General features: G+C 41.7%; 5 protein-coding genes and 3 pseudogenes across 9 annotated transcripts; 4 read left to right on the top strand and 4 right to left on the bottom strand.

Annotated features, from left to right (window-relative positions):
* The first annotated feature begins 11,389 nt into the window (after window positions 1-11,389).
* Window positions 11,390-17,545, top strand: Zcchc10 (zinc finger CCHC-type containing 10). 2 transcript variants are annotated; one of them, XM_027427553.2, is made up of 4 exons: window positions 11,390-11,546; window positions 14,271-14,429; window positions 15,241-15,282; window positions 16,647-17,545. In XM_027427553.2, exons 1-4 carry the CDS (start codon window positions 11,506-11,508, stop codon window positions 16,912-16,914), a joined length of 510 nt encoding a protein of 169 aa, XP_027283354.1. In that variant the 5' UTR covers window positions 11,390-11,505; the 3' UTR covers window positions 16,915-17,545. The 2 variants fall into 2 exon arrangements, with proteins under 2 accessions (XP_027283354.1, XP_035303846.1); XM_035447955.1 differs by lacking the exon at window positions 15,241-15,282.
* A 4,886-nt stretch (window positions 17,546-22,431) lies between these two features.
* On the bottom strand, window positions 22,432-23,404 carry LOC100764332 (annotated as a pseudogene).
* A 10,631-nt stretch (window positions 23,405-34,035) lies between these two features.
* Window positions 34,036-111,719, top strand: Aff4 (AF4/FMR2 family member 4). Of its 2 annotated transcripts, XM_027427551.2 has the most exons (21): window positions 34,037-34,143; window positions 54,499-54,625; window positions 56,704-57,486; window positions 59,823-59,867; window positions 64,632-64,718; window positions 73,345-73,381; window positions 75,682-75,730; window positions 79,435-79,489; window positions 80,411-80,448; window positions 80,818-80,980; window positions 82,234-83,151; window positions 85,498-85,586; window positions 86,428-86,674; window positions 95,254-95,348; window positions 96,395-96,458; window positions 96,552-96,688; window positions 96,929-97,000; window positions 99,391-99,484; window positions 102,042-102,085; window positions 102,991-103,211; window positions 105,772-111,719. In XM_027427551.2, exons 2-21 carry the CDS (start codon window positions 54,503-54,505, stop codon window positions 105,897-105,899), a joined length of 3,489 nt encoding a protein of 1,162 aa, XP_027283352.1. In that variant the 5' UTR covers window positions 34,037-34,143; window positions 54,499-54,502; the 3' UTR covers window positions 105,900-111,719. The 2 variants fall into 2 exon arrangements, with proteins under 2 accessions (XP_027283353.1, XP_027283352.1); XM_027427552.2 differs by lacking the exon at window positions 64,632-64,718 and having other exon boundaries at window positions 34,036-34,143.
* On the bottom strand, window positions 38,514-38,730 carry LOC118239117 (annotated as a pseudogene).
* On the top strand, window positions 50,045-52,522 carry LOC100763747 (annotated as a pseudogene).
* An 826-nt stretch (window positions 111,720-112,545) lies between the features above and the next one.
* Leap2 (liver enriched antimicrobial peptide 2) lies at window positions 112,546-113,634 on the bottom strand. Its single transcript, XM_027427550.2, has 3 exons — window positions 113,330-113,634; window positions 113,061-113,197; window positions 112,546-112,765 (listed from the first exon to the last, which is right to left on the bottom strand). The coding sequence occupies exons 1-3, from the start codon at window positions 113,471-113,473 to the stop codon at window positions 112,729-112,731; spliced, it is 318 nt and encodes a 105-aa protein (XP_027283351.2). The 5' UTR covers window positions 113,474-113,634; the 3' UTR covers window positions 112,546-112,728.
* A 5,073-nt stretch (window positions 113,635-118,707) lies between these two features.
* Window positions 118,708-120,857, bottom strand: LOC100763175 (cytochrome b-c1 complex subunit 8). The gene is made up of 3 exons (XM_027427549.2): window positions 120,722-120,857; window positions 120,460-120,635; window positions 118,708-118,908 (listed from the first exon to the last, which is right to left on the bottom strand). Exons 2-3 carry the CDS (start codon window positions 120,611-120,613, stop codon window positions 118,814-118,816), a joined length of 249 nt encoding a protein of 82 aa, XP_027283350.1. The 5' UTR covers window positions 120,614-120,635; window positions 120,722-120,857; the 3' UTR covers window positions 118,708-118,813.
* Window positions 120,814-128,404, top strand: Gdf9 (growth differentiation factor 9). Of its 3 annotated transcripts, none has more exons than XM_027427545.2 (4): window positions 120,814-120,889; window positions 123,218-123,360; window positions 123,960-124,893; window positions 127,122-128,404. In XM_027427545.2, exons 3-4 carry the CDS (start codon window positions 124,497-124,499, stop codon window positions 128,051-128,053), a joined length of 1,329 nt encoding a protein of 442 aa, XP_027283346.1. In that variant the 5' UTR covers window positions 120,814-120,889; window positions 123,218-123,360; window positions 123,960-124,496; the 3' UTR covers window positions 128,054-128,404. The 3 variants fall into 3 exon arrangements, with proteins under 3 accessions (XP_027283346.1, XP_027283347.1, XP_035303834.1); XM_027427546.2 differs by having other exon boundaries at window positions 120,889-120,967; window positions 124,698-124,893; window positions 127,122-128,403; XM_035447943.1 differs by lacking the exons at window positions 120,814-120,889; window positions 123,218-123,360 and having other exon boundaries at window positions 123,775-124,043; window positions 124,698-124,893; window positions 127,122-128,403.
* Window positions 128,405-142,107: the final 13,703 nt, after the last annotated feature.

The following is a 142,107-nucleotide window of genomic DNA, read 5'->3' on the forward strand; positions in this document are numbered from 1 at the left end:
GGTGCCTGTGGAGGCCAGAGGCATCAATCTTCCAGAGCTAGAAATATGGGCACTGGGAATCTAAATCAGGTCCTTTGGGAGAACACTACATTCTCTTAAATGCTGAGACATTTCTCTAGCCCCCTCCCCCTTTCTTCTCGTTTGTTTTGAGTTTTTGCTTGCTTGCTTGCTTGCTTGCTTGCTTGCTTAAGACTGGGTATGCAGCCCTGGCCGGCCTGGAACTCCGTATGTGGACCAGGCTGGCCTTGAGCTCAGAGATACACCAGTCTCTGCCTCCAAAATGGTGAGATTAAAGGCATGTACCACATGCCCAGCACTTGTTTGTTTTTTAAAACAAGGTTGTCTCAGGGTTACTACTGCTGTGCTGAAACACATGACCAAAAGCAACTTGGGAAAGAAAGGGTTTATTTGGCTTCCATATCCCGTATCACAATCCACTGAGGAAAGCCAAGGCAGGAGTAGATATAGACACCATGGAGGAGAGTCACATACTGGCTTGCTCAACCTGATTTCTTTTGCTTTCTTTTTTTTTTTTTTTTTTTTGAGACAGGGTCTCTCTGTGTAGCTCTGGCTATCCTGAATTTTGATATGTAGGTCCGTCTGGCCTTGAACTCACAGAGGTCTGCCTCTGCCTGTGAATGCTAGGATTAAAAGAATATGCCACCAAGCCCAACTCAGCCTGCTTTCTTACAGAACCCAGAACTACCATCCCCAGGGTGGCCCCACCCACACCAATCACTAAATATCACTAAATAACAAAATGCTCTACAGGCTTGCCTACAGCCCAAATCTTATGGAGACAAAGGTCTCACTTAAAAGCCCTGGCTGGTTTGCAATTTTCTAAGTCCCTTAGACTGGCCTAGAGTTTGCAGCGCCTGTAGCCTCCACTTCATGAGTGCTGGGGTTACAAGTCCATGGTACTACCACACCCAGCCTTCTTTTCTAATTGATTTTCTTTAATGAGTGATGAGCATATGGAGGTTAAATGAGAAATCTTTGGGAGTCGGTTGTCTCCTTCTATCTTGTGGGTCCTGTGGATCAAACTAAAGCCATTAGGCTGGGCAGCAAGAACCATCTCGACAGCTCTTTTATAATACTTTCTATGTCACCCAGCCTGCCTACAAACTCACCATGCCCCTGCTGCCAGAGCTTAGTGAATGCTGGGATTACAGCTATGGCTCACCACACCCAGGCAAGAGCACTGGAATCAGTTACATCAATTACTTCTTTATAAATAAGCTCCTGCCACCACCCCGCCACAACCACACACACATACTTGGGTTCTCTCTCTCTCTCTCTCTCTCTATATATATATATATATATATATATATATATATATATATATATCTGTCTCTGTCTCTGTCTCTGTCTCTCTCTGTGTCTCTCATCCCAAGCATTGGCTGCTTCTAGGCCCTAAAAGTATGTGCAGGGCCAACTGAACAGAGACATGAAAATTGAAGATCTATGTTTTTTTATTTTTCTGAAAGAGAGTCTCACTATGTTGCAGCTCTGGCTGGCCTAGAACTTGGTATGTAAAGTACAAAGTAAAACTTTGCCAAAAAAAAAAAAGAATGGAGTTTCAGTGAGAGACCCTGATTTATCCAGCTTAGATTGGTCAAACTGGTTTGGTCAGGTGGAACTTGGGGTACAGGGTCAGCTTGAAGGGAACAACTCCCCATTTCGGCAACACATGCTCGCCATGACCTTGCCTTGGTCACTAAGAGGTCAGATGCCTGCCTCTTGGCAAGGAACCAATCAGAAGTTAGCTGGTGGCGCTATGCTTTACGGCTCTTGGGTGTGCTTTATGGACAAGTGCACAGCAATGATGCGCAGAGCATAGCAACCACCCTGGGTTGGCCTATGGGCCATAACAACCAGTTGGCCAATCAACACAGAGCAAGCCTGAAGGCACACCAATCGTGAGCCTGTGCATACCCCTAGACACTCCCCTTATGCTGCCCTACAAGATCTCTCTGCAGCCCCTTTGAGGTGTCTTTGCCAGCCATCTGCCATGGCGGGTGGGTGAAAGACCCAAGCTACATGGGGTTAGCTCGTTAAACAATAAAGCCTCATGCAGTTTGCAGCAAGCTTTCGAATCTGCCTGGTGATTGGGATGACCGAGGTCCTGGGCTGAGACCCCGGAGGCCTGAGTTTTCCGGGAGTCTAACAAGCTACACTAAGTTTTGTCATCACGAGCTAGATGTCCCCCAAAATGTCTCACAGGTACTTTAAGGAGAGATAGGGTGTGCACAGGGTTCCAGCTAAGTAATGCAGACAGGCCCGGGCAGGCTCTGAAATAATCATGGCATGGGATAGGGACTTGGACTTTCCTAACTTCAGTGGGAGTGTCAGAGGTAACAAGTACAGGCTGGGGCTTTGGAAAGAGCAGGGCAGATTTGACCTCAGAGGAAATAAAGAAGGACATTGATGCTCAGGAGCAGGGGGTGGGGATGGCATCTGCCCCGAGACAACCTTTCACTGCAGTCCACAAATAAAAATTATGAGGCTTGGACTTATGGTGGGAACAGCAAAGTAGGGTCCAGGACAGAAGCAGAAACCTACTGGAATTAAACAATGGAGGATGCTGGGGTGGGGGTGGGAGTCAAGGCCCTGAGCCCAGTCACTGCCAACAAGATCATTTCTGTCGATTGTGGGTTCCTTTGTTCATGCTTTCTTTCTTTCTCTCTTTCTTTCTTTCCTCCTCCCTCTCTCCCTCCCTTCCTTCCTTCCCCTTTTTCTCTCTCTTTCTTTGACAGGTTCTCAAAAAACAGGCCTTAGCACAACTGACTCCATGATGAAAGTGTCATTCAGGTTCCCATCACATACACAGCAAAAAACTAAAACTACCTGCCAAAAACTAAAACAACATCCTAATCTACAAAAGTCCATATAGTTATGAGACAGTCTCAAAATATACTCATTAGCTGTTGGGGACCAGGAAAATTCCATTAGGAAATTTCCAGCGGTTCCAGTAACTGGGAGCTCTGGTCTGCGGATGCTGGCTGATTTGCTATTGAATAGCATGGCCTCAGTGGGGAATGTCCCCTAGTTTGCATTGACTAAGTATTTGAATAGGCCTGCACTTGGGCAGAGGGCGAGGTGTGTAAGTAACAAGTGAGGACACAGATAGAGTGAGGGCGACCAGGCAGAGGGGTCGACTGAGGAGAGATAAATGGCCTCATGGCTAGGGAAGCATGGTTAGAAAACAGCCAGGAAGATGCCGAATAAAGAACAGACTCTAGTTTTGCAGCATAGAATTGAGAGCTCTCTAAAGATGACAAAAATGCCTGTATTTGGTCTTTATCGCCATTGGGTTGCTAGGAGTTTCCAAGTCCATACTCCCCCACTCAAGCCAAACCTCATGGCTACTGTGGCTTGGGGCTGAGAAATGTCAGGCCACAACAGTTAGCATTAAGGCATTATGCTTGCTTGTCCCCTGTCACCTGGCAGAATGCGCTTGCCAGTACCAAGACAGAACTCTGACCTGCTCAGGGTCCTGAAACATCATCAGCTATGTCACTACAACTATATCCCCTTTCAAAGGCAGCCAGTCTCCCTCCTCTCTCTCCTATCTGACCTCCCCTGTGTGTCTGTCTCTCTGCTTCTCTGTCTCTCTCTTCCCACAAGGCTGCTCTGTGCTTCCTTTCTCTCCCCACTCCCCAATAAAACTCTCCACCTGAGCCTGTCTGCATGGTCTCTCTCTCTCTCTCTTTCTCTCTCTCTCTCTCTCTCTCTCTCTCTCTCTCTCTCTCTCTCTCTTTCTCTCTCTCTCCCCCTGTTAGACCCCCAGAAAACTCAGGTATCCAGGGTCCCAGGCCACGACCACGGTCACCCCAATCACCAGGCAGATTCGAGAGCTTGCTGCAAACTGCATGAGGCTTTATTGTAATTTAACGAGCTAACACCATGTTAGCTTGGGTCTTTTGTCCACCCACCATGGCGGTTGGCTACAGAAGACAGTTTGAACCGGCTGCCGAGAGATCTTATAGGGCAGCATAAGGGGAGTGTCTAGGGGTACGCACAGGCTCATGATTGGTGTGCCTCCAGGATTGGAGAGCTTGCCCTGTGTTGATTGGTCAACTGGTTGTTATGGCCCATAGGCCTTCCCAGGGTGGTTGCTATGCTCTGTGCGTCATTGCTGTGTGCTTGTCCATAAAGTACACCCAGGGTCGTAAAGCATAGCATCACCAGCTAACTTCTGATTGGTTCCTTGTCATGAGGCAGGCACCTAACCTCTAGTGACTAAGACAAGGTCATAGCGAGCATGTGTTACTGTCATGGCTGCCGAAATGGGGGGCTGATCCCTTCACCCCCACTGTAGGACCCCTTGGCTCCAATCTGCCAAGATCTCTCTGCTGTTTTACAACATTTGTGCTGTGAAAGTCATCAGGCTTGCCCAGCAGTGTGAGCAGCACCAAGACCATGGAACCTTAAACAGCCTCACTTTTCCAACTAAAGGATCATTGGGCCCCTTCACCAGGATTGGTGAACCCTCTTTCTCTGACCGTTTGCCACAAGTAAAGGCCTTGTTTCTCATCTCTCAGATCCAAGTATTCTTCAGGCTTTTTCCCTCAGCCCCTGCTCTGTGTTTGACGAATCACTGAGCAGTTTGTGCCTTATCTCTCTACCTCACTCGAGGGATCTGTGCCTTCCATTGTAAACTTGTCCACCCTTACAGTCAGATCTGGTCCAGATACCCCTTAGATATCAACCCAAATGGCCTCTTCCTGGCCAGTGGTCTGATCCACTTTTCAAACTTCCTCTTATCTTTCCTTCAAGCTCTGATCCTCTTTTCTGTTTCTCTACTCAGCTCTGTACCATGCTACCATTGGTTCATTGGGCACCAATTTGTAGTAGGAATAATAAAAACCCAGAGACTGATATTGGGGTTCAGGCTTCACGGTGAAGACCAGAAAAGCAAAGCAGCCAACCACTAGCTCTTATGTCTACTGAAAGGGCTGTCCTATCCTCAGAGTGACTGGAGAATAAATCTTTTAAGATTGACTTTGCTTCTTCCTTTTATACTTCTCAAATCCTGGAATTAAAGGCATGTGATCCCAAGTGCTGAGATCACCTTTAGGTAAACTGTTTCTCATTAGGACTGGACCAATTTCGTGTAGCTCCGTGTGTCCTTTAACTAAGAGAGATCCATCAGCTTGTCTCTTAAGTCCTGGAATTAAAGTTGTGTACCACCACTGCTTGGCTGCTGGGATTAAAGGTGTGTATCACAATTGCCTGACTCTATGGCTTGTGGCTAGCTTTGCTGTCTGCACCTTCAGGCAGGCTTTAATAAATCATAAATAATATATCACAACAATTCCCCTTTTTTCTCTAATACAAAAAGAAGGCTGATGGGGATGTCCTTCTGTATGCTGTGAATATATGTTTTTCTTATTGGTTGATGATTAAAGCTGTTTTGGCCAAAGGACAGGCAGAATATAGCCAGGCAGTAATTATAGGAGGATCTGCAAGGAGAATTAAGGGGAGGGGAGGGACACAGAGAGTAAGTCTCCAGAGATGCCATGTTGCTACCGGGAAGGAAATTACCGGGCATTCTCTGGTAAGCCAAGACTATGTGTAGATACAAGATCAATAGAAATGGGTTAATAATTAAAAGAGAGTTAGCCAATAAGAAGCCTGAGCTATCAGCCAAACAGCTTATGACTAATGTAAGCTGTTGTGTGTTTATTTGTGACTAAAGGACTATAGGACCAGGCGTGACAGAAACTTCCGTCCACAAAAGGCTATACCTAACATAAGAAAAACTATATACAATAAGCACAATAAGTATATACAATATATACAGGCAATAAGTGTAACGATAAATCTCTCTGCCAAAAATAAAAAATAAAAAAAAGGTGAAAAACCAGGCTCAGGCTTTTTAGCAGGGCGTTGATGGTGCATGCCTTTAATCCCAGCACTCGGGAGGCAGAGGCAGGTGGATTTCTGTGAGTTCGAGGCCAGCCTGGTCTCCAGAGCAAGTGCCAGGATAGGCTCCAAAGCTACACAGAGAAACCCTGTCTTGAAACCCCCCCCAAAAAAATAATTAATTAAATAAAATAAGCCAGGCATGGAGGTTCACTTCTGTAAACTCAAAGGCTTTGGGCAGGAATATTGATGAGTTCAAGACCAACCATAGCTACATTTCATGTTCATCACAAAATAAATTATTCTTCCCTTGGAATCTCTTCTATTTTTGGGAATTTCTTCTCATTTTTCTTTAATAGATCTATGCTCCCTGTGCTGAAAATTAATTAATTAGCTGATTAATTAATTATATTTTTTCCTTTTTTTTTCTCTCCAGACAGGGCTTTTCTGTATAGCCCTGGCTGTACTGCAACTCACTCTGTAGACCAGGCTAGCCTCAGACGCACATAGATCTGCCTGCCTCAGCCTCCCAAGTGCTAGGGTGAAGGGTGTGTCCCATGACTGCCCAGCATACATTTCCAAAGCAAATAAAACAGGGACTGGAGATATAGGTCAGCACTGAAGGGCACTGGCTACACTTATAAAGGGCCAGGATTCCATTCCCAATACCTGAATGATGGCTCACAACTCTAACTTTAGTTTCAGAGGATCCAACAACTTTTTCTGGTCTCCAAAGTATTGCACACATGTTGTACACAGTTATACATTCAGGCAAAATACCTATATGAAAATAAATAAATAAAATGAATGAAACATAAACAAAACCAAAAAGGAAAATGTAAGGATTCAGACATTATGCTGGCCTGCCCCTGACACCTGGAAGAATGCACTCAGGCAGTACCCTGGTCAGCTCAGCCAGGGTTCCATGGTTTCGTAGTTTGCATGCAGGTGCAAAGGACCCTTCTAAAAGACAGATCCCCGACCACTTACACTCTTTCCTGCTCTCTCTCTCTCCTGTTATTCCCCTGAGGCAGACAGAACATTTCCTGCTTCCCTCTTCTGTCCTCTCTCTGTCTCTGTGTCTCTTTACCTCTTTTCTCTTTCCTCCCCCCTTTTCTATTAAAACTTCTCACTAAGCGCTGTCTGCCTAGCATGTTTGTCCCCTGCCTTGGAAACCCTTGCCTGCCAAGGAATCTGACTGGGTCTGTCCCCGAAGCACTCTAACAGTAAACAAAATAAAATGATTGATTAAAAAAAATAAGTGTATTGGACAGCCTCCAAAGCCACAGAGAAACCCTGTCTCAAAAAACAAAAAAAAAAAAAAACAAAAAAAACAACAAAAAAAAGTGTGATGGTGGGACACACCTTTAATTTAGCACACACCTTTAATCTGGCACTCAGGAGCCCAGGATAGGTAGAGAGACCATGTTTCAAAACAAACAAACAAACACAAAACCAAATATAGCTCATGCCTGTAATCCTAGCACTTCAGAGTGGGCGGCAGAGGCAAATGAATCATCCATGATTTCAAAGACAGCTTGGTCTAGCTGTGACTTCCAGGCTAGCCAGGGTTGCATAGTGAGACCCCATCTCAACACACACACACACACACACACACACACACTGCATTTAACTGGACAAAAAAAAAAAAAAAAAACCTTTAGCTTATTGCAAACACAAACTCTTCCTTATATGATTAGGTCAGCCTGCCCTGGTGCCCTGTTGACCTGTGGCAGACCAGACACAGATGCTCCAAATTCCCATTCCTTGTCTCATAAACTGTATAATGCACTAACTGAACTGTTTGTCCCTGAAACTGGCTAGACTTGGAGATAAATATTTCCTGTTTGCCAGACTGAGACTTCCCCTGAGTACAAAACATCCCAGTTGCTGATAGCTACTAAAAAAAGAAGAATGTGTTAATTACCCCAGAAACAGTTTTGAGACTTCCCTGATCCTCTCTCCTCTATGAACCCCAGGCCTAGCATATGTCAGGTAAGGGCCCCACCACTGAGTCATACTACGAGATCCTTGCCCATCTAGAGTTAGTAAAGCTTCAGAAATCTATGTCCAATGGAAGATAATATGCATCGTCCCCCAAATTAATTTCTCCATAAAGAAAACAGTTGTAATTTAAAAAAAAAGATTTACTTTATCTGTGTGAGTGTTTTGACAGTATGTACATATGTGTACATATGTTCAGCAGAGGGGGTTGAAAGCCTTGAAACTGGAGTTACAGGAGGTCGTGAGCCACTGTGTGGGCACTGGGAACCAAACCCAGATCTCTGCAAGTGCAAGAAGTGCTCTAACTGCTCAACTATCATGACAGCCTGTAGTTTTGGTTTTTTTTTTGTTCTTGTTTTTGTTTTTGTTTTTGATTCATTTTGTTTTTTAAGCCAGGCATTGGTGGCTTGTGCCTTTAATCCCAACACTCCAAAGGAGAGGCAGGTGGATCTCTGTGAGTTAGAGGCCAGCCTCGTCTACAGAGCCAGTTCTAGAACAGGCTCCAAAGCAATACAGAGAAACCATGTCTCAAAAAACCAAAATAAATAATAAAAGAAAAGAAAAGAATGTCACAGCTAGGCATTGTGGGGCATATTGTTAATCATAGCATTCAGGTGGCCAAAGCAGACAGATCTCTGTGAGTCTGAGCCCAGCATGGTCTACAGAGTGAGTTCCAGGACAGCCTCCAAAGCTACAGAGAAACCCTGTCTTGAAATGCCCCTCCTTCCCCTCCCACAAAAACCGCACAGAAATTAAAATTAGAATAAAGTCATTATATCCTCAGGCTCACATCACCTTGTAGTCAGTGACAAATGAGAAGCAAAAACTGGGTATGGAATGTAGAACTTCACATACACTTCAGTAAGTAATACATTCCTGATTAAGCAAATAAAATGCTTGGATATGGAGCACAGAGTTGATTGTCCTTGCCATGAGGAATCAGTAGTGGCTTCTGACTTCAGTTAGTTTTTCTCTCCCCTTGGCAGCTTGCATGATTTGATGGAGAAGCCTCTGATTCGCAGTGTCACTCAGCTCTCTGCCTTTGTTGGGATCTGAACATATTAATTGCACAGATCTTGCAGAAAGGTCCTCTCCAAGCATGGAGTGCGTCTTTTTGGTTTTGTTGTTTAGCTATTTTTTTTTCCTGACATGTTCCTTATAGAAACATAAGTCATTCCAGTGACCTGTTACTTATGGAACCTCCTGCCTCACTACGGGAGGATTGAGAGTTCAAGGCAAGCATGGCCTACCAAACCAGACCAGACTCTATATTAAAAATTAAATTAAACTAAAAAAAAAACTTTTAAAAAAATCCCAGTATTCAGGAGATAGAGACAGGCAGATAGCTGCTTGAGAATACTCTGATCTACAAGGATTCCAGGCTAGCTAGTGCTAATTCTCAAAAAAAAATTATTTTCAGTTAAAATAAAAAACTGGGCTAAACACGTAGCTCAAGTGGTTCAATGCAAGCCCAGTGTGCAAGAAGCTCTGGGTCCAATTCCCAGTACCACACCAACTGAAAACTGTGGTTCACAGATATAATCCTAGCACTTGAGAAGTAGAAGCAGGAGGATCAGAATTTCAAGGTTATTCTTTGCTATGTAACAAATTGGAAATCAGCCTGGACTTTGGATATCCTTGTCTCAAGAAACAAAAGAGCCAGAGGTGGAGGCACATACCTTTAATCTCAGGTACCTGGGAGGCAAAGGCAGGAAGATCTCTTATTATAAGTTTGAGGCCAGCCTGATCTACAGCCAGAGCTGTTGTCAAAAGGGGGGAGGGGCAAATTAATTTATTGTAATGAAGTTATGGTGATAACTTAAGAATCAAAGGACAAATGGGGGAATGAAGGGACCAGCTCCCCATTTTGGCAGCCATGATAGTAACACATGCTTGCCATGACTTTGTCCTAATCACTAGAAGTCAGATGCCTGCCTCGTGGCAAGGAACCAATCAGAAGTTAGCTGGCAGCGCTCTGGGTGTGCTTTACGGACAAGTGCACAGCAATGACACGCAGAGCATAGCAACTACCCTGGGAGGGCCTATGGGCCATAACAACCAATTGGCCAATCAACACAGGACAAGCCCTCCAAGCCTGGAGGCACACCAATCCTGAGCCTGTGCGTACCCCTAGATACTCCCCTTACGCTGCCCTACAAGATCTCTCGGCAGCTGGTTCGAGCTGTCTTTGCTAGCCATCCGCCATGGCAGGTGGGTGAAAGACCCGAGCTAACATGGGGTTAGCTCGTTAAACAACAATAAAGCCTCATGCAATTTGCAGGAAAATAAAAAAAAAAAAAGAATCAAAAGACAAGATAGCCAAGTGTAGGAAGGTCTATTCCTTTTTGTTTCTTCAGCATATCAGCTTCCTTCTCTATTTCTGCAGACAAGCTCCCTTGCATTATTTATTATTCTCTATCTTTGTGTTGTTAATCCCACCATTCGAGAATAAGACCACTATTAGAGTTGTAAAAAAAAAAAGGCCAAAATAGCCATTTAAAAACCATGTTCTTTCCCTGGCCCTTTAATTCTATAGCCTGAGCTGACATTGAACTCCTAGAGATCTGCTATCCTCTGCCCAAGTGCTAGGATTAAAGGCTTGTGCCACCAGGGCATAATTTTGTTTGTTTTTGTAAGGAAAAAGGCCCAGCCAAACAAACACATCCTGAGCAGAGCCAAAGAAATACACTTTGGCCCTGCAACCAGAACCAAAGAAATGTACCCTGACCCTGAAACCAGTGCCAAAGAAACACACTTTGTCCCTGGAATCAGAACCAGTGAAAGAAATATACTCTGGCCCTAAAATTGGAGCCCAAAGGCTAAAAAGGACCAGTGAAAGAAACACACTTTGGCCCTGAAACCAGAGGCAAATCTGACCCTAAACCTTCGAGAAAACTAACCAATCCCTGAGCAGGAGATCTACCCATTATAAACCCAGGCATTGAAATCTGACCAATCTCCACCCTGGAAAAACTCTGCCCCTAAGAAGCCCTATATAAACCCTGTGCCTAGCCCGGCGTTGGTGGCACACGCCTTTAATCCCAGCACTGGGGGATATTTTGAGATAGGATTTCTTTGTGTAATAGCCCTGGCTGTCCTGAAACTCACTCTGTACACCAGGCTGGCCTTGAACGCGAGATCTGCCTGCTTCTGCCTCTGGAGTACTGGGATTAAAGGTGTGAGCCACTACTGCCCTGCTTTAATTTTTTTTTTTTCTGAGATAGGTTCGTATATAAGCTAGCCTCAACATTTTACAACTCACTGAGACCAGCCTGACTTTGCCTTCTGAGTGCTGAAATTAAAAGAGTGGTCAGCCAAGCCGGAATTTTGTTTTGAATCAGGGTCTTAACTGTTTTCAAGATTGGCCTTGAACACATAGCAACCCTCTTCCCTCGGTCTCGAGAACGCTGGGATTACAGGTTTTCTGAACGCTAATTTCACCCTTCAAGGTCCTAATCATATTCATACTAAACACAAGGCCCACATTTGACATAACACACCAGCGGGGGGCCACCAATCACCTCTGTTGGGATAAACCGGTCTGGCTCCGCCCACGGCCGTGGAGGTTTGAAGGCCCCGCCCCATCCTTCGGAGTTTCCCAAAAGCCTGTGCGGCAGGCTCGGCAGCTCCAAGATGGCGACTCCCATGCATCGGCTGATAGCTCGGAGACAAGCGTAAGTGAGACGACGCCCAGTGGGGTCTGCGAGAGGGCTGTGGGTGTGGAGACGCCAGTCCGCTAGTTAGTGAGCTGGCGCGGGCTGCGGGACTGAGCGGGCTCGGAGAGTCCGAAATGAATCCAAGGGTTGTTGGTTGTGTGGTTTATGATCCTCTGTCCGTCTCACACGTTTGTCAAGGTAGCCTGGATGCCTGATTCCCACACCTTCACTCCCGAGGACCCAAACTTCTCCCACTTATTCCTTTGCAGCATTTCCGGTCTCCTTCCTACCGCCTTTCCTAGAAACAAGCCTGTCTACAATGCCTTTACTCTTTTCCCATCTACCGACTCACTTTCTGCGACTCTCTCCTTCAGTAAATAGTTCTTTTAGTACCTACCACTCCATGCCTTTTTTTTTTTCAGTGAAGAAAAATGTTCGGGACACGCAGCTTATAGTCTAAATGTGGAACCAGTTAATCCTCTGAACAAGTACAGTTGGTAGTTTTAAAAATCTTTGTAGGAAATAAGAGGCTGTGATGGGAATACGGGAAAGGCTTCTTCAAATTAGTTGGACTGGAAATACATTAGTGGAGGGGTGACATTTCAAGACAGGCTGAAAGGCGTAGGAAAGACCGAGTCACCAGAGGGCTTGGGAAAAGAAACGCTAGACAATGGTATAATTGCTTTGAGGCGGTGAGAACTTTTTTTTTCTGTCAAAGCTAGCTAGCTGTTTAAGAATTAATAAATTTACACCTTTATTTAATCTCTCTCAATCTGGTAAGAATTTTGTTTAGGAAACTTGATGGCCTATAACAGGCGAACGCTTCCTTTAATTTCTTTTGCTCCCATTCTTTATTTTTGATTGGTGTTTCGAGACAGGGTCTTTTCACATAGCCCTGTCTGTTCTGAAATTTGCTTTGTGGCCAGGCTGTACTCTAACTCCGAGATCCACCTGCCTCTGCCTCCCACGCGCTGGGATTAAAGGTTTGAGCCACCATCCCTGGCCATAGCCCAGGACTTTAATCCCAGCACTTAGCCCAAGGTTAGCCTGATCTACATATCTAGTTCCAGGACATTCAGAGCTGCATACTGAGACCATGGCTCAATAAACAAATAAAATTTAAAAAACCTTAATTTTAACAGTGCTAAATTAAGTTACTAGGATCTCATTTCACCCCTTTTCTCTCTTAAACTGGTTCTTTTGGATCCAGACTTAGGCTACTTAAGTGACAAGATGGCTTGTTTTGTTTTGTCTTGTTTTTCGACACAGGGTTTCTTTGTAACAACCCTAGCTATCCTGGAATTCACTTTTGTAGAGCAGGCTGGCTTGGAACTCAGAAATCTACCTGTTTCTGTCTCCTGAGTACTGAGATTAAAGGCATGTGCCACCAAACTTGGCAAGACCTCATCTTAAAACAAAACCTCCCAGCAATGTTATGTTCACCCTCTGTATGGCCATGTGATAGTGGCATGTTGGATTTAAAGTTATGTGAAACTGAAAGGAAAATACTGTTTATGGATCTATTACCTGCTTGCTTTTAACTTTCTTGCTTTTGATGTAAGCTGTGATTTATTAGTCATAAACCTGAGTATTGGGCCAGATGTGTTAGATCATGCCTTTATTCCTAGCACTCAGAAGGCAGAAACAAGTGGATCTCTGAGTTTAAGGCTAGCCTGGTCTACAGAGTTTCAAGACAACTGGGGCTATTAACATATAGAAACCCTATTGTGTGACCGGGCGTTGGTGGAGCACCCCTTTAATCACAGCACTTGGGAGGCAGACGCAGGCGGATCTCTGTGAGTTCGAGGCCAGCCTGGTCTCCAGAGTGAGTGCCAGGATAGGCTGCAAAGCTACACAGAGAAACCCTGTCTCGAAAAACAAAAAAAAGAAAAAAAGAAAAGAAACCCTGTTCTGTGTGTTGGGGGTGGGGGGCGGTTTAAGTGTGTGTGTATAGGAATTGAGGCCAGAGGAACTTGTTGGGGTCAGTTCTCTGCTCCTTCCACCATACAGATCCAGGGATCCAACTCAGATCTTCAGGCATATAGGAAGCACCCTTACCCACCCAGCCATCTCCCATCCTTAAAAGTGTTTTAATGGGTTAGTGGTCTACCTTGGTGGTAGTATTTGCTCCGTGTGCATGTAGGAGGCCCTGAGTTTAATATCTATCTAGCACTACAAAGAATAAAGTAAAATAAAAGTCTGTAATTATCCTTTGCATTCTGAACTAAAAATGTTGCTCTGAGTGCATCATTACTGGAAAGCAAAAACAATATTTGTTTTTATGTGTTTGTTTTGCTTTGAGACAGGATCTCTCGATCTGTAGCTCAGGCTACAGCCATTCTCCTGCTTTAGCCTGAAAAGTGAAGGATTACAAGCATGAAACACCACACTGGGCTTAAAGAAGCCAAGATTTGTTCTGTTAATCCCAGGTTGCATGCATTGATCCACATAACTATTTCTGTGTCTGTTAGAGTAAACATCACTATATGCCTTTATAGGTCAGAAAGTATTACAAGACAAAGCTACTTTTTTGTTATTGTTTTTTGTTTGTTTGTTTTTTAAGACAGGATTTTGCTGTGGCTTTGGAGGCTGTCCTGGAACTAGCTCTTTAGACCAGGCTGATCTTGAACTCACAGAGATCCACTTGCCTCTGCCTCCCGAGTACTGGGATTAAAGGCATGTGCCACCAACGCCCAGAGAAGACAAAACTTCTAAGACTTATATTCTGTTTATTCTTTGTAGTGAAGCCAATAAGCAACATGTAAGATGTCAGAAATGCTTGGAATTTGGACATTGGACTTATGAGTGCAAAGGAAAAAGAAAGTACCTCCACAGGCCTTCAAGAACAGCAGAGCTGAAGAAAGCTTTAAAAGAAAAAGAAAATAGATTGTTGCAGCAAAGGTAAGTTTACATGTGGTATCCAGAGGAAGTTACCCAAATATTTACATTATTGATTAAGGGCTGAAAGTTTTGTTTTACTAGTAGCTGAATTTCTTGTTTATTTTGGGTTTTGGACATTGTCTCACTATGTATCTCAGGCTGGTCTCAAATTTGCAGTCCTCCTGTCTGAATTCTGAGTGCTGGGATTACAGTGTGTGCCACCAATCCAGTTTATACTAGTATTAGTTGATTTTAATCAATGGTTACTGTGTCAGACACTATACTGTGCTTTTCACAAGTGTTAGCATATCTAAACCTCCAATCCCTACTAGTGAGGTAGCCATTTTAACCGATTTGTGTGCTCACACGAGCTTGTGCATCTGCACGTTTCACAAAAGCTCACCAGACTGCTCTTTATGATGTTAGGGAATACAGCCTTGAGGTTCTGTGGGGCTTTTTGTTTTTGTTTAAACAGTAACTAAAATTTGGGTTAAACTTTATTTTGTAAAAGAACTAATTCTAGGAACTCAGATTATATCTATTGTGCTTTTGTTTGCCTGGCTTGTTCAGTAAGTAGTTCAAGCTCTAAACAAAGAAACAGATTTGTGTGTTCAGTCATCTTAACTACTAACTGGTTTTGATAAATGTGTTGCTAAGCACTAAGTCAGCCATATGTACTGCCTGTATCCTGTCCCAGGAAACTTTAGTTGATTATAGAAAGAAATCATGTGCCCTTGAGCATATGTAATAAGAACAGAATGTTCTGAGGCTAGCAGAGGCTTCTAAAATCACTCTTATTAATAGGAGCTTTTGTTCTTCCTTATTCCTTTAGCATGGGAGAGACTAATATAGAGAGAAAAGCCAAGAAGAAGAGGTAGGTATGGCACTACCTGGAGGGAGGAAGATGGGGTCTGAAGTCTTTGTTTGCAATTCTTAATTATCATTGTGTTTTCTAATACTTTCCTCTTCTGGAATTTATTAGCTCCATTTTTTCTTTTTTTCTTTTTTCTTTTTTTTTGTACAGTGTTCTAGAATCCGTATACCTAGTCTAACAATAAGATCTTACCAAAATTTTGGAAAAGGGGACTGGAAAAATGGGGACCATAAATAGCTAGGTGCAGCAGGGGGGTTCCTGCAACCACAGTGCTGGGCAGCAGAAATACGTGAATCCTGGTGAATTACTGAGTACCCAACCCAGCGGAGCCAGTGAGCCCCAGGTTCAGTTGGAACCTCTCAAAAGTATATAACAAATGTTTTTGTTAAACCTAGGCATAGCTACACTCACTATATACTCCTGATAGGCTTGGAACTGGCTATATAGAACAGGCTAGCCTTCAACTCAGAGATCTGCCTGCCCCTCTCTCTCTCTATTGAAAGGTTTAAAGGTGTATTACACCATGCCTGACTTTGTTGTTGTTTTGCTTATTTCTTTTAAGATTTATCTATTTGTTATATATGTATATACTGTTCTGCCTGCAGGCCAGAAGAGGGTACCTGATCTCAATATAGATGGTTGTGAGCCACCATGTGGGTGCTAGGAGTTGAATCCATGTCCTCTGGAAGAGCCAGTGCTTTTAATCTCCAGTCCTGTTTTTTTTTTTTTTTTTTGATTTTGATTTTTAGAGTTATTTACATGTGTATGTAGAGGTGCCTCTGGATGTTAGAAGGCACATTGGATCCCTTGGAACTGAAGTTAAAGGGGTTTTTGAGCTGCTCAATTGGGTGCTGGGATCCAAATTCCAGTCCCCTGACAAAATAGGCTTCTAAAAGCCAAGGCTTCTCTTTAGCCCTTGTTTTATTTTTCTGAGACTAGATCTTACTCTGTACCCTAGGCTAGCCTCAAACTCTTGGTGATCCTTCTGCTTTAGCTTCTTGAGTGCTAGAATTCCAGACTTGAGCCACCATGCCCTGCTCTTCCTTTGTTTTTCTTTATATTTGTAGGGGACAGATTGCCTTACTGTGTAGCAGAACTTCTGATCCCCCTGTCTCTACCTCCTGGGATCACAGCCATGTGCCAGCATGCTCATGGTGGCATAGTATGGGAGGTGTACCTTGTGAACTCAGTTGCTGAAGTGATGGAGAGCTTGTAAAGAGGGGAGGCGTGTGTTACAGCAATTAGGTGATCTCTAGACACCAGGGCCTAGGGCTAGTGTGCAGGCCCTCAGCATGATCACTCTTAAGCACTGTGTTAAATGTCATCTTCCCATATGTGCATGCTTTTTTGTGTAACTTGAATAGGTCTAAAAGTGTCACGAGTTCCAGTACCTCTAGCAGTGACAGTTCGGCCAGTGAGTCTTCATCAGAGAGCGAGACATCTGCCTCATCCTCCTCCGAAGACAGTGACTCGGATGACAGCCTCTCTAGCTCCTCCTCATCAGTTTACTCCTCCTCCTCTTCTTCCTCCTCCTCGGACTCAGACTCGGACTCTAGCACCTCCAGTAGCAGCAGTTGCAGTACAGAGAGTAGCTCAGATGATGAGCCGCCAAAGAAGAAGAAAAAGAAATAGAACTCTCTCCACTGGACTAATGGACCAAAAACATCAGTGTGATTCACAGGGGAACTGAAAACATGCTCAAGCAAGCAGGCTAGCTGGTCAGCTTGTTAGAATTCAGACCTTTCTAAGTATTCGCCATTGTACAGAATATTAATAAAAGTTATATATAAATATATATGCACATTTATTTTAGGAATGAATATTGTGTTCTTGCTGTTTTTCTTTTTTTAAAGTTGGGGTCTCACTTTGTAGGCCAGGCTGGCCTGGAACTCACTATGTAGAGGAAAGCCGGCCTTGATTTCACAGAGATCTACCTGCTTTTGCTTCTTCTAATGCAGGGATTAGAGATATGTGCCACCGTGCTCAGCTTTTGTTGACTTTTTTTTTTTTTTTTATTTCAAGTGTATCTGTAGAATATAATCAAAGCTGAAAACCAGGAAATCTGTTTCAATGGTGTCATTTTTTTCTGCCTATGAAATGAATGCCTTATGTGGGTATGTGTTAAGGACAGGTTTTGAAGATACTGCATCAGAATATCCAGGAGTTCCTCTCTTTTGCTGTGTTTACTACATGAGATTTGATACATTGTTATTGTAAGTGTAGCTTTCCTACTGTTAATAAATGTGCTCTATTTTTATGTTTGTGCTCAGAAAATTAATCTGATTTTTCTATCTTGAATATATAAATTCAAGGAACCTAATAACAGTACATTGGAATGATGTAAAGTTTCAAGTTTTTGTTTGTTGTATATGTATTTATGTGCATCATATTTGTGTGAGAACATTTGGAGGCCAGAAGAGGGCATCACACCTCCATGACTAGAGCTATAGGCAGTTGGAAACTGCTATGTGGGTGCTGGGAACCAAACGTGAGTCTTAGGCAAGAGAGTAAGTGCTCATAACTGCTGAGCCATCTCTCCAGCTCCACGATAGGTTGTTTATCGTTCATTTTCTTCTAGTTTCCTGGGTTCTTTTTTTGTCTCTGTGTTTTTCCATATGTACCAGTCACTTTTTATTAGACATTAGTTCTCCATCATGATATTAAGATTCAGCCATAGTTGAATTTGGTCATATTCAGGTGTGCAGAGAGTCGTCTGTACTGGCCCTTCCTGTGCCTGCACATAAGAAAGACAGCAACTGAAGAGCACATGGGTGCTGGCACCATGATGACCCTAGCTGTGCTTTTTCCTTATGTTGCTGGATTTGTAATATTGAGCATAGTGTTCCACTGCTTACCTTTTGGGTAAAATCACCATTCACTTTAGCATGTCTCCCAATCTAACATCTATGAATTTCTTCTTCATTGGCACAACTGATTGATGTCACACTGAAGTCTTGGCTGAAGAACCAAACATCTCAGGAGGGCTCTTGGTTGGTATTTTGAGGTACCATCTCATATAACCCAGGCTGGCATCAAATTCCCTTGGTAGCTGAGGGTGACCTTGAAATTCTTTCCCTCCTCCCTTCACCTTGGTGCTATGCCATCACACCTGACATTTTTTTATTTTACTGTGCCTGTCTGTCTAGGTCTATATGCATATGTGTGGGAGCACATGGAGGCTGGCAATTGTGAGCTGTGGATGTGGAAGCTTGGAACTGAACTCAAATCAAGAGTGTGTTTAACTGCTGAACTGTCTCTCCTACCCCTGGTTACTTTGTATTTAAAAGATTGTTTTTCAAGGGTAAGAACAATGACTCAGTAACATGGGAGGGACCGAGGGAAGCAGATCCATGGTGCTCATTGGCCAGCCAATCTAGTCAACTCCAGATTCAGTAAGACTGTCCTAAATGAGGTGGAGAACAGAGCAATTAACGACATGTGACATTGATCTTTAACCTAACACATACACACAAACATGTCCATAAATAAGCTTTCAAAAAATAATAAAAAACCCAAACTTTCATAAACATTGTATTATATATATATATATTTTTTTTTTCCACTTAGAACTCTCTGGTGAAGGCTAGGCAAGCTGTATGACAGTTTACACACCATACCTATCTGGTGCAAGCCTGTTATAATCCCAACACTCTGGAGATGGTAACAAGAAGATCAGGAATTCAAACTATATCATGTCAGATTAGATGTCAGGAAAAGAATATAACAACGAATAAACAGGTCAACTTAATAAAATTAGGTGTTTTTTGTTTTTGTTTTTGTTTTTCTAACTGTCCTGTAACTCCCTTTTGTAGACCAGGCTGGCCTAGAACTCACAGAGATCCACCTGCCTCTGTCTCCCAAGTGCTGGGATTAAAGGCGCATGACACCACTGACTGGCTAGTAGTTAGGTTTTTTTGAAGCGGGGTCTCACTATGTAGCCCTGCTGTTCTAACTCCATATCTCCCTGCCTTTCAAGTGCTACAATTAACAACATTCAACACTACACCTAGCTTAGAAAGTTGTTTTCCCTAATGAAGATAAAAACTAAATGCATCAGTTTTTGTGAAATGCCACTAAAGCAGTACTTTTGGGGAAACTTAATACCTGAAATTTCATTTTTTGGCTTTTGTTGTTGCTGTTATTTTTTGATACAGGGATTCATTCTCCCAAGTGTCAGGATGGATGATGTCTGAGCAGTCTTACCTGGTTTAGAACCCTGAATTTTAAGGAAGGGGAAATATCGAAAACAGATGACTTCAGTTTGTAACATTAGCAATTAGGAAATAAATACGTGAATAAGCAGAAGGAAGCAAATAATAAACATCAAATTAAAGACAGATGTGGTGGTGCATGCCTTTCATTCCATCATTTGGGAGGCAGAGGCAGGTGGATCTCTGAGTTCAAGGCCAGCCTGGTCTACTTAGTGAGTTCCAGGACGTCCAAGGCCTACATAGTGAGACCCTGTTTCAAAAAATAAATTAATACGTTAAATTAAAAATCAGTTAAATAGAGGAACTGGAGAGATAGCTCAGCAGTTGAGAGTGCTTTCAGTGGTCATGAGGACTGGAGTTCTGTTCCTGGTGCCCACATAACAGACTGCCTGTGGCCCGCTAAGCCTGGCTTTGGGGCGGATGCAGATGTAGGGGGCTCACAAGGGCCTCCTGGCTTCCAGCCTATCGAGGACTGCCTCAGAGGAACTGTTAGATAGGTGAGGGACACTTGACCCTTTATGGTCTCTGCACGCACATAAGTTAAATCTTTTTAACAATTAAATTTACAAGTTAAGAAGCAGGGAATGTTATTGGTAGAGTGTCTAGCATGTATGAGGCCCTGGGTTCAAGTTCCAGCTTCACATTAACCAAATGTGGTGATGCCAACCTGTTAACCCAGCCCTATGGAAGAAAATCAGAAGTTCAAGGTCATCCTTGGCTTTCAAGATCAGTCTGGGTGGGGGGGAGAGCAGGGAAGGCACAGGCTTTTAATCATAGCACTCAGGAGGCAGAGGCAGGTGGACCTCTGAGTTTGAAGGCAACCTGGTCTACAGAGTGAGTTCCAGGACAGCCAGGGCTACACAGAAAACCTGTCTCAGAAAAAAAGAGAGAAGATACTACCAATATCAGGCATAACAGGTAATATTACTACAGATACCACAGATGTTAAAAGGAAACTGGGGGAATGATACTGTGAACAGCTTTACTCATTAAATAATAGTACAAAATAGTTTTTCTTTTTTTGTGAGGTTGCTTGGGAAGCTTTATTGGAAAAGGGAAGGAAGCAAGGGAAGGAGAGAGAGAGACCTGCCTCCTCAGAGAAACGGCAGAAAGAACAATATTTCTTTTGTTTGTTTGTTTTGGTTTGGTTTGGTTTTTTTTAGACAGGGTTTCTCTGTGTAGCCCTGGCTGTCCTGGAATTTGCTTTGTAGACCAGACCCACCTCTAACTCAGAGATCTGCCTGCCTTTCCCTCAAAAGTGTAGAGATAAAAAGCATGCAGGACCATGCTTGAAAAGTGATTTTCTTAGAAGATATCTGCCGTTATTACCCCCTGTGATTTTGAACTGATGGGCTGAATGCTTCTCAAATTACCTCCTGTGATGTTGAACTGATAGACTCAATGCTTCTCATATTACCTCCTTTGCTGTTGAACTAATAGGATCAAATGCTTCTCATTCCTCAGTCCCCCAAGTACCTGGGACTACAGGTACGTACTCTTGGCCCTAGAAAATTTCCTTGAAAGACAATCGAGACTCACTAAAAAGGAAATGGATAGCCAAGTCCAGTGGTAGTGGCTTTGGCGGCGGCACACACCTTTAATCCCAGCATTCAGGAGGCAGAGGCAGAGGCAGAGGCAGAGGCAGGCAGATCTCTGTGAATTCGAGGCCAGCCTGGTCTACAGAGTGAGTTTAGGACAGCCAGGGCTGTTATACAGAGAAACCGGGTCCTGGGGGGCAGGATGGGAGGAGACAGAAAAGCGAACAAAGCCGGGCTGAAGTGGCTCACGCCTTTAAGCCCAGCCCTCGGGAGTCAAAGGCAGTCAATCAGATCTTTATGAGTTGAAGTCCAGCCTGGTCTACAGCAAGACTCCAAGACAGGCTCCAAAACTACAGAGAAACCCTGTCTCAAAAAAAAAAAAAAAAAAAAAAAAAGTCAAACAAAAAAAGTAAATAGATACTAACCTATATTAAGCTCAATTTATAGTTTAAAACCTTAAACACCGAGACTTATTTTTTTATTTTTTATTAGTTCAAATTAGAAACAAGCTTGCTTCACATGTCAATCCCTCCTCCCTCTCCCTCCCCTCCCCCAAACCCTCACTAGCTTCCTACCTCATCCCCTCTCTGCTCCCCAGGGAGGGTAAGGCCCTCCATGGGGGTTCCCCAAAGTCTGTCATATCATCCTGGGCAGGGCCTATGCCCTCCCCCATGTGTTGAGGCTGAGAGAGCATCCCTTCAGGTGGGATGGGGAAAGCTCCATTTATTAAATGTGGTTTTAGACTTTAAACACTTAAATGCATATATATTTGTGTGTATATATATATATATATATATATATATATACATACACACACACTAAGAGGAAATAAACTTTGAACTGAACTGAGAGTAATAATGTACATAGGGTGTGCATATACGTAGGGTGTAGTTGTAGATAAGGAAATAAACTGAATCAATGTAAAAGACTGCTATTCATAGATAGGTTCCCTGCCCTTGTGTAATTGCTTAAAATCATTCTAAAGATATGAGAAAAACTGCTGCCAAGGTAGTTTAGTGACTCCTTTTTCCAGGCATACATTATCTTATGTAATCCCTTCTCATAACTGGATTAGGGCTGATGTATGTGAATAGACTGGAATAAAGGTGACAGGGCATGATGCCATGGTAGGCGTTATAACTTCCGCCTTGTCTCTTAAAAACTCTGTAGGATAAACCAGTCTCAGACATGATACACAAGCAACATGGAGCCGCCTTCTTGCCAGCGCTGACTCATCAGGAATGTCAGAATGGTGGAAAGCATGCCTTTGGTGATGCTCAGTGAAGCTCTGATAACTGCAACCTAAGATCCCAAGCCGGACCTCAATTCCTGATGCACAGAAACTGTCAGATGATAAATACTGTTTTGTTTCATTCTCGTTTGTTTTGTTTTTTGATTTTTTTTTTAAAGACAGGCGTTCTTCTTTTATGACTACAATGTCTTTCTCCATCCCTCTCTTTCCTCCTTCTCAACTCAGAATTTTTATCTTTATTTCTTTTTCATTTGTGAGGGCTCCTACTCCTAGCCCTTCTATGCCTTGAATTTTCCACATCCAAATAACTTCCACCAGACTGCTGTGAGTCTACTGAAGCTGATCACCATTCTTCATTCTTTTCAGCACCATCTTCTGCTCTTTCCTGTTCTTCTTGCCAGTGGTTATTGAGTTCTTCCATGTGCACCTTTATATCACATCCGGAATTACCTCAGTGTTTGACTTTTTGGTTATATGAACATTCTTGGCTCTGTAGGATTGGAGCCTTCTTTTGTAATCTCTCACTTCTGCCAGGATTTCCAGGTAAGATTTTGGACTTTTTGGCTATTATCTTGATTGGCTTTAGCAGCCAAGTCTACAAACAGATCGCTGTCGTTTTCAATGATTTGAGAACCAGATCGATTTTTCTTTGTCTCCTCAATGACAAAATCATAAAGGGCAAGACGATCTGCTTGGGTAAGGTCACAAACAGATCGTTTGTGATTCAGAGGAACTTCGACAGGCACTGAAGAATACATTCTTAGACTATAACAATCCCCATCTTTCCCAGCTGTAGTTCTAGCTTGTTTAATTATCTGGAACTGTGAGTCCTTATTCAAAGTAACTGAAGGAATCTTCAAATTCTCATAGAAAAAAGCAGGATTGTGCATTTCATCCTCTTCCTAAGAGGCATTACCTAGCTTTCTCAGTCTGCAAGATTCCATGTGCTTTGCTAGTGATGATTCAGGCATATGATGATTGGAATCATAAGGGCATATCGTGACTTCATCCTCGGCCACTGCCTCGTCCCCAGGGTCCAGCTGATCCAGGCTCCATCCCAGGGACGCTGTCACCTCCTGCAGCTGTCGCCGCTCCTCCAAAGGAGGAGGCTCAACCTCCATCGTGATTCTCTTGGTAATTTCCTAGCACCCTTGAGGGCTTTGTTTTAATCCCCAGTACTTCTTAAGTGGAGTGCAATATTGAGTGATATAGGCAAGAGGATCAAGAGTTCAGGGTTGCCCTTGGCTACAGAGAGTTCAGGGACCATATGGACTATACAAGACCATCTCAAAACAAGAGCAAAGACGTTTACAACTGCATTTTCTGTTGATTCACATTTCTTCAAAGAATATTGTAGTAGATAGCCTGTGAACTGGCCTTTGGTGATCCCAACCCCTGACATTTTTCAGCCTCTCCCATATATGACTGACTTATGCAACCAATAAAATGACGATATTGAGCTCATGCAATAGCTCATCATACCTGAATTTCTTTTGTTGGTTTTGTGGTGTATGTGTGTGCGCGCGCATGAGCATGCATTACAGGGTTTCTTTGTTTCTCTGGTTGTCCTAGAACTTGCTCTGTAGACCAGGCTGACCTAGAACTCAACAGAGATACACCTGCTTCTGTCTCCCAACAGAGATACACCTGCTTCTGCTGGGATTGAAGGAGTGCACTACTCCTACACTAGGCTGAATTGAATTTCTTTGCAAAAGAAAAGGAGTCTTTAATCCCAGCACTCGGGAAGCAGAGGCAAGCAGATCTCTGTGAGTTTGAGGCCAGCCTGGTCTCCAGAGCGAGTGCCAGGATAGGCTCCAAAGCTACACAGAGAAATCCTGTCTCGAAAAAACAAAACAAAACAAAAAATTAAATTAAATTAATAAATAAAAAAGAAAGAAAAGATGTCTGCTAAATTTCTTTCTTCCTCTGTTTTCTCCTTTCTTTCTTCTTCCTTCCTTTTTCTTCCTCCTCCTTTTTTTTTTTTTTTTGAGACAGAGTCTCATTATATAACCCAGGCTACCCTTGAACTCATTATGTAGTCCAGACAGTCCTCAAGCTCTCCATTTTCCTGCCTCAGTCAACCAAATCCTTGGATTATAGGTGTATACCACAGTTTGTTTCTAAATGACTCATTTGGTAACTAAACAATGATAGCCATTTACTGATACAGAGTTAATCATTAAATCATGTTGGATTGCAACAGCAAAAAATACATATCCAGACATGTATCTAGACATGGTATATCTTTTTTTTTTTTTTTTGGTTTTTCAAGACAGGGTTTCTCTGTATTGTTTTGGAGCCTATCCTTGAATTTATTTATTGGCCAGGCTAGTCTCGAACTCACAGAGATCCTCCTGCCTCTGCCTCCCAAGTGTTGGGATTAAAGGTGTGTGCCAACAGCACTTGGCCTACATGGTATATCTTAATATGGGCAGGCCAAGTTCAGAAGAGTCCTGGCAGAGTAGTTAGTAGAATATTTTTATAATATGTAATGTAGCCCATCATTGTAGGTAATCATTGTAGGCAATTAGCTTGAAATAGCTTTTCATTGTTTTTTTGTTTTTCATTTTTTTAAGACTTGGTCCCATGAATTGATAGAGGATGTCCTTGAACTTTGATCCTTTTACCTTTGCCTTTTGAATGTCTGGGTTATAGAAAAGTACCACCACAGTCAGTGTTGGGGTGGAGCCCAGGGTCAGTTGCACCATCATGCTGTTTGTGAATTTCATTTGTTGGAACAGAATAAGTGTAGAGCTTACTCTGTTCATCCTTCACTTTTCTTTGCTGCTTTATGGTGCTGGGGATCATACCTCAGGCCTTGTACATTTGATGCAATGGCTTCATCAGGAGCTGCATCCTCAGTCCTGTCTTTCTCTACTTTTCCCTCTCTGTTTTTACATGTGCAGCTGTATCAAGCCATTCATGACATTTTGAGACCATTATCTGTCTCTGGAGATCTTTCCATTTTGCAAAACCAAGACACTATACCTATTTTAAAAGTCTTCACTCCTCCCCAGTCACTGCAGCAGTCGTTCTGTTTTTGGTTTCTGCAAAGTTGACTCCTCTTACTACCTCAGCTAAGTGGAAGCATTCGGTGGTTGTTTTTACTGTGACTGGTTTATTTCATTTGCATAATGTCTTCACATTCACCCATGTGGTGGCACAAGTCAAACTCCTTCCCCTTTTTAAGGTTGAATGAATGATAGTGCATTGTATTGTGTAACATACTTTGTTCTTTCATTTACTCAATGATAGACACTTGATAACTTCTCTTTAGCTATTGTAAATAATGTGAGATCTGAAACTCTTAGGAGAGCTACCAACCACTGTTACTGGACACTAAACAATTGTGGTCAAATTCTGTTGACCATGGAATCATATTTTTTAAGGAGTTAAGTTTACAAATCAAAATATTCCTCTGTGAATATTTTGTGGAGGGGATGTCATTGTAGCAGCCAATCAGTTTGAATCATAGGACCGTTGAGTAGCTGCATATGTTTCTTTAACAGTTAAAACAAGAATATGACCACTGTCACACACTTGTGTGCTTATTTGCAGAACCCATGATATGGTGTACATAGCCTGCTTTGGACTTCAGGCATAAAGGAAGTGGAGGCTGGAGAGTCAGATGTTCAAGGTTATTGGGAGCTACATAATGAATTTAAGGCTATTTTGGCCTACCTGAGACCTTGTCTCATAGAATCAGAAACATACCATTATAGCTACATGATTAAGAATCTCTCTGCAGGGAGGTGGTGGTGCAAGCCTTTAATCCCAGCACTCGGGAGGCAGAGGCAGGTAGATCTCTGAGTTCGAGACCAGCCTGATCTACAAGAGCTAGTTCCAATACAACCTCCAAAGCCACAGAGAAACCCTGTCTCAAAAAAAAAAAAAAAAAAAACAAAACAAAACAACAAAACAAAACAAAAGGAAAAGAGTCTCTCACCAAGTTTTTAAAGATCTGTATTTTTATTATTCTTAATTATGGATAGGTGTATGTATCTGTATGAATGCTAATGCCCTCACTCCTCACTCCTGGTTCTGGAGTTGTACAGATAATGAGTTACCTAGTGTGGGTGCAGGAAACTGAACCTAGGTTGGCTGGAGGAGCAGACAGTATTCTTACTCTTAACCACTGAACCCACCCCTAATTTTTTTTTCTGATCCTGGAATCAAACAATGATGTGATTCCCAAGAAAATTATAAAATGGAATTATTTATCTAAGTGGAAACATATCAAATGGAAATATGTCTCATGTGGTTTCATGGACTTAGCCCCTTAGTCAATATTTTACTCCTGTGATGGTCCACTGCTGGCTGGCTGGTTTATATCTCATTACTTGGTACTTAAGAGGTTTCCTGTTTGTTTTATGACTAGCCTACCATTCACATACACACTCAAGAACCTTTAACTGCTTCCATGTTACTCCTAACCTCTGAGCCATCTCTCCAGCTCCTCCCACCCAGTTTTTAATTGGAGTTGATCACTTTTCCGTGTAATATGTGCTAATAGAGAAGAATCTAAGAGAGCTGGAAAACTGTCTTTCAAGCAAGAGGCATGCTCAGCATTGTATGCTAGTGGATTAATAGTAGATATCTGGTGATTTATTTTGGTATGTAAAACTATTTCACAAGCAAAATGCAGAAGTTGTCTATGCTCCTGTGAATAACCAGTCAGCTGTGCTTTTGTAAGCAACCCTAAATTAACCTCACTAGGTCTCACAACCCTCCTCCCCACAGGCCATGAAAATAAGAGGAGAGACTAGCTGGGAAAAGAAGTCAATTAGTGAGAAGGGAAGGGTGAATTACCAAATTTAATTAACTATTTATCAATACAGATTTTATGCAACTGTTCATAATATATGTAATTAGCTGCATAAAATACTTAGTTTTGAGGGGTAGTGGTGGTGCATGCCTTTAATCTCAGCACTCCGGAGGCAGAGGTAGTGGGATCTCTGTGAGTTCCAGGTCAGCTTGGTCTACAGAGCAAGTTCCAGGACAGGCTCAAAAACAATACAAAGAAAACCTGTCTCGAGAAAAATAACAACAACAAAAATCTTTATTTTTTTCACTTGGCTTTAAAAGTTTAAAATATTTCAAAGTAATTTCATGTGTGTGTACGTGTGTGTTGCATGCACATGTCTGTGTGGCCAAAGGAAGGTGCTGGTATCATTTTCAGCCTTCGTATTTAGAGGCAGGGCCTCATGTGGTACCCAAAGTTCGTGTTTTGGTTGTGAGCCTAAGCATTTAACAGCTGAGCAATCTCTCTGGCCCTGGAGTTCGTGCTTTTTAACTAAACTGGCTGGTAGCCAACATGCCCCAGAATCCTCTCAGTTCCACCTGTCTCCGTGCTAGTATTACAGACATCAGTGGGATCATATTTGGCTTTGATATGAGCTCTGGGATCTGAGCTTCCATCTTTATGATTGTACAGCAAGTGTGCCTGAGCTAACTCTGCAGTTCCTGTAAAAGATTTTAGACCCAAAGTGCATGGTGATTCATGTCTGTAACTCTGACACTTGCCAGGTTTAAGAGGATTGTCATGAGTTTGAGATGAGCCTGGAGTACCTAATAAATTCTACACTTTCCTGAGCTACAAAATGAAACCCTATCTCAGAAAGATAAAAAAATACAGTTGACTATACAATTCACCACCACACACATATTAAATAAATAAACTGATAAAAATTAAAGAGATAATTTTGGGCCTGCAAGAAGGATGGCTCAGTGGCACTTGCTGACAAATCTGACAACCTGAGTTCAATCCCTGGGACCCACATGGTACAAAGAGAAAACAGACCACTGAAAGTTGTCTTTTGATCTCCACACATATAAACACACACAGACATGCACATAAAATAAATGTTTTTATTAAAATAAATGTTTTTATTTTTTAAAGTTGCCCCCAGATTTACTGAAAACTTTATAGAATGGATTGAAACAGCTCCATGTGGTATTTTGAAATGCATCCCAACTGTGGGCTGAGTGACCTGCAGGTTGGAGACTGCCAAAGTCATTCTGGCATTTCCTTAGAGTCAGGACCTACCTCAATTGTCTCCTGATCCAGGACTGAGACCTCAGGAACAGAATTCTCTCTCTTCCACTTCCTGCATCCTGATAGAGCTCTCTCTCTCTCTCTCTCTCTCTCTCTCTCTCTCTCTCTAAATCCACTTCATCAGATGTGTGACATAGCCAGCTATCTTATTGCAGAGTTTCTTTTTCTTTTCTTTTTTCTTTCTTTCTTTTTTTTTTTGTTTTTGTTTTTTGAGACAGGGTTTCTCTGTGTAGCTTTGGAGCCTGTCCTGGCACTCGCTCTGGAGACCAGGCTGGCTTCGAACTCAGAGTTCCACCTGCCTCTGCCTCCCAAGTGCTGGGATTAAAGGCGTGAGCCACCAATGCCTGGCCTCTTTTTCTTTTTTCATAACTTATTGATTTTATTAGTATTTGTTTTTGTATTAGTATAGTGTATTAGTTTTTGCCTGCAGATATTTCTGTGTGAGGGTGTCAGATCCCCTGGAACCAGAGACACAGACAGTTGTGAGCTGCCATTTGGGTGCTGGGAAGTAAATCCAGGTCCTCCAGCCAGTGTTCTCAACCACTGTGCCATCTCTCCAGTCAGTCCCATTGTGAGTGTCTTGGGAGAAAATGGACATGCACTTGTTGGTATGGAAGTGGTTACCCACTTCTCACTCATGACTCGGTTGCCTTCTTCACAGTTTTGGTTCAAACTCAGAGAGCATTTATTATTATTATTATTATTATCTTGTTTTGTTTTGTTTTTAAAGAATAAAACTTGTAGAAGAAAAAGACACTACTGAGTCTCAAATAAAAAAGTAATGATAGCAAAACAAAAAATAGTACTAAAAATTTTAGGCCTTTCAGAAAAAATTTGCTAACCCTGATGGCTAGATAAAGATAACACAAAGACAAAGAGAGAATAGGTCTAAAGATAAGATCTGTATCACCTTTCAGAATCCAGAAACAGATGGAGGAGTGCAGCATGTAAGGGTGAAAAGCAGCACTTAGGCAGTAGGAAAGAAACAACAAACAAAAACAGGCTGTGGTACTGGGACAGGACCAAGAGAAAGGGAGAGCTGAGGAAGGAAGGAGAGGAACGGAGTTCCCTTCGCCTGAGGCTGCCTAAGCCTCTCATGGACTGAGGGTCAAGTATTTTGTCACAAATAACAAAATTCACTATTGAGATCATGTACATAGAGGCAAAATTCTTTTTAAATGAGTCTTTTTAGTTTATTTCTTTTTTTTTTTTTGAAACAAGAGTCTCACTTTGTATCCCTGGCTGTCCTCGAACAGGTTGGCCTCAAACTCATAGGATCCTCCTGTCTCTGGGCTGGCAGGTATTTGGTAAGCCTTGGCAAATAAGAGGGTTAAAACAGCAGCAACTATATTTAAGACCTGATCTCATGTAATGTTTGAGTTTAACTATTTCTTTCCCAGCTGTGACTTTGTAATTTTCTTAGAAATCACACAATTTATGATTAAAACACTCTGAACTGTGACCTAGTATGGTAAGGATTCCTCAGACTTCTGTGACCTATGGATTGTTGGTTTTTTAGATTTTTAAACTTTTTGTGTGGTGTGTGTGATTGGATGTTCTGCCTGCATGTATGTCTGTGCACTCCCTGTACGCCCGGTGCCCATGAAGGCCAGAAAAGGGTGTCAGATTCCCTGGAGTGACAGTTGTGAGCTGCCATGTGGGTGTTTGAAACCAAACCTGAGTCCTCTACAAAGAGCAGCAAGTGACCTTAATGGTTAAGACAGTCTGCAGCCCACGTCTGTAGCTTTATCTTATCAGTCATATCCTTGGCAACTCAGAAACAGACCTAGGATCTGATTAACTAAAAGAAACAAAGTTTCTTAGAAACCTTTTAAACAATGTATCTTCAGAAGCTGACAAGATTGAGTATGTGGCCATTGATAAAAACACTTAAAGCTCAGCATAGCTGGGTACATTGTAATCCTAGCACTTAGGAGGCAGAGGCAAAAAGGTTAGGCATTCAGGGCCAGACTGGACTATATTAATAGACTCTATTTCAAACAAGCAAAAACCTTTCTCAATGAACTCACTAACTTGACTCTGAACTGACTCATCCTGAAATTCTCTTTTCTTGGGGGAGGAGGTAAAGGTGTGTGTCTCACGTACCCTTGAATTTACTCTATACCTGAAAATAACCTTAAACTCCGATCCTTGCCAGACAGTGGTGGAACATGCCTTTAATCCCAGCACTGAAGCCAGCCTGGTCTACAGAGCGCTTTCCAGCATATCGAGGGCTATATAGAGAAGCCCTGTGTTGAAAAACCAACCAACCAACCAAACAACTCCTGATCCTTTTACCTCCACATTTGAGTGCTAAGATTTTAGGCATGCAAAGCCACAGTTGTTTTGTGCAGTGTTGGGGATGGAACCCATGACTTTCATGAGAGGTAAGCACTCTTCTACCAGCTGAGGTACATCCTAGTCTCCTGAAAGTGTTCTCCATAATGAAATCCAGAGTAGTATAGTCAGAGCTGGGGGCTTCATAATAAGACCTTGTCTCAAACAACAACAACAACAACAACAAAAGGAGTGGTAAATAAGACTGGAGAGATGGCTCAGTAGTTAAGAGCACTAACTGCTTTCGCAGAGAACAGAAGTTCAGTTCCCAGCACCCACATAGGGCAGTTTACACCCACCTGTAATTCCAGGGGATCCAATACCCTCTTCTGGTTTCTGGGGATGCTGCACTCATCTGTACTAACTCCACACAGAAAAACACACACACACACACACACACACACACACACACACACACACACACACATCCATAATTGTCCCAGGACTCAGGAGGCAGAAGAGGCAGATTTTTCTCTGAAAGTTTGAGGCCAGCCTAGTCTACATTTCACATGGTGAGTTCTAGGCAAGCCAGGGCAACATAGTGAGAATCTGTCTCTAAAACACAATTACTTGCGTGTTATTATTGCATGTGTTACAAGAGCCACATGGTATGTATAGATGCCAGAGGATGACTCTTAAGAACTGGTCTTCTCCCACCTTGGGCTCCTGGAACAGAAATCAGATTGTCAGGCTTTTACTCACTGAGCCATCTCACTGGCCCATGTTCTCTTTCTTTCTTTCTTTCTTTCTTTCTATCTATCAATCATCTATCTATCTATCTATCTATCTATTCCAAAACCAAATAGAAAAGGATAGTAGGATCCTCTTCCTTTTTACAGTGCAGAAATACTAGGGGTTTGTGGTACTAGGGATTGAATCCAGAGTCTAGTGTGTGCTAAGAAAGAGCTTTCCCACCACACCCCATCCCAGACTACCCAAGCCTCCTAGAATTTAGATGATGGCACTACAAACCCTGGATACTGAATGTGAAGCTGTAAGATCTGACATTGATTTATCCCTGCTGGGTTTTGGTCTTGCTTTGGTCTGATCTTTCCTAGCAGTTTTCTTATTCCCCACTTTTGGAATGTGGAAGCTTTCTCTATGCCATTGTACTACGTACAATGTACAATGTAACTTGTTTTTCACTTTACAGAAGTGTCTACGAAGACTGCCCTGGGTCTCAGATCTTTGAACATTGTTAGAACTGCTAAGCCAAGCATAATGGTGTACATCTTTGACCCAAACACAAGGGAGGCAGAGGCAGGAGGATCAGGAAATCAAGGCCATATTCAGCTGCATAGTGAATTCTAGGCTCTCCTGAGCTAGGTAAGACTGTGTCTCCCTAGCATTGAGTATCATCTCACCAGGCTGTATTGATTTTTATTGACAACTTGATTAGATTACTTTGGGTGTGTCTGTGTCTGGTGTATCCAGAGATAATTAACTGAGGAACAAGAACCTGAGGCCAGGTGGTGGCACAGGTCTTTTTAACCCAAGCACTTAGGAAGCAGAGGCAGGCATCTCTCCAAGTTCATTGCCAGCCTGGTCTATAGAGTGAGTTCCAAGACAGCCAAGGCTACACAAAGAAACACTGTCTTGAAAATAAAATAAATAAATGAAAATTTAAAGACTCTAGAACTTATTTAGTGTTTGTTTTGTTTTTTTGAGACAGGGTCTCATTATAAAGCCTTGGCTGGCCTGGAGCTGCATATGTATGTAGATTCAGTTGACCTCAAACTCACACGGATACTCCTGCCTCTCCCTCTGTCTCCAGTGTGCTAGGATTAAAACCGTGTTCCACCAGGCCTATTTTGTGTTTTTGAGACATGGCCTGGAATTTAGTGTGTAGTTGAGATTGGACTCCCAAATTGTGAGATTACACTATGAAAACTTAGTTTAAAAATTAATGAGTGAAATGTTTCAAGATGTTAATGGTGGAAATTCTTCATGAGGTGCATCAAATAAAGCAACTTAGGTAACATGTGACATCAATGACAGGATAGTATGCTTTTCTGATAAACACTATGATGATAACTTTCTTGCAGTATTATTACTGGGTTCTAGGAGACTTTAAAACTTTGTCTATCGCCGGGCATTGGTGGTGCAAGCCTTTAGTCACAGCACTCGTGAGGCAGAGGCAGGCGATTCTCTGTGAGTTCGAGGCCAGCCTGGTCTCCAGAGCGAGTGCCAGGATAGGCTCCAAAGCTACACAGAGAAACCCTGTCTCGAAAAACAAAACAAACAAACAAAAACCAAAAACCAAAACAACAACAACAAAAAAACCAAAAAAAAAAAAAAAAAAGAAAAACCAAAACCAAAAAACCTTGTCTATCTAATCACCAATTTCAATTAAATTATATCTTGTCCCGGTTGGCAGAAGGTTAAGAGAGTGTGTGTGTGTGTGTGTGTGTGTGTGTGCCCTCGCCTGTTGTTTAGACAGGGTTTTGTTAGTAGCTCAGAATGGCCCTGAATCCATTAAGAAGCCCACAGAGGCCGAATTCGTGGCGATCCTCCTGGCCTCGGCCGCCCCAGTGCTGGAATTACAGGCCTGCCACGACGCCAGGCTTCACGATGCTTTTTTCTTTTCTTTTCTTTTCTTTTTTAGATGATGCAGGGGGACGGCTCATCCTCCCACACTAAGTCACACGCAGTTGTGGACGACGTGCTGCGGACATCCACGTCACCCTTCCCTTCGCAGCCCTGCGGAGCGCTGCGGGACTCGGGACTCGCGCAGCCGGGACCCGGCCTTCACCTGAGCCCCAGAACCGGTTGACCCGGCTGCGCCCCGCCCCTCCCCGCCCCGCCCCGAGGCGCCTCCCTAGCGGGCTGCGCAGGAGGGCGTGTGCCCGGGACCGGGTTCGGTGGGCCGGCCGGCCCGACGCTGGCGCCGCTCCCGCAGAATCCGCTGTGGCCTGCGCATCGCTTCCCTAGGCCGCGGGCCCAGGCGCCCCGCACGTCAGTCCGAACGTCAACTCCGCGGGCGACGCCTCGCGAGCAGTAAGCAGGCGGGCAGCCCCCGCGCTGCCTGCGGGAGGGGCGCGGCCTGGTCACGTGCCTCTCGCAGCCGCCCGGCCCCGGTCACATGGGCCGCAGCCACTGCGTCAGTCACAGTGCGGGCTGCGGGAGTGGAGTCGTCGCCGCCGCCGCCGCCCCCAGCGGACGGGGCGGGGATCTCGGTGCCAGGGCCCCGTCAGCCCGCCCCCGCCGCCGGCTCAGTCACCCGTCCCCGGCTCGGCCGGGCCGTCATGGAGCGGGGCGGAACCCTGGCGTCCGCCGAGTGAGGCTCGTCGCCTCGGCTCCCCGCGGCCTCCGGATCCGCCGCTGCCCCTCGCCCTTGGCAGCCGGTCGCCGCCTCCTGGGCGGGCCCGAATGCTCGTCCGGTGAAGGTGCAGGCCGGCGCGGCCGCCGCCGCAGCCGCCGCCGCCGCGGTCGGGAGATGGTTCGGGCCTAGCGGAGCGGGGACTGGAGGTGAGAAGCCGCCTGACTGACTGACTGACGTCTGACTGAGGCGCGCCCGTGTCGCGGGGAAGGCGAGGCTCGGGCCGCGGACGCTCGCGGAGACCCTCGGGGCGGGGGGCCGCTGGATCCGGCTTCGTCCGCTGTCCCTTGCCCCACTTTCTCTCAGAAATAAATCTCAAACAAGAAAAAGAAAAATTACGGCCAATCCATTCGTTACCAGCATTCTAGACGCCCATCTTCTGGCCGTTTCTCCCCCCCCCCCCCGGTCGTCCCTTCCTCCATTCCTCCCTAAGATTCGGTTGCCGGATTTATCCCTTGAAAAATTTATGCCTCGTTCGACCCAAGTCATTCCTAGTTAAAGAGAAAAATAGGCCCGGATTCTGGCTATCATCTCTGCTAGTTCTCGCCTTCCTTCTCGCGATCCTGCGCACCTCCCCCCACCCCCACTCTCTCATCTCCCCTCCACCGAAAGAAAAAAAGGGGGGGCAGAATTTCCGTCCTTGATTGTCGATGGGGTTTGACTGAAAATATGGGAACCTGGGTTAGAATACGAGAAACCCTCCTTCCCACTCGGAATGGGCCTGATACCTGGCGATCGCGATGGCTGGGCTTTGGGTATTGGTGTTTAGGCCTCTCCTCCAGCTGCCTGTGCTCAGGGTTAATCTCGTAATTGACGTCAGTGCTTTGTTCCTTCCACTTTGCTGTTGCTTCCACTCTCTGAGACCAGATCAGGGGTACAGGATCCAGGATGTGTGTGGGGTGTCCTTATTAGCCTTTTCATTCACGGATGACACCTTTATAGGGAGTCGAGAGCCCTGATCTGAAAATGGTTGCGAGTGAAGTTCGAACCAAGACGGAGAGTTCGATTCAGGGTTCTCCCGAGTTTCGTCAGTTAAAAGTCAGAATTCTGCTTTTTCTTCCCCGCTGAGATTTTAAACTGAAGCTAGCCCCCTTTCCAGTGCCGGAATCTAAGCCCTAGGTGCCGGTGAATAGGCTGTTTGTGTGACATTTAAAATGTGTGCTTTTTGTGGGCCTGAGGGGGGGAGGCTCAGATCGGGGAAAAGCTTCAAGCTTTGTTTCCATATTGATTCTCCGAAGCTTTATAAAATCTTTTGTTTTGACTTACCAAAGTCCTTTTAACTTTCCAAAATTGAAGTGTTTATGAGATCCTTCTTAATTCGAGATTTGATGAGAAGCCGATGTGGACCCAGAGATAGCCTAGAACCATCATCTTTGGTTATATATGCATAAAGAAGTGTTGGCAAGTGGCCACTTGGTTTTTTAACAAAGCTGGCTTCTCAACTCCTCCAGGTTTTTGTTCCTTATTTATCACTACATTTCTCAGTCCTCAGTCTCCAAAAAGTCTCAAAAAAGTTATTTTTAATTGCCTTTTATGATGAACTTCTAAAAACCTAGAAGTAGTCTTCTTTTTAAATTAATACCAGCAATTGTCATTCAGTTTGTGGTCATTTGCAGGCCGATTTTTGCTAGCTCAGTAGGAACAATAGGCACGTTTTACTTTAAGTAAAATTTTGCTTCCTGTGGAGGCAAGGTAGGGTGTCTTGAGAATAGCCAATAGCCAAATCTTTACTGTTTGGTTGGGTTGGTTTGGCTGTGTGTGGTTTGGAATGAGCCAGACAGTTTGGGGGTATAGGGTGACTACAGTGCTTTGGTGAAGTTGTGTGATTAATTCCTAAGAAGAATACTTTTATTTCAGTTACTGTTCTACTTGTCAGAGTCTCACATTGAGATTCATGCATTCTCTTCTATATTCAAGTTACTGTATTCCTTTTGAGACAGTGAATCCACTTTTGGGTGTACTTTTCTTAAAGGTCTATTGTAGTGTGTTTAGAGTGAGTACCATGTTTATTCTGTTTATCCTCTCCAGTGTTTTTTGCAGTTAGATTGAATTTGATAACATTTTGAAGTTGAAATTGTTTATCTGTTTGATCTAAGATTTTACTGATACCTGAAGTTATGTAAGCAAGTGATCAGTATTTGAAAGGGGGAAAAATTGAAAGGGGATTAGCTTCAGAAAATGCTATGGAAGATGAAGACTTGCTAGATGTTATGAATCTTTGTTTTTTTGAGGTGTTAAGGTAGAAGTCATGGTTTTATGCATACCTGACAGGAACAAAGCAAACAGTTATTTAACAGGTATTTCCTTTTTGACTATCTACTGGCTTAGAATGGAATCCAAAATGTATGAAACCTTCCCATTTCTTTATAGTACCTTTTATAAAAGTCAGAATTTTTTTTATTTTTATTTATTTATTTATTTTGACACAGGATCTCACTTGTGTTTCTGACTGGATTGGAACTTGCTGTGTAACTAGGCTGGCCTCAAACTCATAGAGATCCACCTGCCTCTGCCTCACAAGTGCTGAGATTAAAAAGGTGTGTGCTATTATACCCGCTCTAAAGAGGTGTATTCTTAAGTATTGAAGGCACAACCTGAAACAGAAGCCTCAGATTGATAGCAGTTCTTTGGCCTCCCAATTGCCAGGGATTACAAGCATTCTCCACTATGCCTGGTTTCTGGTTTCTGGTTTTTTGTTTGTTTGTTTTTTGCTATGTCTCTATTCCACATAAATTCTAGATAAACAGGTTTCACAGCTTTCTGTAACCCTCATATTAGTACTGTTTCCTTTTTAATTTCCTCTGATAAGTTGAAACAATGATTTTATTTCTGCAAGGGTGTTTGCCAATCTCAGTATTGTAAAATACATTGTAGTTAAAGGTTCAAGACCAAGTAGCTACACTTACCTGCTGATACTTTGCTACCTTCTCCTTTGTTTTAATACCTCTAATCCCTTGTTTTAACTCTGTATCCATCATGGTTATTTGAAGTGACACTCTGTCTAGTACATGGATTAGCAATAATAAATATTCCTGTTATTATTATTATTATTTTGGTTCTTTCTTCCTTCCTTCCTTCCTTCCTTCCTTCCTTCCTTCCTTCCTTTCTTTCTTTCTTTCTTTCTTTCTTTCTTTCTTTTTTCTTCCCGAGACAGGGTTTTTCTGTATTGTTTTGGAACCTGTCCTGGAACTCACTCTGTAAAACTGGCTTCGAACTCACAGGTATCCATCTGCCTCTGCCTCTACTTCCCAAGTGCTGGGATTAAAGGCGAGTGCCACCAATGCCCGGCTAATTTTTTGGTTTTTCCAGGCAGGGTTTCTCTTTGTAGTTTTGGAACCTGTCCTGACACTCGCTCTGTAGACCAGGCTGGCCTTGAACTCACAGATCTGCCTGTCTCTGCCTCCCGAAAGTTGGGATTAAAGGCAAGTGCCATCACTGTCTACCCAATATTCCTGTTATTTATTTATTTTACTTGTTTATTTCATGTGCATTGGTGTTGTGCCTGCATGTATGTCTGTGTGAGGGTGCCAGATCCTGAACTGAAGTTACAGACTATTTATTGTAAGCTGCCATATGGGTGCTGGGAATGGAACCTGAATCCTCTGAAAGATCAGCCAGTGCTCTTAACCACTGAACCATCTCTCCAGCCCCAATATTCCTGTTATTAACTTTTGCTTTGTCATCTGATCCATTTTGTCTTGGTGTTCATTTTCACTGGCAAGCTTTTTGTTTGTTTTGTCTTGTTTTGAGACAAGTCTCCTGTGTAACTTTGACTACCCTCAAATTTTCAGCTCTTTCTGCCTAAGCCTCTTGAGTTCTAGGATTATAGACTAAACATGCCTGGCTCCACCTTGAGAATTTTGGTGGAGAGGGAGAACTAAGTAAATTGAGTGCCATACTCTTCTAGAGTATTTTAATGTTGGAATTACTTTTTATCTTATTAAGATTTTTTAAAAATTTGAAGCCGGACGGTGGTGGTACAAGTCTTTAATCCCAGCGCTCAGGAAGCAGAGGCAGGCGGATCTCTGAGTTTGAGCCCAGCCTGGTCTACAAAAGCTATACCTGTTCTAGGACAGCCTCCAAAGCCCAGAGAAACCCTGTCTCAAAAAACCAAAACCAAAACAAACAAACAAAAGAATTTAAAAAAAAAGAGATTTTTTAAAAATTTGAGAGGGTCTCATGTAGTTGTCCTCAAACTGGAGGTTTGGCTGGTATGGTTGGTGCTGGCATTGAATTTCTGTCTTTCTTTTTTAGGAGGGCAGATCTCTAGCAGCCCTGTCTTTCTTTAAACTCAATTTGTGTACCAGACTGACTTTGAAATCACAGATACCCTACTGTCTTGGCCTCCTTAGTGTTGGGATTAAAGTCATGAGCCACCAATGCTCAACTTGTTTGTTTTTCTGAGTATCACCAAAGTTTATGTAGCAAAAAGTTTAAAATGCAGATGTACATGGCCCAATTCTACACCAAACAGGCCCTTTGGGGAGGGATGTGCACTTCTCTGCTGAACAGCCATTGTTTAGAGTCTTTTCAAGGCTTCTAACATGATGATGCTGTTTCCTCTTATGACCACCATTCCACTGTTATTGTTGCCCACTAGTTGCCATCTCAACACTCATCAATCATGAGATTCATAAAGGGATCAAAGCCCCGTAAATACTTTGTACATGTCTGCCACCATTTAACTTCACTGATAACTTCTTGTCCATAAATTTATTCAGGTTGGAAGGGTGGGCCTTGCTTCATGGCTACTCTTCAGCAGACTGGGCATGATGGATGAGTGGGTGGCCTGGCCTTAAATTTCTAATCCTCTTTCATCTATCTCTTAAATTCCAGGATTACTATGGACCAGTATGTTTTAAGTTTTGTGGATTTTTTTTTTTTTTCCTAGACAGGGCTTCTCTGTGGCTTTGGAGGCTGACCTGGAACTAGCTCTTGTAGACCTAGCTGGTCTCAAACTTACAGAGATCCACCTGCCTCTGCCTCCCGAGTGCTGGGATTACAGGCGTGCGCCACTACCGCCCAGCCTTTTGGACTTTTTTTTTTCCTCTTTCTTTTCTTCTTCGTCTCCTTTTTTTTTTTGAGACGGGATTTCTCTGTGTCACAGCTCTGGCTGTCCTCGAACTTGTTCTGAAGACCAGGCTGCTCTCAAATGCAGAGATCCACCTGCCTGTTTTGTGAGTGCTGGGATTTAAAGTTGTGTTCCATCAATGTCCACTGTGGATTTTTTTCTTAATAATTTTATTTGTTTGTTTGTTTGCTTGAGACAGGGTCTCACTATATATCCCAAGCTGTCTTTGAGCTCTTGTAGATCTGCCTGCCTCCAGTGCTGAGGTTAAAGATGTTCACCACCAAGCCAGGTCTTTGAAATTCCACAGTCTAGATTGTACTGAGTGTATCCCTTTGGTTTCATGTAGTATGTTCTTTTGTTCCCTGCATTTTCTATAAATTGTAATTAATAAACTAGATTTAATTTACATTTGATTTTTTTTTTTTTTATCTTTTTTGTGGCATTTTGAGACTGGATCTCATATAACCCAGGCTGGCTTGAACTGACTATGTAGCTGAGGATGAATTTGAATCCTAATCTACCTCTGCCTGTTTTCTAGAGTATTTTAATGTTGGAGTTACTTTTTTATCTTACTTTTACATTTTTTAAAAAATTTGAGTCTCTTGTAGTTGTCCTCAAACTGGAGGTATGGTTGCTGCTGGCTTTGAATTTCTTTTCTTTTCTTTTTCTGTTGGTATTTGTTTTGTTTTGCTTGTTTGCTTGTTTCTTGAGACAGGGTTTCTCTGTGTAGCCTTGGCTGTCCTTGACATACCTTGTAGACCAGGCTGGCCTCGAACTCAGATATCTGCCTGCCTCTGCCTCTTGAGCACCATGATCAAAGGCGTTCAACACCATTGCCTGTCTTGTTTGTTTTTATGAGTATCACAAAAATTTATGACTTTCTTGCAAAATAGAGTAAATTCTTTGATTAATTAGCCAAGTAAAGGTTTTATGCTCTGTCAACTGAGAGATTTTTCTGGCTTTTTTTTTTTTCTTAACACTGAAAGGATATTTGGTAAGTTTAGGTGAGGGCAGGTCTATGTTGTTTTAGTACAAGGGTCAATGAACTGTGGCCAGTAGACCCAATGTAACCTGTTGTCTGTTTCTGTGCAGTCTATGAGGTAAGAATGGCTTTTTTTTTTTTTAGGGGGGTTTGGTTTCGAGGCAGGGTTTCTCTGTGGGTTTGGAGGCTGTCCTGGAACTAGCTCTTGTAGACCAGCCTGGTCTTGAACTCACAGAGATCTGCTTGCCTCTGCCTCCTAAGTGCTGGGATTAAAGGTGTGCGCCACCACCATCTGGTTAAGAATGGCTTTTATATTTTTATTTTGTTATATATTTTTAAATAGCAAAAAAGAGTCAAAAGAATGTTATTTGGATAGAGAATATTATAGGGAGGTCAGATTTCAGTGTCCATAAATAAGATTGTATTGGAACCCCATCAACCCATTTGTTTATGTATTGTCTGTGGCTGGATTTTGCTGCTTCAAGGACAGAGTTGAGTAACTGACTCTATAGATTGCCAAACCTAGCATACTATCTTGCCCTAAAAATGTCTGATTCTTGCTTTAGCAGATCAAATCGACTTTAATGGATATATGGGTTTACTGTAAGTTACATGGTCCCTAGTTTACTCTAGTGGCTTTTGGGGTTTTGTTTTTAGTATATACATATATATGTGTGTATATACAGTATTTGGATACTGTATATACACAACATGCATCATGTAATATAGTATATGTCTTATATAATATGTAATATTGAATATGATACTATCTTAAACTGAGTAGCCTTAGATAAAATGCCAGGACTGTCCCACAAAGAAACCCTGTCATGAAAAAACAAAAAGAAAACAAAACACCCCACAAAAGTTTACATGTTTTGTTAGCATTTTATCTAAGGCTTATTGAGCATGAATGACTTTTATAAAGCTTCTTTTTTCAAGACAGGGTTTCTCTGTGGGGCAGTCCTGGCTGTCCTGGAACTTGCTTTGTAGACCAGGCTGGCCTCGAACTTACTGAGGTCTACCTGCCTCTGCCTCCCAAGTGCTGGGATTAAAGGCATGCCCAACCACCATCCAGCTAACTTTTACAAAACTTCTGAAGGAAAGCTGTATAGCTAAATACATCTTGGGACTTTTTTGCTGTGCTTAGATTTTGTTATTGTGTTTGTTCTGTTTCACTAATGGTTTTGTAAATGGTTTCACCTGGGAAAGATGTTGGGTGAAATTGGATTATGATATGGGATGTGTTATTTATTGCAAGTAGGACAACAAGTCCAAAAGAACTCTGACATAGCAGTTAGTGACATGTTTTTGATATATGTAGTGTAGGTCAAGTCTTTGCAATTAATAAACTTGAAACAGTTTGTTTCCAGAGTGTTTATTACAAACTTTAGAAGTGATACTAGAGCTGGACGGTGGTGGTGCATGCCTTTAGTCCCAACACTCAGGAGGCAGATCTCTGAGTTTGAGACCAGCCTGGTCTACAAGAGCTAGTTCCAGGACAGCCTCCAAAGCCACAGAGAAACCCTGTCTAGAACCCCCCCCCCCAAAAAAAAAAGTGATATTAGAAACAGTCAGGCCCTTAATCATAAGTGAACAAAGTGGAGCCGCACAATTCATAGGTAAAGCCTCTTTAATAAATTAGTCTTTAAGAACTGCCATTTAGCCAGGCGTGGTGATACATGCCTATAATCCTACTGGATGGAGTCAGAAAGATTAGCAATTTAAGACCAGTTTGAGCTACTCGTGGAACTGTCTCAAAAGAACAAAAAACAGACCAAGAATTACCAGCAAAAGCTGGGTGTGGAGGTGTAAACCTGTGATTCCAGCACATTGGAGACTGAAGTAAACTTGAGGTCAGCCTAGATGAGCAAGAGTGTTACAACATCACAATAAACAACCTTAGAAGCTGATAAGGTATCATAAGATCAGATTTCCATGAACTAGGATTCTATTTTCAAGACCAGGTTTCTCAGTAGCAGCCCTGTCTTTGAACTCACTTTGTAGACCAGGTTGCCCTTGAACTCACAAGAGATCCTTCTGCTTCTGCCTCTGGAGTGCTGGAATTAAGAGTACATGGTACCATGCCTGGGTAAGGCTTATAATTATTTAACCTGTTTAATGTAACATTTATGCTTGTTATATATTAGTATTATTGAAATCAAATTACAAAGGTATGGAACTTAGGACTGGGAATGTAACTCAATGAAGATCACTGCAAAATAACAAAAGGAAAATAGAAGCCTGGGTGTAGTGATCCATACCTTTAATTCAGGAGGCAGCAGAGGCAGTTGGATTTCTGTTAGTTTAAGGTCTACAAATGAATTCCAGGACAGCCAAGGCTAAAGACCTTGTCTCAAAAAAAAATAAAAAATAAATAAATAAAACAATGATTCAGTCCTAAAGGGACACATTTCTATACTTAAGTGTTAATCTAGTTTTTGCAAAACATTGTTACATTATTAATTTAAACTTGGATTTGATTTGAGTTTTACAGTTATATAAGCTATAATGATGAATTTATGGCTATTTGAATATGTACACTTTTTTTTTTTTAAATCATTGAAGTCAGCACTTAGTTTCTGGGATATTTCATTTGCCCTGAAATAGTATCCTTATCTGTAAGATTTGAGAGACAAATTTACAGGTCAGCCCAGGCCCTGAATATTCTCATTCATGTCTTTGTTTTGCACCTCTGCTCCCCAAACTTATTTTCCAACTATATGTGGTCCACATCCATTCCCTAGGTATTTCTTCCCTCCCTCCTTTTTATGGCTGTTGCACAGGTTCTTGGCCTACAAAGAGGTTATACCTTCTTCTTTCCTCCTGCTTCTAGTCAGGGTAGCTGCAACAAAATCTTAAAGAATGAAAGGTATTTTTAGTTTGTAACTCCTTCATCTAGTATAGTGTATGACCTAGTATACACACTAAGTAGTCCCTGAATGAAGTGCAGGGTTAATGCTGCTTTACATTGTCAGGTCTGGGGCTGGGGCTGGAGCCCATTGGTAGAGTGCTTAGCTATCACTCCAGGAGCACATAAACCAGGCTTGGTGGTGAATGCCTGTAATCCCAGCACTCCCACAATTTGAGAGATGAAGGCAGGAGGATCAGAAAGTCAAGGTTATCCTTAACTACAAATCTAGTTTGAAGCTAGCTTGGACTAAATGAGACCCTATTTCAAACAAACAATCCACATCTGTCCATCTATCTATGTGTACATATGTTAAAGTACCCCAAAGAGGCAGCATTTATTTGTATTTGGAGAATATTTGAGAACATGGTTTTATTTTACATGATTGTTTCTTTTTTTTTCCTTTCTTTCCCCTTTTTTGAGGCAGGATCTCTCTATGTATCCCTAGCTTTCCTGGAACTCACTGTATAGACCAGGCTGAGATTAAAGACATGTACCACCATGCCCAGCAAGCACTGGGTGGGGTTGGGTAAAAGTAAAAAATTATCATTTGTGTCCTTTTTGTTTTTGTTTTTGTTTTTTTTTTAAACATAGTCTAGGTTGGCTTTGATTGTCTCTCCTGCCTCTGCTTCCTGAGTGTTGGGATTACAAGTGTGTGCCATCATACCCGGTTGTGTATGTAATGTGTGTGTGTGTGTGTGTGTGTGTGTGTGTGTGTGTGTGTGTGTGTGTGTGGTGTGTGTGTAGTATAGATATTGGTTTTCTATTAGGTACGAACTTAGAGAACATTTGCCTTAAAAACAAAATTTGCATAGTGTTATTGTTAATGCTTTTATTGGATAATAACAATTATAAGAAAAAGACTTACCCTCTCTCTTTTATCAAATATAACCCAAACTCTTAGGAAATGGGAAGTTATCTGTGGATAGAAAAGAAGAGTGACATGGTATTTTGAAACCCAGCCTTTAGTGAGTACTCCTGACATACGTTGCCTTGAGGCAGTAGCACTTTGGTTGTGACCTCTATAAAAATCACAGTTTGTTTGAATTTCTGTATGCTAATCACTGAGTTAAGTATTGGAGGGAAGAAAGTAGAAATCAAAAGAGCAACCATGTTATTTTTTCTCTAGAGCTATGATATGGGAGTGGCTTCTTATTAAGGAGATGGAATAATAGTAAATACAGTAACTCTGATGGAAGGAAGTGCCAAATGAAATATAAAGAAATGTTTTGGGAAATAAGTGATTATGTGATGGAGAGATGCCTCAGTTGTTAAAGGCTAGGCTCACAACCAAAAATATAAGGGAATTAGCGATTTTAGTGGCACTGAAGTCTTGGAAAGGTTCTTAGAGGAAGTGGGTATGTGGTGGTTTGTTGTGGATGTATTAGAAACTGGGAGAATGAAGGGCATTCATCTGGGTAAAGAGAATAGTCTTGAGTACAGATCTGAATCTGAATGTATGTTGGTTATTTTCAGACTCATAAATTTTTGTTTTGTTTTTTGAGACAGTGTTTCTTTGTGTCATCCTGGCTGTCCTGAAACTCCCTCTGTAGACCACTCACAGAGACCCACCTGCCTCTGCCTCTGGGAGTGCTAGGATTAAAGGCGTGAGCCACCACCACCTGGCTGACTTTGTTGTTGTGAGACAAGGTCTCATTATATAGCCCTAACTGGTTTAGAACTTGATCCTCCTGCTTCTACCTCCCAAGTAACTACAGACATATATGTTACAAAAGGCTCAAACTAGACAACCTTTTTGTTTTATTTTGGCTTTTGTCCTTTTATAAGATCCCTCTATATAGCCCTGGCTGATCTGGAGTTTTCTATATGAATTAGACTGGCCTTGAACTCATTGAGATTTGCCTACCTCTGTGTCTCCAGTGCTCAAATTAAAGTTGTGTACCACCATAATGCATTACCCTGACCTTTTATTTATTAACTTTATTTTATATGCATTGGTGTGAAGGTGTCCAATCCACTGGAACTGGAGTTACAGACAATTGTGACTGCCATGTGGGTGCTGGGAATTGAACCTGGGTCCTCTTGAAGAGCAGCCAATGCTCTTAACCACTGAGCTATCTCTCCAGCCCCTTACCCTGATCTTTTAAAAAATAAAAATATATTTAAATGCTGATGAATAGGATTAAAAGAGAGAGAAAGAAGTTGGAGAGAAAGAAGTTGAAGTAGCTTTAGAGATGGCAGGAACTGGTTAAGATCCAGAAGATAGCAAATTGGGGGAGATTGTTCTTTGATAAAAGAACTATTTTTTTCCCCTTTGTAGCCAGGAGGAAAGAAGAAAATAGGTTCAGATGGTGATATTTTGAGAACTGATAGTTAAGTGACAAAATACAGTTTTAATTTTGTTGTTGTTTGTTTTTGTTTTTTTGTTTTTTTTTTCATGACAAGGGTTTCTCTATATAGATCTGGCTGTCCTAGAACTGGCTCTGCAGACCAGGCTAGCCTGGAACTCAGAGATATGTCTGCCTCTGCCTCCAGAGTGCTGGGATTAAAGGTGTTTGACATCACTCACAACCCCTGTCATTTATTTTTTAATAATTCTGTTTCTTAATCCTTGTCCCAAAGAGAAAGTCATTTGTGGAATAAGTTCACATGGGAAAAGTCATAGGAATCAATGGGATACTTTTTGAAATAGGAAAGAAAAAGACTATAACTTTTAGGAAGTTTTGGGAACCTGGGTGGGAATTATATATGAGACAGGATAATAGAAATTTGAGGTGACACAAAGAAATTTGATTAAGAGCTAGGCGTGGTGGTATAAATCTGTTTTCCTGGCACTTGTGAAGTGGAGCCAAGAGGATCAGGAGTTCAAGCTCATCCTGAGCTCCATAGCCTTTTTGAGGACAGCCTGGACTTCATGAGTCCTTGACTAAAAAAAAAAAGAAAGAAAGAAAGAAAAAGAAAAAGGAAGTTAGTTTTTGTTTTGTTTTCTTTTTCAAGACAGGGTTTCTTTGGAGGCTGTCCTGAAACTTGCTCTGTAGACCAGGCTGGTCTCAAACTCACAGAGATCCACCTGCCTCTACCTTCCCAGCACTGGGACTAAAGGTGTGTGCCACCACCACCTGGCTAGGAAGTTAGTTTTGATTAAGAAAATAAAAATGACAGGCTAAGGAGGTAAGATTGACAGGATTGGGGAAGGAGACAGGCAGATCTATGGAGCTCCTCTGTTCAGTGAGAGATCCTGACTCAAAAAATAAGGTGAAAGTGGTTGAGGAAAATACCCAAAATTGACCTGACCTCTCCACAAGCACACAGGTATGTATTCTCACAAACAGTTCAACACACACAAAAGCAAAAATGCTATGGAATCCTTATCTGTGTTTTTAAATTTCTTACTGATTTTTACATCTGAAGAGAGACTAGTGATAAAACTCAGTAGTGGATTCTTTGTTTAGCATAACTGAAGCACTAGGTTAGATCCCTGGCACTGAGAAAATAAAAGAAACTATAAACTACATCTTCTCAGAACTGCCTTTTGGGACCTGGTGTTTTGTTAGTTTGGCTTTGATCTCCAGGTGTGCAGTCTTTGTTTCCTTCCCTGGTAGGACTTGTGAACTCTTCACAAGTTCTCATGGGTAGAGAAATCCTGCAAATGAGGCCAAGAGGGGTTTCTGGGTCCATGAGGCTTTGTGCTTTTACACAGTGTGTTGTGGTGAAGTTAAAGTCAAGTAGCAGTTGTTTGAAATTAATTGAAATATCAGCTCAAGTCTCATTTTTAGGGTTTGGAATTGAAACCATCAATAATCTGGTAGTTGAATAGCCCTATTTTTAGTAGGAATATTGTTGTAAAACAGTAATGGGGTGAAAGCATAGTAGATTCTGAGTATTGCTTGAAAGGGGCATGTTAAATAACATTTCGCTTGTTTGTTTATTTATGTTGAAATGGGATCTCTCTATATAACCCCGGCTGTCTTGGAACTATGTTTGCCATCTAAACTCATAAAGCTCCGACTGCTTCTGCCTTCTAAGTACTAGGATTAAAGGCTGGTAGCATATTTTATTTTAAACCTTTTAAAAAATGTTAACTTCATTTTTTTAATTGTAAAATTAATGTCATTGCTTGTAAAAAGATATTTCTGATTCATTAGAAATGAATATTTGGATTTTAATTTTATATTTATTTATTTATTTTTGTTTTTTTTTCAAGACAGGGTTTCTCTGTATTGTTTTGGAGGCTGTCCTAGAACTCTGTAGACCAGGCTGGCCTCAAATTCACAGAGATCCTCCTGCCTCTGCCTCCCCAGTGCTGGGATTAAAGGTGAGCACTACCAATGCCTGGCTGGATTTTTGTTTTTGTTTTTGTTTTTTCCTGACAGGGTTTCTCTGTGACTTTGGAGGCTATCCTGGAGCTAGCTCTAGACCAGTAGATTTTTATTTTTACCATATGCTTCTTGGGTTCTTTTCAAAAGTTAAAAAAAATTACTTTGGGGGCTACAATGATAGGTCAGGTGTTAGGAGCACTGACTACTCTTCCAGAGGACCCAGGTTCAATTCCCAGCACCCGCATGGCAGCTCTCAATCATCTGCAATTCTAGTTCCATGGCAGCCAATGACCTAATCTGCTTTACAGAATCCTGCGTGCATGTGGGCATATAAGCTCATACAACCACACACACATACACATAAAAATATGTAAGTAATTTTGAAGATTTATTCTCTAGTAATTTCATACATGCACACAAAGTATTTGTATCATATTTACCCCTGTTGGATTTTTCTTAATGATGGCAAAATACATAGCATAAAATTTTTATTATTTTAGTCATTTTATGTATACAATTCATAGTATATTCACAGTATTGTTCAACCACCAACACAATCCTTTTCTAGAACTTTTTCATCATTCCAAACAAATGTTTTAACTATAAAATGGTATTTTCCTGGGGCCGGAGAGATACCTCAGCAATTAAGAGCACGGACTACTTTTCCAGTGGACTCAAGTTCAATTCTCAGCACCCACATGGCTGCTAACATTTCACACATAGACATACACAGAATCAAAACAGTAATGCACATAGAATATGTGACCTTCAGAGTCTGGCTTATTTCATATAACCTAATGTTTTCAGGGATCATCTTTGTTGTAATATGTACCAGAATTTCATTCACTTTCAAGGCTGAAAAGTATTTTATTATATGTATCTACCACAGTTCGATTATCCATTTGGTTTGCTGATGAATACATTGCTTCCATCTTTGGACTGTTGAGAATGATGCTTCTATGAATGTTGATGTTCAAGTATCTGAGTTCCTACTTTCCATTTTTTTAGAGTGTATACCTAGAAGTAAAATTACTGTATCATTTGGTAATACTCTGTTAAAAATTAATTTTTTTAAAAAAATATTTACTTAATTTTATGAGTATGAGTGTTATGCCTGCATGTATGTATATGTGTCACAATATGTGCCTCAAGTCCTCGGAGGTCAGAAGAGGGATTGAATCCTGTGGACTTTCCAGTTAGGACTGGTTGTGATCTATCATACGAGTTCTGGGACCTGAACCTCAGTTCTCTGCAAGATAAGTTAAGTGCTCATAATCATTGAGCTCTCTCTCTTACCCCCATATTAAAGTTTTGTGTTTTGTTTTTGTTTTTTAGATTCTAGTTACTTTTACATGTTGGCCTGAACGTATGTGCAACATGTATATTCAGTGCTTGCAGAGACAAGAAAGGGGATTGGATCACTGGGACTGGAGTTACAGACAGTTGTTAGCTGCCATGTGGATGTTGGGAGTTGAATCTGGTTCCTCAGGAAGAGCAGCCAGTGCTCTTAATGCTTGGGCCATCTCTCCAGCACCTATGCTAAAATAAAGGTTTTGAGGGATCACTAAACATTTTTTTCTATGGTGACTGCTCCATTTGTGTATCCTCACAGCAGTATACAAGGAACACTACTAGTTCTTCTATATCTTAATCAGCACTGTGGTGATTAGAATGAGAATGGCCCACATAGGCTCACATATTTGAATGCTTTGTCCCCAGCTGGTGGAACTGTTTGGGAAGAATTAGAGGTGTGACTTTATTGGCGGGGGGTGGGGGGTGGTGGGGGGTGGGGGGGTGGGGGGTGGGGGGGTGGGGGGTGAGGGGGTGGGGGGTGTCACTTCGGCCAGTCTTTGAGGATTCAAATGCCCAAGCCATTTTCAATTAGCACTCTGCCTTCTACTTGTGGATTGAGATATAAGCTCTCAGCTACTTTTAAAATCTCTTTCTTTTTTTAAATTAAAAAAAATTCTAAGCCGGGCGTTTGGTGGCGCACACCTTTAATCCCAGCACTCGGGAGGCAGAGGCAGGTGGATCTCTGTGAGTTGGAGGCCAGCCTGGACTCCAGAGCGAGTGCCAGGATAGGCTCCAAAGCTACACAGAGAAACCCTGTCTCGAAAAACCAAAAAAAAAAAAAAAAAAAAATCTACTTTATGTATGTACATATATGTATCTGAGTGTGTATATTGTTAATTTTGCTACATGTATGCAATGTCCACAGAGTCCAGAAGATGGCATCATAGCCCCTGTAACTGCAGTTATGGGAGGTTGTGAGCTGCCATATGTATGTGCTGGGAATTTTGCAAGAGTAGAAAGTACTCTTAACTACTAAACCGTCTTTCTAGCCCCCAAATCTTTCTTTTTTAGAGTTGATGTTTACTGAACCTCACAAGTTTTAGTATGTTCTGTTTTTGTTTCCATTAACTTACAGGATTTCCTTATTTCTCTTGAACTTTCTTTTCTTTTTGATATTTCAACACAGGGTCTCTGTGTAGGCCTGACTGTAGAAACTCTGTAGACAGCCTGAACTCAAAGATCTGCCTATGTCTGCCTCCAGAGTGCTGGGATTAAAGGCATGTGCTACCATTGCCTAGCTAAGAATGTGAATTCTTTTGTTGAAGTGTTGTTTAGTAAACCTAGATACAGTTACCCTTTGTTATGTTAATTCAATATATAAAATCCTGGGAGATTATTATGTTTTTATGACATTTATTTCTTGAATAGCATTAGAATATTTCAGTGATATAAGACCACAGTTGTTTCTGATAGTTTTGAGTTTAAGCAGACATCGGTTTATTGGGCTAATAATAAGATGAGGACAGAGGAAGAGGTGACAAATGATAGTAATCAAGGGTTCTCGTTTAAGATGGTAATATTCTTTTCTTTACAAAGAAAAACAGCTGCTTTTTAAAATATTTCTTGGATTGTTTAATGCTATTTAATGTATAACATTAAGTCATATTTTTTGTTTTCTGACCTTTTAGGGTTTTTGTTTTTGGTGATAGTGATGAAACTCCAAGCTTAAGCATGATGAACATGTACTCCACTTATGATTTCAACCCCAGGTTCATCTTTCATGATTTGAATTTAGAAAATGGTAGTTATAATGCCCCTTAGGGTCTAAAAAGCTTTGTATTTTGGCAATGCCATAATTCCAGAGGCCTATTGAAAATTGATTGTTAGTACAATAACAATTATTAATTTGTCCAAATGTTTTTCTTTGGTTTTATCCTCTAAATTCTTTTGATATTCATTAGAGGAAATTCAAATAATTTGTATGGTTCTATAGGGTGATAGGTACTAGGGAAACTAGATATATCACAACAGTATTTCTCTCTCTCTCTCTCTCTCTCTCTCTCTCTCTCTCTCTCTCTCTCTCATGGCTTTTCAAGACAGGGTTTCACTGTGTAGCCCTGGCTATCCTGATACTCCCTCTGTAGATAGGCTGTTCTCAGACTCATAGAGATCCACCTGCCTCTGCCTCCCAAGAGCTAGGATTAAAGGTGTGAGCCACCACCCAGCTTCACAACAATATTTCTATGTACTGCAGTAGAGTATTCATTAGCTACACTGGACTATTATGCACATAAGAAATAACAACAAGCCATCAGGGTGATGGCTCAGTGGGTAAATAGCACTTACCGCCAAGCTTGACACTTTAAGATTAATCTCTGGAATCCACACAGTAGGAGGGAACTGATCCCATAAATTGCACTCTAACCTCTATACATATGCCATAGCATACATGTATACTAGAATTCAAGAGAGCGCGCGCGCGCGCACGCATACACACACACACACACACACACACACACCAATATAAAACGTCTTTAAAAAGAAACAACTTGTGCCAAAAACACCTTTAATTTCAGCAATTGGGAGGCAGAGGTAGGTAGATCTCTCAGTTCGAGGCCAGCCTGGTCTACAAAATGAGTTTGAGGCTAACTGGGTCTACAAAACACGTTCCAGGACAGGACTGTTAGAGGAACCCTGTCTCAACCACCCACCCATCTCCCCAAAGAGAGAGGCAAAAAGAAATAACTTTTCTTTTCCTCCAACTAAGATCCTATTGTCATCATGGGTTTCTGCATCAGTAACACCCTGTGTTACTGGCATTGTAAGAAAAAGCTGTTAGCCAGGCAGTGCTGGGGCATGACTTTAATACTAACACTTTGGAAACCGAAGCAGGCAAATTTCTGTGAGTTTGAGCCTAGCCTAGTCTTCAAAGGAGTTCCAAGACAAGCAGAACTATTACATAGAGAAACTCTGTCTTAAAAAACCAAAAACGGAGCTGGAGAGGGCTCAGAGGTTAAGAGGACTGACTGCTCCTCCAGAGGTTTTGAATTCAGTTCCCAGAAACCCCATGTTGGCTACAACCATCTGTAATGAGAGCAGTACTCTCATATGGCTTGCATGGATGTAGGAAGAAGGCTGTATACATAATAAATAAATAAATAAATAAATAAATAAATAAGGTCTTAAAAAAAAAAACACAACACACACACCAACAAAACAGAACAGCAAGCTGTACCCAAAGTTTTACTTCTGTGGAGGTGGCTTTGATGCTAAGATCTGCCTCTGACTTGGGGCAGAAGAAGGCAAAAGCTGATGAATTCCTACTTTGTGGCCTTACGGTGTCAAAGGAGCAGTTTTCTTCTGAAACCCTGGAGGCTGCTGTTATTTGTGTCAATAATTACATGGTAAAGAGTTGTAGCAAGGATGGCTTTCATCTTCCAGTGAGGCTCCACCCTTTCCATACCATCTGAATCAACTTAATGTCCTGTGCTGGGTCTGATAGATGGCTCCAGACAGTCATGTGTGGTGCCTTTGTGAAGCCCATAGGGTTCTTACTGGCCATGTCATCATGTCCATTCATACCAAGCTTCAGAATAAGGGACATGTGATTGAGGCTCTGAGTAGAGCCAGGTTCAAGTTTTCTGGCTGCCAGACAATACACATCCCACAGAAGTGGGGCTTTAAGCTTAATGCAGATGAATTTGAAGACATGGTCGTTGAGAAGCAGCTCATCCCTGATGTCTGTGGGGTCAAATACATCCCCATTTGTGGTCTCCTGGATAGGTGTCGAGCCCTGAATACCTTTGAGCCCCCATATTCAGTAATAAATCTCACAACCAGTCTGAAAAAAGGAAAAGAAAAAGAAACAACTTGAATACACATTTCAAACACTTAAGAGCCTCCCTCTCCCTCCTTCCCTTCTTCCTCCCTCTCCCTCCTTCCCTTCCTCCCTTCCCTCCCTCCCTTCCTCTCTTCCCTCCCTCCCTCCCTTCTTCTTTGTCTCTGTCTCTGTCTCTGTCTCCCCCCCCCAGGGTTTCTTTGTATTTCTTTGGAACCTGTCCTGGAACTCATTCTGTAGACCAGGCTGGTCTCTCAAACTCACAGAGATCCTCCTGCCTCTGCCTCCCGAGTACTGGGATTAAAAGTGTTTGGCACCAACACCCGACAAATCTCTCTCTGTCCATTATTTCTTGTGTTTTGCCTGTGTATACGTATGTACAGTGTGTGCATGTTTGGTGCCTGAGGAGGCCAAAAGAGGGTGCCAGATCCCCTGAGCTGGAGTTAAGGATATTTGTGGAACATTATGCGGGAATTTTGGACTTCTGTAAGAATAGCAAGTATTCTCAACCACAACCACAGAGCCTTCTCTTCAGTTTATCTTAAATGATAAGTGTTTTCCTGGTCTGATTGACTTTTTTTTTTTTTTTTTTCCCGAGACAGGGTTTCTCTGTTGTAGCTTTGGAGCCTATCCTGGCACTCGCTCTGGAGACCAGGCTGGCCTGGAACTCACAGAGATCTGCTTGCCTCTGCCTCCCAAGTTCTGGGATTTAAAGGCATGCGCCACCAACGCCCGGTGGTCTGATTGACTTTTATTTTGTTTTTTTGAGATAGGCTTTCTTTGGGTATCCTTGACTGTTCTAGTGCTCTGTAGACCAGGGTAGCCTGGAACTGACATCTACCTGCTTCTGTCACCATGTGCTGGGATTAGAGGTGTGCACCACCACTGCGCAGCTTGGCTTCTGTTTTCTTTCTTTGTTTTTGTTTTTCAAGACAGGGTTTCTTTCTTTCTTTCTTTCTTTTTCTTTTTTTTTTTTTTCCCTCAAGACAAGTTTTCTCTGTGTAGCTTTGTAGACCAGGCTGGCTTTGAACTCACAGAGATCCGCCTGCTTCTCTGCCTCCTGAGTGCTGGGATTAAAGGTGTGAGCCACCACCGCCCTGCTTCTTCCTCTTTTGAAACATAATCAAGATAGAGGTTTAATCTATATTCAACTTCAGGGAAAGGAGCAGCAGAGGCCCTGATTCCACTCACTCAGCATTTTACAGCTTCTTTTATTATTGTCTATTAAGACAAAAATCTCTGCTGTTATAGAAAAAATAAGCCATTCCTCTTGGTTTATTCTAGTGACAATCTAGTACTATCATGATTATAGAAATAACATTCCCATTTTTCCCTTTGACCCCAAGTCTTTTTCCTCTTTAATACGTGCTGATTTTAGGTTCTACCACTGAAAGCCTCAGTTTGCCATTTGTTGAGGCATTAATTGAAATATTAATATATTTAGAGCAGAAATGTTTTTTAGGGAATCTAGAACAGCATCAAAACTGAGGTCAAACTGCAGTAAAGATGGACATCAAGGAAGCTGTGTTTGGGACAAAAAGAAATCAAGATAAGGTAGATGCAAAGTAGAGAAAAGAACTGGACAAGGGATCTGGGTGGTAGATGGGAGTGGGTTATATGCTGCCAATGATATTGCCAGCTAGTATTGTGAAGAGGAAATACTGAAAAGTGGGTTTAAGTAGTCCTTTCCATATGAATACAGATTTTACTGACTTTCAGGTAACTGAGTACTTGAAAAATTGTCATGTTTGGGGCAGCAGAGTAGAAGAATGCTTGCCTAGAATGTATGAGGCTCTGTTCAATTCCCAGAACTTAAAAAGAGAGAGAAAGAGACAGACAGAGAGAGAGAGAGAGAGAGAGAGAGAGAGAGAGAGAGAGAGAGAGAGAGAGATTGTTCTGGTGGAGTAGTAGTTTCTCATATTCTAGCTAATGTTTTCTTTCTGGGCAGCTGTTGAAGATGATAATGCTATTTGTTGCTAAAACCAGTGCCAGAATCCAGCTTCAGCACAAATGCCTGATAACTACCCAGAAGTTGAAAGAAGTTCAAATCTCCTTTTGGAGTGTTACATTGACAGTCAGTATAGAATGACAGTTTCATTTTTGTGATATAAAAATTGTACTTCTCCTCATAGCAACATGAACCGTGAAGACCGGAATGTGCTGCGCATGAAAGAACGGGAAAGGCGGAATCAGGAAATTCAGCAGGGTGAAGACGCCTTCCCACCTAGCTCTCCTCTGTTTGCTGAGCCATACAAAGTTGTAAGTTATCTTTCTTTGAATGTTTTTTCCCCTCACTTTCATGACATTTGTGCTTTTAGGGTTTTGTTTGTTTTGTTTTTAAGATTTGTTTTTATGAGCATTTTTATGAAGCTCATTCACACTGTCAGGTGTTTGCAGAGGCCAGAAGAAGATGTCTGCTGCCCAGCAGCTGGAGTTACAGACACCTTGATCCATCTGACATGGGTGCTACGAACCAAACTCAGGTCTTCTGGAAGAATAGTACATGCCTGCTTTTGACCACTGAGCCATCTCTTCAGCTCAGTGCATGCCTTTAATTGAAGGATCCTGGGAGGTGGAGGAAGGTTAGATCTCTGAGTTTAAGACTAGGCAGGACTACATAGAGAAGAAACCTTGTCTTAAAAGAATATTTTTTTTTTTTTTGTCAGTGAGTCTGCATTACCTAATGTTTATTAGGTAGTCTGTATTCTTTGTTTATAACATCAAAGATGACTTTCAGCTGGGTGGTGGCAGCGTATGCCTTTAATCCCAGCATTCGGGAGACAGAGGCAGGAGGATCTCTGTGAATTCGAGGCCAGCCTGGTCTACAGAGAGAGTTCCAGGACAGCCTCCAAAACTACTGAGAAATCCTGTCTTGAAAAGCCAAAAAAAAAAAAAAAAAAAAAAAAAGCCATGTTATCATTTGTTTATTTAGTAAGTTTCATTGACTATTGGTTTGTTGGTATGTTTACCTCATTCTGTTATCATAGATTAAATTCTGTGACATTTCTTCTAATGTATTTAATCATTATCAGCTACATTCGAACAAGTTGTTGGAGGCATTCAGTACATTGAGTAAGGGGCTGAAGAGATGGCCCAACAGTTAAGAGCATTTGTTGCTCTTCCAGGGGACCCAGGTTCAATTACCAGCACCTACATGGAGGTTCATAAACATGTGTAACTTGAATTTTAGGGCATCATGTCCTCTTATGACTTCTGTAGACACCAGGCACACGTGTGGTACACATGCATAAAAGTCGACAAAATACACATAAAATGAATAAATTTTTGTGGGTTTTTTTGTTTGTTTTTTTGAGACAGGGTTTCTCTGTGTAGCTTTGGAGCCTATCCTGGCACTGGGCCTTTATTTTAATAGTTGTTAAAACTTAAACTCCAGAATCCTTGAATCATGCTACTATTCATTTCATAATTATAAAAATAATGTTTTCTGATGTTGATGTTTTCTGTATATTTATCTTGATTCCTTAAGAAGATCATATAGATTTTCAAACAATATAAAATTATTATTAATGTTTCCTAATCTGAAAATAAATAGCGGTTCAGGTGTGGTTTTTGTTTGTTTGTTTATTTTTCCTTTTCATTTTTACTTATTTTTTTTTATTCTTTAGGAATTTTTTCTTTTGTTTTCTTTTTTAAAATTTCTTTTTTTTTTAAGATAATGTCTCAGGTTTTCCAGGCCTAAAACTTACTATGTGGCCAGGGATGACTTGAATTTGACCTTTCCTAGTACTGGGACTATGTTACCAAGTCAGATTATGTATTGCTAGGGATTGAACACAGGTCTTCATGCATTCCTTCCAAGCACTCTACCTAGCGCCTCAGCTGTATCCCAGCCTAGGTTATTTAGTCTTGATTTCTTATTGTTTGTTTGTTTGTTTTGAGACAGGGTTTCTCTGTGAAGTTGTCCTGGCTGTCTTGGAACTTCCTTTATAGTCCAGGCTGTCCTGGAACTCACAGAGATCCACCTGCTTCTGCCTCCCGAGTGCTGGGATTAAAGGTGTGCACCACTACCACCTGGCTCCTTAGATACTTTGAATAGGCTCCTTAGATACTTTGAATAAATTTTTTTCACTATGAGAAATATTTATCTGATCTGAGAGAATGTGGTAGAGACAGTAGTAGAGTGCTCCCCTAGCATGTGAGAGGATCTAGTTTTTGTTTTGTGTATGTACTTGGTGTTTATTTGTAGATGTTAACTTTAAGATAAAAAGCAAGACCTGTCTTTAAAAATACCTCTTCTAATTGAGGGTTATAAAATGAGTTCAGAAGAATATTTTGTTTCAAATTATTCTAACAATATATTTTTCTTTTTTTTGTAGACTAGCAAAGAAGATAAGTTATCAAGTCGTATTCAGAGTATGCTTGGAAACTACGATGAGATGAAGGATTATATAGGAGACAGATCTATACCAAAGCTTGTTGCAATTCCCAAGCCTGCAGTACCAACAACGACAGATGAAAAGGCAAACCCAAATTTTTTTGAACAGAGACATGGAGGCTCTCATCAGAGTAACAAATGGACTCCTGTAGGACCTGCACCCAGTACTTCTCAGTCTCAGAAACGGTCCTCTGGCTTGCAGAGTGGACACAGTAGCCAGCGGACCAGTGCAGGTGGTAGTGGCACTAGTAGTAGTAATAGCCAGAGACATGACCGTGACTCATATAGCAGTAGTCGGAAAAAAGGCCAGCATGGGTCAGAGCACTCCAAATCACGATCCTCAAGCCCTGGAAAACCCCAGGCTGTTTCTTCATTAAGTTCTAGTCATTCCAGGTCTCATGGGAATGATCACCATAGCAAGGAACATCAGCGCTCCAAATCACCTCGGGACCCTGATGCCAACTGGGATTCTCCTTCCCGAGTCCCTTTTACAAGTGGGCAGCATTCAAATCAGTCTTTCCCACCTTCTTTGATGTCAAAATCTAGTTCAATGTTACAGAAACCCACTGCCTATGTACGGCCCATGGATGGACAGGAGTCTGTGGAACCAAAGCTGTCCTCTGAGCACTACAGCAGTCAGTCTCATGGTAATAACATGACTGAGCTGAAGCCCAGCAGCAAAGCACATCTCACCAAGCTGAAAATACCTTCCCGACCTTTGGATGTAAGTCTCACACTTAGAGTGGTTAGCATTGTGTAAAGTAATTTGTAGACATTTCAGTGAATTGGAACTGTCTTTTTGCCTTAATAGTAAGACATAGAAATTAAAAAGCTTAAGAAAAAAAGGTTTAAGGAATAGCTTGGGAGTTGACTACCAAGTGGATCCATAGACCTATGTACTACCTTCATGGATAATAAAGAAAATATCATTTATAGGTTTTCAAATGTTAAAATGACAAATCAATGTAAACTAAAATTAAGATTTATTGGTAGCTTACACTTCTTTTGGTTTTATGGGATAGTATAGCTTATTTTTATTTAAAGAGAAAATTAACTTGTTCTTATAGTGTTACAAATAAAGCAGGTCATGGTTTATGGTGATAAATGGTTGGACTTTTGAGTCTACGGAAGTGGTAATGCTGTGTAGTTCTGATGCCTCTTTCCTTTGCTCACAGCTAATGGGCTGAGACAGCCACTGTAACTGTACAAAAGTTGACATTCAAAATAACCAAAGAACTAAGCATTCACTGTGAAATAGCTGAATTCTAAACTGTCAGAATAACAGGTCATATATGCAAGATTTATTTTATTATTTTGAGTTTATGTGGTCCCCCCCCCCCCCCCCCGCTGCATGTATATATACTTTGTGTATGTATAGAGGAAGGAAGAGGGCCTCAGATCCCCTGGAGCTGGAGTTGTGCACTGCCATGTGATTGCTTGGAATCAAACCTGAGTCCTCTGGAAGAACAGCTAATACTCTCAGCCACTGAGAAATTTCCCCATCCCTTCAAGGTTTATCTTTTAATATAGTTTATACAATAAAAAGATTAAAAAGACAAAAGGCATAGCTTAGAGCTCAAAATAGAAGAAGGTGTCAAAGTTAAAGGGTTTGTTTTTTTGTTTGTTTTTCCAGACAGGGTTTCTCTGTATTGCTTTGGAGGCTGTCATGAAACTCTCTCTGTAGAACAGATGGCCTCGAACTCACAGAGATCAGCTTGCCTCTGCTTCCTGAGTGCTGGGATTAAAGGTGTACACCACCAATTCCCAGCAAAAGTTAAAGATGTTTGAGCACATTTAGGAATCATGAGCCAGCAAGGTAGCTCAGTGGGAAAAATATAAACCTGATGACTTGCCAGGTGGTAGTGGCAGTGGTGGCGCAAGCCTTTAATCCCAGCACTTGGGAGACAGAGGCAGGCGATTCTCTGTGAGTTCGAGGACAGCCTGGTCTCCAGAGCAAGTGCCAGGACAGGCTCCAAAGCTACACAGAGAAACCCTGTCTCAAAAAACAAAAAACAAAAAACAAACAAACAAAAAAACCAACAACAAAAATTCTTAGACTGCCATCTATATTTTATGGAATGCTATGTAAAATGTTCATTGTGCCCCCCCCCTCTTTTTTTTTTTGTTTGTTTGTTTGGCTTTTTTTTTTGAGGCAGGGTTTCTCTGTAGCTTTGGAGGCTGTTCTGGAACTCACTCTGTAGACCAGGATGTCCCCAAACTCACAGAGATCCACCTGCCTCTGCCTCCTGTGTGCTGGGATTAAAGGTGTGAGTGTGGGCCATATCTCTAGTCTTTCAATAATACTTACTTTGCTCAGTTTATGTGGAATGTTTACTCAGTTTATGTCTCAGCATCATGTTATATTTTTGCATATGAATAACTTGAAATTTTGGAAATCTGATCATCTAAAGAATTATATTTTAAAAAATGTAGGGGCTGGAGAGATGGTTCAAGGGCCAAGAACACTGGCTGTTCTTCCAGAACAGTGCCCATATGGTGGCTCACAGCTGTCTCTAACTCTAGTTCCAAGGGATCAGATTCCCTCTTCTGGCTTCCATAGGGACTAGGCACACAAGTAGTGTACAGACGTATATGTGTGCAAAGCAACTATACACATAAAAAATAAGTAAATAAATCTGGGATCTAAAAAGATGGCTAAGTGGTTAAGAGCACTGGTTGCCCTTCTAGAGGAAGAGGACCCAGGTTCTATTCCTAGCATCCACACAAGGGTTCACAACTGTCTATAACTCCAGTTCCAGAGAATCTAGTGCCATCCTCTGGCTTTGCAGGACCAGACAAGCATGTAGCACCCGTATATCTATTGAGGCAAAACAGTTAGATGTACAAAATGTAAATAAATAAATCATTTTAGAAATTTTGTGTAGGAAAGCTAATTCAAAATTTCTAGTTAGAGTTCTGACTTAAAATAATAGGATCATAAATAATTCCTCAAATTTTATGTAATTTCTAATAATGTTTTATATATGTTTATTAGATACTAAAATTCCAACAACAAATTACTTCAAATCTAATGTCCATTTCTTTTTTCTTTTTCTTAAGGCATCAGTTTCTGGTGATGTAACCTGTGTGGATGAAATACTTAAAGTAAGTTTCTTTTTAATCATTCTGATCTGTTATTTAATTATGATACCTATATTACCAATTCTGTTTCATATTCTTAATCCCTTCTTAACACAGATTGCTTATTGTGTAACTTGATTATGCCATGTCCATCATAAATAACTGACTTTTCTGAGGTTCTAGACATATTTTGTTTACTGTTTGTAAGTAAAATATATTCTTGAGAAGAGGAAGAAACCAATTACAACTATATTTTCTTAGGCTTATAATTAAAGGCTTGAAAATCTCAGTAGTTACCAAGCCATTGTTGATAGTAGTTTGGTTTACAGCTCACCTGTATCTTGTGTTCTGGTTAGGTATACAATAAAAAAGCTGTCCTCTGAGTATTGATCTGGGGTTGTTAGACACTTAAAGTGTCTACTGTGCCTAAAGGTATGCTCCCTTCCTGGAAAGAAGGAAAGACCAGTGAGTGAGTGAGTGGCATTGGCTGCTCTCTGCTCCTAAGAGAAAAATGCCCATTACACATGACTTTTACTGTGTTTTGGAAACTACTGAATTCTTTGTCTATACTTGGATTGTATGGCTTATCTTTCTGAGATTTACCTGTCTTGGCCTATTTCCTGTAATCTGTTCCCACCGTTTAATCTCCTGTTTCTTCCTGTAGCCAATACAATCTCCCTTTACCATTTTGCTGAACCTGTTTTTCTAATATCCTTCTCTTGTCTTCTGCCTGGGGTGTAATGCATATAAGAACTAGTATTCTTACTTTTTTAATGTCTCTGCTGTTTGAGAGTTTTACATTGTTCCTTTGGGAAACTTTGTTCTTTCCTTTTTACTGAGCTTCATTGTTTGATTTCTTGTCTACTTTTACCACCTCTTTAGTAGTATTGTGGCTTCTCTTTACACTTAGTGATAGGCATATTTTCTAGCCTCTTTCTTTTTACACTCTTATTCACCTTATGTAACATCTTTAGCTTTATCAGACAACTAACTATTCAATCCTTCTCTCCTGCCTTGGGCTCTTACAGGTTTTGGTTTGTGTCTTAGTTCTTTCCTGTTAATTCACTCTTCCATACTTATAAATATAGAGTTCTCATTATCTCTAATTTCTTTCACATACTCTGTTTAACCTCAAAATTAGGCTTGGACTTAAAATTTCTTTGAAAATCTTCATTCTTTCCATTTCTGCCAACTTCAGTAGTTTTAAAAATCCTCACTTTGGCCAAGATGGCTCAACAGGTAAAACTGCTTTTCACACCACCAGCCTAAATGACTTGAATTCAACCCTCCAGAATCAACAGTGGAAAGAGATAACTGACTCCCAAAGTTTTCCTCTGACCTCCACATGACGCTCTGACATCCCCATGTGTGCCATGGCCAACATGCCCATATGTCCACACAGTAGTAATAGTTTTTTGTTTTGTTTTGTTGTTTTTTGAAACAGGGTTTCTCTATGTAGCCCTGGCTGTCCTGGAACTCCCTCTGTAGATCATCATGCTGGCCTCGAACTCACAGAGATCCTCTGCTTCTGTCTCCCGAGTGCTGGGATTATAATTGTGCACCACTACACCTGGCTCACACAGTGTTAGTAATCCTTAAGACAGTCTTCATTTTTTTGTTTCTGCCTTTAAAATCTCTTAGCTGTCCTTTTATATTGTTTCAAGGCTTCATTTCAGCCCTGGACTTCATGACTTGACTTGTTTTGCCAGAAGTTTCCAGTGGTTCTCTAAGAGACTGAGATTGCTAAGACCACAATTCTAAAGAAGAATTTAACATCCAGACACCCCATAGCTAGTCCCTAGCACTCCTGCTTCTGATTGACCATTTTGCCAAACTAGTTTTCCTAAGCCACAGTTCTTTTTTTAAAATAGGATTTCCTGTAGTGGAGTCTGGCTTTGAACTTCTGTCCTCTGACTCATCTTCCAAGCACTGGGATTAGAGACATGCACTTCCACACTTTTATCACTTCCTTAAAGTCAAATTCTTTGGAACACTTCTCTCCTTTGTCTGTAATAGACATACAAAATTGTCTTCTGTAGAATCCCAGGGAAACCTTTCTTCTTCCTGTGTCAGGCCACAGTAAAAACTCTTCACTTTCAATCTCATAAAGTATTCACTGTTTGTCCCCCTCTCTCCCCACTCTTAAACTTATTTATTTAGTGAGTGTCTTGCCTGCATGTATGTGCACATTGTGAGTGCATTGCCCAAAGAAGTCAGTAGGGGCTGACAGATCCCCTAGAGTTGGAGTTACAGACAGTTGTTAGTTCCCATATAGGTGCTGGGAATTGAACCAAGGTACTTTGGAAGAATAGCCAGTGTTCTTAACCACTGAGACATCTCTTCATCCCCAAGCATTCATGTTTTTGAGACATACACACACACACATACAAACCCTTGTGCATATGAAATGCTTGTGTGTTTGTGTGTTTTTGTTGTTGTTGGGTTTTGGTTTGTGTTTGTTTGTGTGTTCTAATGGAACATAATACATTTCCCCTTGAAGTTTTAGCAGTATATGGAACTTAAGGAACTTAAGAGCCTGGAAGACTTTCTTTGTCTCTTTGTTCTTACTAAACATGCAGCCTACATTTTTCTAGGTATGAACTTGACATGTGCTTTGAGTGTTTTAGTGCTCAGTCAGGTTGACTGTTAGAAAGATTAGCTGTTGAATATATTTTGGATTTGATTTGTGAAATGCCATTACTAAAAATCTGAGGAGCAGAAGTTTCAACCTTCCCTTTATAGGTTTTTGTTTTCATTCAAGTTATAATCACAATTTCTAGTAACTCTTAGGAACATCAGGAAACATTTCTGTCTAAAAATAATATGTTTATTGAAAAATTTCAGTTGTCAGTGATTCACCTATCGTGCCAAGTGCTAACAATGTATAGTGATGCTAGCTGTACAGTTTAAACTGACCTTCCAGGGCCGGGAGTAGGAAATAATACAAGTGTTGTAAGAAGATAGAGAGCAATTACATGCAAGTGGCTAGTATTTTGTTTTGTTTTTTGAGGAGGGCTTTCTCAATTTTTATTAGTTCTTTGAGAATTTCATATAGTGTATTTTGATCATACTCACCCACAACTCCTTCAAGTTCCACTGTCCCTTCCCTCCCCACCTACCTTTAAGTCCTTTTTCTTTTTCCCAGCAAGTTCACCTTGTGTTGCCCATATACCCGTGACTATGTGTCCATCTGCTGGAGTTTCGATGACCTACCAAGGACCACGCCCTTAAAGAAAATGACTCTCCCTCTCCCAGCAACTAGCTAGCAATTGTTAATAGCTCCTCAACTCGAGTGGGACTTTGTGCCTATCTCCTCTGCCCTGTGCAGGTGGCTGCTTTAAGAGGTTTTAGTAGACACTTTGTTAACTGCCCTGTCCGTTACCCACTTTTGTCATTCTTTTGACCAAAGGTAGCTACTGTTAAGCATCCTTCCAGAGGCTTGACTTTTAACATTTTAAATATTTACTAGGGCATAGACTATGATTTGTGTTTGACAATAATATGCTGTGGACATCATTTCATATCATAGTTGAATTTCTCATTTTAATGTCTGTCTGGTGTTTCATTGTATGGATGTCTGCTAATTTGTTTAATCAGTATTATATTGCTGAATACCAAAGTTGTTAACATTTGGTCTATGAGTCCTTGGAATCTTTATTTAATTTCACTGTATCTTTATATAACTGTGATTATAGTCACAGTATAAATTACTGAGCACCACCAGTCACCTTTTTCACCTAATGATTAAGTTTGAACAGAATGCTGGAAATAAAATACTCCCTTATTCTAAGTCTTGATACCTCTCTCCCTTGATCCTGACATACACATTGTCATACAAATTCACTTGGGCTGTTCCCCCCACCCCCACTCCTTATACAGAGTGTCATTTAGCTCAGGCTGCCTTGACTCTTTCTCTCAAGAGCTGAGATTAGAGGCATATGCAACCATGCCCAGCTATTTGTAGCATGAGTAGATTGAAGACATTGAATGAAATCAGACCCAGGGTCTTTCTTACCTATTTTCTTCCTAATATGCTTTTGAAATTTCTCTTCTGATCCTCACATGACCAAAATTTTCAATCAGCATGTGGATTCTGTAGTCAGAACTCCTACAGTGAAATTCTTTGTCCAGTATTTACTAATCGTGCAACCTTGAATAAAGAATGTTGACTTTTGCTTCAGTTTCACATTAAATACATTAGGGTAATAATATCTGTCTCATGACTTGAAGAAATGATTGATAAGCAAAACATTTAGCATCATTTCTGATCCATTAATGGTAAGATTAATGTTAACTGTTTTTCTTATTGTGATCTTCTTCATTCCTATAGAAAGATCTTTTCTTAGTAGGATTGCACAATATGCATTTGGGGGAGGGCATGGTGGCTCATGCCTCTAATGTAGCATCAGGAGGCAGAGGCAGGAGGATCAGCACAAATTCAAAGCCTGTCTGATCTACATAGCAAGCTAAGGGAGCCTGGGCTATAGAATGAGACCCTGTTTTAAAAAACAAGTGAACAAATCCATTAGTCCTTGTATTTCATTACAGGCTGATTTCTGTAACTATCCACATATTTTATCATCCTGCCTATATACCCCTTAAAGTCAGACAGAATTTGTTATTTTCTGCCCCATTACCAGCCCTACTGCCTGCCACAGTTGTGCCTTATTAATACCCGTTGGAGGATCAATTATAAAACCAGTATTTCTAAGTACAAAGCTGGTTTTTAGCTGTATAGTTTTATAACCTTGTCCTGGTTGAAAACAAACTGTAATAATTACATTTCAGGAGATGACGCATTCATGGCCTCCCCCTCTAACGGCTATTCATACACCATGCAAAACAGAACCTTCCAAATTTCCTTTTCCAACTAAGGTAAGTAAATAAAATCTGTCTTTGATAATGTAAGAAAACTCTAAATGGCTCAACTAAAATCACATAAATTCAAAATTGTCTTGCCATTCCCTAGTGGGAAACACAATAAATAAATTAAAATAATAAATAATTTTAAGTAGTGATGATTTTTATGAAGAAATTTTAAAATAATAGAATTGAGAGCATCTTGGACTGAGAGGTACTTAAGAAAATTTGGAAGGCAATATAGAGAGAGAGAAAAAAAGTTTGATGTTTATTGCAAACTCACAGTATTCTAGACTGAAGGTGGCTAGACCTATTCAGGTTGTTTTCTGAGGAGTTTTTCAGAACCAAGCCACAAAAATATTTACATCTTAAGACAAAAGACCCTCACACAGCAGTTTTTAGCCATCTAAACTCTGCATATTAATTTTTTAAACATAAATTTATACTCACAAACAATACAAAGGTATAAGGCTAGGTGTGGGACTCATGCTTGTGATCCCCAGCACTATGGACGCAAAGACAGGAAGATCAGGAGTTTAAGGCCAACCTAGCTACATTTTGAGAGTTCAAAAATCTCCCCCAAATAATCAGACAAAAATACATTCTTGTGTGAAAGTTTGTTCAGGACTTGTAATACCAGCTCTTCCCTGGTTCTTGCTCATCCAATTTCATGTGTCTTTGCAAACCTTTTCATAGCATTTGCATGCATGAGTACAAAGTGTGGACTCATTCCATATAAATATGTTATTTCTATTCAGATAAATTGTATCATTAATCCTTCAGTTGTGGTCTTGGAGTCCTTTCCATGTTGTTTACTTAGAGGTATTTAATGTCTTGTAAGCACATCTAAAGTATGATTTATCTGACTTTACATAGCCATTTCTCTTTGGTGTTTACTATCAGTTTTAATTACTATAAGCATTTTTTTATTGTTTACTTGTGTGTATGTGTGAATGTGCTTGTGTGTGTGTATGTATGTGTGTGTGGGGGTGCACATCCTGTGCACTTGGGTATGGAAGCTGGCGTCTGTATTAATGTCTTCCTCTATTTTCCATTTTATGTTTCTTTTTGAGACAGTGTTTCATATAGACCAGACTGGCCCTGAACTCTGTAGCTTATAGTGATCTTAAACATCTTTTTTTTTTTTTTTTTGTTATTTGGTTTTTTGAAACAGGATTTCTCTGTGAAACAGTCCTGGCTGTCCTGGAACTTACTCTGTACACCAGGCTGGCCTTGAACTCAGAAATCTGCCTGCCTCTGCCTCCCAAGTACTGGGTCGAATAAGTTCATATATTTGGAGTCAGAGGTGTCCGATTTTAGTGCTTTATAGGTTTTTTTTTTTTTTTTTAAATACCTCCATGTAGGAAATGAGCACTCTGAACTGAAGTATGAATGCAAAATTGATTTATGTTTCATATATACCTTATATACATAGCCTGATGGCAATTTTATACATCTTTATTTTGCTGGCATTTTGACTGTATCCATCATGTAAGGTTAGGTATGTAATTTTCCTAAAGTTGCTTTGGTGAGATATTTTGTCACTGCATCAAGAAAAGTCACCAATATGTTTAACAAAGATGCGAATATAAAACCAAGGATGGGCCACGGAATGGTGGCGCACGCCTTTAATCCCAGCACTCGGGAGGCAGAGGCAGGTGGATCTCTGTGAGTTTGAGGCCAGTCTGGTCTACAAGAGCTACTTCCAGAACAGCCTCCAAAGCCACAGAGAAACCCTGTCTTGAAAAACCAAAAACAAACAAACAAACAAACAAAACTATTTAATCCCAGAATATTTCTCCTTTTTGTAAATATTTTCTGTACTCTTGAAAAGAATATGTTTTGCTACTGCTGAGTATTCTGTGCATGCCAAACCAAGTTGGTTTAGTGTTAGGCAAGCTTTCTGTGTTAGTTTGTCTGCAGCAGTGAGGCAGGAGCTAGAAAAATAGCTCTGCTTCTGTCTTGTAGCAGCCTGAGTTTTTTTCAGTGACCTGTACTCGGGTGAAGCCAAGCTTTTTTTGGCTTCAGAAAAGAATTTCCGTCAGAATGAAGCAGAGTTGGACTGTATTAGGAAGAAGTTTTTAAGTAAATTTCAGCATACACACTAGGGAGGGAGAGATACATTCAGGAAAAGGAACACATCAAGAGCATGGTTATAGGTTTCTAAAGAGTCTCTCGTAAGCTTACATTAGCTGTATATTGTATTTTGGTGGCTTCTAAAGTTATCCTAGTGGTTGCTAAGGAACCTAAGTGAGATCATAGAGGAGTTCTGGTGATGGGTAGGATTTCGGTTAATAAGGTAAAATATAGGAACTTAAGGTGTTTTTATTATGAAGTTTACAGACTTGTTTGTATGATTTCTAGAAATTTTCAAGTTTATATCTGTGAAAGGAGTATACTCAAAAGTCATGTATGCCCAGCCCTTAAAAGTGGTCTATTGCTATTTTAACATTTTTATTTGAAAATAGCTCTGTATAAAAGGAATATTATCTCTATGTAAGCAATTTCAGAGAAAATGTTGTTAATGGTACTGGAATTATTGGTTCTGTTGAGAAATTCAGCCAGACTCTGGAATGGGGTCTCTTTTCCCTTCTCATGTCCTCTTAATATTCTCTGTCTTCCTTTCCCACCAACCCTACATAACCTCTCATCTTCTGTGTCCCAGGCTGGCCTCTGACTCTGTGTAGCTAAGGGTGACCTTGAAAGTCTGATCCTCTTGCCATTGTCTTCTAAGTGTTGGGGTTGTGTGCCCCACCATTCCTGGCCTGTTATCTATTATCAGTATTAAGATTTAAAAGACAAACAAAACACTTCCTATACTGCTAGAATTTCTTTTGCTTTTCAGTCACACCTTTCTGTTCATTGAGCTTTCTATCTGGTGCCAGTTCTTTCTGTCCTACCTGTTTCCTTCAGTACTTTTTGCTATGGAACTAAAACAAATCTTTGATTTGGGGGTGTGTGTGGCAGGGGAGATATTATCTTGCTCTGTTGTCCAGTCTGGTCCAGAATTCCTGGCCTCCAGTTATCCCCTGCCTCAGCCTCTCAAGGTAGCTGGGACTATTGGCAAGCACCACAGTGCCTGGCTGTTTTGTTTGTTCAGATAGGGCCTCACTATATAGCCCAGGCTGGCCTGGACCTTGATGTTCTCCTGCTTCTGCTACCTCTCAGATTATAGGGACTACAGGGATTATAGTCATGCCTGGCTTTCCTTTTTTTTCTTTCCTGTTTTAGTTATAAAATTCTAACTTGTTCAGCCAGGCTTTGGTGGTGCACGCCTTTAATCCCAGCACTCAGGAGGCGGAGGCAGGTGGATCTCTGTGAGTTCGAGTCCAGCCTGGTCTACAAGAGCTAGTTCCAGGACAGCCTCCAAAGCCACAGAGAAACCCTGTCTCAAAAAAAATCTAACTTGTTGATTGTTTTGGCTTGAATAATCTATATGTATGTGTATATTCTTTTCTTGTGCTTGATGTTTGTTAGATTTAAAATTTGTGATTTATAGTTTCTATCAAGTTAGGAAAACCTTTGCAGTTATTTACAGTACTCATATTCTTTTATGTTTCCTCCTTCTCCCTGCTTCAAGGACTCCAGTTACTTAATACAGTTTCTGTTTTGTTGTTCCATTTTGTATTAACTGTGTGAGCTCCAATGACAGGAAAGAAAGAGAATGCTGTTAGACCTAGGGAATTTGGAGATAGCATCCTAGAAGAGAAAATATCAGGTAGAGTAAGAAGAAACAGAAGAGTGCCTGTAATGAGCACACCAAAATGGCTTTTACGCCATTAATAATTTGGAAATCATTTGTAGAAACATGTGGTAGGAAGTTTCAAGTATAGGAACATATTGGAAGGGGTAATTTTAATGTGTTTTTATTTTGAGACAGACTGTAGATCTACTGTCCAGGAACTCACTATGTAGTACAGGCTGACTTTAAACTTACCAAGATTCACTTTCCTCAGCCTTTTGAATGATGGGATTAAGGAGGGGTGCACCATCATGCCTGGCTTTTTAATATTTTTATAGTTTGCGTAAATGTCCCTGAATTTGTGCTAGGCTGTCGACCCGTGCCTGTAATCCCAGTACTTGGGATCTATAGTCAGGAGAATAAGGAATTCAAGGTCATCCCTAGGTAAATAGCAAGTTTGTCAGTGTGAGCTACCTGAGACCTGCTTCAAACAAAACAAAAACAAAAACTAGCAAATACACTACAACCAAACAGCTGCAACCACCACATCTAGGCACAGCTTTGTGTACCAGAGCTCCCAGTGCCTGGAAAAGCTTAGGACTAACCCCCCTGTGGTAATATTTTGTTTATGATCCAACAAATAAAGTTTGCCTGAAGATCAGAGTGCAAAGCTAGCCAAACTAGTTAGCCATAGAGGTCAGACAGTGGTGGCACACAACTTTAATCCCAACAGCCACATAGTTATCCATAGAAGCTGAGGGGGTGGTAGCACTAGAGAGGGATGTCAGGCTGGTGGAGACAAGAGTGCAGGGTACTAAGTCTGCAGCCACGCTGAGGACAGGATCACCCCCCTTTGGTCTGAGCCTTGGAAGAGGTAAGAACTCTCTAGTGGTTGGCTGCTTTGCTACCTGAACTTCAGTTTGAACCCCAATATCTATTTCTGGGTTTTTATTCATGGTACACCCTCCCACTTCTTTTCTCCTGAGTTTGAATGACAGACTTGGCATTGTGGATTTTATTAAATTCTTTAGACATGGTCTCTCACTATATAGTCCTGGATAGACTAGAACATTATATAGACCAGACTAGCTTAGAACTTACAGAGATTCTCCCTACTTCTGCTTCCCAAGTGCTGTGATTACAGGTATGCAGTGTGATGCCAGAGCTTTACTTTTTTATATTTACTTATTGTCAGAGAGCAACTACTGGGAGTTAGTTCTCTTCTTCCACTGTCTGGGTGCCAGGGATGGAACTCAGGTTGTCAGGCTTGGCAGCAAGCAATTTTACCCACATAGCCATCTTGCTGGCCCTTCAGTCTTGTTTCTTTTCTAACTTTGTATAGATGTTTTGTCTGCATATATGTCTGTGCATGTGTACTACATGTCTTTAATGCCAGTAGAGGCTGGAAGAGGGCATCAGATCCACTGGGACTGAAGTTACAGTTTGAACTGCCATGTCAGTGCTGGGACTCAAACTGCTGAGCCATCTCTCATATTCAACAGTAGTGAGCTTATATTAAATATTATGTTTGATACATAGCACATTTTCATTCTACATTTATTTTCATTGTTAGTGGAGTCATTGAGGATAGGGCTTTCATAGGGCTAATGTCATCTCTCTCTTTGTTATTCTGTTTCACTCTTACCTAGGTATATGAGTGAATTTGATGAAAAGGTGGCTTGCAATCCTAGCCATTATTCAAGGCTGAGACAGTATAGGAGTTCAAGATCATCTTGCACTACTTGTCTCCAGAAGAAGGTTGAGGGTTTTACCTAGGAAAAACAAAGAATGATGGTACAGTGAATGAAAAAATAGGAAAGTCATGATGACACATTAAGACTTGGGTTTGCAAAAAATAAAATGGAAGCCTTAGTTGAGTGAAAGGGGAGGACACTTTAATAAAGAAGATCCATCCTAGATGAAAAACAAAGATTGCCTGAAGGAGATGAGGTAGTTTTGCATTTTGGTGGTTTTTTTTTTTTTTTTTTTTTTTTTGAGACAAAGAGTGGAGGTTGTTCTGGAACTTGCTCTTGTAGACTAGGCTGGTCTCGAACTCACAGAGATCCACCTTCCTCTGCCTCCCAAGTGCTGGGATTAAAGGCGTGTGCCACCAACACCCGGCTTGTCTTGTTTGTTTTAAAGACAGGGTTTCTCTGTGTAACAGTCCTGGCTGTCCTGGAACTCAACTTTGTAGACAGACTGGCCTTGAACTGAGATCTACCTGCCTCTGCCTCCCAAGTGCTGGGTTTAAAGGTATGCGCCACCACCGCCCAGTGTGGTTTGTCTTAGAGACAGAATATAGAAATGTTTTGTGACAGGGGCATTGGTGGCACACGCCTTTAATCCCAGCACTCGGGAGGCAGAGGCAGGCGGATCTCTGATTTTGAGGCCAGCCTGGTCTACAGAGCAAGTTCCAGGACAACCTCCAAAGCAATATAGAGAAACCCTGTCTCAAAAAAACAAACAAAAAAAAAAAAAAAAAAGAAAGAAAGAAAAAAAGAAAAAGAAAAAAGAAAAAAGAAAGAGTGATTTGCTGACTGTCAAAGGTGAGAGAAAGGAGTCGTGATTACTTAGAATTCTGTGCTTTTAGTTTTTTTTTTTCTTTTTGGAGACTGTCTTAGTTTGAATTTCTTTCTTTTTTTTTTCCATGTGGAGCGTTTTTTTTTTTGGGGGGTGAGGAGTTGGGGGAGGAAAGGGGAGGTGGAAGACTGGCCTCGCTACCTCAGGCTGAATGGGCTGATCATGCTGCCTCTCCTCATGGCTGTAGATTCCTGAGACTGAATGTCCTGAATTTGAATTTCTATTGCTGTGAAGAGAAATGATGGCCATAGCAACTCTGTAATGGAAAACATTTAATTGAGGTGGTGGCTTACAGTTCAGAGGTTCAGTCCATTATCATGTGTGCCGGCAGATATGGTGTTGGAGAAGTAGCTGAGTCCTATATCTTGCAGGCAACAGGAAGTTGACTATTGACACTGGGTAGTATCTTGAGTATAGGAAACCTCAAAGCCCACTCCCACAGTGATACAGTTCCTCCAACAAGGCCATACCTACTCGAATAAGCCACAACTCCTAATACTGTCACTCCCTATGATCTTATGGGGGCCAGTTACAGAGACTGGATTTTTGTTTGCTTGTTTTTTTGAGACAGGGTTTCTCTGTGTAACCTCCCAAGTTGTCCTGGAACTCATTTTGTAGACCAGGCTGGTCTGGAACTCACAGATATTCACCTGCCTCTGTCTCTGAAATCCAGTTTATCTGTTTTTGTGTGTATCTGATGCATTACAATAGGAATTCTCTGCTAAATGGGAAGTCATTTAAGATTTAGCACTGTATTCTTTAGCCTTTTCATTAACTTCATTCTTTGGCTGTGGCTCTTTGGTTGTCCTGACAAATTTGTTGAAAAGGTTATTTCTTCATTGAGTGATCTTATTACCCTTTCTGAAAATTACTTGACTTTTTAAGAGCAGATGTATATTTTAGCTTTCTTATTATTTTGGGTTGCTTTTTCCCAGAAAAAAAAATCTGTTATTAAAGGAAGATTATGCCTATTTTTAAGCACACTTTATATGGGTCTGTGTATAATTTGACATTATATCTTATAGCATAGACTTAACCTGAAAAAACACACTTTGAACGTGAAGTTATTTGGAAAGTTGTTTCTATTTTGTTAAAGCTTCTCTAGTACCAGATTCTATACTATCATAAAACTTAAAAAGTATGAGTTGGGTGGTGGTGGCACACGCCTTTAGTTCCAGCACTCAGGAGGCAGGTGGATCTCTGTGAGTTTGAGGCCAGCCTGGTCTACAGAGTGAGTTTCAGGACAGCTAGGGCTACACAGAGAAACCCTGTATTTAAAAAAAAAAAAAAAGCAATGTGCTGGGTGGGTGTGGGAGAGTGACAAGAAGATCTCTGAATTTGAGGGCAGCCTGGTCTACATAAAATTTCAAATCAGCCAGAGCTATGTAGTGAGACCCTATCTCAAAAGAACAACAAACAAACAAATAATAAAAAGAAGGATGTAGCAGTATTTTCTTCACAATGCTAATTAATGGTTGGTAAGATACTAGGGACAGAAGCTGGGAACGGAGTAAAGTGACATGGAACACCCATATAGAGGCTTTATTTTTTAATAGAGAAGTAGTATATTTTGAATGTATTATTGGTTACACAGCTATTTTTATCTAGTATACTTTTTTTGAGGCAGGCTTTTATGTAGCAAGGCTATCCTTGAACTCATTATGTAGCTGAGGATGCCTTTCAATTCCCAGTTTCCAGCCTCTACCCCCAAAGTACTGGCATTGCAATTATGAGCCATAGCATTGGTTTATGGGGCTTGGAGGACTAAACGCAGGGTTTATGTACTATCAACTGAGCTAAATCCCTCATTCTTTTTTCAAAGTGAGCCTTTTCTTTCCTCTTTTGGGTACTGGAGATTGAACCTAGGACCTTGAGTATGAAAGCAAGTGCTGTCTATAACTTATTCACACCTGTAGTCCAAGCATTTTCTCAAGACTAATAATCAAAGATTTATTTTTAATTAAAATGTGTGTGTGTGTTATATGCAAATGATCTCTGGTGCCCAAGAAGACTATGAGAGGGTTTCATATCCTTTAGAACTGACATTACCAAGGGTTGTGATCCACCCAACATGGATGGGCGCCAAGAGCTAAACTCACATCCTCAGCAAGAGCTTGCTCTTAATCCTGAGACATCTTTCCAACCCAGGACCAAGAATCTTGAAATTATTTGAACTCTATAGGTCTCTGAATTAGATTATGAGTATTATGGGTGCTGCTGAAAAGAAACAAGAGACTTGGGTGGCTTTGCACCATTTGATTCTTTCAGTATTTTTCTCTTTCATGTATGCTGGAACATTTTTATCACTTGGAACTTTTCCCAACTAATGGATATTTCTGATGCTATCACTTTGTATAACTTTGTGTTCCTTTCTCTTAGGAGTCTCAGCAGTCTAACTTTGGCCCTGGAGAACAAAGTAAGTATTTCTTTTCTTGCTGATTTTCAAATTAACCTACTTATTGGGCCTTTTTTTTTTTCATATAGACTTGCCTTATAGTACTTTTAATTTTTTTACATGTCTGACTCTGATTTTATGAACTTATAAAAAAATAACAAGATGAACTGAGTCTTAAGAAAACTTAAGAACTATAGGTCATTAAAAATCAAAATAAGCTAGACATGGTGGCACATGCCCTTAGTATTTAGGAGACAGAGGCAGACAAATTTCTGTGAGTTTAAGGCCAGCCTTGTCTACAAAATGAAGTTCAGCCTAGCTAGGCCTATGTAGAGAGAGACCCTGTCTCAAAAAATAAAAAATCAAAATAAACTTATTTATTTGAATTAATAGTTGAAATTTTATAAAGTCAGTTTGTTGGGCATCTCAGGAAGTTCAAGAGCTAGTCTGTCTATCTTTCTACTTCCTTCATGGTACTGGTTTTGTGGTGATAAGACTGTAGGTAGGGATAGTCATGTTTACACTACCACAGGCTCTTTATGTATTCCCTATTCATTCTTCCTGAGTCTTCTGTTATGGATTAGAAAGCCTGGTGTCCTCTGCAGCCTCACTTTCACCTCCACTCTTCACTTCTCAGAACTCTTGTGGAAGATGGCTGCAGGGAATATGTAGAACCAAGAAATGTGCAGATTACCATTGGTAAGGTCAGGGCATGGAAGGTATTTGAGTTTTGGTATATACTCTGGAACAAAAACAGGTATTCTATGAACAACAGTTTATTAGGTAGAATTAGGCTGGTCTGAGAGTATTCTGAAAGATAAAAATAAGATTTTTCTGTTAACCTTTTGCTAGGGGTGTGTGTGTGTGTGTGTGTGTGTGCGATTTTAGTGCAAGAGATAGACAAGAATTTATCTCTTTGTCTACAGAGTAAGTACCAGGACAGCCAGAGCTGTTTCACAGAGAGAAGCCCTGTCTCAAAAAAACCCAAAAAACCAAAAGCCCAAAATGAAAGAACTCCTATGTTTACATATTTATCATGTGCATAGAAGACATGGGAATGCCATGATATAAATGTGGAGGTCACAAGACAATTTATAGCAGTCAAACTTTAAATCTGTATGTCTATTTAGTTCTACCTTATAACTGTAGTTACAGGTAAAAGGGATGTGATGGTGGTTTTGGAAGCAGGGTTTCACTGTGTCCTGGTACTCAGAGAGAGACCCTTCTTCATCTTTCACATGTTGATATGCCCAAAATAGCTAGCTATAAAACAAAACCTTTTTATTTTCTCTTAATATCTCCGCCTTATTTTTGCTCCACCTTCATTTACTTCCCCAGTGTTTAATTATGGCAAATGGGAATCATAAACTTCATCTTTTTTTATTACTTTGTATTTTTCACTGGATCTATTTATATTGGGGGTGGGGGTCCTGGCCCTCAGGGATGAGCTCCCTCTCAGGGTATGGGTGTCCAGCTATGCTAGTCATTAGTTGGCCATTCCCAGAGTTTCTCCACCAACTTTACCCCAATACTGGATTTATTTTAAATGTTTATCAGTATGTAATACTAGTTTACTCTTTTGCAATATTAAAGCCATCTTACATGAAATAATTAGTTAATTAGCCTTCTACTAATGGACATGTATTTTTATTTCCTAGCTTTGGTTGTTAAAGATGTGCTATTATAAAGATGTGCTAGATGTGGTGACACACACTTACAACCCTTACTCCAAGGCAGCTGAGACAGAAAGATTCAAGTTCAAGGCCAGTCCAGGCTCTGCTTTTGTGAATTTGGGCCAGTCTGGGTTGTGTAGTGTGACCCTGTCTCCAAAAAAATATGAATAAAGCATCATCATCATCATTATTATTTTGTTTTTTTGAGACAGGGTGTCTCTGTGTAACAGCTTTGGCTGTCCTGGAACTTGCTCTGTAGACCAGGCTGGTCTCGAACTCACAGAGATCCACCTGCCTCTGCCTCCTGAGTGCTGGGATTAAAGGCGTGCGCCACCAATGCCCGGCTTAAACATGATATTATTATATATTATTATATTTGTGTTTATGTGTGAGCATTCCTTCATATACTGGGTAGATTGCTTTCATTGAACTCGATAGGTAGCAGGATAGTTATAGTATTGATAAGGTGAGGTGAGCACATTGTTTTCTAAAATGACTGTAGAAGATCATTGCTTATTGAGACTGCACGTTGCTCCTGTCCACTGTGTTCAATGTATTTATTTTATGTTTTGGAAGACAGACATTCTTTATAGACATTTTACAATCTAACCAGTTTCACTTGCTCACTTCTATATCTTTTTGTTTTAGAAAGATACAGTGCTTCTGCTAAATCATCAAATGGGCACCAGTCAAAATCGTAAGTTCATTGTTTAATGGCTGTCTTTCTTTCCCTGGAAGTTATCTGTAATAGCTGGATTTTTTGTTTGTTTGTTTTTGTTTTGTTTTGTTGAGATAGGATTTCTCTGTATAGCTTTGGAGGCTGTCCTGAAACTCACTCTCTAGAACAGGCTGTCCTGGAACTTAGAGATTCACCTGCCTCTGCCTCCCAAGTGCTGGGATTAAAGGATTGTGCCACCACTTGCCAGCTTACCTTTTGGGTTTTGTTTTTTGTTGCTTTTTTTTTGGGGGGGGGCGTGGGGGGTTCCGAGACAGGGTTTCTCTGTGACTTTTCAGTCTGTTCTGGAACTAGCTCTTGTAGACCAGGCTGGTCTCAAACTTACAGAGATCCTCCTGCCTCTGCCTCCCAAGTGCTGGAACTCTAAAGGTGTGTGCCACCACCACCCAGCTATCTTTTTGTGTTTTAAAAGTCTAAATTAACCATTTATTTTGTATGTGTACATGTATACATGTGAAAGTCAGAGGACAATTTGTAGAAGTCACTCTTTGGTCTAGGGTGTTGGACATAGCCCCTTTACCCACTGAGCCATTTCATTGAACTCTGTCTGGTTTTCAGTGTGAAACCAGAGGCCTTGTGTATGCTAAACTAACACTTTACTATTGAACTACAATACAGCCCTATGCAGAAACATAATGTTTTATGGCAGACATAAGCTAACTTTACTTGTAAAAGGCCAGAGAGTGTATGGTAGATTGTCTTTCAGTTTTGTCATTACAATGTAAAAGCTGTATAGACCTCAGATATGGCTGTATTCTATCTAATAACACTAACTTTTCTGGTTTTGTTTTTGGAGACCAAGTCTCATGGTGTCTGGGCTGTCCTCAAACTCACCATATTTAGAGATGACATAAACTTGCTCCTCTTGCCTCTACCTCTCAAGTGTTCAGATTATATATATCTGGGTTTTCTGTTTTTTTGTGGCAATAGAAATCCAGGTCTTTCACATGTTAGGCAAGTACCATACTAGTGAGCAATATCTCCAGTCAATAAATTTTTTTTTTTTTGTTTTGTTTTTCAAAACAGGGTCTCTGTGTGTAGCTTTGGAGCTTGCTCTTATAGACCAGGCTGGTCTCGAACTCACAGAGATCCTCTGCCTCTGCCTCCCAAGTGCTGGAACTAAAGGTGTGCGCCACCACTGCCCAGCTCCAATAAAAATTTATTTACAAAACAGCTGTGGAAAACTGGCTATGGAAATACATGTCTATAATCACAGCATTCAGAAGGCTGAGTCAGGAGAATTGCCATGAATTTAAAGCCAACTAGGGCTACAAAGCAAGTTTAACCAATCTGGACTATATAGAAATACTTTTTTCCAAAACAACAAGCATCTCAAAAACAAAAGTAAGAGGAAAACAAAACAAAACAGTAGTGGCCTAGGTTTGCCATGCAGAGCATCGTTTGCCTACCCCTGCTCTGAGTTCACAGATTGTCATTGTCTCTGTGTGTGTGTGTTTGAAACAGGGTTTCTCTGTATATCCCTAGCTATTCTGGAACTCACTCTGTAGACCAGACCGGCCTTGAATGCATAAGACCTGCCTGCCTCTGCCTCATGAGCCCTGGGATTAAAGGTGTGTGCCAGCACTGCACATTTAATTTAAAAAAATAAATGTGTTAAAGATAGGATTCTTCTTAGTAAACCTTCTATTTAGCACCAAATGCAACATTGTTTATACTATCTTTAAGTTTTCATATTTTTATTATATTTTATAGGTAGAATCAGAAATATGTATCACAATAGAGGGGTAGGTGTATTAGATGATAATAAATTACATCTACAGAGTGAGCACCGCCTTTAATCCCAGCATTTGGGAGGCAGAGGCAGGCTGATCTCTACGAGTTCAAGACCAGCCTGTTCTACAAAGCTACACAGAGAAACCCTGCCTTGAAAATCCAGCCCTGCCCCCTGCCAAAAAAAAAATAAGAGAGTGAGTGCCTGAACTTTTGAGATCACAGGTTAACTCAGTGATTAGAGCAAAGTACCAAAGAAACAACCATCATGTGGCTTTCTGTGCCAAAGCCACAGACCACAGCAGTAACCTCAGCCTAATAGCCTCTTCGTGTAACAAAAGGAAGACTAAATAAATACATGAACAAAATCAACTTCCATACACTGCTGAGAAACTCACTATATCCCTGTTAGCATATCTTTATGCCAAAAACTAATAATGTATGTCTGCTGCATATGGGCAAACCACTTTGGTTGCTGAGGAAACAAAAACATGCAGTGTCGCAAAGGCTTTGACATACTCACATATGTAAACAGATTCATTGAGCTGCCATTATTAAATCATAAGGGCTGAGAGAATTCAGAGTTAAGTACATTTTCCTTACTGGAAATCAGTCATAGAGATATGCTAAGCCCTTGTTCAAAAGAAAACTTCTTAAAATTTCATTTACTGAACTAATTTTAAAACACTTGCCATATTATATAGAGTCATCTGGTTGCTTTATTTCCAGGTGATTTTGTGTGTGTGTATTTTGAATTTGTGGTCAGATTTAAGGATGCAGATTAGGCTTTGAGGGGAGAGTGCAAGTAGTTACTGCCGTGAAAGAAGACTTCTTTCTACTTGTTGGAGACTCACAACACTTTAAAAGGAAAGGTAATGAATTATTGGTAATGAGGAAGTAAACATTTTCTAGGTACAGATCTCCCAAACTTTGTTAATTTTTCCTTCATGTTAAAACACACACACACACAAAACACAAAATGTTTTGTGTTACTCAGATTTTAAATCTAAAGATTTTGAACGTAAGGAAAACTTAAGTCTTTGATTTTACTTTCAAAGCAAATTGTAGAAATTGTCAGCTTATTATATTTATATTTAATTCAATGTGACTTTTGGTGAAGGAAGGTTTGGAACTTAGATTTAAAAATTTATACATGGTCATTTCTTACCCAGAACTCTTCTGCTGGTATCATTTGTCTTCATAGCAAGGCAGTTATGAACCAGAGTTTTGACTCTGGAAATTGTGTATGGTTTTCAGTTATCCATTCACCACAAGTTACTCAGGTCTTTCTCTTCATGGACCATTGGAGACCAAGAAGGAATTGCTTGATGCTTTAATTTTATCTTGCTTTTCTTTACGAGTCATATCTGGTAGACCAAAGCTTTATTAATTATTTTAGTATACATGCCTGTGTACAATTAGAGACAAGTTTGTTGTAACAGGAATGTATTGTGAGTTTAACTAGAAAACAAAATTGAATGTTTTACTGGTGGATGCAGCAGTTTTGTTCCTGCCATGCCCATTGCTCTCTTTGCAGAACACTAAATTTTGCTTTTTTAGATTTTTGTTTTGGTTTTTTGAGACAGGGTTTCTCTGTGTGGCCCTGGCTGTCCTGGAACTCACTCTGTAGACCAGGTTGGCCTTGAATTCCAGAGATTCATCTGCCTTTGCCTCCCAGTGCCAGGATTAAAGGTGTGTGCTACCACCTGGCTTAATTTTTTTTTTTAATGTGTGGAAAGTTTAGATTATAAAAATGACTAATTTCCTCCTTTTGATTTTTTTTTTTTACTAGAATGTGAGAAATGCAAACAGGAGAGTGTGTGTGCATGTGTGTTTCAATTAAATTGTTGGCTAATACAGTGATTGTTCCTAGGATTATTGGTACTCTGGCCTGCTGTGATTAATTGATGCTCCTTTCTGCCTTTTTCCTCTAGTATGTTAAAAGATGACTTAAAACTAAGCAGCAGTGAAGACAGTGATGGGGAACAGGTGTGTCTGCTATACAGTCCTTTACACTACTGTTTAATTGTGTCTTAGATCAGTACCTTTTCCTGAGAGCTTTCTTACACTGGATGATTGGAATGTCTTTAAGCTTCCTTTTAAAAAAAAATTCAATTTTTAATTTCATGTGCTTTAGTGTGAGAGTATCAGATCACCTGGAACTGTAATAACAGACAGTTGTGAGCTGCCATGTGGCTGCTGGGAATTGAACCCGGGTCCTCTGGAAGAACAGCCAGTGTTCTTAACCAATGAGCCATCTCTCCAGCCCACCCCCCTTAAAATATTGACTTTTCCTTAACATTTATTGTGGACCAGAACATACTTTTGAGACAGGAGGTTGTTTACAAGAAATATTTACAATATTACAAAAAAGTAATTATATATTTACAAGAAATATTTACAAAAACATTTGTAAATATTTTTTTAAATATGTATGGGCCCCCTGGAACTGGAGTTACGGAAGGTTGTGAGCATCATGTATGTGTTGGGATCCTCTGTAAGAGCAGCCAGTGCTCTTAACTGATGAGCCATCTCTCCAACTCCTAAGTTCTTAAAGTGTTATCCTAAAGCTTTTTTGTTGTTGTTGTAGTGCTACTGGGGATTGAAGTAGGCAGGCACTACTTCTTTAAGTAAAAACAGGATCCTGGCTTGTTATTGTTGTGGTGTTTTGGGTATTGGTTTTGTTTTGAGGCAGTGTTTCACCAAGTAGCCCAGGCTAGCCTCAGTCTCATGATCCAACCCTTCCACCTTCTGGGTGCCACGGTGTACTGTTTTTTGGAGTTTTTTGTTTGTTTGCTTTTATTAACTGTATTAAGTAAACATTGATTCATGTGTTAAAGCCAGTTTTTGTTTTTTTAGTTCAGACATTCATATTTGTCATTTCATAGATTTCTTTTGTTTCATGTTTAGGATTGTGATAAGACAATGCCAAGGAGTACACCAGGAAGGTATGGATCCTTTTATTTTGTGGTTTTGATGTTTTGGCAGCTGAGATTAGTTTGATTTAACACTGTGGGGTATCATAAGTGGCCTTATAAAAAATGCCAGCTATGATGGTGGTTATATAGTTCTGAAAAGTAAAATTCATTAAAGTATGAACTCAGACTGAGTGAATTTTAAGGTATGTTAAAAGTGATTATAGTAGGTAAGTGATACATTAGAAACTTTTGGGGGATGTCTATTCATGTGTAAAGAGGTTTTGATTTCTTTAAATGTAACAGTGTAGCACACATTGTTGCTAAGGTTGTTGTCACATTTGGGTGGGTTCTTGTTGCCATTATAAAGGAAACTTATCATTTCTATTTCACCTCCTTCAGCAACTCTGAACCTTCCCATCATAATAGTGAGGGAGCAGATAACTCCAGGGATGACTCGAGCAGCCACAGTGGATCTGAAAGCAGCTCTGGCTCTGACTCAGAGAGTGAAAGTAGCTCCAGTGACAGTGAGGCAAATGAGCCATCACAGAACGCATCTCCTGAGGTGAGAGGGGAGAACTTCCATAGCCATCAAGCTCTTTCATGATATCCACTCAACCCATCATTACATATTCTGATCAAAGGCAGTTGAACCATGTGTCTTATAGAAAACCTAAACCATTTTGGTTTCCTTATTATTTTAGAAAACTTTTTTTTTTAATTAAGATTTAATCCTTTTGCCTCTTAACAAGGAATTTATGTTATGTAGTTACTGTGAATAAAATGGAGTCTTTTTTTACATTTTAAAGTAAATTTTTATTTAAATTAAAAACAATCTTATTTTACATACCAATCCCAGTTCCCTCTCCCTCCTGCCTTCCCCTGCCCCCCACCAACCCCTTATCCCACACCCCATCCACTCTCCAGGGAGGGTGAGACCTCCATGGGGGTCATCAAAGTCTGTCACATCATTTGGGGCAGGGCCTAGACCCTCCCCTGTGTATCTAGGCTGAGAGAGTTTTCCTCCATAGGGAATGGGCTCCCAAAGCCCATTCGTGTACTAGGGATAAATACTGGTTCCACTGCCAGAGGCCCCATAGACTGCCCAGACTCCCCAACTGACACCCACATTCAGGGGGCCTGGTTCATTCCTATGCTGGTTCCCCAGCTGTCAGACTGGGGTCTGTGAGTTTCCACTTGCTCGGGTCAGATGTTTCTGTGGGTTTCCTCAGCATGGTCTTGACCCCTAAAGTGGAGTCTTTTTTTGGGGGGGGGGAGATGGGTTCAAGACAGAGTTTCTCTGTGGTTTTGAGGGCTGTCTGGAATTAGCTCTTGTAGATCAGACTGGTCTCAAGCTCACAGAGATCCACCTGCCTCTGCCTCCCAAGTGCTGGGATTAAAGGCATGTGCCACCACTGCCTGGCTAAAATGGAGTCTTATATTGTGTTAATTGTACTGTAGATTGATAAAGAGCAACCAAAAATCTCTCCTGGTGCTGACATCATTTTTACTTTCTAGAATTAAATCATTGCAAAAGTACCTTTCAAATGCAACTCCTAACTGGAATATTGGTTATTTTAAAGGCTTATTTGTAATAAGCTGTTCATCGTGACTCCAGCTGTAATCCAGCACTAAGGAGGCCAATGATTAGAGCTAATAGTATTTTACCTGTGCTTTAATCCTGGAGGAAACTTGTCAAACAAATGCTTGTTATTGTAAGCATTATTCTTTGTTCTCTTACTTGACTTTATAAGAGGGTGGAAACTTCACTATTGGGGGGATAAACCTATCTGTATATTTCTCTATTTTTTCCCCCAGCCTGAACCACCTCCAACAAACAAGTGGCAACTTGATAATTGGTTGAACAAAGTGAACCCACATAAAGTGTCCCCAGCTTCTTCTGTAGACAGTAACATCCCATCGACTCAAGCCTACAAAAAAGAAGGCCGAGAACAGGGTGCTGGGAATAACTACACTGATCCTGGAGGGCCAAAAGAAACAAGTTCTGCTACTCCAGGACGAGACTCTAAAACCACCCAAAAGGGATCAGAAAGTGGACGTGGGAGGCAAAAGTCTCCTGCACAGAGTGACAGCACCGCACAGAGGAGAACTGTAGGCAAAAAACAACCCAAAAAAACTGAGAAGTCAGCTGCTGAAGAGCCCCGTGGAGGCCTGAAGATAGAAAGTGAAACCCCTGTAGACATGGCCACCAGCATGCCCTCCAGCAGGCACAAAGCAGCCACCAAGGGCTCAAGGAAACCAAACATCAAAAAGGAGTCAAAATCTTCCCCTCGACCTACAGCAGAGAAAAAGAAATACAAGTCATCGAGTAAATCCTCCCAGAAATCTCGGGAAATCATAGAAACAGATACCTCGTCCTCAGAGTCAGATGAAAGTGAGAGCCCACCTCCTTCCTCACAGACTCCCAAGTACCCGGAAAGCAATAGGACTCCTGTGAAGCCCTCCTCCGTGGAGGAAGAAGATAGCTTTTTTCGGCAACGAATGTTCTCTCCTATGGAAGAGAAGGAGCTCCTTTCCCCACTCAGTGAGCCCGATGACAGGTATCCACTTATTGTGAAGATTGACCTAAATCTCTTGACTAGGATACCAGGAAAGCCTTACAAAGAAACAGAACCACCCAAGGGGGAAAAGAAAAATGTGCCAGAAAAACACGTGAGAGAGGTGCAGAAGCAAACCTCAGAAAAGACTTCCAACAAAGGCAAGAGGAAACACAAGGTCTGTAAGGGGGTGTGGTTTTTTGTTTTTGTTTTTGTTTTTGTTTTTGTTTTTAAGAAATGATTTTGCTACCACTTTCTATGTCCTTAAACATCTTGGTATTAAAACACTAGCTATTTTTAAAAATAATTCTTATTTATATGTGTCTATGAGTAGTATATGCTCTGTGTGTCTGTCTGTCTGTCTGTCTGTCTGTCTGTGTTTCTGTATGTCTGTGTATACTCATGCCTGTGTATGTTTCTTTGGAGGCCAGTAGAGGGTGTCAGATTTCCTGGAGCCAGTTACAGTTAGTTGTGAGCTGCCTGACATGGTTACTGGGATGCAAACTTTGGTCCTGCTGGAAGATTTGCAAGTGCCCTTAACTGCTGAGCAATCTCTCTATCCCCAAGTACTTGCTATTTTGCCTTTACATTACATAGTCAATGTTGTTTTTAATTATAATTTGTGTGTGTGCTTATGTGTGCTCATGTATGCATTCTACAAGTGCATGTCTAGAAGCCAGAGAACAGCTTATGAGAGTCAGTTCTTTCCTTCTATCATATGGATCCCAGGGATTGAGCTCAGATTATCAGACTTCACCCACTGAGGTAACTTGCCAGCCCTGTTTGTTCATTTTTGGATACCAGTATCTGAAATGCTATGGAATTACAGTTTGTGGAGCATGAGCTGTAAGGGAAAATAGTTTGAACCCAATTTCTCTGTGCTCTGTCTTCTTAAGTAAAGCAGGATGCTTTTTTAAATAGTCAGGATCTCTAGGCAGAGTATGGTGGACAGGTTAAAAGTGAAGCTAAACCAGGTACTGTGGGCTTAAAAATATTTTTTTTAGGCTAGGACAAACACTGAACACCAGAGTTAGAATGTAATGTAATATATTTATCCTTTTCTGACTTACACTTAGGTCAAGCCATACTTTATTACTGGCCTAATGTGAGCAAAACTGATAAGGATGTATACAACCTTGAGAATTTCACCCATTCACTAGACACCTGTGTGCTTAGCTTTTTTCCATTAACACAAGTCAGAACTGAGAACATTCTCTGTAGCTGGATGCAGTTCCAACATGGAAAAAAGTTTGTTGTCACAAAGCCCACTCTCATCCCTAAAAACTTCCAAGATAATTTAAAGACAAAGCTTAGTATATGATCAGCTTTATGTAAAGCCTGTATATATGTATGTGGACAATACTGTGCCTGGTACCCAAGTAGGTCAAAAGAGGGTGTAGATCACCTGGAACTTGAGTTATAGGTGATTGTGAGCCACCATGTAGGTCCTTAGAACCCAGGTACTCTACAAAAACAGCCAGTGGCTCTTAACCACTGAGATATCTTGCCAGCCATTCCCCAAGAATTTAGGATTTTTGAAATGTTATTTTGGTAAAGTATTGGGCAATTCCTGGAGGTTATGCTGATAATAATGGGAGGAGACCCAGTCACTGGCAAGCAGTTGGTAGGTGACTTTTTCTTATGTCTTCATTTATCTGAATTTAATCTTTTGGTGGCATGCAGTCTTCTGTTACAGTAGACGTAGAATATTTGTTTGTATTCCTGTTGCTTACTATTGGAAACAAGAGGAAAACTTAGATTCATCCATGGAAGTAACATCAACAGTAGTTAGGCTTTACACTTTCCATTCAGCCAAGAATTTTTCAGAGGTGCTGAGGCATAGCTGTTAGCAAGTAACAATATGTTCATGTACTGATGAATTTGTACAGTTGGAATGTCCATGCAGTGCTCGTAGAACTGTGAGATGCATTTCCTTTGGAACACAGCAGTTTCTCAAAAAAGCTGAATATACAGTTACCTTATGATCCACCAATTATAGGCCCAGGAACATACCCAAGAAAGTAATGGAAATATAAACACAAAATTATTATTATAATGCTTACAACCATATCATTCACATTAATCAAAAATTGGTTATTAACTTATAAATAAATAAAATACATTATAGCTATATGGTATAATACTATCCAGTTATAAATGGTATGAATCATTAAAAAAGTATGTTAAAAAAGGAGCCAAGTTTCCAAGATCGCAATATATGATTCCACTTATATGTAATGTCTAGAAAGACTAAATGTTCAGATTAAAGATTATTAGGGCCTTGGAGAAGAAGAAATTGTGAACTGACTGCTGACATGAGTGTCTTTGAGGAAAGGGTGGATTTTATGGTTTGTGAATTATACCTTAATTACATTTCTGTGAAATCTGTCTGATCCTAGAATTATTACATAAAAGAGATACCATCTAAAACTTTAGGGAAATCTGTTATAGTGTTTATGCTATGTGACTCTAACATAGGATACCCTTCTCATGTATAAGACCTACTGTTTTTGTTTTTGTCCAGAATGATGATGATAACCGAGCCAGTGAGAGCAAAAAACCCAAAACGGAGGACAAGAACTCATCAGGCCACAAGCCATCCAGCAACAGAGAGTATGTCCCCAAATCATGTTGCATGCCAGTATTGACTATTTGTTGTTGGGTACTCTTTGATATACTGCAGAGTATTCTTTTTAATGACTGAATGTCATATTTATGTCTGCACATACAGAAGTAGTGAGAGCTTTGCTTTTAGCTAACAGAGATGTGAAGTATCTTTTTTTATAGGGAGATAAGAATATATCCTAGTTAGATTACTATTACTGTGATGAAACACCATGATCAAAAAGCAAATTGGGGAGGAAAGAATTTATTCGGCTTATGCTTCCTCATCATTTCAACCGTTCGTCACTTAAGAAGTCAGGACAGGAACTCAAACAGGTCAGGAACCTGGAGGCAGGAGCTGATGGAGAGACCATGGAGGGGTGCTGCTATCTGGCTTACTTGCTCTCCATGGCTGCTTTCTTCTAGAACCCAGGACACGAGCCCAGGCATCATCCACAAAGAACTGTGCCCTCCCATATCAACCACAAATTAAGAAAATGCTCTATGGGCTTGCCTTCAGGTCCATATTTATGGAAGCATAAAACTGAAATTCCCATCTCTCAAATGATTCTTGCCTGTTCAAGTTGCCATAAAACTAGTCATCACAGGATATATATTGTTTGGTAGGTTGTTCAGGCACTGGGCATGATTGTGGAAAAGAGAAAACAAGTAAATGGGGCAGATATAGGAAGAAACAAGATGACTATTTATGGAATTTACAGTCTTTTTGTTTTGTAATCATATGGAGAACGTCTTTGCAAATTTGTCTTAAAAGCTGGTGAAAGAGGTAGAAAAATCCTTTACTCCCATATCACGCTGCAGAAATGAGGGCATTTGTTTTGTTTGGCAGGTCATCTAAGCAGAGTAGTACAAAAGAAAAGGATTTGCTACCTTCACCTGCTGGGCCTGTTCCTTCAAAAGATTCAAAACCAGAGCATGGCTCTCGGAAGAGGACTGTCAGTCAGTCTTCTTCCTTAAAATCCAGCAGTGCCAACAACAAGGAGAATAGCAGCAGCAGCAGCAGCAAGAATAGTTCCTCCACTTCAAAGCAGAAGAAGACTGAAGGGAAAGTTTCCAGCAGTTCCAAAGAGACCAAGGTATGCTGCTTGAGCCTTTTGAAAATCACCCTGCCATGTCTTCCTTGGGATCTTCCTAAGGTTGTAGGCCTGTTTTGTTTTGTTTTTTAAAAAGGTGGTTTTAAAATGAGTGCCCTGTGTGTGTGTGTGTGTGTGTGTGTGTGTTTGGACAACTTTCAGGAATTAGTTCCCACTTTTCATCTTATTAAGGCAGGATCTGTCTGCTGCTGCTGCAGTGCTGTGTACCCCAGGTTAGCTGGGCTTGAATTTCTTGCCAATTTTCCTCTATAAGAGTAGTAGAGTTACAGATTGTGCCACCACATCTGGCTTTTTTTTTTTTTTTTTTCTTTTTCTTTTTTCTTTAGTAATGAGGTATGGTTTCATTATGTAGCTAGCCATGGCCGGCCTGGAACTCAAAGAGAGCCACTTGCCCCTCTCTCTCTCTCTCTCTCTCTCTCTCTCTCTCTCTCTCTCTCTCTCTCTCTCTCTCTCTCTCTTTTGCTTGTTTTTCTTTTCTTTTGGTTTTTCGAGACAGGATTTCTCTGTGGCTTTGGAGGCTGTCCTGGAACTAACTCTTGTAGACCAGGCTGGTCTTGAACTCACAGAGATCTGCCTACCTCTGCTTCCTGAGTGCTGGGATTAAAGGTGTACACCACCAACGCCAGCTAGCTGCCCCTGTCTTTTGAATGCTGGGACTAAAAGTGTGTGCTACTGTAACCTGGCTTCAAATGGTCATCCTTAATGTAGCAATGATATAGTTGAAAAGTCTTGGTATTTATAGATGATTTGGGTCCAAGAAAGTTGGTGGTGTTTTTTTTTGGGGGGGGGGATTTTTTTTTTTTTTTTTTTTTTTTTTTTTTTTTTTTGGTTTTTCAAAACAGGGTTTATGTGTGTAGCTTTGGAGCTTGCTCTTGTAGACCAGGCTGGTCTCGAACTCAACAGAGATCTGCCTGCCTCTGCCTCCCAAGTGCTGGGATTAAAGGTGTGTGCCACCAACGCTCGGCCCCAAGAAAGTTTTTTAAGGCTGTGCTTTAGTAAATCTCAATCTTTTTAATGATACTATCTTTATGTTTTTCCTTAAGACAGGATCTCACTATGTAGCCTAACTTGGATGTAAAAAAAAAAAAAAAAAACCTGATCCACCTGTCACAGTCTCCCAAATGAGCAGGTTGTTCATTTGGAGGCCAGCCTGGTCTCCAGAGAGAGTGCCAGGATAGGCTCCAAAGCTACACAGAGAAACCCTGTCTCGAAAAAACAAACAACAAAACAAAACAGCTTTCTAAACTGTTCTGGTTAGGAGCAAGTTTATAACATTAAAGTGAAAATTAAGAAAATATTTAAGTTTTTAAAAATATAATCTACTGGATTGTAGACTGCTACAGGCTATTATGACTATTAAATGTATTAATTAAAGATTTTAAGTTTAAGGTCTGGAAAGATGATTCAGTGGTTAAGAGCACTGGCTGCTCTTTCAGAGGACCTGGGTTCAATTCCCGTACACACATGACAGTTCATAGTTGTCTATAACTACAGTTCCAGGGGCTCTGACACCAATGCACATAAAAAATAAAATTAATTATTTAAAAAGATTTTAAGTTTCAGTAAGTCAAATTATGAGCTTTTCAAGCTGAGTTGTAGAGATGAATTTCTCTCTAAACAAGCACCCTATTTCTTTAGTAACTTGGGGAACTTACCCAGCACCCTGAGGGCACTAAGTGTTCTGTTGCCCTTCTTCATTGTTCCTGTTTTTACCTGCTCTTTCTCCATTTCTCATCCATTTTCAATACAGAATTTTGAGGCTTCCACATCAATTTCTTAAACTAGTGCTCTTTTAAAAATGTATTCATTGAGCTCATGCTTATCTGGCTTCTTATGTCTATAGGTAGAGGTCACTTATGTTTCTTCATTTTTTTATTTAAATTAAAAGCAATCTTATTTTACATACCAATCCCAGTTTGTTTCTTCTTTTTTTGAGGGAGGGGCGGTGGTTCGAGACAGGGTTTCTCTGTGGCTTTGGAGGCTGCCCTGGAACTAGCTCTTGTAGACCAGGTTGGTCTCGAACCCACAGAGATCCACCTGCCTCTGCCTCCCGAGTGCTGGGACTAAAGGTGTGTGTCACCACCACCCGGCCTTTGTTTCTTTATAAAGGAGGCTTCCTTCAATAACTTTGTCCTTGAAAGCAGAAATTTGTGTGTAAATTTTTTTTGCCATTTGGTCCCACAGCCTCTTATAAAAATCATCACTCAGAGGCTTAATATTAATCACAAACCGTTGAGCCTATTGCTCAGGGTTATTGCTAACTAGCTCTTATTTTTAAATTAACCTATTTCTATTAATTATGTATTGCCACGTGACTCCTGGCTTTATCTGTGGTCTAGTACATCCTCTTGCTCCAGCAGCTGGCTGGCATCTGTTCCAGACTCTGTCCTTCTTCTCCTGTATCTCTGCTTGGATTTCCTGCCTGGCTCTGTCCTGACTTACCATAGGGCAAATCAGCTATTTTATTAACCAATGGGAATAAAGCATACTCACAGCATACAAAGGGTTTACCCCACAGTATGTGTCTGTCTTAATGTTTTCTCCTGTGCTTAATTTATTGAGAAGTTAGGAAATACTTTTGTAGGATCATACTTTGGGTCATACTTGGTATTTATTGGTTTGGTTTTGTTTGTATATGAGATCAGGGTCTCATCATGGAGCTCAGGCTGGCCTGGGAGTTGATCTTCTTGCTTCAGCCTCCTAAATTGTGGGATTATAGGCATGTTGTATATTCTCACTTTACCTTTTACTTTACTGGGTTTTTTTTGTTTGTTTGTTTATGATTTGGGTTTTTTGTTGTTGCTGTTTGTTTTTGTTTTGTTTTGTTTTTTCAAGATAGGGTTTCTCTGTAACTGCCCTGGCTGTCCTGGAACTCTCTCTGTAGACCAGGGTGGCAGAGATCTGCCTGCCTCATCCGCCCAAGTGCTATGATTAAAAGTGTGCCCCCCCACTGCCTGACTACTTTATTGTTTTTGCCAAAATATAAAATAGGCCCTTACTATTTTGATAACATGGTTTTAAGACATTTAACAGTTATTGATGTTGTTAATGTTAGTCTTGACAGTTTATAATTTAGTCAATTATGTATATGTTTGTTGGAAAAAAATCTGTAATTCAGAAAATATGCTAGTGTTAGATCTTGTTATTACTGTCAACCAAAGATAAACTAGACAATTAAAAAAAAAAAAAAAAAAAAAAAGAACAGAGTTACGCCGGGTGTTGGTGGCGCTTGCCTTTTATCCCAGCACTCCAGAGGCAGAGGCAGAGGCAGGCGGATCTCTGTGAGTTGGAGGCCAGCCTGGTCTCCAGAGAGAGTGCCAGGATAGGCTCCAAAGCTACACAGAGAAACCCTGTCTCGAAAAAACAAACAACAAAACAAAACAAAAAAAGTTACAAAAAAAATCAGAGTTACAATTTTTTATAAAGAGTATGTTGAAATACCTAAAATAATTTTTCAGGAAAGTTGAGTTTTCTTTTAAAATTAAAATTTTGGCCAGGCAGTTGTGACTCATGCCCTTAATTTTAGTACTTGGGAGGCAGAAACAGGAGGATCTCTGTATGTTCGAGGCCAGCCTGGTCTACAGAGTGAGTTACAGTACAGCCAGCACTACACAGTGAAACCCTGTCTCAAAAAAACAAAATAGTAATAATAATAGTAGTAGTAATAATCTGAATGTAGGGATGTTGTTGGTTATTATTTTTTAACTCTGGCTTTTTGGGGGGACCTGCCACCCAGCTCCCAGATAAATCACATTGAGGTTTATTCTTACTTCTGAATGCACGGCTTTTGCTTGGCTTATTTCTAGCCAGCTTTTCTTAACTTGAATTATTCCATCTACTTTTAACCTCTGGGCTTTTACCTTTCTCTATTTCTGTATATTTTTTTCTTAACTTCTTATTGCATCTCTGGCTGTGTAGCTGAGTGGCTGGCCCCTTCTTTTCTCGTTCCTAGATGGATCTCTCTCTCTTTCTCTATTTATTCTCTCTGCCTGTCAACCCCACCTATCCTTTCTCCTATCTCACTATTGGCCATTCAGCTCTTTATTAGATCAGTTGGGTATTTTAGATAGGAAGTAGCACAGCCTCACAGAGTTAAACAAATGCAGCATAAAAGAATGCAACACATCTTGAAATAATATTTTACAACATAGGGATTTGTAGAACTGTGTATAAAACATGAAAGTGACTGGGCAGGTTACAGTACAGCATGCTCAGGGAGCACACAGACTTAAACATAAAGAATGTAGCATGTTTTACATTACAAGGCTCCCCCACCCCACCCCCTCCCTCCACAGGGTTTCTCTGTAGGTTTGGAGACTATCCTGGTACTCTCTTGAAGACCAGGCTGGCCTCAAACTCACAGAGATCTACCTGCCTCTACCTCCCGAGTACTGGGACTAAAGGCATGAGTCACCACTGCCTGGCAAGGCTGTTAGTTTTATTCTTTGGCATAAACTGTAATAGGTGGAACTGAAATGCTCTACAGTTCTTTTGAAAACAGGTTTTTTAGCATAAGTAATAAATTGATGTATTGCCAGTTTTTTCTACTTAAAAATTTTTTTTTGGGGGGGGGGCTGGAAAGATGTCAGTGGTTAGGAGCACTGACTGCTTTACTAGAGGACCTGGATTCAATTCCCAGCACCCACATGACAGCTCATAACTGTCCATATAACTTCAGTTCCAGGGAATCTGACACCCTCACACAGAAACATGTAGGTGAGACACTTGCACATAAAATAACAATAAAATACTTTTTTCTTTTTCTTTTTCTTTTTTGGTTTTTCAAGACAGGGTTTCTCTGTGTAGCTTTGGAGCCTATCCTGGCACTCACTCTGGAGACCAGGCTGGCCTCGAACTCTAGATCCGCCTGCCTCTGGCTCCTGAGTGCTGGGAATAAAGGCGTGCACCAACAACACCTGGCTTAAAAATAAAATCTTTAAAAAAATTGTTTTTCAATATTTTTTAAGTTTATGAATGTGTACCATGTGGTTACCTGGAAGTTTTGAGTGATTGTGAGCCACTATGTGGGTCTCTGCAAGAGCAACAAATACTCTTAACTGCTGAGCCATCTTTCCAGCCCCAGGTTTTTCTACTTTAGAAATGTTCATGCATTCTACTAATCAATGGGAAAATGTGTCTTTATTTTATCAAAAATGGGGCTGAATTGGAGGCATTTGGAATGAGAAAGGGTTGAAGAGAGAGACAGACTAGAGTGACCATACACACTCATCTCAGAGACAATCCTTACATGAAAGCATACATCGATGGGAGGCAGAATAAATTTAAGTGGTTGGACCTTTGAAGTTGGAACTAGAGTTAAAATTCAGATAGCAGGAATGCCACTTAGAGTTGTTTGAACTTACCTTTACAAAAGCTACTCACTGTCCTTGAGACTGCCCTTTCCCCATGGGATCCACAGACAATATTCACTACTTATACACTCTCTATTCTACAGAGTGGTTAGGATAAGGAAATGAAAATATAGGTTTTTTCCTTGTAAAAAATTAGTGTGTCTCTGGGTGGCGCATGTCTTTAATACCATCACTCTGGAGGCAGAGACAGGTGGATCTCTATGAGTTCAAGGACAGCCTGGTCTACAGAGTGAGTTCCAGGACAGCTAGGGCTGTTTTTTGTTTTGTTTTGTTTTGTTTTAAAGACCTTTACTTTTGTCTGCATTTATTTTATGCTGAATCTATTTCTGTGTCATAAGTTTTTGCTTCTTCAGTTTCTTCTGGGTTATCCTTTTCTTCTGTGCAACCTCCTCTTCTGGCCTTGGAAAAATTTGTTGCTTTTCAGTGAGGATCAACTAGATGTGGCAGGGGAAGTGCATGTGCAGGTTAATCCAACCATGAGCTCTATAACAGCTGGGCTGTTACACAGAGAAACCCTGTCTCAAGAAAACCAAAAAAGACGAAAGAAAGAAAGAAAGAAAGAAAGAAAGAGAGAGAGAGAGAGAGAGAGAGAGAGAGAGAGAGAGAAGGAAGGAAGGAAGGAAGGAAGGAAGGAAGGAAGGAAGGAAGGAAGGAAGGAAGGAAGGAAGGAAGGAATCAGTGTGTGTAGTTTGGGTACAGATCCAGACAATTAAAAAGAATCAATAATCAACTCTCTTTCCACCATTTCTCTGAGGAGGCAGACAGATCTCTCTGTCTCTCCCACTTCTCCCTTTTCTCTCTTTCCCTCTCTTTCTTCTCTCTTCCCTTACTCCCTTACCTTCCCCCAATAAACTTTCCACAAAAAAAATCAATAATGAATCATGATTAAGTAAACACAGAAACCTATAGCAAATCTTAGAATGGACGTCCACATTAGAGTCATTGAATTTTTCCAGAGAAAGTGAAGTTTTGTTTTTTTTTATAAAGATTTTTTTTTATTTATTATGTATACAACATTCTGCTTCCATGTATATCTGCACACCAGAAGAGGGCACCAGATCTCATAACGGATGGTTGTGAGCCACCATGTAGTTGCTGGGAATTGAACTCAGGACCTCTGGAAGAGCAATCAGTGCTCTTAACCTCTGAGTCATCTCTCCAGCCCTCAAGTAAAGTTTTTTAAAAGCCTAGAGTCAGGAGTAGAACATATATAAGCAACTGACTTATTTACTTAGCCCTTTGCTTACTTTTACAGCAGATTCTTATGCTTTCTTTACTTAGTAACCTATAAGTTCTCAGTAAATACTGTTTTAGCTGATACTGTCAGTAAGCCTTTGTTGCTATATAAATGCATACAAGTAGTTCATTGATATTGGTTAAGAAGAGACAGACAACCACTGTTATGGAAAGGGCAAAACTTCAGAGTTTTGCAAATCAGATTGGAAGTTCACCTCAGCTCTCTAGTGAGCTCATGATAGTATTAGTTAGCCAAAGTTTCCATGGTAGCACCACAGTCAGGTGGTGATAGAAACAGAATTAACTAGTTCTAGAAGCCCAGTATCAAAATTTGATCATTATCTTAGAGCAAGGAAGGAGCTGAAAACCAGTGTCCCACTGAAATGACACAGCTGTGATCTCGCTTAATACTCTAGGGTATAGTATTGCCATGTGTCCCAAGGAGCAGTCTCTACCCCTATACTCAGGCTGTTTTTTTGTTTTGTTTTATTTTCATTTTAAATTACGACTATGTATCTGTGTATTTTATGTGATCGTGACTGTCTACACTTGGAAGCCATAGACACCAGATACCCCTGGAGCTGCAGTTACAAGCAGTTGTGAGCTGCTGGGAACCAAACTCAAGTCTTCTGGAAGAACAAGAAGCACTCTTATTCACTGAACCTTTCCAGTCCCTTAAATTAGACTGCCTTAAAACAACAACAACAAAACCTATCTAACCCTAACATTTTATAGGTTAGTTGAAGAATTAACATCCATTCTAAGTAGTTAGTTAACTTAGGCCTTAGAAATAAGCCTCTGTTTTTGTTTTGTTTGTTTTTGAGACAAGATCTCACTATGTAGTCCTGAGTGACCCAATGTGTGGTACTCTTTAGCTTTTTTTTGGGGGGGGGTGCAGGTAGGTGTGTGCCCATGCACGTATGCAGAGGCCAGGGGAGGGCCTTAGGTATCCTTCCCTACTGAACTTTATCACTTTTGTTTGGTTGGTTGGTTAGTTGTTTTGTTGTTTGAGACAGGGCTTCTCTGGGTAATAGCCCTGGCTGTCCTGGAACTCACTTTGTAGACAGGCTGGCCTCAAATTCTTTTTTTTTTTTTTTTTAATTTATGTGTATGAGTGTTTTGTATGAGTATATGTGTGATATGTACCACGTGTGTGCCTGGTGCTCACAGAAGTCAGAAGAAAGCATTGGATTCCTGAAACAGGAGTTTTTAATGATTGTGAACCACCATGTGGGTTCTTGGGACCAAACCTAAGCACTCTGCAATAGCAGTCAGTACTCTTAACTGCTGAGCTAGCTCTCCAACCCTTTATCAATTCCTCTGAGACAGAGTTTCTCATTGAACCTGAAACTCACCCTCTCCCTGAATCTGCCTTGTTTTGTCCCACAACCCTAGTGTTACAGGAATGTACAGCCATGCCCAGCTTTTGTGCAGGTGCTGGGGATTTGAACTCAGGTTCTCTTTCTTCACAGCACATGTGCTTACCCACTCAACCATCTTCCCAACCAAGTCTGCCATTTAGCTACTCAGTTTGTGTAAGTGCCTAAGTGCCTTGCATATAGTAGCCTCTTGGTAAATATAAGAATAAATATTGGGGCTGGAGAGATGGCGCAGCAGCTAAGAGCACTGACTGTTCTTCCAAAGGTCCTGAGTTCAATTCCCAGCAACCACATGGTGGCTCACAACCACCTTGAATGAGATCTGGTGCCCTCTGCTGGCACGCAGGCACAAGACTGTATAGACTGTATACATAATAAATAAATAAAATCGTTTTTTTAAAAAAAAGAATAAATATTTTGGCTATATAAAATGGACCTGTTTTTTTTCCTAAACACTATGGAATGTAATAACAAATTTGAAGATTTTGGAATTTTGTTTCTGTTTTAGCAGTGATAGCTTCATTTTTAGTCTCCTGACAATTTTCAACTTAGTTATATATGTTCTTTTGGTCAGGAAAAGGCTCCAAGTAGCTCCTCTAATTGTCCTCCATCTACACCAACTCCTGATTCTTCGAAGCCTCGGAGAACAAAGCTTGCCTTTGATGACAGGTGAGATAGATTTTGTGGGCTTTGTTTGGCTTTGGTTTTTGTTGTTTTGTTTTGTTTTGTTTGTTTGTTTGTTTTCGAGACAGGGTTTCTCTGTAGCTTTGGAGCCTATCCTGGAACTAGCTCTTGTAGACCAGGCTGGTCTCGAACTCACAGAGATCTGCCTGCCTCTGCCTCCTGGGTGCTGGAATCAAAGGCATGCACCACCACCTGCCCAGCCGTTTGGTTTGTTTTTTGTTTTTTAACAGAATCTCACTGTGTAGCTTTGGCTGGCCTGGAGCTCACTATGTAGACCAGGCTGGCCTCAAACTCTTAGAGATTGTCCTGTCTCAGCCTCTTGAGTGCTGGAATTAAAGTAGTACAACACTGTGCCAGCTGTTAAGAGATAAATACACTTTCGTGTATGCATTTAAGAAGTTCCAATCAGCATATAAGAAACTCACTTAAATATGTTAGTTCCTATAGGGTTAATACTTGTATCTAATCTACAGAGCATTTAGGTTTAACTTGAATAGCATCTTTATTACAACTACTCACTCCTTTAACAACCAGTGGCTCTCCTGAGACAGGAAGGGTGTGCTTTCTGGATCTGCTTCTGCTGCCAGTCTACTCTGGACAACAGGTCTTCTCGAATAAAGGATGTTACTTTCTCTTGCCTTCTGTTAGCAGCTACTTCTCCTACCTGCATCCTATTACTTTTGATTTTAAAAAACAACTTGAGTAAGCTAGTATTTAATACTAGGGAACTTGATCTCTGTGTGCTTCAGTAGATTTGCCACAGTAGCCCATAATTTATACTCTTAATCTATATACATTTCTCAGAAAACTGAAATGTTTGGAAATTACTCACTCTCCGGACTGAGAATGTAGCTCAGTGGCATAGTGTTCGTCTACCATGCACAAGGCCCTGGCACCACATAAAAAAGAATAAAAAGATAATTACTCTCTTGAGAATGTGAAAGCTACAAGATGCTAGAGTCTAAAATAACCTGGTAATTATCTTAGGAAATGTTGACCATTTTTATTTATAAAGAAAATTTATTTTGCAGAAATTATTCAGCAGACCATTATTTACAAGAAGCAAAAAAACTCAAACACAATGCAGATGCTTTGGTATGTAAATATTCTTTCTGATCATCAAGCTAATGTGTCCTTCCTGGTGTTTATACTTACAGTGGGTCTTTACTTGGCACTGTTCTCCTTTAGTCTGATAGGTTTGAGAAAGCAGTTTACTACCTTGATGCTGTAGTGTCTTTCATTGAGTGTGGGAATGCATTAGAGAAGAACGCTCAGGAATCCAAGTCTCCGTTTCCTATGTACTCAGACACGGTGGAGCTCATCAAGTAAGTCGAAACTTGACATTTCAATGGCATAACTTTATCATTTATTATTGTTATTTAGTTATCTAGTTAACCAAATATGGTGAACTGGGAAGATGCTTAATGTTCCATTTTCCTTAGGGAAGAATTTTAGTGGGTGCTTTATCTACGTTTGATTCTGATATTTTGAGAATATAAGAAGTGGTAAGATCAAGGTGAAATTTTCTGTTCTATTTGTCTTTTGTTTTTTATTTCAACTCATAGATACACTATGAAACTAAAGAATTATTTGGCACCAGATGCTACAGCTGCAGACAAGAGACTCACAGTACTTTGGTAAGTGTTGTGTATTCCTTGCTGGGTGACACACAGTTCTTGGTGAATTGTGCTATGTGCGCTTTTCTGAGTACTATCCTTGAATCAGTCTTCCACAAAACCTTTTCTTTCCTCTCTCTCTTTTGTTTTTTCAAGACAGGGTTTCTATATATAGCTTTGGAGCCTATCCTGGCACTTGCTCTGGAGACCAGGCTGACCTCGAACTCACAGAGATCCACCTGCCTCTGGCTCCCGAGTGCTGGGATTAAAGGCGTGCGCCACCAACACCTAGCTAAAGTTTTATTTATTATTTACACAGTGTTCTGCCTACCTGTGTGTCTGCAGGTCAAAAGACAGATCAGACCTCATTAAAGATGGTTTGTGAGCCACCATATGGTTGCTGGGAATTGAACTCAAGACCTTTGGAAGAGCAGGCAGTGCTTCTTAACTGCTGAGCCATCTCTCAAACCCACAAAACATTTTCTTAACAGGAAATGGCTCACAATCCCTAGTAAAAGATTTTAGCTCCTATCAGTCTCTAATCCACTGTCCTCTTGATGAAAGTGCTGGAGTGGGAGTGATATTAGAACCCTCCATTGATTTAAGTGACCACTTTTCTAGACTCTTCGTTCTATGTATGCTCCTGTTTGCTTTTTCTCAGAGAGAAGTCATCTGTTTACTTATCCAGGTTGCACACTTAACTAGACACTATGTTTTTTTTTAGGGGAGGGTGTTTTCAAGACAGGATTTCTCTTGTTGAAAGACCCCCAGGCCCCTAAGAGGCACAGGGTCCCAAGGAGCCCCCGAGACTCAGAAACCAGACCAAGAGCTGCAAAAGCAAGAAGGTTTATTAAATGAATGCGCATTCAAGTGTCAGCAATATCGGGAAAGCTGCACACACCAGCATGGGGTGCAAGCTCCTTATATAGGAAAAAACTGCAGATCAGCATACAGGCAAGGGGCACAAAGTGATTAATTACAAAGTATGACCTCATGTTAGAGTGGTCACCCAGGTGTGACCTCCTTTTCTACAAAGGAAAAACCACAGAACATACCCTGAAAAGTCCTTGATTGTCTGTTGGCCAGGTGTGACCCAAAGAGGGTTGTCTTGGCGATTGCCCCCATCTAAACCATAGGATGTGCCCGGGGTTGGGGCCAACTTCCTTGTAATGGGCCAAGGCCTGTGGGAAACTTTTTCTCTCTGTGAACTAAAATCTTTCATTGTAACAGCCCTGGCTGTCTTGGAATTTACTTTGTAGACCCTGCTGACCTCAAACTCACTGAGATCCACCTACCTCTGCCTCCCCAGTGCTGCTATTAAAGGCATGAACCACCACCATCTGGCTTAGACACTGTGTTTATAGTAGAAATGCAGCTGTGAACTATGTCTGACATTATACTGCTCATTATGGAGTCTCCAGTGTGAAGAGACAGAAACTAATCAGTAATGTGAATATATGAATACACCTTTGATCCTAGCACTCAGGGGGCAGAGGCAGGTGGATTTCTTTGAGTTTGAGGCCAGCCTGATCTACATATAGTAAGTTCCGGAACATCTAGGGGAAAAAAAAGATCCTCTTACTCCTAAGCGTAGAGGATAGTAGAAGATTGGGAGACTTGTTCTGGAGGTTACAATTTAGGCAAGGACAATGATGAGAAAGAATGGAAAACCTTTAAAGAGCTCAAAGACCAGTGAATTCGAAAGTGGGCTTTGTTGGGTATGTGTGATCTGGATGAAGGTTGTTTGTTCCATCACACTTGTAATGTTAATGTTTCAGTTTTCTACTTTTAGTTTTTAACTTTTTAAAGTATTTGTAGCTGGGCAGTAGTGGCACATGCCTTTAGACCCAGTACTTAGGAGGCAGAGGCAAGCAGATCTCTGTGAGTTTGAGACCAGCCTGGTCTACAAGAGCTAGTTCCAGGAAAGCCTCCAAAGCCACAGAGAAACCCTGCCTCTAACCCTCCCCCCAAAAAATTTGTATTATGATAAGTTGGTATAGTTTTAATTTTAAATGTCAGTACCTAATGGGATGCTAGTACTAAGTTTCTTAGGTACTTTCCTGTCTTAGGGTGTGTTACATATTAAGGTGACCTTGTGGTTTTGTCTAAGAGGTAATGCTGAACCAGATACAGCGAGGAGGGTCTAGACCCTCCCCCAAACAATATGACAGACTTTGAAGGTCCTTGGTAGAGGGCCTCACTATCCCTGGAGAGGAGTCAGAGGTGGTGGTGGGGTGGGGTGGGGAGGAATATGGGAGGAGGGGAGGGCAAGGGAATGGGGGGGATGGGTATGTAAATATGAGTAATTAAAAATAATAATAAAAAAAGAGGTAATGTTGACCCTAGGCCATTGTTGCTCACATGAAGCCAGTCAGCCATGTTTGAATATACTGCCCTTTCCCATTGCCTAGCCTGAGATGCCAGTCATTGCTGTACCTGAGGCTGTTCAAACTGAAGAAGGAGAATGCTCTGAAGTACTCTAAGACGCTGACTGAGCACCTGAAGGTAAGTGTGTGCAACAGAGGCTGTTGCCTAGGAGACAAAATGTGCAAGCCTTCCCATCCCTGTCCCTGAGATGCTCTCATATCTAGGCAAAACAAGAGATGAGAAACTACTACCTGAAAATTCTCAGATATGTTTGTGCTTTCTTAGAAAAGCCTTCAAATGTATATTGGATTACAGAATTTTCATAGTAGTAAAAATAGCCATATCTATACTCAGAAATGTTCTTTGCATTTTCACCTCTACCCATCTTCAGATTGTTATCTTTTTGTTTTGTTCCTTACATTACTAGGGATTGAACCCAGGTTTTGTACATGCTAAGCAAGTGCCCAACCATTGAACCACACATCCAACCCAGACAGAGTTATTGTAGTTTCCTAAAATGTCTACCTTTAAAAAAAAACTTTTTCGGGCTGGAGAGATGGCTCATAGGTTAAGAGCACTGACTGTTCTTCCAGAGGTCCTGAGTTCAATTCCCAGCAACCACATGGTGGATCACAGCCATCTGTAATGAGATCTGGTGCCCTCTTCTGGCCTGCAGGCATATATGGAGGCAGAATGTTGTATACAAAATAAATAAATAAATCTTAAAAAAAAAAAAAAAAAAAAAAACTTTTTCAAGCTAGTACCATATAACTTCTCCACAAATTCTGCTGTAGTGAGGACTTTATAACCCTCCATAGCTCACTGTTGCCTACAGCCTCAAGGTCTGGCCTCAAGTGTCTCTCATTCCTTGCTTAAAACCCTCCTTAGACAACCTAGATGGGTCATGTATGCTCTCTTTTCTGCCTGTATTTGTTATATAATATGTCTCGTTTCTTGTATCTTTTTTTGTTTCCTTTCATCCATCTTTGTTACTCGGTGTTTCTTTGTATTGTCTTTGAAGTCTTCTAGAACAACCTAGCTTTCACTTAAAAACTTCTTTCTGTTGTGCGCAAATGCACGCGCGTGCGCACACACACACACACACACAATTTTTTTTAAGATTTATTTATTTATTTACTTATTTATTATGTATACAGTGTTCTGTCTGCATATATTCCTGCAGGTCAGAAGAGGGCACCACATCTCATTACAGATGGTTGTAAGCCACCATGTGGTTGCTGGGAAATGAACTTAGGACCTCTGGAAGAGCAGCAAGTGCTGTTAACCTCTGAGCCATCTTTCCAGGCCCCCCACACACACACAATTTTTAAAGTTTTTTTGTTACTGTTTTGTTTGGTTTTTTTGAGGTTTTTTTTGGGGGGGGGAGGTTTGAGATGGGGGTTTCTCTGTGTAGCTTTTGGAGCCTGTCCTGGAACTCACTGTATAGAGGCTGTTCAAGGCTGACCTTGAACTCACAGAGATCCACCTGCCACTACCTCCCAAGTGCTGGGAGTAAAGGCCTGTGCCACCATCGCCTGGCCTATTTTTAAAGATTTATTGGACCAAAGAGATGGCTTAAGGCCGGGCATTGGTGGCGCACACCTTTAATCCCAGCACTCCAGAGGCAGAGGCAGGCGGATCTCTGTGAGTTCGAGGCCAGCCTGGTCTCCAGAGTGAGTGCCAGGATAGACTCCAAAGCTACACAGGGAAACCCTGTCTCGAAAAAACCAAAAAAAAAAAAAAAAAAAAAAAAAAAAAAAAAAAAAAAACTTAAGGTTTACCAGGCATTGGTGGTGCAGGCCAACTTTAATTCCAGCGCTTGGGAGGCAAAGGCAAGTGGATCTCTGTGAGTTCGAGGCCAGCCTGGTGTACAGCGTGAGTTCCAGGACAGCCAGGGCTGTTAGACAAAGAAACCATGTCTTCGAAAACAAACAAACAAAAACAAACAAACAAACAAAAGATCCAGGTTCAATTCCCAGGATCCATACGGCTGCTTACAGCTGTCTATGTTCCACAGGATCTGACATCCCTTCTGGCCTCTGAGTGTACCAGGAATACATATAATATTGAGATATACATACAGGCAAAAACACCTATATGCAAAAAATATTAAAACATTTAAAGCCAGGCGTTGATGGCGCTCGCCTTTAATCCCAGCACTCGGGAGGCAGAGACAGGCGATCTCTGTGAGTTCAAGACCAGCCTGGTCTACAAGAGCTAGTTCCAGGACAGCCTCCAAAGCCACAGAGAAACCCTATCTCGAGAAACTAAAATAATAATAATAATAATAATAATAATAATAATAATAATAATAATAATAATAATTTAAAGATTTATTTGAGAGAAGGGGGTTTGTGACCATTTGTTCTCAGGAGCCAAAGGAAGACCTAAATCCCCTGGAGCTACAGTGAGCTACCCAACTTGGGTGCTGGGATCTAAACTCAGGTCCTCTAGAAGAGCAACAGTTGCTCTTAACTGCTGATCCATTTCTCTTGTCCCTCTCTTTTCTGAGATAGAGTCTCATACAGTCTAAGCTGACACCAAATTGGCTGTGTAGCCAAGGATGATTATAAAGTTTTTACGATCAACTCCAGCCCAATACTTTTGAAGATTTCAAATGCTTTAAATAATATATATATTATATATATATATATATATATATATATTATATAATGTTTCTGTTTTTTTTCTGCAGAATTCTTACAGTAATTCTCAAGCACCTTCACCTGGCTTGGGGAGGTAGGTGCAATTTTGTTCTACAAAATATTTTTGATAAATGTATTAATGGATCAGAATAGAATGGATAACAAAGAAATAGCTACATTTAAATTATTAAAATCTCTGGTAAGGTATTTAACATTTTATTTTTTGTTATTTAAAATTGAACCCAGGCCTTTTTGCATGCTGTCCCACTGAGTCACACACAGTTCTAAAGAAATGTTTTTTTTTAAGTTATTCTTTCCTATTTTAGTAATTTAAAATATAATGAACATAATTTTTTAAATGTTTTAAAATGAGACATGTCATTTACAGATGTCTGGGTTGGTTTTTGGTTTGGTTTTGTTTTCTCCCCTTCTACCATGTAGGTTCCTGGGGTGGTACTTAGGTTGTCAGGCTTGGTGGCAAGCACCCTTACCCCTGAGCCATCTAGCTCCCAGATATCTTGAGTTTTTCACAGTACCTCAATTCTTCTCAGTTTGATTTTCATAGTTTTTTAGATTTGTTACAGTGGTTTTATTTAACCTCACTCAGATCTTGGCACTGCCAGAGTATAGTGGCATGGTTGTGATTTATCTTTCAGTCCCACATTAACCCTTCCCACCTACACCCCCAAAATGGAACAAACACCATGCAACCTTTCACATTTTCTGAGTCTATTTGTTGAGTTCTTGTGTGATGTAAGTAAACATTTCATCTTATTTTCCCTTGTCTACCCATCCCCAGGGCTGAGGTAAAACCCAGAGCCTTTTGCATGCAAGCAAGTGCTCTCCCACTGAGCTATGTCCTCAACCTTTTTAATTTGTTCGTTTGAGACAGGATTTCATTATGAAAACCAGGATTGCCTTCCAGCCTGTAGTATGCTGATTTTGTAGTGCTCACTATGTGTGTGTGAATAAGCATCCTTTCTCTTTCTTTGTGTGTAGCAAAGCTGTTGGGATGCCTTCCCCTGTTTCTCCAAAGCTGTCACCAGGCAACTCTGGAAGTTACTCTTCTGGGGGCAGTAGTGCTTCAGCAAGTGGTGCTTCAGTGACCATTCCACAGAAGATCCACCAGATGGCAGCAAGCTATGTCCAGGTTACATCTAACTTCCTCTATGCCACTGAAATTTGGGACCAAGCTGAACAGCTTTCCAAAGAACAAAAAGGTTTGTTGGGCTTTGGATAAACTTTGAAGATGGTATCGTTAAAAGAAACTTTTATGATTTAGTTAACTATATGGAGAATATTTACTTTATTTTATGGTTTAGAGAAAATCATGCCGGGTGTTGGTGGCGCACGCCTTTAATACCAGCACTCAGAGGCAGAGGTAGAGGCAGGCGGATCTCTGTGAGTTCTAGGACAGCCTGGTCTCCAGAGCGAGTGCCAGGATAGGCTCCAAAGCTACACAGAGAAACCCGGTTTCAAACCCCCCCCCAAAAAAAGTACATAATAAATAAATCTTTGAAAAAAAATACAAAAAATTAGAGGAAATCATAATCAGTTTGCTAATAGCATCCTTTGATTAGCCGCTTACTAAATGTGAGTAGACATGATTAAAAATACCCTTGGGCTGTGCAGGGCTCCCTGTTAGATTTCTTGTCTAGCATGCATAAGGTCCTAGGTTTGGTCCCTAGTATGAAGGACAGGGAATAGATGGGCTGATGTTTGGGAAGGCACACAGACAAACAGCTCTTTTGGTACTGATAACATAAGCTAAACTAGAAGTAGTTTGATCTATTTATTTATTTGTTTGTTTGTTTGTTTGTTTGTTTTACATTCCAATCCCAGTTCTCCCTCCCTTCTCTCCCCACAAGTAGTAGTTCTTGGTGTAAGACAATATGCATCTATTCTGGCATTGTTGAATGTAGCTCAGTAGGCAGCACCTTGTCTACCATCAAATGTCCCCTATAGTCTCAAATATACTTTAAACAATACAAATATACTTTAAACAAACTGCTAGATGTTTCAGTAGGTAAAGGTGCTTGCCACCAAGCCTGAGTTCAAGCCCCTAGGACCCACTTGATGGAAGGAGAGAACTGTCTCCACAGAGTTTTCAGCACAGTGATAGATCCCCAGACAGATAAATGTAAAAGAAGAACCATTAAGTTAGACTCTTAAGGAGCACTGTCTACCTGTTTCCCCCTCATTTGGCCATGCCATTGATATTGAGAAGAAACTGAATCATAGACTATGTCTCATTCTGCGTTTGACATAGTTACTTCCTCATGTTGTCATTGCGTTTGTTCTTCTATCTCTTTTATTTTCTATTGATTAGGTTAGTTCAGGATTTAGATAATATGTTCTAGGTGGTACATCTTATTAGGATACACCTAGTTATTTAAGGTATTTACCCTTTATTGATATTATGATTCATTAGACCTGCAGTGGTGGCACACACCTTTAATCTGAGTACTAGGAAGGCAGAGGCAGGTGGATCTCTCTGAGTTTGAGGTCAGCCTGGTCTACAAAGTGAGTTTTAGGACAGCCAGGGCTTTTTCACAGAGAAACTCTGTCTCAAAAAAAAAAAAAAAAACTAAATAAATGCATAAATGAAATTTCATCAGACCTGGGAATGGTAAGTAGGTCTATAGTCCCAGAACTTGGAAGACTGAGGCAGAAGGATTGCAAGTTGGAAGCCAGTCTGAACTACATAGCAAGACCCTGCCTTTTTTTTTTTTAATTTTTTTGTTTTAATTTTTAAGGTCAATAGATTATTATTTTTACATAGTGTCACTGAGTGTGATACAACATTTCCTATTAAACTTTAACTTACACTTTTGACATCCATGATGATCATGCCTAGGTCCATTATTAGGAAATAGAAAATTCATTATGTGCCAGGCCTGGTGGTAACTGCCTGTAATTCCAGCAGTTGGGAACAGAAGCAGTGAGGATCGAGTTTAAGGTTATCATTGGTTACATAAGAAGACGTTCAGGCTAGCCTGGGCTATAAAAAACCCTGTCTCAGGAAGAAAAAAAGGACTAAAAAACCACCAGCAATATTTTTCCGGCATTCCTTTTGCATTTCTTAGTTGGAATTTCTGTAGAGACATTTCACCTCAGGTGTCGATCACTTATTGCCTTGTTTGATTAGTGTGTAATTGTTTGACAACCCCCCTTTTCTCTGCATGTCTAAAAGGTGTCTTCTCTGAAAAGTATCCAAGCACATCCCTGTTTGCTTCCGAAACTGTTATGGAATAAAATCCTAGGATATTGTCCTTTTTTCTTATTTGTGCCATCCTGACATGAGCCTTTTTTGTTCACTTAGGAAGAATACATTTAATTTTTAAATTAAATTTAAAATTTTAAACTTCTGACTAAAAAGAAGGGATTTATTAGTGGTGCATGGCATCTGATTATAACAGAAAGGTTGGCTATAGACTGTTGTGGAGCTATATAGGGGCTAGTGTGGGAAACATGCAAAGACTGTTTGCTCTTTCTGCTACTGCTTATACAGACATAACACATACAAAGTGCTTCGCGTAATCCAGTGGGAGCACTGCACACGTGCCACTGGGACTCCATGTTAATAGTAGCAGTTGACTGTCTTCATCAGTGGTACTTCATCTCAGAATTCATAACTGCATTCATTCTCTTTAAACTGATGCATGACTTCAGGGCCTTGAGAGATCATAGAGGCCATTAGTGTGGGAGATATGCTATTTTATAGAAAATCAGTGATTCAAAAGAATGTGTGATGCTCATCGAATGTTTTTAATTTTCTAGAATTCTTTGCTGAATTGGACAAAGTGATGGGCCCTCTCATCTTTAATGCAAGCATCATGACAGATCTGGCTCGTTACACCCGGCAGGGACTGCATTGGCTTCGGCAGGATGCCAAGTTGATATCTTGAACTGAACATATTCTCGTTGCCTCTGATTTTTTCCACAACACTGTGTCACATCACAAAGGAAAACTGCCATAACACACCACCTAGTCGACACTAAGAATGAGGAATGGTTTTCTCCTTTTTGGTTTATGTTGTTTCTTATAACCCAAAGCCATCATATCAACTGACCCTTTCAATATTCCCAATGTGACAAGTATTTAAATGCTTCTAAGCCTGCAGTACATCAGCAAGATGGCTTCAGTAATTGGAATTCCAGTTACAATTCATAAATAATCAAGTAAAGTTCTATTTATTTTCATTTTTTCAAGTTCCCAGATTGGAGCTTGTTTAAAGTTTAGTTATTCCTGTCTATAAATTTATTCTGTTGAATATTTAGCATAAATTTAATGTAGGCATTTTATTTATATATTTGGGGAGCTGTGTTACTTAATGTCTTTTAAGAAAAGAGTTGGCTTGTCCAAGACAGGACATGTTCTTTCTACAGCTAATTACCTGATGTTATTTCAAGTCTTACTACAGTTTTATTATTGTTGGATTTATGCTTGGTATTAAGGATGCTCTTCCACATGTGAAAAGTCACTTAAACATGAGAAGACAGCATTCTACATGGGTGCAAAAATGAAGTGGGTCTGGTTTGGTGTGCATTATTTCAAAACTGTGAATGTGTGTTAGAAACACTAGCAATCACAAGGTGACTACATTGCATCTAATGCATTACAAAAAAGCAGATAGACTTGCTGGGACAAGCACATCATACTGAATGGCTTCATAAAGGACAATCTTAAACTGTGGGTTTATTAAAACCTTTTATTCTCTTTTTGTTTTACTCATTTGACACTTAATTGAAGCAGAGCAAGTTACTCCTAAGAACAAAAGAACAACAGAAAACGGTGATCCAGTTTCTGACGGTTGCAGCCTGTTTCATTGGTAATGTTTGAAGATTGAAGCCTGCAGATCTCCCCTATGGTGGAGAGATTATGATGCTCAGATATGACCATGCAGTTACTGGAGCTTGGAAGGAGGTGTCCCAATGTCTAATGTGGAGATGATGAATTCCTCTTTCCAAAGATCCTCCTCAATGATGTATGCTTCTGTCAAGATTAGAAATCTCACAGTAGCAATTGGGCATGGTTGTGCATGCCTGTAATCCCAGCACTGGGTAGTGGTGACAAGGAGGATCAGGAGTTCAGGGTCATCCTCAGGCTACATAAAGCTAGACAGTTGAGTTTGGGGCTACCTTGGGCCACATGAGACCTTGTCACATTAAAAAAAGAAAAAGAAAATTCATACTAGAAAAGTACCTAACTTGACTCATTTGAGCTCTCTTGGAAAGGGGAGAATAATAGGGGTAGTGCTTAGGAAGCCAGCTCTGTAACAATTCCTTATCAAACTATTGTTCCCAACAAGGTGCGTATAACAGTGAAGGATGAGGAATGTCTCTCTTCCTCTATACTTCTTTTTAGTGACCCCGTCATGTCTGGTGTGCCTTAAATCTTAACTTTAAATGATAACTCTATGGATTGTTTACAGATAAAGTTTTACGCTGGGACCAGATTAGCCATGCATGGTTGGTCCTCTACAATAATAATTTTAAATTCTCTTTGATTTTAAATCTTGCTTTAGAGTCACATTAAGATAGATTCCTTCAGGAAAGCTAGTGTTTTGGTACCTGACTTAGTATAATCAATTGGATATAATGCTGCTTCAGAAAATGGCTTTTCCTTCTCATTCCAAAAATCCATCTAATTGGGGAGAAAAAGTCCCTATATTATTAGCAGATGATTGTTTAGATTTGAAATGGGAAAGGGGAAAAGGGATAGAAAATCTTCCCATCCAGTGGTGTTGTGAATCCTCTCCTAGTCTCTCTCACCACCTAGTTCTGAAGATAGTGAGCTTTGTCCTGCAGTCTCATATTTACAGAGCTTAACTGCTTTGTACCTCATTATTTTTACATACCGTTGAGGGTTAATATCTACAGCCTATGCTGAATTTAAAATTTTTCCCTTGGAGAAATTGCCTCTGATACCTTTCTAATTTAATTGTAGTGTGTTTAAGGAATAATTTTTCCTCAGAGGCTACTGTCTCCTCTCTTGTGCTAGTAACTTACATGGTCTGACAGTTGTGTGTCCTGTCCTTGCCTCTTCTCTCTCACTCTGGCTCCTTAACTTCAGGGAGGTCTTAGAAGTGGAACAAGTGCCCCCTGGGCTTTTAGACTTCAGCAGCTGCAGTGCTAGCCTCTGCTTTCCAGCTCTGGGCCGTGTGTCCTACAAGGCGGCCAGCACACTCTGGAGTGACACTAATGTGTTAAAGCAGAGTTTCTACATGTTTTATGGTGCTGCTTTAAGATATTTTCTCTTTAAAACTGTCAATTCTTGGAGAATGAAATTGTTAAGCCTTTCATTGTGGAGGACTTCCCCACCAGGCAGAAATGGGCAATGGATCAAAATCTGATCCTAAGTGATTGAATTTTTGATGTCATAGTGTGCGAGAATGCACTCTCTTCTCTGTGTCTCTTCTCAAACATTGTTGTCTCAGTCATGTCCAGCACATACCTTGACTTCTTTACAAGTGACCATTCCTCCCTTCTCAGTAGATGCCCTCAGTGGGTTTTAGCCATTTAAAACTGATTTGACAAGTGGCTACAAACTTAGTCTGAAACTTGTATTCAATGTATAGTTAGTAATAGAAATAGCAACTATCTTTAATGCTCAGTTCACTGCTCTTAAGATCACACTTCTATGCCAGGAGGCAGCAGCGTATACCATTAGACTCTGGACAGGCACCCCACACAATTGCAGTGATGGAGCTGTCACAGTAGTCCTGCCTGGAAGAGACTGGGCTGTGGGGAGCACTCCCCTCTGGGCATTTAAGATTACACAGCCTAGCCCATGCCCCCCATTCTGGCTGGAGAGCACCCAGCCCTTTCCTTGCTCAGTGACACCTTTTTCTGGGCAAGAAGCTATGAAGTCACTTTATTATCAGTGAGTCTTCAAATATATTCATAGATATAACTGCTGAAGGGAGAAGATTGACCACTACTGATTTAATTCTCCAATATAAAAGCAATTCAGAGTAATGTGTGCACATGTCCACACTTGCCCATTTTTCTGGGAAGTTCTTGCACCAGGGATTTATAGGCATCTGGGCTGCACTTTGAATGACACACTTGTGGCTTTAGAGTAGCTGTTGATTTTGTTGTTGTTGTGTTTTGTTTTGTTTTGAAATTGTTCTTTGTTTCTTTTCGTTAAAGATTTAATCAGCTAGATTAGGCACCATCATTTGTATTTAACTGCTGAAACTTTGGTACATTGATGTTTAATGAATGAGCTTGGATTGTGTAGCCAGGGCCTACAAAGGTGGTTGTCAGAAGTACAAGTACTGCCTGAGGCCAGTGCTCAGAGGTGTTTGTAGTGCAGCCAGTGATAGCTCATTTAGATGATGCCTAGCTCAGTTGAGAAGGGGAATGCTGTGCACTCTTCTAGGTCTGAGGGTATGCAACTTTGGATCTTAAAATTATGTACACATACACACTTTATATATATGTACGTATGTATGTATGAAAACATGGGGTTAGTTTGTCAAAATGTGTGTGTTTAGTATTTTAGCTTAGTGCAACTATTTCCACATTATTTATTAAATTGATCTAAGACACTTTGTTCTTGGCACCTTGAATATTAACATTCAAGGGTGCAATGTGTATTCCTTTAGATTGTTAAAGCTTAATTATTATGATTTGTAGTAAATTAACTTTTGAAATATATTTGAGCCCTTCTGTAGTGTAATGGGGCTCTTACAGGGTGGGAAAGATTTTAATTTTCCAATAGCTAATTGAACAAATGGCTTCGTTGTATATTTTGATTTATAGGAGTCTATAGGTGTCTGGCTCCCAAAGATATCTACCGAGGATGACTGTTGTAGGCTGGGTGTGGTGATGGTTAGACTAAACCTAAGTGACTTGGAGAGCCAGAGCACCTTGTTCAAGTCTGTAGACTCCTGTAACTCATATTCCCCTAGGATGTGGAACACAAATCCCATCCATCTTCACATCTCAGTTAGAGAGGCAGACTTCTTTTCCAGTAGTATTGCACACCTAGTGTTGCTGTGAGTAAAATCAGCAGAAAGAATAATGAGTGAGTGACTGGGAAGTTGCACTGATGAGGCCCAGTTGTCACCTTTGTGAATGTACTTTTCACATACTTACAGTGGAGCATTCAGTTTCAACTTTCAGACCCTGAAACCAAGCCAGCAAGTAACAAAAGTCCTTATGATTAGAGAATGACAGGAGTGCTGCTTCATACCCTGAGGTAATGGTCAGCCTTTTCAGGGTAGTGAGTCTAAGCTACTGAGACCCACTCTCCAAGAAATAAATGTAAAAGTTATTTGGTGAACCAGGTGTGGTGGTGCATGCTTTAATTCTAGCACCCAGATTGTCAGTTTGAGGCCAGCATGCACTACTTAGACCTGTGAGAAAAGCAAAGTGGAGTAAGAGGACACTGGTCTGCAGAACTCCGGTTCACATAAACCCATGGTTAATTAAAACGAACTTGCTGTCTCCAGAGCAGGGGATGGAAACAAGCTATACTTGTCTTGTAGATGGAATTTAGAACAAGGTGTCAACTAAGTCAGAGTTTCCAGCTTAAATAGCTAATTTTTAAGAAGTTGATTTTCAGGATTGTCCGCATGCGCCTCTCTTCTTGCTGCCATTGCTCAGCTAAGCCAAAATAATCATCCATAAACCCGAAGAAAGCGCTTAAGTGAGCGTGGACAAGCTCCCACCCAGAAATCCTAATAATACTTGGCTTTGACCTTGCTGCTTCTGTGTTAGGTTTCTTCTCAGCTTTTAGCCACTGGGGTTTCTGCCTGTTCTGTACCTCTCTGGAAGACATCAGTTTATAAGTGCTGCCTTTCAAACCAACAAACACCATGGCTTCTGTATTGTTGAGCTTCTTGTTGTCTCAGAGGTGTCCCCATTATGCACACACCTGGCACATCACTGACATGAGCATTCAACAGTACTGGGGTGGGGCGGGGCTCACCAACAGCGCTGGCTTACTTAGCAGGGCCTGCAAAGGCCACACTTGAGGGTCAGACGCCCAGTTGGTAAGCACAGTTAGGGAAATTTCTACCTAGCCTCCGTTTTGAATGATTTTGAGAAGTTTTATATATGGAGGATGGAAATGCTTATATATTTATTGAAGATCTTTTTATTTGAAATTGAAATCATTTGGTAAATAGTGGTTTGCTATTTGGGGAGGGTTTTGGAGGGGAAGTAACACGGTTGACAAAGTACAGACATGTTGCCTCTGCAGAAAGGCACTGTTGCTGATAGGAGGCCTTCAACTTGTACATGATCCACTCTTTGTCTGACGGTTCTTTTATCCAAAACATCTAGGCATCTGACACTTTCAACCAAAATTTCAATTATATACTGTGATTTTTATTTGTTGCAATACATTAAATTTCAGAGGTACTTTGGGGCTCAAAAGCTAGGATTTCTAAGTCAGTATGTGCATTTCACATAATAAGCTGTTAATGGTGAGCAAAGTATTATATACTAACTAGATTTTCCACATCTGTATAGTATATTATATGTATTTTGTGGTATTGAGATTATAGAAAGTTTAGAGTGTCAAACATGCGTTTAATGTGTATTTTTAAACAAATTTATGGCAATTAAAATATTTGGAGACAAGGGTATCACATTTCAATTTGTAAAACTCTTTTTAACTCTACTGTGTCATTATGATGCTTTGTATAATGCCAAACCATAGCTGGAGAAACTACGTTTAATAAATATCAGATAGCTTTTCTGTATAACGTTTATATGCATGTGCTCTCACTTCTTCAGCTCCTGTTGTTGCTATTTTGTATCTTAGAGTCCAGTCCTAGTCTGTAAAGGTCTCATCCCACCAGCACATCTCTCATTTTCTGCTTACAGAAATTTTGGACTCTGGCCATGGGTCCTTGTCCATGTATCACAGTTGTCCTACACCAATGGAAATCTTCAATTCTTTTTTTTTTTATGCTTTTAAGACATAGACTATTATTGTCTCATTCATTATTTATTTTTACTATTTATTGGATTTTGTTTTTCTGAGACAGGGTCTCATTTTGTATCCCTGGCTAACCTGGAACTCATTACATAGACCTGGCTGGCCTTGAACCAACAGAGATTTGCCTGCTTGTGCCTCTGCCTCTGCCTCTGCCTCTGCCTCTGCCTCTGCCTCCACCTCCACTTCCCTAGTACTGGGAATAAAGGCATGTTCCACCAGCTTACTGTTTTATAAGTCTGTTTAAATCAGACTTTTCTTTGGTTTCTGTTTTATGTTCATAAAGTTATTGACAAACTTTTGCACATTCTCAGGTGGCACATGCCAGCCTAAAGAGTTCTTTGCACAGTAGAGAGCCATCATCTGATCTCTTTAGACTATTGTTAAGTTTATGCATTGTCTCCATCTTGCTCAGTGTGAGATTCTTGGAAGAATAGGTGTTGTCCACATCTCCCAGGTGGAGCAGCACCATTCATTAGATAATGAGTGCTTGTTCCTATAATGCATAAAATGAGCCAGTCAATTGTCAATTCCAGACTGCCAGAATTTGGATTGGAGACATTTAATAGTATTTATAGAAAAATAAACTCTGACAAACTTAGTTACATCTATGTACAAACCAACATTCTAAGAAGAAATGGAGACCAGTTTAAAGCAAGTATCTGTCTTTAAATATTGAAAGCACAAGATTGCTTCACTTAAGTATCTCCAGCCAAAATGCAGTTAACCAATATTCCATAGAATGGAGCATTGTTGGAGGTCACTTTCCCCTGGTATGTGCATCACTCCTGGGCCACACTTAGAGAACATCGTCTTTTTCTAGGGGGAGAAGAAAAGTGTTTACAATTGGGCAGAGACCTAAGGAGCCACAGACTACCTCTGCTGCCTTCACTGTTCTGTTTCATCTGCCCAGTGTTAGGAATTTGAGTGGTTCATAGCTATCAAGAACCATAGAAGAACCAAGAACCAAGCTATCTCCTCCATGGAACTTGCAGCTTCATCCCTGTGCACCCGAACCCCCACCTCCACCCCCTTGGATCTCTGTTTTCTGATGTCACCTCTCCCAGTTTCCCAGAGCTCTCTAGCCCACCCTGAACCCAGGTTTGTCAAATACCTGCATAGTCTTGTGATACACTCTGAATCATCCCGACAGGAAGCACCAATGGGCCTGAGGGAAACCCCTCTCCAAAATGGGGTCATTCTCCTGGATCTCTTCGCTGAAGCCAGTTCTGGTACTGGGGAGCCATTGACCTGTAGAGCAAAGGCATACCCACTTCAGGTGGGGAAGCACCCTCTGCTGCACACCCAGGTTGCAGCATTTCTCAGGACTGAGTCTGAATTCCACTGCTGCTACTATATCCAACATACATATGTATTTCTTACCTGGCTCAACAGCAACAGGCAAGTCATGAGCGCTGCAAAGAGTTTGAGCTGTAACATCTTGGCAAAAGGAAGATGTTGGAGCCTGAAAGACAGGGGGCAGTTCCCGTTTCCTTTTATAGGCTGACATCTATCTGCCTTTCTCATGGTTGCCAGGTGAGGTAGGGGCAAAGTTTGTTTGTAATCAGGATCGATTTAATAAGTTAATGTGTACCCAAAGGATGTAATCAAGGGCTCCTCTTCAGGCACATTGCACTTACTGATCCCTCATCTGGACTTTGGTGATGTTGCTGGTCTGGACCCTTATACCCATCTTATCAGAAATCTGCATTGTCCCATCTTCCCTCTAAAAGCCACGTGAATCCATGAGGGAGACCTGGAACCTGGCCACACTTTTAAAATACCAGGCTGGCAATTTAACAGTGAGGGTTTTTGTGATGTCCTGGGTTCAATTCCAAGAACCAAGAAAAAAGTCCTAAAATATCACTGTGAGATGGTTATAATCAAAATAGGATTTAATAAAGTCAGAAGTAATGTTGACCCTTGTGGGCAAAAAACACTGACTTGCTGTGTCCAGGCAATTGGATGTGGCCCTCTGTCCTTCTGTGGGAGGACACTTAAGCAGGCAGCCTACAGTGTCCTAGTTCCCCCATTCACAAAGGGTGGCTGTCATCTTGGCACCTGCACCACCATCTTAGTGAAGATCTGGCTGTGAACTCAAATTCTACCCTTCCTCCAGGGGACAAGCAGTGTACTGCCACTTAAACCATAGATGAACTGAACTAATAGGTTTTTTGTTTTTAAGAACACATGAACAGAAGCTCTTAAATTTCTGTCATTACAGCTTATGTACTGACAACACCAAATGAATCATGGGCTTTATCCTCAGTAGTTAGTTAACTACTAGCTTTAATAGAAATCCCAATAGGTTCCTAGATTAACACGTAACTTTACTGAATGTGAGTAGTTATGGGTACTATGTGACAAGACCTTTGCTTTTGAAAACATCTCATAACACAGTCCAAGCTGGCCCAATTTCAAAGTCCAGCATTGGTCTTGGACGTGGACCACCACACTCAGCCATGGGTGTTTTTAGTAAGTTTGAAGGGGAAAGCTGAATTCCAAGTCAGGACATGCATAGGAGCTTAGATCTCCCTATGACAATAAGAAACCACACACACACACACACACATACACAAATTTCAAATAGTCTCTCTCCCTGGTCTAAATTAATTTCACTGGTAACCCTTCTCATCTTCATGATTGGACATTTGGACAAAGGAACTTCTGCAGTGCCAAAGGGAGCAGCATGGTCACCAATCCTTAGGCAAAGTAAATGCAGCTTCTCCAAGGGAGAAATGTGATGGACTTCAGCTGGCAAGGGGTGGGGTTTAACTCTGAGACCTGTCTGCCTTGGTTCCAGTCCTCTGTAGAAAATGGAAGTCTGGTAGAGAACTCCACAGCATAAGAGTTGCTGAATAGACCTACCTACCAAATACAACCAGTAAATCCTACCAGTTCAGCTGCTCCCCTCCTTCCATGAGGTTAGACTAGATGACCTCAAGTAGACTAAGTGGGAACTTTTGCAGAGTTGGGGTGAAGCTATGCAGTGACCCAGTGAACATTGAGTAAGAACACAGATGTGATTAGATAAGACTGAACAACGTGATGTCCTAGAACCAGTTGGGTCTGTGGGCTCAGTGCCAGCCTCTCCACCAGCACTCAGTGATAACACAACTCATCTGAAAGATGGGTTTTCTTGCCACCTTCCATTTCTGCCTTTTCCCTGAGCAAAATCAAGGTAGCCTTTTGTCTAGTTTCTAAAGCTCATCCTAGCCCAATCAAAGGGAAGAGTCTATGCCTTGTGCACAGGGAAAAGACCATTCGTTATGTCCAAGGCTCCCAGATTTAAGCCATCTGCAGGCCAGCTCTCCTTCCCAAGGACTTGCTTGTCAGGGGCAAGTAAACAAAACCTGTAGTTGTATTTAAAGGAAACGTGGAAGCTGGAAGTTGTAGTTAAGTGAAAAAGCAGCCCAGGGATGAGGTATTTCTGTAGCATGTGCAAGGCTCTGGATTTGATCCTTGGTACTAAAGAGAGAACATGGAGCACTCTTAAACTCTGAGAGATGAAGCAGCTCTAAGCCCTCAGCAAAACTGACACCAGTTGTCCACAGCCATTTTAAACCTTTTCTGTGAAAAACTACACTATGCCTGAAATGTAAACAATCCATCTATTCTCTCCTGTCAAGTATGTTATTAAATGAACAAAGAGCTACAGGCTCCTTCCTGCAGTTCCCAGGCCTCACTGAGCCAGATTCAACTGTAAGGCAAGAACTCCTGACCAAGAGGCAGCAGCTGCAGACTGCAGAGTGTGACCACAGGCCAGCCCTTCCCCTCCTCAGCTTAAGTCTTTTGCCCTGACGATGAGATGAGAGAAGGCCTCAGGCCTCATAGACATTTCTGGGGATTCAAATGACTAATTTACAAGAAGAGAAAGACAAATAGGTTTGCTTGGGAGAGTTTCCTCACTCCGTCCAGGAACAGCCCCATGGATATTCATTTGGGAAGAATGCTGGAATGAAACAGGAGAAAGGATAGAGACACTTGAGAATCTGTCTTGAAGGTCTGCAGGGTGGAGGGGGGGGGCATTAAGATTTGCTGGTAATGGGACACTTTTGTGCTTCCCCTGAGCAGGGGGTGCCTAATAAAAGATGAAAGACTTGGAAATGCAAAAATGTTTCCAGGTAAAATTTCAACAAAGGGTCAAAGTGCATTTGTTTTTTGGCTAGAACTGGCAGGTGTCTGGGCCTGTATTAGGTAGGCCTAAGTCCTGACTATAATGCCAGCAGAATGAAGAGAGCTCCCTTTCCCAGATTGCAGTCCACAGAGAGGCATGTGGGGGCAGGAGCAGGGCTTTCCCAAAAAGAGCTAAATGGAGCAAATGGTTGCATCACAGCAGACAAAAGAGCTGTATCTTAGGGTTAGAAGCTGTGGGCATCTAAGACATGGGACCGTAGCAGCCATCTCTGCCCTTAAAAGGCTTCACTCAATCAGCTAGGGAGACAGACGGCTCAGTTGGAAAAGTACTTGCCACACAAACAGGAATATCTCAGATCACCAGCACCCACATAACAAGCCAGGTATGGCAGCAGGTCTGCATCCCTAGCACTGGGAGGTGGGAAGGGGATCCCTGGGAATCAATGGCCAGTTCAGCTAGCTAGTTCATGTTGTCCTTTGTGAGTCTCTACAAATAGAACAAGTCACTAAAGTGGCTCCAGATCCTACATAATGTAAAGTCAGTTACTGTCTGGGCACCTGTCACACAGCTGAGTCCTCTGCTCAAAGGGGAAAGCTCTAAGGGATGGTTTCAGCAATAAGCAGAACATCTGAACATCAAAGCACTTCCAGCAGGGTCACCTCAGCACTCACAATGGGTTGGAGGCCTGGCTCTGCAGTAAAGGCTCTTGCCATCCAGCAACTACGACCCAAGTTAGATAATCTGGTGAACTCAGATGAAGGTAAAGTATAGAACAGGGAACTGACCTCACAAAGTTGTCCTCTGACCTCCACATGCACCATGCACACCACAGCACATGTGCACACACATACAATATATATTTTCAAAAGGTCAGACCAAGAGGCTCATGTCCTGCCGTGGGCTAAGAGAGCTGAAGTTAGTCTTCTGAACTGGTGTGCCCAAAGTCAAGATGGTTGCAGCTATGCCTCCATCTCCTTGGTGCCTGCAGCTCCCCCCTACACACACACACCACACCAGACAACTCCTGTAGACAGAGCTGACCTTAAAGAGATCCACCTGCCTCTGCCTCTGAAGTGCTGGGATTAAAAGCATGCACCACTACCACCTGGCTTTATTTCAGATTCTTTTTTTGTTTTTTTCAAGACAGGGTTTCTCTGTGGCTTTGGAGGCTGTCCTGGAACTAGCTCTTGTAGATCAGGCTGGTCTCGAACTCAAAGTATTTCAGATTCTTAAAGGAGTCTATGACTCATGGGCTTTAAGAGCCAGGAATAAATCTGGACAGAGCCAAACAGGGGAAACTGAACTGGGTTTAGGCATAACTCTGGGAACTTCCCCAAGCTCACTCATCTCACCATCTCCACTACAGCTAACTCAAGCACTTTGTGTTGACATGTTTTACAGATCAGACATTTAAGGCTCCAAAAGTGAGTTTAAGGCAGTGATTTTTCAACCTGTGGGTCTCACCTGCTTTTGGGAAGGGACAGAACGAGCTTTTCACAGTGGTAACCTAAGACCACTGAAAAACAAATATTTACACTACAATTCATAACAGCAGCAAAATCAGCTTTGTATTAGTGATGAAAATAACCTTATGGTTGAGTCACCACAATATGAAGAATTGTATTAAAGGATCACAGAATTAGGAAGGTTGAGAGCCACTGGTTTAAGGGCATGGGTATAAGTCTATCAGACACAGCCATTTCTCATATCCTGCCTCACAGTCCATGCAACTTACAGAATTTCTGTTGTTGGAAGTCATTTGTTCTCTTCTGAGGACTTTTGGGCACTAGGCAGCAATCATCAAGCAAAAAAGTCCGAGTCAGACACTGCACTGTGAGTTGCTGCAGTAACAGGGCGAGAGGCTCAGGACTGCCAAGCATAGCCCCCCTATCATCTCCAGGGGAAGAGAAAGAGGGGCATCAAAAGACTCTTAGAGCAGGCAGCATACCTTTTCCAAAAAGGGATGAGCCTTTTTAGACTTTGTGGTCCACATACAACTAAAAGCCACTGTTGGATTGGCCCCATGACACAGTCAAGCATGGTTCCCGGACTGACACCTGTTGTAGCAGGAAAGAGACTGCATCATCTCTTTCACAGCTGAAACCCCTCAGGCTAAGGCCTTCCTTGGGGAGCAAAGCAGCAGAGCATAGTTTTAAGAGCACACACTGGTACCAGGCTCTACCAACTCACTGTCATGTGATTCTAGGCAAAGTACTTAAACTGTGATTCCTCATCTGCAAAGAGATAATGCTTACTTCAAAGGGTGCTGTGAGTTAAAAGTTCCTTTATGTGTGTAGGAAGAACACCTGACATCCTAATTACAGGGTCATTACTAGGCTGTAGTTGTAATGGGAGCGAGGGTCAAGTGCTGGCCTTCCAGAGCCCATGCCACTCACACCTGCCCCAAAACCCATTCAGGACTTGTGCTGGGAAAGGGATCATCATGACTTGAATATTACCAATCATACTAAGGATTCTGCTTGTAAAACAAAACAAAACAAAGTTGGGCCAGGTATGAAGTTGAACACCACGACTTAGGAGGCAGAGGCAGGTGGATTTCTTACGCCAGCCAGGTACACATAGTGAGACCTGGTCTCAAATAAGCAAACAAAGTCACAACAGGAAAGCCCGTAAGTAGTTTATTGTGTCTTCAAGATACCACAATGTAGACTCCTCTCCCAGAGAAGGGTCTTTCAAAGGCAGGAAACTGTCATCCAGATGTGTGCTGCTCACTTGTCGTTTGCGTACTTGGCTGGATTCTTCCTTTTGGACCGCTCAAACTCCTGGTTCCCCCACGTGTAGATCAGATAAAGCAACACAAATGCTGTAATAAGAGAGTAAGCTGTGAGCACATGGATCAAGTACTCCTTCCTCAGCTTCCCCCCACCCCCGCTTTTTAAAATACGGTCTATGTAAACCAGAAAGGCCTTAAAGCAGAAATCCACCAGCCTGTCATGTACCATGTCTGCTCAGTCCTTTTTGTTTTGTTTTGTTTGTTTTATCCAGACAGGGTTTCTCTGTAGCTTTTGGAGCCTGTCCGGGAACTCACTCTGTAGACCAGGTTGTCCTCAAACTCACAGAGATCCACCTGCCTCTGCCTCCTGAGTGCTGGGATTGAAGGTGTGCACCACACCACCCAGTTCAGTCCTCATTTTTTGACTTTCAACCATTTTGCCTGCCCTTCTACTGTTGATAGCTTTTATCTTTTATTTGGTTTTGGAGACAGGGTTTCTCTGTGTACCCATGGTTGACCTTGAACTCAGGGATCCCGCCTGTCTCTGCCTCCCAAGTGCAGGGCTTACAGGTGTCTTTGGTTTTTCAAGACAAGGTCTCAGTATTTAGCTGACTGTCCTCAAACTAATTATGTAGACTAGGCTGGCCTCCAATTCACAGAGATCTGCCTGCCTCTGCCTCCTGAATGCTGGAATTAAAGGCATGAATGCTCCGCCTTCACTTTTCATATTTTATGAACCTTTCATCTGTATGTATGTTTGTGTACCATATGCATGCCCTGTGACTGAGGTAGTAACAGTGTCAGATCCCTTAGAACTGGAGTCACAGGTGGTTTTGAATCACCTTATGAGAGCTGGGAACAGAACTAGATCCTCTGAAAGAGCAGCAAGTGCTTTTAACGGCTGAGCCATATCCAGCCCTATATTTGTGTTTTGAGACAGGCTCTTAATATATGGCCCTCGGCCTGAACTCCCTATGTAGAGACCAGGCTGGCCTCAAACTATGTAGATCCACCTTCCTCTGTCTCGGGAGCCCTGGGATTAAATGCAGGCACCATCACGACGAGAAATTACCTTTAATAAGAGGCTAAAAAATGGTTAAATTACACATCCATTTTATAAGCAACCAAAACAGACGTCAACCCAGAAGATTTGGCCTTGACCTTCCTAGTTTCTCTCCTCCTTAACACTAAATGAAAAATTTCATGAGATAACTGAAGATGAAACTCACCTAACATAAACTTCGCCATATTAAAAGTACACTCAACTTGCTGTGCTGGCACAAGCCTATAATCCCAGCCAGGGGTCCCGAGGACAAGACAGTAAAGCCACAAGCGTCAGGCCAGCCTGGGTTCAACAGCAAGATCCGGCCTCGGCCTCGCCACTAGATCCAAGTGTACCTTCCACGGGTTCTTGGCATATTCACAACGCCATGAAACCGTCAGCACAACCGGCGCATATCTAACATAAGACATTGCATCAGCATTTCATCACTGATAGTGGACAGCGATGACCTCAGAGGGAGACGCTGGAGTCACCCAAGTGACCTTAGGCCAGTCATTTCGATATGGTCAGAACTCCACGTCTGCAGAGGATGTTGGAAGGAAAAGTGCGCATCCCTCCCCGGCCCGCCCCGCACTCACGCGGCGCCACGCGCAGGATGCGCTCGCGAGTGCGGCGCAGCACGTTGGGGATGCCTTTGCTGAAGAAGTGCGGGAAGGCGCGCTGCTCGAAGGGTGACAAGCTGTAGGAGATCACGTGCCGCATCCGCGTCAGATTCCCAAACTCGCGGCCCATGGTGGCGGTGGCAGTGGCGGCCCTGAGGACGGAGGACACAAGCGTGGCTTAGGCCCACAAGGAACCCCCACTAACCCGCACCGGCCGTCCACACCAGGTCACCTTTACCTCCACCGCGCTGAACCCGGCTTCAACGTCACTTCCGGGAGGAGCGGAAGCTGATCCTGGAGATCGTGAAGTCATTTCCGGGGAACTATCATTTTTTTTTTTTTTTTTCCTTCTGTCTCCAGGGGGAGGCGCGGTTAACAGCTGAGCTGAGTGGGCGTGGTCTTCCGGGTGAGAGGGAGTGGCCCGCGCCTAGAGGGCAGGGGCGGAGCTTATAGGTGCAGAACCGGCCCTTCAAGAAGCACACGGGTAGGGCTTAACGGGGCCTCTGTGCCACACCGGAGCGTAGAAGGCTTGCGGGCGGGGCTTATGTTGGTACGTGGGCGGGGCTTGGAGAGGAATGGCGGCTAGGTAGGTGCGTGGCCGGGGTTTTTGCGTGCAATGGGCGGGGCTTAGGTGGATACATCGGTGAGACTCGGGTCTAGAGAGGAGCGGGGCGGGGCCTATAAGTGCATAGGGCGTGGTTATGAGAATGGGCGGGGCTTAGGAGCATGTGGGCGTTCCAAGACATGGTCCTTTCTGCTCTGTGCCCGGGCTTTTTCGGGATACCAGAGCTGGAAGCTGCCCAAAGATTAAAAAAACAGGGACTTTGTCCTCCTGGCTGTTCTTTAGCGAAGGACTGCCAGGTGTATCAGACCCTTACTGACTGCAGTACAAAATTAGGGACATGGGGCAGCCTATAGACTTGTCGAAGATGTGACACAAACGTTTCTCACAGTTCAGTCACAAGTCATCAGCTCTCCGTCTGGCAGTTGTCAGACCGTGGTCGTGGGAGCCATGGAGGGGGCGCTCGCTTCAGGCCGGGTGTGCCATGGAGCCCAGTCTCTTTCCACTCTCTAGGGAGTTGCTGTGTTTTCCTTCAAATGCATTCTCCTAATATTGTCCTGTGGGACTCACGGACCTTTGTGTTCCTCCCAAATGTAAATGGCCGTATATAATCCGGTGATCAAACAGGCTGCTTGGCAGACAGTGAGTTTCAGTTTTGCAAGGGTTTGGCTTCATTAATCTGGTGCTGCACAAACTGATTTTGTGTCTTGTGTTATGAATGTGGGTTGACTCTCCCAGAAGATAGTCACCTGCCAAAGGGCACCAGTAGCCCCTCCTTTTGTGGCGCACCTGCCCCTGGTTTTCCTAAAACATTATCTAGCCTGGTCTCATCTCCAAGGCTGAAAACACAAATACTTTAGTCAAGGACTAAAATACTGTTGTGAATTCTACCAGCTGGGTGGCTGGTTAAATATATATATATATATTATATATATATATATATATATATATATATATATATACATATCTTTCATTTCATAGCACTTGCTTATATCTCAAAACCTTTCTACCAGAGAATTGTAGACCAAAACAAGGACACCAGGATATTGTACTTTTCATTACATTTTAAAATATATATTTTGCCCCTCTGATGTGGCTGAGCTTAGGCATATAGTTGGGAGATTCTGCAGGATACGAGGCCGGGAGCATCTGAGTAAGGAACTCTTCAAGTCTTAGAGGGAAAAAAAAGGCCTCCAATAAAACTACATTGCAAAAAAATGGGAAAGAAACAGAAAGGAAAGATCCTGAAGAATTTATGGTAGAAAAAGTCCTAGACCGACGTGTGGTGAATGGGAAAGTGGATTATTTTCTCAAGTGGAAGGGGTTCACAGATGCTGATAATAATTAGGAACCAGAAGAAAATCTAGATTGTCTAGAATTAATTGAAGCATTTCTTAGTTCTCATATAGCTGGTAAGGAAAAAGATGGTACAAAAAGGAAATCTTTACCTGACAGTGAATCTGCTGATAGCAAACTGAAGAAAAGATGCTGCTGACAAACAAGGGGTTTTGCCAAAGGTCTTGATCCTAAACAAATAATCGATGCCACAGACAGTAGTGGAGAATTAATGTTTCTGATGAAATGGAAGGCCTCAGATGAGGCATACTTGATGATGTGTCCTCAGATTGTCATCGCCTTTTATGAGGAGAGATTGATGTGTCATTCTTGAAGATAAAGTGCAATATTTGTTTGCATATATATGTATATATATATATGCATGCACATGTATATATATAATCTGGATCTTGGGTTTTGAATTACTAGTGTGGGAAGAATAGTGTTCTAGTGGAATTTGAGTTTGATATGCTGGTTTTGACAGTGTTGACAGTAGTTGGGATAGTTTTGGTTTTTGTTCTGCATCAAAAGGCACTGATTCCTTTGAGTAAATAAAGCTTTCTTAGTTGCTTCCTTTAAAAAATATGTGTTCTGTATACAAAGGGCAAGGGCATATGTGGGTATAGGTCAGAGGACAACTTGTAGGTGTCTCTTCTCCTACCATGTGGACCTTAGGGACTCAATTCAGGTCTTTAGGACTGTGTTTTGGTCATTAGGCTTGGTGGCAGGTGCTTTTACTTTCAGAGCTATCTTCCCCATCCAGATAGATATTGTGGGTGTGGGGGGTTTATGATTTGTTTATTTTCATTTTATAATGGGGTGTTTCACATTCCTAAGGATGCCAGAGAAAGGTGTTGGATGCCCTGGAAGTGGACTTACAAATGGTCATGAGCCACATAGTTTGTTCTGGGAAGAGCAACCACTCTGAGCCATCTCTCCAGTCCTAGGATATGGTATTTTTTAATTTGTCAAGATTAAAGGTGATGTCCTCTTTTTAAATTAATTATTTCTTCTTAATATTGTATGTGCATTGTGTTTTGCCTGCTTGTATGTCTGTGTGAAAGTATCAGATCTTGGCGTTACAGACAGTTGTGAGCTGCCACGTGAGTGCTGGGATTTGAATGTAGGTCCTCTGGAAGAACAGTCAGTGCTCTTTAACCACTGTGCCATCTCTCCAGCCCCATGATGTCCTCTTTTTATTTTTTTTTATTTTTTTGGTTTTTCAAGACAGGCTTTCTCTGTGTAGCTTTGGAGCCTATCCTGGCACTCGCTCTGGAGACCAGGCTGGCCTCGAACTCAGAGAGATCCGCCTGCCTCTGCCTCCCGAGTGCTGGGATTAAAGTCGTGCGCCACCAACGCCTGACGATGTCCTCTTTTTATTTTGAGACAGGGTCTCCATATTATATAGCCCTGGCTGTCCTAGAACTCACTCTGTCGACCAGACTGGCCTTGAACTAACAGAGATCCACCTGCCTCTGCCTCTTGGGATTAAAGGTGTGCGCACACATGTAAACCCATATCCTCTTTTAAAGCACACTATAAGTAGCTGTTGTGTCAACTTTCCACCCTCCCACACTAGGCCACCTGGACAGACAGAAAACCTAACACCATTCTGGAATTTCCGTACCCATTGTGACTTCCTGTGTCTCCAGTGCACTATGCAGTTAAGTAATCAGTTAGTACTAAGGAAGTGGGAGCCGTGGAGACAGTGAACCAAGAGAAAAAACAAAGCTAATTTTTCTGCAGTTACATCTCCAGCACTACGATATTTTGTTCTCTAATTCTTTGGGTTTCTCTTGGGTTTTTAGCTATATAAATAGTCCCGTGAGGATAATGATATTTGGTGGGCTTGAAGTAAATGTCAGGGAAATGGGAAAAGCTAAATAAGTAGATAAATCTGTGTCTAATGAGAACAAATGGTATAAAAGCATGCTACAGCTGATTGCTGTAGAGCTGATAAAAATGACTTACAGCTAGGTATCATTGAGGTCTGATTACAGAAGTGAAGCTGGGCTGACACACCTAGATTTCATTTAAGGACCACACCAGGGCCTTCTCAGTCCTAAGAAAGAAGACTGGCATGGGGAGATGCGTTCCCTCTTAGTTCTCCCAAGCCATGGCACTTCCCAGCAAAGTCCTGTTTGGATTTTGCTGCTTTGCCTGGCTATGTTTTCTCACTAGCCTCAGCTCTCAGGCTTCTAGGGGAGAAGCCCAGACCAGAGCCAGTGCAGCTTTGGAGTCTGAGGCAGATCCTTGGTCCTTGCTGCTGCCTGTAGAAGAGACCGACAGGTCAGGCCTCTTGCCTCCCCTCTTTAAGGTCCTGTCTGATAGGCGTGGTGAGGCCCCTAAGCTGCAGCCCGACTCCAGAGCACTCTACTACATGAAAAAACTCTATAAGACGTATGCTACCAAGGAAGGGGTTCCTAAACCCAGCAGAAGTCACCTCTACAACACTGTTCGGCTCTTCAGCCCCTATGTCAAGCAAGAGCCAGCTCCTGGCAACCAGGTGACAGGTGGGTAAGAGCAGATTGTTGAATTGGGTGGAGAGAGGAGACAGGAGCTTCGATGTTTCTGTTATTAAAGAAAGCCAGGCTTTGATTTGGGTTGGTTTGTTGGTTTTGAGGCAAGATTTTACCCTGTCACCCAGGCTATACTCAAACTCTGCATCCTCCTGCCCCAGTCTCTTGAGTACTGAGATCACACAGGTTTACAGTATCGTGACAATTTTATTTTGCATGATTCTCAGTATCCAACTAAAACAAATTTAGCACTTAACTTCCCACCGCCCCCCTCCCAGAAGAAAGAGTTTCTCTATGTAACAGCCCTAGCTGTCTTGAACCACACTGTCCTCAAACTCACAGAGAACCATTTGCCTCTGCCTCCCAAGTACTGGGACTAAAGGCATATACCACCACCACCACCTAGCTTTAATTTTTTTAAGTTCTTGATTTCTTTTGTTTTTCTAGGACAGCTTCGGAGCTATCCTAGAACTCACTCTGTAGACCAGGCTGGCCTTGAACTTCGAGATCCACCTGCCTCTGCCTCCCAAGTGCTGTGATTAAAGGCATGCGCCACCACTGCCCAGCCTTGAATTCTTTCTCGGTGTGGTGGTGCTAAGGATCAAAAGGATTGGAGGACTCAAATATGCTAGCTAAGCCCTCTGCTATAACATCCCTGGCCAGTAGCATTGATTACAGTTTTTGGTGTTGGTGTTGGTGTTGGTGGCCTAAATCATCACTAGTTAAAAAACTAGCATGGTTGGATGGTGGTAGCATACTTTTAATCCAGGCACTCAGGAGGCAGAGGCAGGCATACTAAGTTAGAGGCCAACATGGTCTACAGAGCAAATTCCAGGATAGCCAAGGCTACAGAGAAACCCTGTTTTGAAAAACAGAAAAAAGAAACTAGTATGATAGATTTTTGTTATTTGAACTTCCTTCCTTCCTTCCCTCCTGCCTTTCTTTCCTTCTTTCTTTTTTTGAGCCTGGCCTCAAATTTACAATGATCCTCCTGCCTCAGTCACTTTAGGCCTGGGATTACAGGCGTATAACACCATACTAGCTCAGTATATTAAGGCTGAAAGAGAATAATGTCTTGAAAGGCCATTGACCTAGCAATGTGCCTAAAACCTCCCTTTGAGCCAGTGGTGGGTTTGATAAATGGGCCATTTCCCTCTTGTTTGTTTTTCTGTAAGAGGAAAGTTTCAGTCTCCATCTGGCACAATATACATCCTTTCTAAAAAATGTATGGTTGGCTGGGTGGTGGTGACACACACCTTTGATCCCAACACTCACGAGGCAGAGGCAGGCAAATCTCTGAGTTCCAGGCCAGCCTGGTCTACAAAGCTACATAGAGAAACCCTGTCTCTGGAAACAAAACAAAACAAAACACAGTATGGCTGAGATACAGTACTGTTTATGTTGAGTATGCCAGATGCCTGGAGTTTGACCTCCAGTATCAACAAAAGTCAAGTAGGGCATGGTGACACATGACTTTAATTCCAGCTCTCAGGAGATGAGGCAGGCTGATCTGAGTTCAGGGCAGGGCCAGCTGGGTCCTCAAGTTTATTGGCAATCCTCCTCATTCACTAAGCTCTGAGCTCTACTCACTGCTCTACATTCTCGTATAGCCTGGGCTAGCCTCAAACTCAATCTGTAGCCAAAGGAGCTATTGCGTTCCTGGTACTCTTGGCTCTACCTTCCAATGATGTATGGGTGCCTTTTGAAAGGTCTCATGTAACCAACCCAGGTTGACTTCAAACTTGATATATATCCTTACCTCCCAAGTACTGGGATACATACAGGCTTGGGCTACAAGGTCTCTCTCTCTCTCTCTCTCTCTCTCTCTCTCTCTCTCTCTCTCTCTCGTGTGTGTGTGTGTGTGTGTGTGTGTGTGTGTGTGTGTGTGTGTGTGTGTGTGTGTTTGAGGCAGTCTCAGTACATATCCCAGGCCAGTGGCAATCCTCCAGAGTGATGGTGTCACAAAGCCACATCTCCCCACCCAACTCAAGGCATGACCCCAGGTCCTTGTGCATGCCAGGCAAGTGCTCTGCCACTGAATTACATTCCTTGACCCTCTGCCTTTTCCTTGTTAGCCCCTCTTTCCTTTGTTTTTTAAGCTTAAGGATGCAGAGGAGGAGAGGGAAGGGAGACTGCTTATGGCCAAGTACTAATTCCTCCATCTCACTTGCTGCTCTCCTCTGGTTTATTGGCAAGCACTACTTACTAGCCTCTCTTCTCAGGACCCCTGCCGATGGTGGACTTGCTGTTTAACCTGGATCGGGTGACTGCCATGGAACACTTACTCAAGTCAGTCTTGCTATACACTCTGAACAACTCAGCTGCTTCTTCCTCCACTGTGACCTGTGTGTGGGACCTGGTAGTAAAAGAGCCCACCATGCCTTCTGGCAAGGCTCCCCCTAGAGTGCCATACTCATTTACCTTGAAGAAACACAAATGGATTGAGATGGATGTGACCTCCCTCCTTCAGCCCCTGGTGGCCTCCAGTGAGAGAAGCATTCACATGTCTGTCAATTTTACATGCACAAAAGACCAGGCCCCAGAGGACGGTGTGTTTAACATGCCTCTGTCAGTGCCCCCCTCACTCATCTTATATCTCAATGACACCAGTGCTCAGGCCTATCATTCATGGCACTCTCTTCACTCCACCTGGAGGCCTTCACAGCATCCTGGCCAGGACAGTGTGGCTGCCCATCCTGTGAAAGAAGAGGCTATGGAGGTCGAAAGATCTGCCCGGCACCGACGAGGACAGAAAGCCGTCAGTTTAGAAGCCAAAAAGCCACATCTTACAGCATCCTTCAATCTCAGTGAATATTTCAAACAGTTTCTTTTTCCCCAAAATGAGTGTGAACTCCATGACTTCAGACTGAGTTTTAGTCAGCTCAAATGGGATAACTGGATTGTGGCCCCACACAGATACAACCCTAGGTACTGTAAAGGGGACTGTCCCAGGGCAGTCAGGCATCGGTATGGCTCTCCTGTGCACACCATGGTCCAGAATATCATCTATGAGAAGCTGGATCCCTCGGTGCCAAGGCCTTCATGTGTGCCTGGCAAATACAGCCCCTTGAGCGTGTTGACCATCGAACCTGATGGCTCCATTGCTTATAAAGAGTACGAAGATATGATAGCTACTAGGTGTACCTGTCGTTAGCATGGGCCCTCTACAACCACGCTTGGAACCGGTCTGACAGAACAACCCAGTAGGCTTTAGCATGCCTGGGCAGACAGCTTCATGTGACCAGTCGCTCCGTGTCACTCAGTGCACATTGTGTGAGGGGGAGTGTGTGTGTGGATGAGCATGTTGTGTGTAGCATCTCTGGTGGTAAAGGACATACACTGGTGGTTGCCACAACCAAGTGAAATGTTTGGAGGTCTTTTTCTTCTCTTCTGATCAGCCTAAGCTTGAGTGGAAATGTAGCTGTGGACACTTCAGAGTGCTGGTGGTTTTATGTAACAGATAAATAAATAAATTCCTGTTGGTGGCATAGATTGTGTGTGTTCTACTAAACAGTGTTTCTCTATGAACTCACTCTGCCTCCAGAGTGCTGAGATTAACGGCAGGTGACAGCACCTCTGGCTAGAAAGATCACTTTCATATGATGGTTGGAGGACGACAGGAGGCATTTCTCATAGCCACCCTTGGCTTGACTTCAGCTCTTTTTCGGAGGGGGGTGAACTTCATCGCTGAATCCTTATGAAGACCGAGTCAATGAGACTGTAGGTGGGATGGATGTGCAGTGTCCACTGAGTGTGACTTGGATGAGCATTATCTTAATTCTGTTCATGACCGGCTTATGGCAATCAGTTGAGACACAAAGAATATATTGTGTCCCATTCATTTAAGGAAAATTGGCTTTCTGGTTTTGCCATGAAACCCTATATTAACATTATTATTATTATTTTTTGAGATAGGTTCTCACGATGTAGTCCTGATTGTCCTGGAATTCACTGTGTAGACCAGGCTGGTCTTGAACTCGGAATCGGCCTCCTCAGTGCTGGGATCACAGGAGTGCACCACCATGCCTGGCTTCAGTGTTTTTGCCTCCATGTGCATCTGTGTGAAATTGTCAGATCCCCTGGAACTGGAGTTGTAGACAGTTATGAGATGCCATGTGAGTGCCAGGAATTGAGCCAGGTCCTTTGGAAGTACAGCTAGTGTTCTTAACCACTGAGCAATCTCGCCAGCCCCAATGTTCAATTAAGAAATACTTTTGTTTTTTCATAATTTTATATATAGGTATAATGTACCTTGTATTGTATGCTGTAAGATTTGGTTTTACTTTGGTTAGGGTATTTTTTTGGTTGTATGAGATAGGGTCTCAAACTCACTGTGTAGCCCTAGGTTACCTTAAACTCCTGTTCATTCTGTCTCTGTCTCTCAGGTTTCAAGGTCACAGGCATGTGCCTTAAAGATTTTTTAGTGTATTTACTGTGTATGTAGGATGCATGTGTGTGTGTGGTATAGTGCACATGAAGAGATCAGAGGATAATTTCTCTTCCACCTTCATGTGGGTTCTGGAACTTGAACTCCCGTCTTCAGTCTTGCACAAGGCCTTTCTTTATCTTCTGAACCTCTCACCAGCTCTAAGTTGAAGATTCTAAAAGTATTTTCATCTGCATATTTTAAAAACTTCTAGCCTGATAGAAGAAAGCCAAGGAAGTTTCAAATTATTGCTTTTCTTGTTTATTTTGTCTTGATGGTTTGCTTTTTGCCAATTTCCCTCAATTCATGCCTAGACTTCTTCCAGAAGGGCTCAGCCCTGCTTCTATGGAGTGAGACCAACAGTAATTGTTCTACTCCTACTGTTTTTATTTGGACCCTGGGTTTTCATTATGAAAGTGACCTAGACGTACTGATTTCTAAACATTTTTTAGATTATTTATGTATCTGAGTGCTTTGCCTGTGTATTTGTGTGTGTGTGTGTGTTTGTGTGTGTGTGTGTGTGTTTGTGTGTGTGTGTGTGTGTGTGTGTGTGTGTGTGTGTGTGTGTGTGTGTGTGTGTGTGTGTGTGTGTGTGTTGTGTGTGTGTGTGTGTGTGTGTGTGTGTGTGTGTGTGTGTGTGTGTGTGTGTGTGTGTGTGTGTGTGTTTGTGTGTGTGTGTGTTTGTGTGTGTGTATGTTTGTGTGTGTGTGTGTGTGTGTGTGTGTGTGTGTGTGTGTGTGTTTGTACATGCACCACACACCTGCCTGGTGCATGCAGAGTTCAGAAGGTGTTGAATCTCCTGGATCTGGATTACTTGGTTATGAGCCACCATGTGGAAGCTGGAAGCCTCTGCAGGAACATCAAGAATGATGGAGCCATCTATCTCTCCAGCCCCAAGTACTTAATTTTCTTCTTAGCTATTTTTATTTTATGTGTGTGGGTGTTTTGTCAGAATTTATGTCTGTGCACCATATACATACCTGGTGCCCACACTGAGCAATTGACCCCCTCAAATTGGAGTTACAGACAATTGTGATCCACCACGTGGGTGCTGGGACTCTAACCCAAGCCCTTTGGAAAAGCAGCCAGTGGCCATAGCCTCTGAGCCATTGTTCAGCCCAGTTTTTGTTACTGGGAATACTAATACAAGCCAAGTCTGTTTCATTTCTCTTGGATATAACCCTAGGAGAATTGCCAGCTTATGTATTCTGTCTCCTTTTGTTTTTGAGAAAACAGGGTCTCATTATGTAGCCCTGACTGGCCTTAAACTCTGCCTCCCCAGTACAGGGATTAAAGCTGTGTGCCACCATACCTCAAGTAAACCACACCAGCCTCAACTTAGGATTTTCCTTCTTCAGCTTCCCAATGCTAGGAACATAAGTGTAAGCCACCATGCAGCTATAAAATGTCTCTTTAAGGGGCAGGATAGATGGCTCAGCAGTGAAGAGTACTGACTGCTCTTCCAGAGGTGCCAAGTTCAATTCCCAGCAGCCACATGGTAGCTCACAACCATGTATAATGGGATCTGACGCCCTCTTTGAGCATAAAGTCATACATGCAGATAGGGCACATACATAAATAAATCTTTTTGGGGCAGTGGTGGCATGCACTTTTAATCCCAGAACTCAGGAGGCAGAGGTAGGAGGATCTCTGTGAGTTCCAGGTCAGCCTGGTTTACAGAGCGAGTTCCAGGACAGCCTCCAAAACTATCTAGAGAAACCCTGTCTTGAAAACCCATTTGAGAAAAAAAAAAAAAAAAAAAAAGAAAACCCATTTGAGGTGTATGCTACCATGCATCTGGACAGTGTCTCTTTAGCCACTTGGGGATGTGCAGGACTATTTTCCCAAGCACCACAGCAGTGTAGGAAGGCCTTGCTGTCCCTGCATCTCCTCTTACACTGGCTATTGTTGTTGTTGTTGTTGTTGTTATTCCAACCAGAGTCACGTGAAACAGTATCTCAGTGTGGTTTGGGTTAGCATCCTCCTAAAGACAATGTTGGAGTGTCTCTGTGTGTCATTATTAGCGGATATCTTCTCTGGGGTTGGAGACACTGCTGAGCAGCAGAGAGCTCATATTGCTCTTCCAGAAGACCTGGGTTCAATTCCCAGCACCCACGTGTGTTTGTTCAGTCACCTGTACATCCAGGGGATCCAACAGACACCTGTGATTAAATGAAAATCTTAAAAAGAAATGTCAGGCCAGGCGTTGGTGGCACACACCTTTAATCTCTGCACCCGGGAGGCAGAGGCAGGCAGATCTCTGTGAGTTTGAGGCTAGCCTGGTCTACAGAGCGAGTTCCAGGACAGCCTCCAAAACAGAGAAACCCTGTCACAAAAAAACAAACAACCCCCCCAAAAAAAAACCAAAACAAAAGAATGTCAGGTTTGTTTCAGGTCATTTACTTCTTTTTAATTGGATCATTTGTGTTTCTTTTATGCCCAAAGTACAGGTTCCAAAAGTTTCCTCATTATATGGGTTGTCTTTTCACTTAAATTTAAAAGGTAAAAAAAATTTTTTTTCATTCTTGGTAGCCAGAGAGCAGAGAGGCCAGAAGAGGGTGCTGGATTCCCTGGAGCTATAGTTCCCACCACGTGAGTGCTGGGAACTGAACTCAGGTCCTCTGAAAGAGCAACCAATACGCTTATCTGCTGAATCATCTCTCCAGCCCTATCTTTTCACTTTTTGTTTGTTTTGTTCTTTTGGAGACAGGATCTTTTTACAGGGCCCTGGCTGTCCTGGAACTCACTTTGTAGACCAGGCTAGCCTTGAAATCAGAGATCTACCTGCCTCTGCCTCCTGAGTGCTGGGATTAAAGGCATATACCACCGATGTGTGGCTATATTTTTTAAAGTCCTTTTTATGTGACACACATCTTTAACCCAGCTCTCAGATGGCAGATCTCTGTGAGTCTAAGGCCATCTTGGTCTGCACAGTGAGTTTCGGGCCAGCCAGAGACACATATTGAGACCCTATTTCCAAAAAATGCATTTCCTTATTGTGTGTAGGTACATGTGTGTGGACAGGCATGTGCTACAGTGTGTGTGGAGGTCAGAGGGTACTTTCAGGAACTGATTCTTCCCTTCTACCTTGTGGGTTCCAGGATTCAAACCAGGAGTTGTCAGATTTGGTGATGAGTGCCTTTACCTGCCAAGCCACCTCACCAGCCCTCTTCTCACTTTTTTTTTTTTATGATAAAATACATATGACCTAATTCTCCACATTATCCGTGTTTAAGTGTGTGGGTCAGTGGCATTAGCTGGCATTCACGATGTTGCCCAGGCAGCAGCACCACCATTTCCAGAAACTTTCCTTCAAACCAAACAAACATCACTCATGAAGTGCTAGCCTGCCCTGGTAAGTCCCAATCTATGCTGTCTATGAATTAGCCTCGTCCAGAATCTCCTGCACATGTTCTCATTCAAGACTCATTCTTAGGTGTCTGTCTTATTTTACTTAGTGTAATATTTTCAATGTGTTATGTATCAACTCTTTTAGGCAGAAAGGGGAGTTGAGATAGGGTCTCATGTAGCCCAGGCTGGCCTCCAACTAACAATCTTCTTGCCTCAACCCAGTTCAAATTTACCCTAGGCTGCCCAGTGAATTTGAGGACAACCTGGCCTACATGAGACCCAATCTCAAAACACCAAAATTAGAATTCATTTGTAAATGCAGTTTTGCTCATATCATAAGTCAGTGTGACTCTTTGGGGCTGTTAACAGCTCCTAATTTTATAAACTTCTAAGTTTCTCACACATTGGAGGCATGCACACTTCCCTCCCTCCCTCTATGCTAACCCTGCTTTAGTTACTCTTTTAAAAGCCACAACTTTAGAAAACGGATGAGAACGGACACTGCAGATTTAAATCTGAAATCCAAGGAGGAAGCTTCTACTGCCTTAAATAGATGCCTTGGGCTTTGGTATTTAGTCCAGATGAGATAAACGGTCACCTCACTGTGCTGAGGGCCTCGGAAGGCAGAGGGACAATGCTCAGGTATGGAGCCGCTGTTACCTCCAGTTTCCTGCTCTTATCTGTGTGTGAATGCTTTGTGTCAGCTGGAAGGGCAGTGGCTACTCTACTCGGTTTAGGGCTCATTGCAGACAGCCTGTGGGGAGAGCAAAGCTGCTCTTTGTGGGGAAAAGGGGAAAGTGTTCAGTTACACAGAGAAGGGGAACCGGCTTGGCAAAGAGACGTAGTTTCTCTAAACATTTCTATAAACATCTTCCATTTTAACTTTGTAGCAAGTCATATATGAAATGACAAAGGAAATTAAAATATTTTTATTTATTTGGGTTTTTTTTGAGACAGGGATTCATGTAGTCCAGACTTAGCCAAGAAGTCCCTCTATAGCCAAAGATGGCCTTTAACCCTCATGCCTCCACCTCCCAAGTGCTAGGATTACAGACCTGTAATCCTCACATTGGACTGGATATTAAATATTGTTACCAGTAATGGTGTTGTAGACAGAGGCAAGCAAATCTGAGTTTGAGGCCAGCCTGGTCCACAGAGTGAGTTCCAGGACAGCCAGGGCTGTTACACAGAGAAGCCCTGTCTTACAAAAAACCAAACCAAAACAACAACAAAAAGGTGAGGCACAGTGGCATAGTAAGAGATGAGTAATAATTTATAGTAAAATAGAATCCAGGTTTATTTGTTTGTTGTGCTTTTCAAGACAGGGTTTCTCTGTATGTAACAGTCCTGACTGTCCTGGAACTCACTTTGTAGACTAGGCAAACTCACAGGCACCTGTCTCTGTCTCTGCCTCTGCCTCTTGAGTGCTGGGATTAAAGGTGTGCGACGACACCACCGGACAAGAACCCAGGTTCTATTCCCAGCATCCACATGGCATCTCAAACCATCTGTAACTCCAGTTCCAGGGGATCCAGTGCCCTCTTCTGGACATGTGGTACATGGACATACATGCAGGCAAAACACCCATACACATAAAATAGAAATAAATCTCAAAAGAATGTTTAGAAATAGAATTATAACTATTCTGTACTAGCAATGTGAATCATTCTGTCTCAGGTGCCAGCTCAGTTAACTGTTGTTGTCCCAATGTTCTTTCCCTTGCCGAACACTTACTTAGTCACAGTTCTAAAGAGCAAGAGAGGCAGGGAATACAGTCAGATCTAAGAAGCTACCGGGTGTCTCCTTTAAGAGAAGAATCACATGTTAAGGTTGCTAAGAACCATGGTAAAAATTATTCCATATACAAAATTGCAAAGGAAAAAATCATACTAATTTTCTGCTTGGGGATTTTGTGTGTGCAGGTGTGGAGGCCAGAGGTCAGTGCTGGGTATCTTCCACCCTTCTCTGTCTTCAGAGACAAGGTCTTCCACTGGACCTGGAGCTTCTGATTAAGCTGCACTGGCTGTCCAGGAGCTCCAGGGACCCACCTGTTTCTGCCCTGCTCCAGCTTTGGGATTGCAGGTGTGGGCCACCAGGCCTAGCTCTTCACACAGATGCTGGGGGTGGAACTTAGGTCCTCAGACTTACACAACAAGTACTTTACTGTCTGAGCCATCCTGGTTTGTTTCTTTTTGTTGTTGTTTTGTTTTTGTTTTTCAAGACAGTTTATCTGTGTAGCCCTAGATGTCCTGGAACACAATGTATACACCAGGCTGGCTTCAAAATTAGAGATTTGCCTGCCTCTGCCTCCTGAGTGCTAGGGATAAAGGTGTGGGCCATCACTACCTGGTTTCTGTGCGTGCGTGCGTGCGTGCGTGCGTGCGTGCGTGCGTGCGTGCGATCAGTCTAAAGTTCAGGCTGTCCTGGGACTCACTATGTAGCTTAGGCTGGCCTCTAACCATGGTCTCTGGCCCCATCCCCTGCAGTGCTGGGATGACATTGGTGCCTCCCACCTTTAATTGATGCCAACTTTGCTACTTTACTGACTTGAGGTCACTAAAACTGAAGAAAGCCAAACTGTGGATAAAGAAGATGATAGTTACCCAACATGCCCAGGGCCTTGGGGTCTATTCTCTGCAACACATAAACTACATGTGATGGCTCATACCTGTAATCCCAGCATTTGTGGAGTGCAGGCAAAGTTCAGAAGTGCATGGTCTTTGGCTACATGGTGATTTCAAGACCAGCCTAGGTATACATGAGACCCTATATTTTAAAGGGGGGAGTGGAGCTGGAGAGATGGTTCAACAGTTAGGAACACTTGCTGCTTTTTCAGAGGATGTGAGATCGGTTCCCAGCACCCATATCAGGTGACTTACAACCACATGAAATTTCAGGTCTAGGGGATCTAATGCCTTCTTCTGGCTCCTGAGGGCACCCACAGACATGTGACACACACCCACACAAAGATACATGCATATGCATGAATAATTCTTTTCTCTTGAGAGGGGAATCACTGTATTAGTCAGTTTTGTGTTAATAAGACCAGTATTACTTGTGTCTATCAGGAGAGCAAGATTTAAAATGTTCTGTGATACAGTAGTTGACCTGTCTTTGCACCATTTATGTGTACAGTGCCTGCAGAGGCCAGGAGAGGGTGTTGGGTCCCCTGGAATTGGAGTTGCAGATGGTTGTGAGCCACCATGTGGGTGCTGGGAATCAAACCCAGGTCCTCTGGAAGAGCAGTATGTGCTCATAACTATGGAGATACCACTCCAGACCCCTGAAAGAGCAAAATTTTTATGGATGGCCCAACACAGTATTTCTCTTTGTCCTCCTTTAATGCATAATGCAATTGTTGTCAAGTAATTGAATAAATTAGATGTGAAGGCCAGGGTCAGCTGTGTGTTTTAGGCATCTATTGCTTTAAGAATAAGAGCTTTGTGAATGGCTTAGCCATTTATAAATCCTTTTGGTGCTGGTGTGTCTCCATGTCCAGCTGCTGTAACAGGAAGTGTTACAAATTCTTTACAGCCTGTGCTTGGCTGGCATCTCGACTCTCTCAGAAACAATGAGCTCATTGAATAAATATTTATTGAACACTGACTACCGGCTGGGCGCCATGTACGGTGAAGAACAGAGTCCAATGTTCTCAGCTCCAATAAAACCAAGCCACCTTCCTTTGTCACCCCAAGTTCCTTCATCAGAGGAATGTCCATGGGGTTATCCAAATGAGCAGGATGAAGAAATGCTAAAGTATCTCAGTTGGGACCAGATTTTCTAAAACCTAAACTTAGAGATGATGTAAGTTCATAGATAATTGTGAGCAATAACTCAGAGCCGAACATGGTGGTACACGCCTTTTGACACTGAGTTACTCAGTGAAACACTGTGTCAAAAAAAAAAAAAAAAAGATAATGCAGAGAGGTCCCATGAATCCTCTGTGCAGTCCCTTTGATAAGATCCTGCACAGAGCTGCAGCAGAAGCCCGGGAAAGTGCTCAGCAAGTAAAGCACTTGTCTTAAGAGCATGAGTCTAATCCCCAGAACACAGATTTTTTAAAAAAAAAAAAAAAGCCAGGCAGAATGGAGCTCACTTGTAATCCAGCTCCAGGGAGGAGACGCGTGGACCTCTGAAAGCCTAGCTTCCTTGGTGAGTTCCTTACCTGGAGGAGGCCCTGTCTCAAGAAGAGTGGCACCTGAGAAATGATAGTCAAGGTTTCCTTCTGTACTCAACACACATGCACACATGCCTACACATGTGTAGGCACACAGCTGTGACATAATAGGACAGCCAGGAGACTGACAGTGCTGGAATGAGGTCTTCCAGACTGGAACCCACCAGGAGGCTGCAGGTTCAGTGGGGCTAGAGCTTGCCTAGCATGCTCAAGGCCCTAGGTTCCATCTCTAGCACCAAATAAATTAGGTGTGAGCACAAAGGACCCCCATCCCCCCACAACATGTTGATCTCAACATGAATAGAGTGCTATAGTCTTTGCAGAAATTTACAAAATGGTTCACCTTTTTTTTTTTCTTTTTTTTGTTTTGTTTTTCAAGACAGGGTTTCTCTGTGGCTTTGGAGGCTGTCCTGGAACTAGCTCTTATAGACCAGGCTGGTCTTGAACTCACAGAGATCTGCCTGCCTCTGCCTCTCTAGTGCTGGGATTAAAGGTGTGCGCCACCACCACTGGGCCACCTTTTTTTCTTATATATACCAAGTTACCTGTGAACTTTAAGCCTTTTGATCTCTCGTCTTCCTAATGCTCTCACAGTAAGGAATGATAAATATTTGAGAAATGATATAAACTTAACCTGATAAGAACATTATATAATTTATTATCAATACATTATTCAATGCAATTCATTCATGTATCAAAGCATCACATACCAGGACTGGTAAGGTGGCTCAGTGGACCAAGGAGCCTGCCACCAAAACCCAACAACTTGAGTTCCATCTCTGGGACCCATGTGGTAGGAGCAAAATGACTCCCCCAGTTTGTATTCTGACCTCTACACACATGCCGTGGCACACACTCACAAATAAATGTAAAAATAGTCAAATAGTACCCATAAACAGATACAGTTTTCAAGCACATGTTAAAATAAATGTATTTTAAAAATCTTGAGGTGGGCAGGGGTGCTGCACACCTATGATCGCCAGCACTAGGAAGGCAGAGGCAGGTGGATCTCTGTGAGTTCGAGGCAGAGAAACCTTATCTTGAAAAACCATAAAATTGAGCCGGGCATTGGTGGCGCACATTTTTGATCCCAGCACTGGGGGGGGGGGGGCAGGGGCAGGTAGATCTCTGAGTTTGAGGCCTGCTTGGTTTACAGAGGGAGTTTCAGGACAGTTAGGGTTACACTAGGAGAAACCCTGTCTGTTTTGTTTTGTTTTTCTTTGTGTGTGTGTGTGTGTTTGTTTTGTTTTTTGAGTCAGAGTTTCTCTGTATAACGTCTCTGGCTATCCTGGAACTCCCTCTGTATACCAAGCTGTCTCAATACTCAAAGGGCTTGCCATGCAGGATTGAAGACCAGAGTTTGGATCCCCAGCAACCTACATAAAATCCTGAGAAAGCAGTAGCCTTAGAAGCTCCAGCCTTAGAAGGCAGAGACAAGGGATCCCCAGAGCAAGCTGGCTAGTAAGACTAGCCATATCTCAGGCTCTGGCTTTGATTGAGAGATCCTGCCTCAGTGAATAAGGTAAAAGTGATTGGGTATGGCTCTTGACATTAACCTCCAGGCCTGTACGTGCACTAGACCACAAACTCTCTTACTCATGTTCTCTCAAAAAAAAAAAAAAAAAAAAAGCCAACCACCCATGCATGCATGGATGTGCATCTCTCTCTCACACACACACACACACAAACACACAGAGAAGTAGAAAGGAGAGATAAACAAAAAAAGGAAGTAGGTTTCACAGTTTGTTGCTCAGAGGGGAGGCTGCTGCTCAGTTCCCTCATCATTCTCCAAAAAGGTCTGTGCTCAACTTTGTAAGTCAATGCAGGATTGCACAAACCATCAGCACCGCAAGTTTGCAATGCTTCCCTGCCCTTGACCAGTGCCTGTGCAATATGTGTAAAGGGCTGAAGGAGACAAAGGTGAGAGTCTTAGGGATTGACTAAGCGCACATTGAGCACTTCCGGAGCCCGAAGGGTCCATGGCGCCACATCATCAGCAAAAATGACTCCCAGAAGAGCAAGGCTTGCTCTCTTACTACACACACAGTGACATGATGAACTCCGAAGCAGGACAGGTCCCAGGGAGTAGGTGAGCTAAAGGCACCAGCTGTGGGGGACCCTGGCTGTAACTTGGGACAAACGAATTAACCTCTCTGAACTCTCTCACCTTTCATTAGATGTGACATGTTAATGTCTGTTTTATGGGGTTGTATAAGAATTCAATGAACCTTTGCATGTAAAGTGCTCAGAGCAGCTGGACCTGTAAATCCTGGTCTCTTAGGACACTGAGGCAGGAGGGTGGCAAGTTCATGGCCTGCCTGGCCAACTTATCAAGACCTTGTCTTAGAGAGTTACTTTTTTTTCCTTTCCCCTTCTAATCTCTTTGTCCCCCTCCATTAAAAAAAATTGTTTTTATTTGTATGTGTGTGTGAGACGCTTGTCTATATGTGCTCCACATGCATGCAGGCATTCAGCCTTGCTTCAGTCCATTGTATTTCACAGGCACTGGGTCAAGGGAACACGAACACAGAGCAAACACAGAGCGTGGCGGTGCTGGCAGTTTGTGCAATCATGCCCTGATTTGCCAAGTTGCAGCACAGACTTTCCCGGATAGAAGCAAGAAGGCAGAGTCGGAACCAATGGAGCTGGAGTTACAGGTCGTGAGTGAGCTGTCCAGTGTGGGTGCTAGGAAATGAAGCTGAGTCCTCTGTAAGAGCAGGCAATGTTTTTAACTGCTGAGCCGTCTCTCCAGCCCTCTGTCATGCATTTGTCACAGCAAAGAGACATGGATACATTTTGTATACGGCCTCAAACCCTCCAGCAGCTGAGGACGACCCTGAACTTCAAATCCTCCTGCCTCCATTTCTTAAGTGCTGGGTTACTGGCATGTGCTATTGTGTCCAGTTTTATGTTATGCTGGAATCAAACCCAGGATCTTGTGAATGCTAAACAGGCACTCTAACAACTGATCTATAACTTCAGCTCTTGATGTATTGAAATTAATTTTACCGTGTGTGTGTGTGTGTGTGTGTGTGTGTGTGTGTGTGTGTGTGTTGCTATGGACTAAGCCCAGGGCTTCGTATATGCTAGGTAAACATTGAGTTACATCCCCAGCCCTTTACTTTTTCAAATGTTCTTATTAGTTCAATTGAATATACATATATGGTCCTACTATATTTCACTAAGAGGACACAGTATCACATTTCCATTTGATTTCACTCTAAACTCCACCCTGCTGACCCCCTGGTAGAGCTGACAGCAGCTTCTAAGGTGTACACATTCTACATTCCTTGTTATCCCAGTACATCCCCCTCCTCTTGAGTCATAACTTTCTTGATCAAATGAAAAATACTCAAATATGGAACCAGGCAGATCTCTGTGAGCTCCAGGCCAGCCAGTGCTACATAGTGAGACCCTTGTCTCAAAACTCAACCAACAGTGGGCTCAGTCAGTAAAGTGGCCTGAGATGGGATTCCCAGCACTCAGTGAGCATTTGTAATCCCAGCACTGGGGAGGTGGGGACAGTAAGGTCACTCTCACTTGCTGGCCAGCTCAGCTGGTTGAATCAGTGAGTTCTTCCAGAGGTTTTGAGTTTGGTTCCCAGGACCCACATGGTGCAGCCTGAAACTCCAGTTCCACATGGTCCAACTCTCTCTTCTGACTTCTCTAGGCACCAGTCACACAGTGCACATACATTCATGGAGGCAAAACACTCATACACATATAATAGAATAAATTCATCATTTTTTTTTGAGACAGGGTTTCTCTGTGTAGCTTTGGAGCCTATCCTGGTACATGCTCTGTAGACCAGGCTGGCCTCGAACTCACAGAGATCCATCTGCCTCTGCCTCCTGAGTGCTGGGATTAAAGGTGTGCACTACCAATGCCCGGCATAAATTAATCTTTTAAAAAAAGGTAGAGAATGCTTGAAGAAGGCACCAGATTTTGACCTTTGGCCTTTGCCCACACATACACATGCACACCTACACACACACACACACCAAGGGGGGGGGACCTTGAAACAAATTAAAAACTTCAGTTGAAAGAGGAATCATGGAGACCTGAAGTAGTAAATCACCAACCCATGGTCAAATGTTGTGCTAAAAGTTTGTTTCCAGGGCTGAAGGAATGGCTCAACAATTAAAAGCACTGGCTGCCTTTTCCAGAGAACGTTGGTTCAATCCCAAGCACCCACGTGGTGACTCACAAGCAGTCTTTAACTCCAATTCCAGGGGATCTGATGCCTTTTTCTGACCTCCAAGGGCACTAGGCAGATACATGCGCTATAGGCATACATGCAGGCAAAGCACCCATACACATAAAATAGAAGTTTTAAAAATGTGATCCCAGACTTGTATAATAGCATATGCCTTTAGTCGTAGCAAGGGAGAGTCAGAGGCAGGCAAATCTCTGTGAGTTCAAGGTCAGTCTGGTCTACATAGTGAGTTCCAGGACAGCCAGACCTGCATAGTGAGATACTGTCTCAAAATGATAGATAGATAGATAGATAGATAGATAGATAGATAGATGATAGATAGACAGACAGACAGACAGACAAATAGATAAATAAGTGGAACCAGTGAGGCATGGTGGTGTGTGCCTTTAATCCTAGCACTTGAGAGATAGAAGCAGGTCAGTCTCTACTACTCCAAAGCTAGCTTGATCTACATGTTAAGTTCCAGGCCACCCAAGGCTTCATAGTGAGACCCTGTTTCAACAACAACAATAATACTAATAACTAGCTAATTGTTTAAAGCATGTTCACCTTCAGGGCTGAGGAGTCTGCCCATGGGAGGAGCCACTAGGCTTTTCATAGTGGCTGGTGCAGGGCAGAGAGCTTACTGGTAATGGTTCCCAGTGGAGAGAAAGCTGATGTTGATGTTTTTTGGGGGGGGTCTGTTGGGACATGTGTCTTCTGCTCCTCATATTCACTATTGGTCCATGGCCCTTGATAGTTGCTTGCTGGTTAAATAGTTCATATATTCAATCCAGTCACTTCTTGTTGCCTAAAACACTGTATGGGCTTCCTTCAATGTTTGGTGTGATACATGCACGCAGACACAATATGCCTATCATAGCATCTTAGGAGCCAAAGCCACCTTTGCAATGTTGTTACCAACTGTGAACTCGAAGATGACGCTCTTCTGGTGGGTCTATGTTCCACACACGTCCATATATCAAGCACTGATCCCATTTCTGAGCCTATTCCAGCCAGACATGTCTATTGTCCTCTGAAGTGTTGTCTAACAAGACA

This window comes from Cricetulus griseus, chromosome 7, assembly GCF_003668045.3.
Source record: "Cricetulus griseus strain 17A/GY chromosome 7, alternate assembly CriGri-PICRH-1.0, whole genome shotgun sequence".
Classification (NCBI taxonomy): domain Eukaryota; kingdom Metazoa; phylum Chordata; class Mammalia; order Rodentia; family Cricetidae; genus Cricetulus; species Cricetulus griseus.

What these genes read in the sequence shown, in the direction of transcription:
- Zcchc10 (XM_027427553.2), top strand. Translation starts at nt 11,506, where the DNA reads ATGGCGACTCCCATGCATCGGCTGATAGCTCGGAGACAAGC. An exon ending in AATAGATTGTTGCAGCAAAG is followed by an intron (nt 14,430 to 15,240) that starts GTAAGTTTACAT and finishes TTATTCCTTTAG; the next exon opens with CATGGGAGAGACTAATATAG. An exon ending in AGAAAAGCCAAGAAGAAGAG is followed by an intron (nt 15,283 to 16,646) that starts GTAGGTATGGCA and finishes TAACTTGAATAG; the next exon opens with GTCTAAAAGTGTCACGAGTT.
- Aff4 (XM_027427551.2), top strand. Translation starts at nt 54,503, where the DNA reads ATGAACCGTGAAGACCGGAATGTGCTGCGCATGAAAGAACGGGAAAGG. An exon ending in AAGGCAAGAGGAAACACAAG is followed by an intron (nt 83,152 to 85,497) that starts GTCTGTAAGGGG and finishes GTTTTTGTCCAG; the next exon opens with AATGATGATGATAACCGAGC. An exon ending in GCTTTCCAAAGAACAAAAAG is followed by an intron (nt 103,212 to 105,771) that starts GTTTGTTGGGCT and finishes TTAATTTTCTAG; the next exon opens with AATTCTTTGCTGAATTGGAC.
- Leap2 (XM_027427550.2), bottom strand. Translation starts at nt 113,473, where the DNA reads ATGAGAAAGGCAGATAGATGTCAGCCTATAAAAGGAAACGGGAACTGC. An exon ending in GCCTGTTGCTGTTGAGCCAG is followed by an intron (nt 113,198 to 113,329) that starts GTAAGAAATACA and finishes TTTGCTCTACAG; the next exon opens with GTCAATGGCTCCCCAGTACC. An exon ending in TGTATCACAAGACTATGCAG is followed by an intron (nt 112,766 to 113,060) that starts GTATTTGACAAA and finishes TTCTCCCCCTAG; the next exon opens with AAAAAGACGATGTTCTCTAA.
- LOC100763175 (XM_027427549.2), bottom strand. Translation starts at nt 120,613, where the DNA reads ATGGGCCGCGAGTTTGGGAATCTGACGCGGATGCGGCACGTGATCTCC. An exon ending in CATCCTGCGCGTGGCGCCGC is followed by an intron (nt 118,909 to 120,459) that starts GTGAGTGCGGGG and finishes CTCTTATTACAG; the next exon opens with CATTTGTGTTGCTTTATCTG.
- Gdf9 (XM_027427545.2), top strand. Translation starts at nt 124,497, where the DNA reads ATGGCACTTCCCAGCAAAGTCCTGTTTGGATTTTGCTGCTTTGCCTGG. An exon ending in TCCTGGCAACCAGGTGACAG is followed by an intron (nt 124,894 to 127,121) that starts GTGGGTAAGAGC and finishes CTCTCTTCTCAG; the next exon opens with GACCCCTGCCGATGGTGGAC.